The 115,390-nt window shown below is 41.0% G+C and overlaps 6 protein-coding genes across 7 annotated transcripts; 3 read left to right on the top strand and 3 right to left on the bottom strand.

Annotated features, from left to right (window-relative positions):
• The first annotated feature begins 428 nt into the window (after window positions 1-428).
• On the top strand, window positions 429-4,340 carry LOC131471439 (DOMON domain-containing protein FRRS1L). Its single transcript, XM_058647992.1, has 5 exons — window positions 429-989; window positions 1,961-2,045; window positions 2,217-2,355; window positions 2,856-3,102; window positions 3,192-4,340. Exons 1-5 carry the CDS (start codon window positions 785-787, stop codon window positions 3,362-3,364), a joined length of 849 nt encoding a protein of 282 aa, XP_058503975.1. The 5' UTR covers window positions 429-784; the 3' UTR covers window positions 3,365-4,340.
• Window positions 4,341-4,687: 347 nt separating this feature from the next.
• LOC131471253 (dynein axonemal assembly factor 1-like) lies at window positions 4,688-6,682 on the bottom strand. The gene is made up of 2 exons (XM_058647713.1): window positions 5,581-6,682; window positions 4,688-5,495 (listed from the first exon to the last, which is right to left on the bottom strand). Exons 1-2 carry the CDS (start codon window positions 6,473-6,475, stop codon window positions 4,822-4,824), a joined length of 1,569 nt encoding a protein of 522 aa, XP_058503696.1. The 5' UTR covers window positions 6,476-6,682; the 3' UTR covers window positions 4,688-4,821.
• Window positions 6,683-7,423: 741 nt separating this feature from the next.
• tmem245 (transmembrane protein 245) lies at window positions 7,424-20,066 on the bottom strand. Of its 2 annotated transcripts, XM_058647711.1 has the most exons (18): window positions 19,304-20,066; window positions 17,530-17,647; window positions 17,027-17,122; window positions 16,056-16,163; window positions 15,581-15,784; window positions 15,333-15,502; window positions 14,628-14,651; window positions 12,175-12,279; window positions 11,999-12,081; window positions 11,814-11,904; window positions 11,606-11,704; window positions 11,403-11,531; window positions 10,977-11,099; window positions 10,437-10,582; window positions 10,250-10,350; window positions 9,981-10,155; window positions 9,403-9,597; window positions 7,424-8,743 (listed from the first exon to the last, which is right to left on the bottom strand). In XM_058647711.1, the coding sequence occupies exons 1-18, from the start codon at window positions 19,913-19,915 to the stop codon at window positions 8,695-8,697; spliced, it is 2,628 nt and encodes an 875-aa protein (XP_058503694.1). In that variant the 5' UTR covers window positions 19,916-20,066; the 3' UTR covers window positions 7,424-8,694. The 2 variants fall into 2 exon arrangements, with proteins under 2 accessions (XP_058503694.1, XP_058503695.1); XM_058647712.1 differs by lacking the exon at window positions 14,628-14,651.
• A 1,376-nt stretch (window positions 20,067-21,442) lies between these two features.
• Window positions 21,443-28,839, top strand: LOC131471561 (transmembrane protein 245-like). The gene is made up of 15 exons (XM_058648170.1): window positions 21,443-22,245; window positions 23,117-23,234; window positions 23,696-23,791; window positions 24,645-24,827; window positions 24,917-25,059; window positions 25,196-25,300; window positions 25,394-25,476; window positions 25,571-25,661; window positions 25,780-25,878; window positions 25,960-26,088; window positions 26,342-26,464; window positions 26,900-27,045; window positions 27,158-27,258; window positions 27,353-27,527; window positions 28,272-28,839. The coding sequence occupies exons 1-15, from the start codon at window positions 21,763-21,765 to the stop codon at window positions 28,426-28,428; spliced, it is 2,232 nt and encodes a 743-aa protein (XP_058504153.1). The 5' UTR covers window positions 21,443-21,762; the 3' UTR covers window positions 28,429-28,839.
• Window positions 28,840-32,420: 3,581 nt separating this feature from the next.
• galnt1 (UDP-N-acetyl-alpha-D-galactosamine:polypeptide N-acetylgalactosaminyltransferase 1) lies at window positions 32,421-72,240 on the bottom strand. Its single transcript, XM_058648239.1, has 14 exons — window positions 71,713-72,240; window positions 54,550-54,663; window positions 45,652-45,791; window positions 45,379-45,547; window positions 42,014-42,180; window positions 40,721-40,848; window positions 39,414-39,493; window positions 38,575-38,745; window positions 37,106-37,223; window positions 35,978-36,158; window positions 34,589-34,728; window positions 34,326-34,424; window positions 34,013-34,147; window positions 32,421-33,313 (listed from the first exon to the last, which is right to left on the bottom strand). Exons 3-14 carry the CDS (start codon window positions 45,788-45,790, stop codon window positions 33,167-33,169), a joined length of 1,674 nt encoding a protein of 557 aa, XP_058504222.1. The 5' UTR covers window position 45,791; window positions 54,550-54,663; window positions 71,713-72,240; the 3' UTR covers window positions 32,421-33,166.
• Window positions 72,241-77,375: 5,135 nt separating this feature from the next.
• ino80c (INO80 complex subunit C) lies at window positions 77,376-80,318 on the top strand. Its single transcript, XM_058647258.1, has 5 exons — window positions 77,376-77,673; window positions 78,294-78,410; window positions 78,492-78,603; window positions 79,505-79,572; window positions 79,654-80,318. Exons 1-5 carry the CDS (start codon window positions 77,503-77,505, stop codon window positions 79,783-79,785), a joined length of 600 nt encoding a protein of 199 aa, XP_058503241.1. The 5' UTR covers window positions 77,376-77,502; the 3' UTR covers window positions 79,786-80,318.
• The last annotated feature ends 35,072 nt before the right edge of the window (window positions 80,319-115,390 follow it).

The raw sequence follows: 115,390 nt of genomic DNA on the forward strand, positions 1-115,390 counted from the left end.
TGGGGAAACTTAAAGGTACAGTGTGTAGGATTTGCAGCTCAATATCTCTCATCTCACCTTTTTACTTATCATTAAAACTCAAAAGTGTACATTTAAACCATGATGGAAGAGAAGACTTGCTGATGGGCTGACTGTAAACTCAAAAACCAAACAAATAATTGTTGTAAAATGGAAATAATTGCCCTTACATCTTACACACTGGACCTTTAAATGATGCTCTGTAAAATAAATTCAGGTCAAAGTCAGGTGTTTTTATCATTTAGAATGTTTGATTTAGTGATTTTAAATGTTTGACAATATCTGTGATATTAAGCTTTAATGTTGTTTGAACTTCTCTGTGTAATTGAATAATCCTAATAGCAGCACGTATCGGCTGCTCATTGGACGTCACTGTGACTGAATGAGGCCGGACGAGACCATTCATCCAGTTTATTATACCTCCCCTAACATATATCACATCTGAGATTAATGGGCACCAACAGGCCTCCAGATTGTGATTATGGAGAGGATTATGAGTGTGCGTGGCTGAATTAGATGTGAAAGTCAACAATCTGGGTAATTTCAGCTCGGATTAGCCTTTTAATCGCACCGTGCTCGCCGCTGAATCCCCCCAACATCCGTGCCAGTGAAACGCCGAAGAGGCAGTGAGGATGCGGAGATGATTTCTGTGACGCTCCGATGGAAACCTGCGAAGATTCCGGAGTGGAAACAAAAATGACGATCACATTTGTTGCCAGGTTGGTTTAGTAGTCGTATGTCGTCGCCTGTTTAAAACACGTTGGCCATGATTTTCCTGCGGAGGCTGGTGCAGCTGCTGGCGCTGCTCGTCCACAGCGGATGGTGGGGGGTCGCGCCGAACCCCACCGAAGAGGGAGCACTCAGGGCCGGGCACGGCGAGCACGGAGAGCCGGGACACCAGGAGCCACACAAGGACTCTTACAGCACATTCGCCTCCGAGTTCCTCGAGTCCAGATATTTGTCTGATGATGGTGAGATTCTGATTCTGGTGCAGTTTCCACTGATGTAAGATGTGGTGGATTTGTTGTGTTGTGTTTGTTTACATGCGGACAAACTAACAAAGCGCAGACTATAAATGGTTGATTTAGATACAAATACGTGTTATTTTAATGTATGTTGTTTATTTTGTCTTTCATACATTCACTCAACCTGTGTCCTCTGCACACGGCCTTCAGCACCCAGGCCAGCTCCTCTCTCTCTCTTTCTCTCACACACACACACACACACACATACATACACACACACACACACACATACATACACACACACACACACACACACACACACACATTTGTGCAGAGGACCCAAATAGACACAATTCATTCCCTAGCCCCTTACCTTAACCTTAACCATCACAACTAAGTGCCTAACCCTATCCTTTACCCTTTACCTAACCTAAACCCAAATCTAACCCTAACCCTAAAACCAGGTCTTAACCCGGAAAAAGCCCTTTATAAATGAGAGGACCAGCCAAAACAAACCTAAACCAGAGCCGGAGGTTCTGCCTCAGTCGGGCCAAGCTTTGGTAAACAAGAGGATTACTAGTCCAGAAAAAGTTCATACCAGAAAAGGTTCTAAAGAGGCACACACACACGTACAGAAACACTTTAGGACGCTGCACTTCCATTAATTGAAACAGTATAAACAAGCCATTATCCCTAACCTTAACCACAACAAGTTGATGTCTAACCATAACCTTTACCTAACCACAATTTAAATCTTAGCGCTAAACCCTCAGACAGGAGGTTCTGCCTCATTTGGACCAGGTTTGGGTCTCCATGAGGACTACAGGTCCTGAAAAAAACAGTTCCTAAAGAGGCAACAACACACACACACAAACACACACACACACACACACACACAGATGGCCTCTCCCTGGTTGGTCCTGTTGATTTCTAGAATCAGCATCCTTGTGTTGTGTCTTGTGTTGCTGGTTTAACAGGTTATCCGTTCCCCACGGCTCCTCCAGTGGATCCCTTTGCCAAGATCAAAGTCGTCGACTGTGGAGTAACCAAAGGCTGCATAAGGTGAGGGAACATCTATAGCTCTCTTGTGCTGAAAATAGGGCTTCAGTGCAGCTGTGACATCCTATATACTGTGTCCTGAACTAAATTCCATCATATATCCAAGTGCGTTACGTTGTCGCTGCTATAATCTGAATATTTTTGAGTGATATTTGTTTGTTTTTGTACGTGCAGGTATGGGAAGCCCGGCTGTGATGCAGAGACATGTGACTACTTTCTCAGTTATCGTCGTATTGGTACAGACGTGGAGTATGAAATGAGTGCAGACACTGATGGCTGGGTGGCTGTAGGATTTTCCTCAGACAAGAAAATGGTGAGCAGCTGTTCAGGCTCTCAGACTGTTGAGAAATGTCTGATCATCCATAATCAGACACATGTATGGATGTATTGAACACAAGTGGCAACCAGTCGTGACGTCACCCAGGGCTTCACCTGCAGCCAGGCTCCTGCAGGACGATACAAGCTGTCAATCACACACGTTATTGCAAGTTATTGCTGTTATTGTTTCTTTTTTCAGTGCTGGTACTCACTTTTAATGCTCATGTTTAACATCATCAACCATTGTATTTGATGGTTGGTGAATAACTTGGTTTTCCTTTCAAGAATCTCCAGGAGTTAGCTGTAGGCAACGGTTGTGAAGAACTGAAGAAGCCTCTTGGATGAGAGATGAACAGTCCAGTTGCCTTCAGCTAACACCTGGAGATAACTACGACGAAGAACCTTCACAGACGTCTTAACTTTCAAGAAATATATACAGTATATGTTGCCTTTCAGTGTGAAACATGTTCTCCCTTGTTATTTCCATACCTTCAGGGAGGAGACGACGTCATGGGCTGCGTTCATGACGACAACGGTCGCGTGAGGATCCATCACTTCTACAACGTGGGCCAGTGGGCCAAGGAGATCAAGAGGAACCCGGCCAGAGATGAAGAGGGCGTCTTTGAGAGCAACCGGGTTACCTGCCGTTTCAAAAGGCCGCTGTATGTCCCCAGAGAGGAAACACTTGTGGATTTACACCTGTCATGGTATTACCTGTTTGCGTGGGGTCCGGCCATTCAAGGTGGGTCATCAAGCATATTTCAGCTGTTTTTGTGTGCGTTTGTTTCCTGTCTTTAATTCCATTTGTCTCTGTCCTACCTGTTCTGACAGGCTCCATCACGAGGCACGACATCGACAATCCACCGGTCAGCGACCGCATGATCAGTATCTATAAATATGAGGACCTCTTCATGCCTTCTGCAGTTTACCAGACCTTCAACTCTCCCCTCTGCTTACTGCTCATTGTAGCACTTACCTTCTACCTGCTCATGGGGACACCATGATGAAGCACAGCAGAGCACAGCGTGGACAGAGAGACAGAGAGAGAGAGAGAGAGAGAGACACTAGAGAAGATAAAGAAGCAATAAAAAAACAAGTTTACATTTTGTTGGATGCCACAGTCATGTATTCTACTTTGCTCACAGTGTTAAACACATTAAATATGTCAGAGAAGGACACTGTATATCCATCAGTCTGAACTCTGAAGACTTTCCTAGAAAATAGTTGCAAGAGGTCTGATAAAAGAGTAGTGTTAAAGTATAAATAGGAAGAATATTTTAAGTATTTATGATAGCACTCATGTATTATAAAATATGAGGAATACACATGCCATGAAATAAATTTCACAAGTCTTCGAAAAATACTGCATGCACTGGAAAATCTGGGATTGGTTTGCTCCTGTTCCCTGCTGATGAGACGACGGTGCCTCGTCACGAACTTGGCTACAACACAAAGGTTTCCTGAGGATAAATGGAAGCAAACAGTGGACGACCATTTCACACACTCTGCCTGCTCTTTCAGTCACGCTTAGAAAAGAAAAGATGGGTTATTTGGTGGCTGGTGCAAACAAAATATAACTTCCATGGTTCTGAGGAACTGCAGACTGAGTGCATTTACTATACAAAAGGTTTTTGTTATTATGTTTAATGCACAACTTTGCCCCAGCAGTGACTGTTGGGTTTTTCACCAAACAGGAACAAATTGTGGATTTAAGAGTATTTTGTTTGGGCATGGACTCATATCCCCCCCATATTACTGTAGCCTTTTGATCATTATTAAAATGACTGAATATAATAAAAGGCGTCCTTGTTTAGTGTGAAATCTGAGCTTATATAGTGTGTGTGTCTGTTATCGACCCATAAATACAGACATAACTGTAAACTAGTAACCACACTGGACAAAAATAGGACTTAAAATAATGCATATGGCCATAATTATATTACAGCCACTGTTTTTATCATATATAATTATATGACATTCAACATTCTGATGGCATAGATGGAATAAAATGAAAAAAACCTGCACATAACTTATTTAGACAAGATGTATTTTATTATATCACATACTTAAAAAAAAAGAAAAATAAGAATATTTCTTTTTTTTTATCAGATATTTAAACAAACGTAATAATAATAACAATCCCAGAAAAAAACAAAAAAAAAGTATTGATGTCTTGTCAAACAAAATCCATCTATGAGTGAATGTAGATTTATTCTTAAATCTATTGGGCTCAATTTTCAAACAGCAAATTCATTAAACTACAGTAAATCAATTTTTTTTTGTTTTTAAGGACAGTAAAGAACTGTGAGTGGTGGACAGGTTACATTTGTACTTGTTGCATAATGACTTTTATTTGCTTTCACTCTGCTTTTGAAAACGTGGGTCATACTGAGGACAGTTTCCTTCCCTTCTTTCCTATTGTTTCTTTTATCCTCCCTGAGGAAAAGCACAATCACTACAGCTACATCTCCTCATCCTCACAGCTGCTGCCTCCTGATATGACCTCTATGAGCGGTCTGATCACCTGCTGCACAGCAAAGTCTTCTGAGTCAACGTCCTCCAGATCAGGCAGATCATCAATAAGCAGTGAGCGGTGCAGTGGAAGGTGAATGGTTTCCAGCTGCTCGACATCTTTCAGCTCTGTCACCAACGGTCCTGGACCATATGTTGATGTATCTGCTTCAGGAGGAGCTGCCATGAGCAGAGGAGGCTGTTTCTTCTCACTCGTGTTTATCTGCATTCTCCCTGCTTCTTTCCTCGTGAACTGGAGAACACCTGGCTTGTTTTGTTGCTGTTTGTTGTCTTCTACTTTGTGCGTCTCTGTAAAACTTTCCTGCTCTTGTGCCGACTGCTCTGGAGTCACCCGGCCTTTCTCTTCTCTCACCAGCAGCTGCTGTGGTTTGTACTGGTCCTGGACCTCTTTCTCTATTTGCTCTCTCAGCAGCCCTTCACTTGGCTCCTGTGTCTGCTCTGTGAGTTCAGTTCTTAGGCTGCATTTGTGCGTCACTTGATTCTGCAAAAACTCTTCATGGGCATCCATGCAGTCCTGCTCAAAGGCTTGCATCTTCTCTTGGGATGAAGTCAAAATCTGGGTCTCGTGTTCTTCACAAAGAGTGGTGAAATCCTTATTTTCCCCTGAAACAAAACAGACAGGTTAGACTTAAATGCAAAGCCAGGTTCACTCTCTATGTACATGTGAAATGCTGATTCATGTGCTCACCTTCCTCCTGTAGCTCCCCAAGTTCTCGTCTCTTCTGAGATTCTTTCTTAATCATTGCGATGGCATCCAAGCTGTCCTGAATTTTCCTCCTCTCCCGTGTTTCCCATTGCTCTCTTTCTTTGCGCTCCCCCTCCAGGCCGCCCACTGCCCACGCCTCTGCACATGCCCTTTCTTTGGGAAACACAGGACGATCGTCGAGGAAGGTGAGCTGCTTGAGACGAACAATCATAGTCCTCCTGTAGTTTGGGATTTTTTTCACCACATCATTTCCCATGAGCTTTAAGACTCGCAGCTCTGGCATGACCTCAAGGACAGAGAGGATCCCGGGGTCATTTAACAGGTTGTGGGACATGTCCAGCACACTGATGGTCAAACACTCACTCAAGTGCTCTGTGTCCTCCACAGTCTCCAGCCTGTTGTGGGTAATCTCCAGAGTGGACAGGTCAGGAAGGCTGGAGATGTTCTCTATTCTCTGGATGTAGTTGTTGGAGACATTCAAGGTGCAGAGTTTCTTCATGTGTTCAAGGTTTTCCAGCTTGTGGATGAGGTTCTGCTGAAGGAACAAGCAGCGCAGATCAGACTGCGCGTGCAGGTTCTCAATCCGCTGAAGCCCGTTGCTTTGCAGCCAGAGACACTTCAGACCTGTGTAATCCTCTAAATTCTCAATGGAGGAGAAGCCTTTGAAATGCAGGTACAGAGTGTCATTCAGGTAAGGTGTGACATAAAGTTTGTTCTGCTTACAGTTTTCTTTTAGGGATTTCTTCGTCATCCGTGGTCCTGACTGTTTTTCTGCTTTCTCTCCAGGCAAACTTTGCAGTTGTTTGTTATTTGTCTCGTTATTCTGAGCTTCAACCTTTGTCATGACATCTCCTCCGTGTTCCTCTTTGTCACACATCGTTGTTTTTGTGTGGAGAGTACTTGTTAATATTCGATGTCCCTTTTTAATCGGCTTGAGGCGAACTTCTCTTAGCCGTCTGCTCCTCTACCTAACGTTTGTGTTTGTTTCCATGGTAACGCGTGCTGGTCCGATTAGCAGTCTGGTTGGCTGGATGTTGTTTCTTGTTCCGTGTCGGACATTTTAACGTGTTGCAATGCGCCGTCAGTAGGGTCCGCACGTGAGCGCGCGCCCGCACACACACACACACCTACAATTGTCAATTAATTATCTCTGCGTTCTTTCCTTTATTAGTGTCCAGACAAAATGTAATTAAAAATAAAACCGTATTCTGAATTTGTGAGTTAGACTAACACAGGACTTCAATTAATTATTTTATAAGTTTACTTCAGAAAAGATACATTTTTATAATCACTGCAACAATATATCCACGTTTCTTGGATGGAGTTTTACAAAACACCTCTAAGAAAGTGCATCCAGCAACTATTTAGCAAAAATGTGTGGATCAAACATTTGATAGAATAACTACAAGAGCAGACCAAGACTTCCAAGGATCCAGAAGACTCTCTGGAGCTGTATGTGACTTTATCTGCTTATGTCGCAGAGATATTCTTTCAATGTTACATTTAAATTGCAGCGAAATCCGTAATCTGGATCAGATCTGGATGAAATTTAATCTGACGTTGGAGTGTAGTGATCTTGCACAGATATTGCAAGTTCTGTTCAAATCATGAGTTTTGACAGATTTTTTTAATACAGTTTTGTCCATAATAAGAGGTTGTGATCGCTTGAAAATGTGATAACGTTTTGTGACATCATCAGTGGATGAATTCTTACCAACAGGAACATACTTGGGAGACCACCTATCCATCACAAAACATTCAGATTGATCCATCTAGCAGACTTGCAGATGAAATCCTAACCTCCTTGGCAGAAAGCTTTACTCGCGACAGTTCAAATGATGTTTATTGTGCATATTCTGTATTTTACAAAAACAACATGGCAACAGTACCAAATGAAGACTACAGTAAGAAACAAATGCTAAACCATGTTTGTTCCAAACCTGAACAACGTCACCAACCTCCCACTCTCAGGTACTTTACATAGTAACCCTGAATGATGGGATGTGTTGTATTACATTCATACAGCCTGTTAATTAAAGCTTTAAGGGATGTAAACTACTTTACTCTCAGTGGCCTGACTGTAATGTAAGAATGCGGTGGAGAAGTGCAAGAGCGGAGGAGGAGAGTAGAACTTAAACACAGTGTGATGGGTGTGAAACGTCTGAACTTGTATACAGAAAACATTTGGATCAAAGTCATAGCCATACCAAAAGTTGCAAAGTGCTCAGGAAAAACCTCCAAGTGTAAACTTTCAATACTGACCAATCAGCTAAGAGTGTTAAAAATGGAAAGCGTGTGTGTGTGTGTGTGTGTGTGTGTGTGCGCACTCACGTAGTGTTTAGTAAAAACACAAACTTAAGCTTGTAATACATTTAAAAATGTAATAATAATAAAATAAATTCCTCCAGTTCCAGTTATCAGCTGATCCTGGACTCAGATCAGACTCCATGAAACGAAGGTCATTCAATCTGAAGTCATCGTCAGTCTAAACCTGGAGTCATGAGAAAATCAAAGTCGTAACATTTTCAATGTTAAAACACACGCAGAGTTAAAAGATATTGTTGACAAAGCCTGGTCCAGGAGTGCAGGGTTGTGATGATGCAGACTCACAGCTTCCACCACTGAGGTGAGAAGCGTTCAAAATCAGCCGCCACTACAAACTCTACTTTGAGCCTCCGTGAGGAGAGAGGTAGGGAGTATTAACGCGGCGAGAGCCGGCGTGTGCAGGGTGGAAGTCCAGGGCCTTGTACATAAAACATTTCATTCAACACAATGAACATTTAACCATTTCTCATAATTAAAAAAAATCCATTCAGGCACATAATTCAGAAAGATGACGTGATTTGCGTCATCATTGTCACCATTCATGAAGGCCAATGTCATGTCATTGGTCCATGTTCTGGATCGGGAAGTATCAGGGTCTTAAATGAGTGCAGACATAAGCAGGCAGCATCATGGGGGATCAGCCATGACGCTGCCATCACCTCTTGGTCAGAGTTAACTCCCGCAGCACAGGGAAGAGCTTCAGGATGGAGAGCTCTTCTGCTGAGGAATCAGCTAACAGGCAGTGATCCACAGGGACACGACTTCTAACTCTCACTCACTGGTCTTCTTCAGAACAGAAGGGGTGGAGTCCATGAACGGCCTGAAAGTGTTGACAAAAGCAAGTCGACAATTTTTTTTAAATGAGTAAGGTGAGTAGCATACAGTTAATATATGAATGTATATAATTTGTTTTAAAATGTGGGTATAAAATCTTCTATGTTTTCTTAAGTTACTGAGAGTTGATGTGTTTCCTGTTTGGGAACAACATTTATCTTTTAAGTTCCATGAGACATCGAAGCAAGAGAGCTGGAAGAGCTTGACTGCGAGCAACAGAGAGAGAAATGGAAGGTAAGTCACGGAGAATGGAACAAAGATGGAGAGAGCGAAGAAGAAGAATGGTGCCTCAGTAGTAGAAGGTTGATGATTGGATCCCTGGCTCTGCTAGTTTCCACTTAACCTAAAATTGCTCTTGAGAGACATTTTTAGCTTTTTAGCCGCATACATTAGCTGATTTTTTCTATTTAGGCTCCAAGAGATTCTTGAGTGTTTCAGATGGAGGATCAATTTAATGTGGAAGTTATCTATACGTTTCTTGTGAAAAGCAATATCAGGCACTGTTCCGAACAGATAATTGAATTAAATACACTGGTGTGATGTATCTTAGAGTATATCTAAAACTGACTTTGTGGTTGTGCATCTTGAAAATCTAACCAGCTGTTCCCCGTGTGATTCTCCAGCCATTTCAGGTGCTGTGCTTACCTCATGGGGTGGAGAGGCCAAGTCGCCTGCACTGGTGTGGGCAATGCAGAGCTGGGGCTCATTAACATGGCACTGTAGATGTTGGCTGCCACCACCAGGATGCAGAGAAGGATGGGACCAATGATGGCGCCCTCCAGACCCAAATAGTAGGCTCCTCCTGCCACTGCCAGACCTGTCAGATATGGGTGTCCACCACTGAAACAGAGAGACAAAAACCACCAGGACATGAATAAGTAATAATAATAACAATAATAATAATAATAATAATAATAATAATAAACACATTGAGTCACATGATATCTGGATATTGGAACTACATTGAATAAAGAGCAAACCCCTGCAATAGACAGCAGCAGTAAGAGTATGTTATTCTAAAGGAAACCAGATGGAACCTGATGTTGTGCTGCTTTCATTAGGTGCATCACCTACAGTAATAGATTTTATAAAACATGACACAACACTGATTAAAGATTTCACCAACGGCAGGATTTGCTTCCAAATACTCACCCAGCTTGTATGATTTATGTTCCAATGACATACGACAACAAGGTGGGAACAACAGTGTTGCACAAACGTACCCAGAGATATCAGAGTAGATGGCCGTGTCTACAAAATACGTGGGGAGCAGATGGCAGATCAGCAGCAGCACGGCCTTGACGCCCTCGCCCTGCGCCAACCACAGGTCACACACTGCCGGCAACGCCGCCCAATAGGTTCCCAGGAACGGCACCGCACCCAAGATGGCAGCCAGAGCTTCAGACCAGGACATTTAGAGAGATTAGAAATGTTTGGCTTGGCAGGTGCACATAAAGAGTTGAAACTAATGACTTTGAACATGCTGACTCACCAGAAGGAATGAAGACGATGTTGATGCCAAAGATGGTGTGAGTGAGCCAAGTGTAGAGGCCGTAGAAGCCGGCCATTTTCAGAGAGGCATCAAAAACTCCTCTGTAATACAAACACATGAGATATATTTATACATTCTGTAGCTTCTCCAACAAACACAAGATCATTTTTTTTAGCGTGTGACTAACCTGATAGCCTCTTCTACAGACTGGCCTATGATATTGGAGGAGGGTCCAGGCTGGGACAGCGGGGTCAGGCTGATCACCCATTTCACAGGTTTGTAATATTCACCACTGGAGCTCAGGAGGTAGAAGAGGGTGGTGAGAAAAATCACCTGCAGACAGCAAAGAGAAAGAAGAAGAAGAATTTTTAAAAAGATATTTAGTCACAAACAAATAAATCAGAAGGTCACTGAGGGTCAGAAGACTGTGCAGTAACAGAAAGAGGCATTAAAGAAAACTAATCCTTCAATTTTGAAGGATTAGTTTTGTGTTGTGACCTACAAAGTTCAAAATGTGATATTTAATAGACTTAACTATTAATCTTTTATTAATATTAGAACATAATTGTCAAAAACCTGCAAACAGATCCAGGGAGCAGTTGTACTGTGCTTCTTTCTCTCCTGTGTAACAAAACCTCCAGAAAGCCTGCTGTATTTACCGCACTACACAAACACAGCTGAACCAAATGACCCAGTGTTATGGTTTATAGCAGTGACTGTTTCATACCAGACTCAGGGCAAAGTTAAGCAGAGCTGTGCCGCTGTAGAACAAGACAGTGAAGAGGGTGGTGGCTGTGGAGATGAGGAGGCTGAGGTTCCTGCTCATGACCACCCACAGAGACTCCAGGATCTACAAGAAACAACCAGGTGACAGTGAACACATCATCCAAGAGGAAAGTTTGAGACGCAATGATTTATGAGCTGTTGCTGCAACTGTTAGAGGACAGTTCATTCAGTGCTGACATGCAGCACAGCGTGCAGCTAAAAAACCTTTAATATTATAAATATCAACTCAGAATTGACCTAGAATTTAGACTTTAGCCAGTGTTTTTACTGTAATGTAGTATTAGACTGACTGCTAAATCAATGGAAACAAAACATATGCAAATCCTCTACATCATAAAAACAAACGTAAAGACAAATCCACACTTACAGAGAGCAGAGTCTCAATATTGTCCTGTAGGAATGAGGCAACGTCCTTCCAGTCCAGAATGTCCACTAACCAGCTGTTCTGTCTCTGAATGATCTTGTGTCCACGGTGGCGTCCAGAGTGGGTCACATTCTGGAAAACACATGAAATACGTCATGACTTTGACATTTCAAGCCACAGTAAATCTTTTTCTCTCCTTAGCTTACCTTCACAAACCAGGAGTGGTACAACCGGTCCCAAAGCTCCAAAACCTGTTTCTCAATCACTGCTGTGTTGTTCATTTTGTCTCCTAACATCTTTTGAAGCTGCACATGGGAAAAGAAACACAGAAAGATTTGTTCCACGTCTGGAGGTTGTGGTTTGATTTTCTTCCCATTTGATGTGAGATGAATCAGTGACGGTCATAATTCCCACCTTGTGTGTTATCCATTCTCTCCCATGTTGATAAACATTAGTAGCAGCTGAATTCATAGCCTTCTGGACCACACGAGCCTCCGGAAGCCAACTAGAAAACGATGGTGTCAAAAAGAATGAAAGGTGTTCAGATGGTGAAACGTCATAAAATCCTAAACATGAAGAAAAAGATTTAACTGTCCTACTTTGCCCATTCTGGATGGTTAGACACAGTCTCATTGATGAGATTACTGGTTACCTCGATGATTTGAACGCTCTCATGATGAACCTAGGAGGATAAAAACAAAAAGGTTCCTGTTGTTATTCAAAACCATGTGCCACTCAAAGACAGCGGTGTCATTCAGCAGAGCAGAAACAGAACCATAGCAGTCAGCAGCAGCGCCATCAGCAGGGTCCCTGTGACCAGGAGGAAGATGATGAAGATGCTGATGATTTTATCCAGAGATCGCTCCAACCCCACGATGATCTGCACGGAGAAGACGGAGGAGACACAGAAGAACAGGGAGGGGAAGCAGAGAGGTGGTAGAGTACAGGCACAAAGTCAGTGATGCTCCGAAGTGGATGAAAACATACAGTGATCAGACACATGGAGAAACCTGTGTTCTTCCCATGTGAAGAGGCCATTTTGGATCTAAAGGCTTCTCTCTTCTGCCATAGTTGACCTCTACACACACATACACTCACACAACGTTGCATTTCAGGGCAGAAAAATGCGACTGAAACACTTGGGCTGTGTGACCTTTGTGCCTCTTTTATTGCGTACGTTCTGTTGTCACCTTCTTCAGTTCTTAACTCAGGTTTCTCAATGATCCAAAACTGTATCAACAGCAAACTCATAACTGCTATTAATCATCGTTTGTATGAGTTTGTGACCATGAGTGAAAATAAAGTTAGAGGAAGAGGCTGTGTTAACGCTCCTAACCACGTATTACCTAAACACAAGAGATCACTAATGAAGTTATTGACAGGCCACACAAAAGTAAAACACAAAAACTGAGTTAAACCACTGCTTCCATGATCTCAACAAAAATCACCTTTGTAAAATAACTTTCAAGGACACATGAATGAATTAGCAATTATATGTTATGTTATGAGTCCTGAATAAGGAAGAAACCTCTGCTTCTGGCTGCTTTAATATTGTGGTCCACCCACAACAGTCATAGTGTACAAATGATAAGGTCAAATGCCTGCAATAACTACATTGCTGAAACAGCCATGTGACATTATGACGCCCTTTTATACTACAGTTCAAGTCAAAGGTCTTCCAGGCTTACACCAGGGTTCAAAATCTTAACAGAACCTTTTTCCTCTACACTGAAAAGACAAAATAATATCAATGTGCTCGTCTACAACACGCAACACCCATAACTGAGGAAATAAAACTAAAAAACAGATCACAAGTTTAGTTTCTTTTAAAAGGAAAGTACTCATTAATAGTTAACGTGACTCACTCAGGGATAAATGATGCATTAACTGGAGACTGTCAGACACAGATTAAGTAGTATTTATAACAGCAGGACAGTTCACGTGGGACCGACTCGAAATAAAACTCAGTGCCTCCATCATCCTCTGTAATCTTATGGTTTACTGAAAACATTATTAAAAAAAACAAAACAAGGGATAGTAATAAAAATATAATAAAAGGGTGTTTCTGTATTTTTATCATTTAAAAAGGTCCAGTGTGTAAGAATTAGTGACATCTAGTGAGGAGAAAACAGAATGCAACAAAAGCTTTGTCTGTGAATGACAATGGTCTTCACGTACCAGAAAGATAGTCTTTCTTCTTTGTTTGCATAGTAACGCAAAACACATATTTTGGCTGGTTAGGCTACAAAATCCCAACACCATTTTATTTGAGATAACTTCTGCTAATAAACCCTCCTAAATGTTACAAACTGGACCTTTAAGCAAAGCAAAACCGGAAAACTGAAGCATCAGGAGGAAACAGACACGTGGACATAGACAGAAGTCACAGAACTGCACTTCTACAGTCGTCATGTTTACAGCGTCTTGCACAGACACAAAAACGACTCCAAACATTTTTCTCGCACTCCAATCGCCTGTTATCTCTCTGGTTCTATATTTGGTGATGTGTGTTGTTGCTAGGAGGTTTCAAAGCCAATGGTTTTAACCTGTATACATAACAATAAAAGGTTTGAAATGAACTGTACGGCCACAGGTGGTGACCATTAGTGACCGTTTGCGTTTTGACTTGGACGATCACTCAGGTGTCTGTTTGTAACCGGAGGAGTTGCCCCCCGGTAACTAACTGCTACTTCGGGCTTCCCTTTTCAAACCAGAAGTCTAAGTCCATTTTCATATAGTCTTTGACTAACGTGAGACTTAAAATCATCGTTTCTCATCAGCAGTTTTCAGAAACACTGCCCAACTCTCCCACTCTGCTCTGCTCTGTCTGCCAGTCTCCTCTCTGAGCTCAGACACTCTCAAGCCAAACCAGCGAGTTAGATCAAAGCAGGGAAGCTACAGACGAGGATGAAGGACCAAACAGTCCCACTTCCCACAACTGTAGCTTCCTGTGAAATGTGAAAGCAGGAAGCGGGAGGGGGGGAAGCAGCAAGAGGGCAGACATAGAGGCCGGGTGAGAGGGTGATAACAGTGACAACACAGTGGTAATGCGCCAGTCCAAGCTACTCCAAGGTGTGTGCACACCTTCACACACACACACACACACCCACACCCACACATACTGTATAGGCGAGTTAATTCTTTATCCTCATCTCTCATTTCCTCTTAAACCAAACACTCTTACTGTCAGTCAATAGTTCTCTCACCACCCTTCTTCTCAGTCATTACCTGCTTGTTAAGCCAAGGCCAGAGCTTGGAAGGAGACAAAGAGACATTTGGAAGATTATTACCCGAAAAAGAAAGTGCGCAGCAGTCAATCACATGTACCCATGCAACAAGACCACAGCTTCTGTTTGGGTACAGGCAGTGAGGGGTCAGGAAGTGGCAGGCAAGACTCATTTACTGACCATACGTGTCATAGAGTGTCCGGTGCACATCACTGTGATTAAAAACACAACTGCATCCCAGAATCAACAGAACAAAGATATCTTTTAGCACCTCTATTCAAACACTAATGTTATTGGAATAAGAAAATGATTTGATATTGGCCAGTGAGGGTGGCAAAAGAAGACATAATCCTCACCCGGTTCATTTGTTATGGTCCTAAACGATACAACCAGCAGATATGGAGAACCATTATTACTCTGCTTACCTCTGGTCCTTCCCGTGTCTGTGTGCAGTGTGGTGCTGGGTAACGCGTGGTAACACACGTTTATCAGAGTTTATGAGGAAACGTTGGAGGAGACGAGTGAAACTGAACAGAATCAACAAGTCAAGGTCAAGAAAGGGCCTAGAATTCAAATCAATTCACTGAAGCTGAAATGCACTGGGGGGCAAAGAGGAACTGCAGGGTCTGTGAGCCCTCTTTCTAGTGAAATCAAAGACAGAGGAAAGAAGCAACTGCACTGGCGGCACAGCAGTCAGAGGCCTTACCTTGATGTCGACACGAAGCAGGAACTGTACTAGGCCTTTGATTGGTCCAGGCAGCAGGGCCTCCTCTCGCTCACCTCCGAACTTCTCCAGCACTGTCCACCATGAATACAGAGTCCGCTCTGCAAAGCCCATGAAGCCAAAATGGACCACCAGCTTCTTCAGCACCCACACTGCAATGCAACACCAGCCTCAGTATAACATATAAACTAATAAGTCATATGTACTGCACATGTGTGTGTGTGTGTTACCAGCCACAGGGATAGGCAGGAGTTTGAGGATCCAGAGGTTGAGCCAGACCTGAACCAGAACTATGGCCCAGACCAGTATTATAAAGTAGATATCACTGGCTCTGTGGGGGTTTTTCTTTTTCTGGAAGAAGCCGGCAGAAAATGAACGAGAGCCCTGCAGAAACCCAGGGGTGGCCGGTTCAGGGCCCACAGACTGCACACCATCTTGGGATAGATGAGAGACATAAAAGACCGTGGCCAAATAGTGAAGCAAAAGAAGAGGATTTTTTTTAGCTATTAAGTGTTGGTCTTATTAATGAATATTTAACTTCACTTCTTATCATGACTTTGCGTTTAATGTCCACTAAATGCAGAAGAAAATGTATAAAAACAGGGAGTTTGCTTGGTTAGCCACAGATGTTATTGACTGACAGTGTTGTAGCGTATGAGTGGTAAAACATCAGTGATGTTTCAGGGTGAACTGAAAGTGTCTTACCTGTGCTACAGTTTTCACTGGACTCAGTTTTCAGATGAATGTTGCTACAGGAGATGGCCATGTAAATGGTATTAGCAGCAAATGACAACACCTGGCCCGACAGCTCACCTGAGCAGACGAAAAGAGACAGAGAAATATCAAGGGTGTGATCTGATGCTCCCAACGGGACACAAAGTGTTGCAGGTCACTTTTGTTTTAGAACAAATACGGTCAAAGACAAATAGAGACCAGATGAAGCTGAATCTATTGAGCATCAGGGATAAGAAATAATAAAAAGTCACACAGAAGGTTCAAAGGTTTAAAGGTGATGACTTAACAGCCTATGTTAGTATGAATTTTAAACCAATTTGAGGTTCAGAGAAGGGCTGGGTGTCAATATGGATTTCTTGAATCAATTTGATTCCAATTCGATATTTCAGTTTTATACCAAATTTACTTGGTTGTGAAAGAGATTTTTCAAAGAATTAATTGTGCAGATTGTACGAAATTTGGAAATCTCTAACCCCATGCATTATTATTAACATTTACATTTAAGTAGTTACATTAATGCACATTCAGTTCAAAATAAACAAACAAGAAGTGCATCAGAGCGTTTGAAGTAATTACTAAGTAAAGCCCAGTAGAGGGTGCTGCATCCATGCCTTCTTTGCTCATCAGAAGAAGACAACAGTAATGTTAACCTTGATAGAACTTGATTGTACTTGACATTACTCTGGTTTCAGTGGCAGGGAAACAGGAAAACTGCAATGGATCATTAAATCCAGGACAGTTCACTTGACTTGACATAAAGACTAGAAACAAGGGAAATGGGTAACTTAGCTCTGTCCAAATTTAACAAACACCAACTATCTGTATTCCATACTTAACACAATCAGTTTTTTAAATCACATGCATGTCTGCCTGGTAGATTGACAATATGTCTGTTAACTGGTAAAACGTGAATGTATGCACGCATGTCCATAAATCATCACCTCTGCCAGGAACAGGTGGTTTCTCCTGGGATCCCACGATGAGGAGAATAACCACGCTCACAAATATGGGCACTCTCCATGAGCCGGTCAGAGACACTGAAAACAGAAATGAGTGTTATACAGTAACTCTGTGTCTCTCTCTGACATGCATGATGCTTTGCTGACAAACCGGTTATCACTTGGAGATGATGCTGACATTTTGGCAAATATTTACTAAGACAATAATGATCTTTTTTCTTCTGTGTCACTTTTTTTAAACACTGACTTAAGTCTTGTGTGTGCTAAAAATATCTATGACTTCCTCAACTTACAAATTCACTTTGCATGTGCCTTGTGCCAAAGTCCTGTGAGCTGCCGCTCTCTCTTTCTCAGCTAAAAAAACATAATCAGCTGCTTGTGCTTGTTTACAGAAATCCATCTTAGTTTCTTCAAGCTGCGTCGTGCAAGTAAGTCTAACTGTGAGGAAATCATCCCAAGCACAAGTATCTCATCTCTGCCCTCACCTATGTAGAAGAGGAAGATGACCCAGACAGGAAGAGCCAGAGCCTTCAGGTAGCGCTCGGTTTGAGGACTCCACTTGAAACAAACCGCCAACAAGTAGCCAAACACCGCAGTGCACACCTTATAACACAAAAAAACAACCAAAAAAGTTGTTATTACAGGTTTTGCTTTCCACATTTAAACTCTAAGTGAAAGGAGTTGCTATAAAAATGATAATTAGGCCAAGCTTTTGAGGTCTGAACTGAGGTGAATGTAGAGAATTCCTACTGAAGAAGAATTTAGTTTGATAAAACCACATAAAAAACACCTTTCACTGTAATCTCTTATCATGTCCCCATTCATAGACAGAGACTGTGTCGGGCTCCTTCTGTATTCAGTAAAAACAACACACACTTCATGAGGAGGAGGAACATTTAATACAATTTGTATCGAGTCAAGGAGACGCTGAGCTCAGGCCCCTCGTGATATTTTAGAATAATAAAGGTATTGAAAGAGCAGGATAATAGATTAGGTTCTGTGAAAAGTTTTGGCACATGCTCCAGGAAAAAAACCAAAAACTTTCTGCTTTGAGTTTAAACAAATTAGACTGTTGATGATTTCAAGGAGCAAAAACTTGACACTGTAAGAAAGGTTTTTGTGGGTTTGTACCATAAAACGTGTTTAAACCTGTCCATGTCAGACTGTCATAGAAATATGTGACATGTGATATGTGATATCCATATGTTTACATCCTTAATGTTGTGTATACATTATAATTTGTCACACTAAGGTTTTGGCATGTGATTCAAGGATGTTATATGTTTAGAGTTAGGAGATGTCATCCTGTCATATAGACACGACATGTTTTTCTCCCTCATGGTCTAAACTCAAACTGGCACTGAACTCTAGGTTAGACTGTACATGAGCTGCACCAAGAGTCTTGTAAACAGATCTATACCAAGGCTTTATTTCCTTTTTGATTTGCCACTGTGAATGATAATAAGAGTATTACAGTCATGTACATCAAACATCTTTGTGGAAGAAATGTTTTCTAACCCTGCTTTTAAAAAGCACAAGTACTTCTTACGTTTACAAAACTAAGACAATCAAACCTGCAGATGTTCACACTGAAAGAGCTGGAACTTGTGATTATATTTACTTAAAGATCAAGTGTGTATCATACTTTTTTTAGGGCTGCAATAATGCATTGATTATTAATTGATTATTCACTTAATTGTCAACAATTTTTTTAAATAACTAAACCAAGCTTTATGATTTTTCCTCTTAAAAAAATCAAATCTTTTTCTAATTTGCTTCTTAAATGTGAAAAATGATCTGGTTTTATGAAAATAATTGTTAGCTGCAACCCATCACTTGTTGTTGATCAATATTCTGTCAATCAAGTTGTCTTAGTTCTTTTTATTGTTCTTCATGCATGAACTTTCATTTGCCCAAGATATTATTATTTATGATTATCAATAGCTGACGATTCATTTAATAATCAATTAATAGAGTAATTGTTTCAGCCCTACTGAGCACTTAGTTGTTGAGCAGGCATATCTGCATGAGTGCATGGTTATGAAAATGAATCAATGTGAAAGAAAACGTTTTCTTCAATTAATAATTAAGAAGGGTGACTTTTTTCACTTGAGGCCCTGTCGCTGAAATGTGTGTACCCGCCACTGTTGTTGACCATCATGTGACCCTCTCTGTAGACGCAGCTCCAGCTGACCTCACTGACACTGTCTGACAGACACACAGAGGACCTTCTGTCACAGTCCAACTCCATTCACTCACCCACGCGGCGTGGAAACAGTCGAGCGCGGCCCCGATGATCCCACAGACGTGCCCGAGGATCACCTGCATGCCGATGACGCTCCAGAAATAATAGAGGAAGTAAAGCAGGGGCACCCCGGCTCCTATCGCCAGCAGCATAGTGAGCCTCTCCAGCACCAGCCTGCCCATCGCCTCCACCCCATAGTTCACACACCACACCGGGATTAACAGTGTCCCCAACACGATGGGTGTCCCACTGTCCTGCAGGCCGCTGAGCCACGAGCGCCCAATTCTGGCTAGGGAGTGTTTGAACGGGTGGAGGAAGGTTCCACAGAGAACTGCCCAGAGCAGCGGGCGCAGGAAGGCCTCCAGGATGAAGTAGACCAGCACAGTTGCCCCGCAGCAGATAGCTACAAAGATCATCGCCCCCGTGTTGTAAAAAGCCTGTTTGATGTTTTTGTCAAACTTTAGGGACGAAGGCTGTGTCAGTAGCTGGCTCATCATCCCAACGGCCGGCTGCACGCTCTCGGAGAAAGAGACAGAGTGTGGCCGCGCAATGCGAGGAGTCTCCGGCGGGAACGCAGCGGCAGACTCCGCCGCCGCCGCCGCCGCCGAGTCCTCTTCGTCTGCCATGTCCTGAGTCTCTGTCGGTACCAGCGTCTCTTCCCCGGGAATGTACCGCGTGAACAAACAACATATGACGCAGCAGTGACGAAACCATGGAGACCTTCTTCTTCTTACTTATCGCTCCGTTTGGTAAACAGCTCGTAATAAACTAGCGCCTCCCAGTGTTCCCCTGAACAGCTCTTGCCACTGCGGTCATGCCAGCCGCCGCTTTGAATCTGTAGCGCATCTATTCCTGCACTTACGGTACCTCAAAATCCCTCCCACTGTCCAAGTGCATACTGGATCATGGATCATTCCCTGAGAAATTCATTAAATTAATCCTTCAGAGGTACACTAGTATTGTTCAAAGTGACCCTGACTATTATTATAGAAACTATCAAGTCATTTTACTGTATGTTTTTGAATAAAGTCACTGCAAAATCCTTCCCACTGTTCTAGTGCATATGGGCAAAAGTATTTGTTTGAACAAAAGGAAAAAACATTTGAAGGCTTAATTGTTGCATTTGAAGTTGACACTGTATAACAGTAGATTTTATTTGTTACAAAAAACTGATGATTTCTTGGGGTTTCAATAATAAAAAAAATATATATTAGCTAACCTCTCAAGAAAGAACTTGAAGATTTTTTGAATGTGAGGAAAGTATTTTATTGCCAGTATGCACTTATGGGAGGGATGTAGATGTGACTTTATTCAAAACCATACAGTAAAATGACTTGATATTTTCTATAACAATAGTCAGGTCTCTTTGAATAAGGGTCCATTAAAAAGATTAACGCACCTCTTATGGAATAATTTTAATGATTTTCTGAAATTGAGGAAATGAACCATTCGCCAGTATGCACTTAGAGAGTGGGGGGGATTGTGAGGTACCGTAAGAGCAGGAATAGATGCGCAACAGATTCAAAGCCGCGGCTGGCTTGACAGGGTAATATTCAAACATCCTACTGAACATACACGGCCACCCTGTCCGAACCTCTGGTTTTATTTGTTATAGCAATTTTTTTTTACATTGGGTTAGACTATACATGTGAGGAAATATGATGATAATAACAATAATAATAAACTAATAAAATATCTTTTAAAAAAGTAGAAGAGAGAATTGAAGTGACATTGTAAGTTAATCTCTATTAGCTAACACTGGATTCACATAGAAAAAGTCTTCCCTGTCAAGTAGAATTTGGACATGATGGACCCTCTCAAGGTCTATCTAATTTAGACTGCATAACTTCTCTAATCCAATTTGGAAAAGTAGGAGAACAAGCCGTCTTCCATTTGAGTAAAACAAATGTCCTGGCTATGGCGTAGGCCACAAAAGGTTTGCAGCCAGTGATGAAATATTCCCATCCCATTCATGTCTTTGTCTTATACCAACTGTGATAGTAACCCCTGACTGCTCATATGATGCATCCTGTATCCCAGTCCAAAGCTCTAACACATTTTAAAGTTCTCCACTTTCTTCATCTCTTTCACGCAGTCATTTTTCCCCCAACTTTTCTTTTTTTTACATCTCTCATAAGCGTTCCAGATCAAAGCTGAGGTAACCAGAGATGAAAGCCGAGGTAGCGATTTCAGGAATTCTAGGGAAAGAGGGAGAAGAAGAGGCAGAGGAAATACAAGACGACGTAGAGTAGAATCAATGAGAAGGCTGATCAGCAACTTTTTGGATGCCAACTGCCACAAAATTCACTACCAACCAAGAGGAGAAGGCAACAAAAGAACGTTATGGATGCCAACTGCCACAAAACACCACCACTACCACTAACTAACTAATTCATCGCTGACAGAAGCAGAACATTGTGTATGCACAGTGTAAACAGGTGTGTAAACCAGGCACCTTACACCAGCCACCAAGATGGTAAACCAGCTGCTAACCCAGCCCCAGGCTGTAAAGCTAGACAAATTCATCAAAAAGTCTTTTTACAACATTGGGGCTATGATCTTTGTAGCTATCTGCTGCGGGGCATCTGTCCTGATCTATTTTATCCTGGAGGCCTTCCTGCGCCCGCTGCTCTGGGCAGTTCTCTGTGGCACCTTCCTCCACCCGTTCAAACATTCCCTGGCCAACTTTGGCCGTTCATGGCTCAGCGGCCTGCATCAAAGTGGGACACCCATCGTGGTGGGGACCCTGTTGGCCCCCGTGTGGTGCGTGAACTATGGGGTGGAGGCGATGGGCAGGCTGGTGCTGGAGAAGCTCACAGTGTTTTTGGCGATCGGAGCAGGGGTGCCGCTGGTGTTTTTGCTTTATCATTTTCAGAGAGTCATAGACATACAGATGATCCTCGGGCATGTCTGTGGAATCATTGAGGCCATACAGGACTGTTTCCACGCTATATGGGTGAGTGAGGTCCTCTATGTCTGGAAGTAGGTCTGAAATTGCACACAATATCAGTTTTTCACTGTGCCAATTTTAGCTGACATAGGGCAAAAGGCAGGGTACACCCTGGTCAGATCACCAGTCCATCACAGGGCCACATAGAGGCAAACAACCGTCCACTCTCACACCTAAAGTCATTTTAGAGCAGGGGTCTCCAACAAGTAGCTTGCAAGCTACCAGTTGCTCCCAGTCCCTTTCCAAGTAGTTTACCAAAGGTTTCAATAATCAAACAAAAATCTGCTTACATTTTTATCCAATCCCTCCTTCAAACTCATTCAGTTTGTTTGGGTTGAAATAAGCTATGACAATAATGTTAAAAAAGACAAGTAGCTCGCTGCCGTTTTCATTTTGTCAAAGTAGCTCAGAAGAAAAAAGGTTGGAGACCCCTGATTTAGAGTGTCCAATTTACCAAATCCCAGAAAACCCAGAGAAAACCCATGCACACATGGGGAGAACATCCTAACCCTAACCCGGGTCTTCTTGCTGCAAAGGCATGAGTGCTAACCACTACACCGACCATGTGGCCCCTCCTTCTCTTCACATTTTTGGGGACCCCTCCCAAACATTCATACGTTAAATTTGAACTTTTTTCTGCTTTTAATAATTTTTGACAAATACAAACGACTCCCTGTGTGTAGTATGGTAATGTCACCGGGTGACACGAGATCGAAACGCGGCTATACTGAGAAATAGAGTTGTGTGAAACAGCTTAATCAGCATTGTGTGAACTCCTTTGATAATGGTTAGAATGTAACATTTATTTATATAGAAAAGTAATTTGCATTTTTTTAAAACAATTAAACCTGCATTAACAACATTTTTGTCTTCTAAGGTGTGCACTGTGGTGTTTGGCTACGCTATGACTGTTTGTTTCAAGTGGAGTCCCCAAACTGAGCGCTACCTGAAGGTTCTGGCTCTTCCTGTTTGGGTCATCCTGATCTTTTACATAGGTGAGTGAATAATTGAGAAGAACTTTGGAGCTTAGACCCTTAAAGCAAACTCTCACTTTGTCCCTGGTGAGATTTCCTCACTGTTTGCCTACTTTTGTGAAGCAGTACACTTAAAAAAGTCAAGGATGGTTTTGTTTTTGTAGCTCAAACAAAACAGGAAACTGCCTCTACAGGTCAACAAGTCCATTAGACAAGGCGCATGCAGAGTAATGTAGTAAGATGAGGAAGTCTTGGATATTTTTAGCACACACAAGACCCATTGAAAACAAATGCTGGCCTTCAGGCAGTCAGTGTTGAAAACATGACAGAGAATAAGCTCTGCTCAGAAGATTAAGAAATAAAAAAACAGTCAAATGACCCTTATCATCTAAATATTTGCCCTTTATTTTAACATATTTTATGACACAAAGTTTGCCATTTCCAACATGCATGTGTAATATTGTCAACATTTCTGTTTTTAGCGTCTCTGACCGGCTCAGGGAGAGTGCCCATATTTGTGAGTGTGGTTATTCTCCTCATTGTTGGCTCGAAAGAAAAACCACCTGTTCCTGGCAGAGGTGATGATTTATGGACACACACATGCATTATACCACAGAGTCAGACTAGCTGTTTCCCGTCTTAATGCTAAGCTAAACTGATTTATAGCTGTACTTTAATGAGATTTACATGGAAGTTGAATAAGAATGAGTCATTTTTGCACATACACCAATTAGTGATAGTGAATTTGTCCTCTGCATTTAACCATCCTTGTTACACACCAGTAGTGAATACACAAAAGCTGGGAGTAATGGGGGATTTGGTGCTTTGCCCCGGCCCTTGGCTGTTCCAGGATTGGACCAGCAACCTTATAAACAACCATCAGCTGTCGAGTCATCACCTTTTTAACTCTGCACTGGAAAATTGAATTAATAATAATCATCTGAAGTGGCAATAGATTAAGCTACATCTGGGCTCCATTTTCTTTGCCTGGCTTGTTTATCTTAAAGCATGACAAGGCAACACTATCAGTTCATCTTGCGTCACAGAGTTACTGTTTAGCTTTTATTACAGGACAAAACCCACACACTACAAACCGATGTGGCGGAAACGTCACATGATTCAGAAAAGACTTTAATGGTGCCAGAGTTCACTGTGCACTTTAAATCTATGGCGATCAAGCAATATATCACAGAAGTAGGCAGACTGACCTGGCTGAATATGTCTGCGCCCCATAATGTCTCTGCTTTTCACAAACATGGTAACAGACATCATTACAGACCTGCAGTATCCCAAGATCTTAGACTTTCCCTCATTCTACTCCTTTCAAGTGAAATATTGATAAATAAGGCCCCAGCTTATGAAAATGTTAATTGGCTTCACTCTTTGATCCAATATTCATTTTTCTCTTCTCTCTCACTCATTTACCTCAAGATGGTGTTCAGTCTGAGGACTCTGAAAATGCTGCTCCTGGGTCCCTTGAGGATCTTTTCCAAGAAAAGAAAAGCGGCCATAGAGCCAGTGATATGTACTTTATTATACTGGTCTGGGCCATAGTTCTGGTTCAGTTCTGGCTCAACATCTGGATCCTGAAACTGCTGCCTATCCTTGTGGCTGGTAAGACTCACACACACACACATGCAAATAATGTTTGTGAAAGCACATGCAGCTTCATACAATCTGCTGAAGTTGATGATGAACTGCAGTGTGGACGCTAAAGAAGCTGGCAGAGCCGACTCTGTCCTCGTGGTGGACAGTGGTGGAGACGTTTGGACATGAGCGAGAGGAGGCCCTGCTGCCTCAACCAATCAAAGCTGTAGCTCAGTTCTTACTGCGCATTGACACCAAGGTAATCCCTGATGATTTATGTTACTGCTGATACAGTTACTGTTGTTATTTCCTCTCTCTTTGATTGTGTGTCTGATCACTCACCTCTCTGCTTCCCCTCCCTGTTCTTCTGTGTCTCCTCCGTCTTCTCCGTGCAGATCATCGTGGGGTTGGAGCGATCTCTGGATAAAATCATCAGCATCTTCATCATCTTCCTCCTGGTCACAGGGACCCTGCTGATGGCGCTGCTGCTGACTGCTATGGTTCTGTTTCTGCTCTGCTGAATGACACCGCTGTCTTTGAGTGGCACATGGTTTTGAATAACAACAGGAACCGTTTTGTTCTTATCCTCCTAGGTTCATCATGAGAGCGTTCAAATCATCGAGGTAACCAGTAATCTCATCAATGAGACTGTGTCTAACCATCCAGAATGGGCAAAGTAGGACAGTTAAATCTTTTTCTTCATGTTTTGGATTTTATGACGTTTCACCATCTGAACACCTTTCATTCTTTTTGACACCATCGTTTTCTAGTTGGCTTCCGGAGGCTCACGTGGTCCAGAAGGCTATGAATTCAGCTGCTACTAATGTTTATCAACATGGGAGAGAATGGATAACACACAAGGTGGGAATTATGACCATCACTGATTCATCTCACATCAAAGAAAACTGAACCCAAGAACTCAGGATGTTGACAGGAAGTCATGGAACAAATTTTTCTGTCTTTCTTTCTTTCTGTGCAGCTTCGAAAGATGTTAGGAGACAAAGGGAACAACATAGCTATGATTGAAAAACAGGTTTTGGAGCTTTGGGACCGGTTGTACCACTCCTGGTTTGTGAAGGTAAAATCCTGTCGGATCCATATTTTTTTTTCCATTTCATTTGACGGTAATGAGAGAAAAAGTATTTCATGTGTTTTCCAGAATGTGACCCACTCTGGAAACCACCATGATCTTGAGATGATTCAGAGACAGAACAGCTGGTTAGTGGACATTCTGGACTGGAAGGATTTTGCCTCATTCCTACAGGAAAATATTGAGACTCTGCTCTCTGTAAGTGTGGATTTGTCTCTACTACTCTATGTTGTTTTTATGACGTAGAAGATTTGCATATGTTTTGTTTCGACATGCCACAGTCTTTGTTTTATTTTGGCACTATTTAACATTTACAAGAATCAGTTGATGTTTTCTTAAGAAAATGTGTGTCAGCACTGAATGAACTGTCGCAGCAACAGCTCCTAAATTACTGTGTCTCAAACTTTCCTCGTGGATGATGTGTTCACTGTCACCTGGTTGTTTCTTGTAGATCCTGGAGTCTCTGTGGGTGGTCATGAGCAGGAACCTCAGCCTCCTCATCTCCACATCCACCACCCTCTTCACTGTCTTGTTCTACAGCGGCACAGCTCTGCTTAACTTTGCCCTGAGTGTGGTATGAAACAGTCACTGCTGAGAATCAAAATGACACGGGCAATTATTATTGGCAACATTGGAAGAATTGCAGCTCCAGCTGCAGGTTTTATAAACACAGAAGAGAAACAAGCCAAGTTTATACAACTGGTCCATTAATCATGCTTCTGCAACACTTCATATTCACTGATCACTGTTTGATTCTCCATAGTGAGACAGTTATTATATAAGTTAAGATAAGTTATTTGTCAAAAATGACAAAGAAAAACCCCTTTGTCAGTTCATGGTTGCTGTTATATATATATATATATATATATATATATATATATATATATATATATATATATATATATATATATAGATAGATACATATATATATATATATAAAAAGACAAACATATTCTGACCCACAGTGACCTTCTGGTTTATTTGTTTACTTTCCCTTTTCTGTCTGCAGGTGATTTTTCTCACCAGTCTCTTCTACCTCCTAAGCTCCAGTGGTGAATATTACAAACCTGTGAAATGGGTGATCAGTCTGACCCTCCTGTCCCAGACTGGACCCTCCTCCAGTATTCTGGGTCAGTCTGTAGAAGAGGCTATCAGGTTAGTCACATGCAAAAAAGCTTCAGAATATATATATATATATATATATATATATATGTAAATATATCTCTTGAACATTATTTCTGACCTCTGGTGTGTGTTTCTATTACAGAGGAGTTTTTGGCGCCTCTCTGAAAATGGCCGGCTTCTATGGCCTCTACACTTGGCTCACTCACACCATCTTTGGCATCAACATCGTCTTCATTCCTTCTGGTGAGTCAGCATGTTCAAAGTCATTAGTTTCAACTCTTTATGTGCACCTGCCAAGCCAAACATTTCTAATCTCTCTAAATGTCCTGGTCTGAAGCTCTGGCTGCCATCTTGGGTGCGGTGCCGTTCCTGGGAACCTACTGGGCGGCGTTGCCGGCAGTGTGTGACCTGTGGTTGGCGCAGGGCGAAGGCGTCAAGGCCGTGCTGCTGCTGATCTGCCATCTGCTCCCCACGTATTTTGTAGACACGGCCATCTACTCTGATATCTCTGGGTACGTTTGTGCAACACTGTTGTTCCCACCTTTGCGTTTGTGTTTGCGCCTCCCTGTGTTGCAGTGTGATGATCTGACTGTCAGAACCGTGACCACCAACGATGCTGCCAGTGGTGCCACACACACACACACAAGCACACACACACACACACACACCTGTGTCTGAAAGCAGACTCTGCCAAGCAGAGGGTTTTTTTTTTAGCAATAATAATAACCTCTGAGCGTTTTTACGGATGCTTCTCTGTGTTTTCAGTCACAGTCTGACCTGTTTGCAGCCGTCTCACTTTACCAGAGCGATGTTGCTGTTGCCTCCATCTATCTTAACAAATCACTTCCTGTGTGCATAACAGGTATGTCACTGGGTGACAACATCTTAACACTGCTATACTGAGAAACAGAGTGGTGTGGAGCTCATAGGCTTAATCACTGGTTTGATTTTAAGGGCCATTGGTTTATATTTAAAAGTTACGCACTACTGTTTTATGAAATTATTGGGTCTCAGCACCATTAATATTTATTTAACATTTTTTAATACGAGCTCAGGGGTAGAGCAAGTCATCTCAAAACTTGAAGGTTCGATTCCTGGCTCTGGTAGTCTACATGGTGATGTGTCTTTGGGAAAAAAACACTTATCCCCATATTGCTCGGTCGCGCCGGCAGCATGTGAATGGGTTTGAAAGATGAGGTCATAAAGACTGGAAGAGCGCTTTATAAATACAGACCATTCTTGTCTCTCTGTTTCAGTGGTGGACACCCATACCTGACAGGACTGGCAGTAGTGGGAGGAGCCTACTATTTGGGTCTGGAGGGCGCCATCATTGGTCCCATCCTCCTCTGCATCCTGGTGGTGGCAGCCAACATCTACAGTGCCACGATGATGAACTCCAGCAGTCTGACCTAAAACATGGAGCAGTCACGTCACATTGACCTTTATGAGCAGTGATGGTGTGATGACGTATGAAAAATGATTTTGAAATGTTGAGTAATGTTCTTCTTTATGTTGTTTCGGAATTTAGAGAGGAAATATTTTCTTCCATCGTGTGCACACTGGCTCCGTTTATAGCTAAAACATCAGAAAGAAATAGTAACGCACATTAAGTCAAATTATAGTTATTTACTTGCATTCCTGAACCCAGTGGGTATAATAAGGTGAATTGTGTTTGTTAAATAAATAACAATAACATATTTAGTTTTAAACAAGTTTTTGGAAGATTTCTTAAATCTTTGTTTTGTTTTTGTGACCGGTCGTAATAAATGTGTTAAGCACTGTATACATCACACACCTGAGACTTGATGGTAAATTAAATTGTGAATTAAAACTGTTGCTCCACTCATTTTCGACAGCTCTATCCTCCACATAAGGGTAGCGGGGGGTGGGGCCAGAGCTGACATAAGGTAAAAGGTGGAGTGGACAGCACTGGACAGGTCACCAGTCCATCAACGGTTCAACATATTACAGAGACACCTACAGTCAATTTAGAGTTCCCAATGACTTAATCCCCAACTTGAAAAAACCCACATGCAGAGAACAGCAGACTCTACAGCGAAAAGTCCTCAGTCAAACCAGGATCCAAGTTAATCCTATACAAATAACTCATTTGATATATTCACTCTGTTCCTCTGAACATGCTGTAATATTCTGTCTTTTCCCTGGGCCGCAGTCTGATTTGGCTTTGATTTTCTTTCTTCACATCAAAGTATGTGCGTGGTGGTTCTTCTGATGTCTGCAGCACAGAAAACAGAGTGAAGCCTTCCTGAACATGCACAGCTCTAAATCTCCTTAACTGCTCGAATACACCCACAGACATGAAAAAAAAGGAGAAGTAGACGGAGAAGACCAGATGAAAGCGAAGAAACAGGTTCACACTCACATGCTGAAGATTTAAACTGTGACATCTTGAGTTTTCTGCCTGTGTGTGTGTGTGTGTGAATGACGCAGTTGTCTCATATGTCTGCCTGATGGTTTGCAGTGGGCCTAATCCTGACAAATGAATAATTAAACAGATCAAGTCAAGGAGTTCTTCATACAACATTCTGCTGACATCACGCTGCTCTGTGAATGATTTGAAGAGGCAAACAACAGACCCAATGGGGCCTTTGCATCGCAGCCATTTTGACAGGTCACAGTAGGAAGATCACAGGTGTAAATAATCATATTAATAATGGCTGAGCTTCATTTGGCTCCCCCAGTTCCGAGTTTCACTTCTCATCTAAACAGAGTCATCAGTAATGTGATCAGTAACACCTGTGCTTTTCAGACTCTGCTCCTTTTATGCAATCCTCTTCTCTCTGACTCACTTGGGAAAGATGGAGGTGAACACAGGAGTCCTCTGTTTGTTGCACTACGCAGTCTCACCCTTGGATGTCACCACGTCTTACAGATTGGACCTTAAAAGCTGCTGCCAGGGGACAAACTCACATATACACGTAAACAATGTGTTAAAGATATACAGTATGTGACATTTCTGCATTGTAATATCTAAAAAATGACAATGATTATGTTTACCCAAATGTATATAAACACCACACCTCCTATGAAACACCAGCGTGAGGAGTATATTTGTCACAAATGGATCATGACTACACATCGTTATATGCAGCACGTTCTACCGCTCACTCAAACCCACGGGGGAACAAAAGGAGACGAGACAATTCCAATGATCCCACGCTGCTTCGCTACATCATTAAAATGGATCTTTTGTTATTGTTTTGATTGAGAAGTCTGTATATTGGCTATACAAGCTCAATATTCTGACAGCTAACATTAAACTGCAGTGATTGCTCAGTGACACTTGTCTCTCTAACCCTATAAAAATAAACGTTTAGAATATCCCACAAAACTTTGATACTGCTGACAAATCAGATCAGCCTGGTCGATGCATCTTCTGACCTACATACATACAGTATATCAATAATAGCATATGTCCGCCAGTCAATAACATCCATTCATTCATCTTCTACTGCTTTATCCTCCACATGAGGGTCGCTGGTTCCAATGCCAGCTGACATAGGGCAAAAGGCGGGGTACACCCTGGACAGGTCGCCAGTCCATCACAGGGCCACAAAGAGCAACTCTTAAGTATTTTTTGCATTTTGGCTTAAAAAAAATAACAAGAAAAAAAAAACAGCATTATGGTTCATTTTAAGACCTTGGAAAAAGCAGTTAAAAAAACAACACATGAAACTCCACACTTATTCTGGAGCTTTTAACTCAATCACTCACAGCAGAAATGGTTCAAGGTAAAAGACGCCTGAAATGTAATGAAAGTAAGGATATAAACAACAGATAATTACAAAGAATAAAAGGACTTATCATGAAAAAGCACATATTTGTTAAACCTCAAGGCTCATCTAAGTCTAAACGTGTTATTTTTTATTACAAAGCACCTGTAAGTGGAAACTCAAATATATATACTGTATATATAAAAAAAACACATACAGGATGGTTTACAGTTATTATCAGTGACCTTGGAACGTTGTTACTGTTTCTGGCAAAAGTGAACATGAGTTTTATGAAGATGTGCAGTCACGGGCAGAAATCACCATTGTCCTTGTTCTGTAAACTTTTCATCTTTATTTTCTACATTTGGATCAGCTCAGTGTGGAAGCCTGGACATGTCAGTCAACTGCAAACCCCCCCCCGCCCCCCGAAAATAATTTCAACCAATACACTCCAGTCCCTTGGTATCAGAACCAAAATCCGTTCACATCTTCACCACAGTAACTTGCTAAGACATGGGACAAAATAATAAAATAAAATCAGTCAACAGCCTCTTATCACTAACGTGTCCACAACAAAGATGAACCAATAGTGTTCCCTATGTATAAACCCTTCCTCCACTGGAGGAAGCTGAAATGGTTAGAACTTTAACACCTCCTACTCTGACTCGCTGCAGTAGGAGTGATACAAAAAAATATTGAGAAGGACAGGACACATGGATGTAACCGTGAGCCCGTCCGGCTCACGTAGATAAATAGTGAAATACTGCAGGTGAGCTCTGTAAAGTCAGATATGTAGTTATGGATTAAGATATGCTGTTTGCTGCTGCTGTGCTCTTTGTAATCCACAATCAAACACTCTAACTCCATCCACTCTTCATGTTATTACTCTGTCCCTGATTAAAAACACACTTTAGTTACTTCTCTGATGTTCTAAATGCTTTCCAGGCATCGTTTTCTACTGTAGATATGTCCTCAGAGGAGCGCAGAGGCTCGACTCTGATAAGCAAATAAAAGCAGCTCTTTTTTTTTCCTTTTTTTTCTCACTTTTTGTACAACAGAAGCAGGAAAATGCTGATCTGCTGTCAGCCTATGCTATGGACTCTTGGTTTTCCAACAGTGTAGATTCTGAGAGTTGTGTGTTTGAGTAAACTGAAAGCTGCAGAACTGATTAGCACTGAAGACGCGCTCGCACCTAAACTGACGTCACATCCTCCCTGACACTCCATTGGAGGAAAAAAAAGCCCTTGGAGTGTATGTTGAAGAGGTTGTTGAGAAGTGGATATGCTAAAATGAATTTAAGTATCAGGCTAATGAGCCTTATTTTTCTATATGTATACATGATGTGTGTGTGTTGTTTGTGTTTGTATGTGTGAGAAACTGCAGTTCCTTAAGGGGACTTCCCTAGGTTTAACACTACGTTAGGCAGTGAACATCAGATACATATGCAGAGTCCTCTGTACGTGTGCATGTTAGCTCTATGTGAAACATTTTTAAAGACAGACAGAGATGGAGTTACTGCTCTGTGGCACAGGACTGTAAAAACAGACAAAGCCATGTAAAAACTGGACATAGAAATCTCAAGATATCACAAACAACATTTTTCTCTATCACTAGATTTCTGCTGACAGCAGACGTAGAGTTCTCATGTTTAGGCGTCTCGTTTTTAGTTAGTTGTTTTTTTTTTTTTTCCTATTTGCAGTTCCTTGAAGAATTCTTCCAATGAGAAGGCTTCAGTCTGTAGGATGAAATGCCAAGGACGAACACCAGAGGGAGACATACACTGTTGCAAGACTACAGGAGGGGCTCTGACACGTGCACACTACAGTCTCACACATTCACACTTCCTCATGCACTCTTCTTCATAAGAGTTCACCAGAGGTCATTTTCAAAATCCATTACAAAATTAAATAAAAAAAAAAAAAATTCAACAAAGAATTCAGCCCCGTTCTCAAAGCATACATTCATCTCAAGATACACACACTCACTCACTCACTCACACACACACATACATACATATAAGTGCACACTCTCTGAAAAGAGGCAGTCAGTAAACCAGTCAGTAAAGTGATGAGTTGAGGGGTGGACCGCTTTGTTCAAGGAAGCTCAGAGTGCAGAACCTCAACTCCACCAGGCAGTCTCATGATCACTCAGTGTGGTTAAAATCTCTTTTAAAAAAAACCCCAAAACAAACAAACATAAAAGGAGTCTCTCCTCTCTCCGCCGTTCTGAGGAGGGTCAAACACACTCCTCCCTCTGATTTGACGCAGAGGTAGTACCATCTAATCCATCCTCCTCCCTTCTGGAGTCCCCCTTATGGGCAGTCTTTCCTTTCCTGGCGCCCAATTTTAATCCACACATCCATCCCCCTCATTGCTTACTCTGGGCTGCTGTGTGTGTGTTTGGTGTGTGGAATGTGGTCAAAAGACCTCTGGTAGTGTGACGTTGCGGAGCAGCCACTGTTGAGAGCGCGTGTGTGTGCAGTCTCTGACGCTGGGCACCTGGCTGTCCTCCTCGCTGGCCTTGTCCAAACACTGGTTACTGTTAACATGGACCAAAGTCAGCTTCTGCAAAGTGGGGGAAACACAGAATGTGGGTTAGATTAGATCGTTTTTAATGTCTTCAGTGGATTTGACTTTTATTTCAATCAGTTGCATACAACAAATAAATAAGGAGCAGAGTTACAAAACAGTGCTAAAGATAATAAAAAGTAACAATTTTTAAAGAAGAGCAATGTTTTCTGCTGTGTCCATGAATATATACAGTACGTGCGTGTGTGTGTGTGTGCGCCTGCATGGGCCTAAATGAAGGCAGTTAACACAGCATGTCTACTTCACAGTTTAGTTTTGTCAGTGTGAGGCATGCTGTGGCTGGGAAATGTGTCAACGAGGATATATTCCCCCAAACACGAAGATAATAAATATCACACTGACTGAAATGACAGCTGGTCGGAAATATGTGTTGTCATACTGTTAGTGCACCGGGAATAATCTGGGTTTATTATTATTATTCACAAAATATCTGGAAAAAGACAACAGAAAACTAAAATTAAATTATACTATTGTATTATGGGATGCATTTATAAGCGGGCTCATAAGACAAGCCAAACTAAACCTTTTTTATGACTGTGTTAACTTTGCTTTTCTTATACTGTTTTCAAAGGGAAAAGAATGATGTTAGGATAGAGTTTATTGTTTTTGTACCAGTAAGTCCACAAATGATGTAAACATCTTAACACATTTGTTTTCATCATTTCCTCCACTTACCGCGGGGTCATACTCCCAGAGCTGGTTGCCTTTGAGGTGGTGACACTTAAGCATCATGACAGGGCCATTTAACTTAGACACATCTAGACACAAGTCGTCAGTTCTTATCTCCTTATTGGCTGTGTAAGAGAAAACCTGCGAAACACATGGACATAAACAAATCTGTTTTACTGGCATGGACTTTGTACTTTTTACAAGCACTTCTCTTTCACGATTACGTCTCAAAATGACTGCAAATAAAAGTTTACTGTTAAAATAAACATTTTCCGTCAGCATATGTTACAGTATGTTGCTGCTGTTCTTTTTACGTTACCTGGTTGCCTCCCATGCCGTGGCAATTGAAAATGCCGACCTTCTCGTTCTCCTTGCGGGCCATGTTGTCCAGGCACTGGTTCGTCTCCACATTGCGAATCTGAACCATGTGCACACAAATAAACCCTGTGAGCAAAACTGTTCATGGAACATAACAATAAAACTTTTAAAGCTACTTATTAAGATGCTTCTGTATCTGTCTGTCTTTAAGTGAATGTTGTGAGTCAGACTGTGTAATGTGTGTATGAGTGTGTGACAGTGTACCTCTCCCAGGGAGTAATAGTGCCTGGGGATCTGGGAGTCGGGGTAGACGTTCTCCAAGTACCAACTGAAGGGTTTACACTGAAGCTTTTGTCTCAGACCAGAGCGAGATGTGATGTCACCGTAGTCCACTTTGGTCACACCTAGACACACACACATATATATACGGTCTGGGCTTGTTACCACCACCAAGGAGATTATGTTTTGGTGCCGTCTGTCTGAGTGTTACCAGGATTGCACAAAAAGCATAAAGCCGCTTATAATACTAGCATGATCCATGGAAGAACGCATTACATTTAGAACTGGTTCCAACTGAGGTGCTAGATAGTGAATGAGGTTTATGTAGCATTGCGAGATGAAAGTGTTGATAGTGGACATGTTTGTTAATGTTTTTTAAATGCATTTTAATATAAGAATGATTGAAAAGGCATCATTAATAAAGTAGACCTTATGTGTATTTGAAACACACAGACAATCGGGTGGTCGAGTGCTTGAAAAAGCATTATGTTGGTGAAGGGTTACCACAACAGAAATATTTTTAAGAGCATAGAAAAACATCTAACACAATGTGAGTTTTAAGTTTTCTATTACTATACATATAATAATTCAATAACAACACACAGTACTGTGTAAAAATCTGACAGACATACGCCTGGTGGTGCTCAGAGGTTTTTGCACAGTATTGAATATTTACGCATTGTGCAAAACACATAACACATAACACATAATTAAATAGTTTTGCCACAGACATGTGAAATATTTGTTTTCTGTCCATAAAGAATTTTAAAAACCAAAATGAACAAGCTTACTTAACATTCAGTCAGGAGCAAAACATTATCTTTATTCCTCTCAGATTTTATCATGAAATTTATCAGTATAGATTCATTTTTGGCCATATCACGTCGCCCCTAAGTGACACAATGACTTAAACCAGAGTACTCGCTTGACTGAAAACAGCTACGATAATGCAATTACCAAACCACATAATAGCATAAAACAGATTCAACACTAAATGTCAGTCAGTACAGGCAGTTTGCCTGAAGGCAATGATATCAATATGTCAACATCAGCAGGGGTATGTAACTGTAAGGGTGTTACTCACCACATCCACATCTAAAATCATTCTCCAATTAGGTGGTTTTGCTTTACTTTTGCTGCCGTGTGTTTGTGTGAGTGAGAGTGTGTGATTGTGCAAGTTAATAGCTGCTTCATAGCATGAAATTACTCGCCGCCCCCCCCCCGCCCTGCACTGCCGGGTTGCAACTCCATTATCGCACTGTCACTGAGTTAATGGGCAGATCACACCTGCCACAGAGATTTACCTCCATGCACACACGTATAATTGCACAACTGCATGCACACACACACACACACACACGCGGTCCAACTCACCGGGAGAGATAATATAGAAGAAGTTTTTAAATTCATCCATCCATACTTCTGCCAGGCGTCGGTTGTTTTTGTTGATGATCTGTCCCGTTCCCCCAGGAAACGTGTAGGGCGTCGCCTTTCTGAACACGTGACCCACATGTGAACATGTGACAATTTCTAGAGTCCCACCGCACTGCCAGATCTGTAAAAAAAACAAAAATACACACATACAGAATACTGGGGAGAGTGCAAAACAAATGTTATTTGTACATTTCCTTTTACCATCCACCACCCCCCTCCTTAATCATCCAAAACACATATTGTGTTTTTCATAAATGTTGTGTGTGTGCGTGTGTGTCATGATTTATAGCCTTAATGTATCACTGACTGGTTACCCAGGATCAAACTTTTTCACCAGCATTCATTCCCAGGTCAAATAACTCTCCATTGTACAAAGGTATCGGGTCAAATCATCTTTGGTGGGGACACAAGACCTAAGTGAACATACTTTTCTTCTTCCTTTGCTTCATTTCTGCCAGCGATGCAATTTACTGCATCATTTTCGCATGAGTCTTGCAAAGCAATTAGCCAAAAAATGTTTGCGGCAAACCTTAAATTTTACAGCTTTGAACAAAACTCAATATTTTCATTCCATACATTTACAGAACGGAATGATCAATGGAGAGGGAAAAATAAATCCCAGCCGCCACTGCCAACATTGTCGATGAGTTACACGGTGGCGGGATATTATTTTCTCCTGCCTCATGTTGACTCATGTTGTTCCAGTCATGCTCACATTTCACGCATGGGTGATGCAGACATTGGAACAAAAAAAGTTGAGAGCTCAAAAATCTCAAGAATACTCACTAATTTGAGTGTGAAAGAGGCTTTAATTAACAGAGGTTGACCAGTGAACTGTGCTGGGAGATGGATGACGCAGACTGGTCCTCTCTTTGTCACAGTCTTAATGACGGTCGGGATGACGTCTCACAAAGTGTTAGTCGAGTCAACAATTTATTCAGAGCAGTCCAATTCACAAGTGTAATGTGTATCCATCCGAGTTTCTGAACTCGAGCAGACACTCCTGAATGGCTGCCAGTGAATGGAATAATGCTGTCATGTCAGCTGGCTGCGGGTGTGTTCACTCACTCTGAAAGAGATTTCCAGGTTCTCTCCACCCCAGATGTCCATGCCTGCGTCATACGTGCCAATCTCCTGGAAATAATCTCTGTCTATGGAGAACAAGCCACCTGCCATGGTGGGAGTCCTTAGGAGAGAACAGAGAACAGGGTAAATAAAGACTGTGTTGAATCAGTGCCACTTAATTCACTTGAGGCCTACTTTCTAAAATGTCACACAGTAGCTACAGATCTGATCAGTTTTATGTCCATGGTGCTCTCACCTTCAGTCCTTTGCCATTTGCTCTATATATTCATTTTTGGGTGAGTGTTACTCAGCTCACTTCTCTGATGTTGTGACGTCCGTGTCGGTGTTTAACAGCCTCTAGGCTCTCTTTCTATTTCTCTCCCTCACAGAATGGTTTCCTTTTTTGTACATCAGGCTTCTTTTCCTTGCTGCCAACATTTTTATTGAACAACTGAATTTGCAAAACAAATTATAATTAAAGGCATTTATATAAACACTAATTTAGTGCTTAAATGTGGTTCACTGCCTAAAAGCACACTATGACCCTGGACTTAACATCAAAACTGAGCAGGGCCTTCAAGGTCAGAGGATTTTTCACAGGTCTTCCTTGGACCTCCGATCTTTTCCAGTCCAATAGCTGCTGTAAACTGTGTCTTTTCGAATTACCTCAGTCTTGAGCACAGTACTGCAAATTACAAGGTAGACAAGTCTGTAACAACCAGTTCAGCTGTCACGGTTTCCTCCTGTGCGTCACTGTACGAGGCTTCAGTGTGTAAATTGACATGCACTGCCTTTAACCATTTGTACAATAGTATCAAATGCACATTTACAAACACAAGCATATCATGTATTTGCTTGACTACAATACAATAAACATCAACACAGTGATACGATGCTGTATATGACAGGACAGAGTTCTAAGTCAATTATGTCTTTGGAGTAAAGTGCTGAATTTCCTGCCCTGACACTACAACTTAAATTCATTTTTACTCGATACAAGGACAACTGTATCATGCAGAGCAGTGGAAAACAATTGACAAAATAGAGGCACAGACTATTACAAGATATATTATGTGTGTGTGACCTTGCATAATGGCATGGCAGGAAGCAGAGATGATAGACAGGCAGGAATTAACTCAACTTGATTATACTTCCAAGGCCTGAGTCATGGGAAACGGCACATAAAACAGAATTACAGTCTTACTTTATGCATATTGATTTAACTTCAGAGAAAAGATCACTATATTTACTGTAATACCCTCCTGGGGACAATATATGAGTCTAAACTGTTAAAAATGTTGATTGTGAATTATGACTGTGCTCCGCACATTAACTGTAAATGCCATTCAGCTAAAAAATATTTGGCTATAATATATACAGCATATGTATGATCACGTGTGGTTGGTTATCGTTAATATTGCAAGTCAAACCCTGGTGAGTCTCTTGACAGTCCATCCCACTGGATGCCCTACCTGACGGGCAGCGTGCGGTCTCCTTTGCGCCGGTCCATCTCTCTCTGCGGTACAGGATACCAACGGAAGTTGAGTTTCCAGTTAAAGCCTCCATACGTCATGTCCGATCCTGCCATGTACTCAAATGTGTCATCGCTTATCACGTCGATGATGGGGCACACAACTGTTCTCCTACAGTAAACAGAAGCACAGCGGACATACAATTAAACACCCTCACATACACACACACCTAGTTGGGCATACTTGTTTAACTACTCATTGAACATCAAAACGGGGAAGAACAGTGACGAGTGACTTTGAATGTGACATTACTGTTGCCAGATGGTTTACAGAGAAAATTGTTTCATGTTTGACTGCAAGAAGGCGACCAGGTCAGACAAAGCTAAAACATTTACCACAATGTGTAATGTAACAGTTTGTTTTAATACAATTGCCACTGAGTAAGGCATTGCTCATGAATTGGTATCAAAGACTAGATATCAATATTGATACTGCATCAAAAATTAAAATCAATACCTGCTCCTTATGGTAAACATGATACCTTGACAAGTGACTAGTCAACTACTTATCTGCAGGGTGTGACACCTACAGGACCTATTCTATAGAGCATGGTTTGACGTACCCAGACATCACTCATCACAACTTCTTAACTTCTTATGTTTTCTGTGTGTGTGTGTGTGTGTGTGCGCACATGCATGTGTGCAGCAAATGAGAGAAAGAATGAGTAATTAAGCATCAAATAAACACAAGGACAACCCCCCTGCAGGCTCAACAAAGTTTTATCGATTTTTTTTTACGTTTGCCAAGTGTGTTTGTTTTCGTGGATGTGTGTGTCTTACTTGTCTTGCTTGATGCGGGCGAGCAGAGGCTCGAGCCAGCCTGTTGTACATTCGCAATGAGCATCAAGAAAGGTTATAACCTAGAAACATGGAAGTAAAATGTTAGACATACCCAGCAGTGCACACACCATCTGGAGACCAGGGGCCTCATTTATAAAACGTAGGTGCGCCTGAAGCGTTGGCGTACGTACAAAATAAAGAAAGTGCTTACGTACATAAATGTTCTGATTTATAAAACCGTGCGCACACACCAGTCCCTCATCGGTTTCCCTTTATAAATCACAATCAGCTCGCAAAAAAAGAGTTTCAGGCAATGCCCACAGATTAATATTAATTGATCAGGAGTGATGGCAAACGCCGAGAGAAAAGGAAGTTCACACAATCAGAAATTGAGCTGCAAAAAAGGTATTACAGTGTCATCATCACTAATACCAAATAACGCTTCTATGCTCACTGTGGAGGGAAAGAAAAGGAGTGAGTAGCCATCACTTATGTAGGTATCGGAACCAGCTCACAATCCATTCATCACTGGCCAGTAGATCTGACTGTTGTCTGAAAACTCTCTCCCTCTGAAGCTTCCATTTGCCTCATCCTCGATCAGAGCCAAATCAAATATTTTGCGTCATTGCGCATTGTGATTGCACTCCTTTTTATTACCTCCCCAGCTTTAGTTGTGGCAATTAAACTGATCGTAAATTACATAATAATAGTAGATTTGATAAGAATAGCAAGTTATTTAATCCCCATTACATTCTTCACAATGAACAAACCTTTATAAAACAGGAATGAATTTAAACTCAATACATTAAAAAGCACAATATAATTATTTATGGAAAATTCACTTCAATCTTCTCAGTTGTAGCATGCAAATCTAGATCTGTGCAAATGCAATCTATTCTCCTGTTACCTTATTATTCCCGAGAATGTGTCTCATACCACAAAAGCTTTTATTTAAAATGTTATCTTAGAATAACAGATATCTTGTATTCATTATCTATTTATTTGGATGTGTGTATGTAGGTCTGCATTTCTGGGAGTATCAGTCCAGCAGTAATAATTGAATTTATTTTACACAGTAGTATCATTTTCAACTTTTCCTGGTTATTCATCCTCGCAGTTTCACCTCTCTCTCCCATTTATGTGGGTATGCATGGATCACAGTTTCCATGAAGGGCCACACATTTACCATCAATTTAGTTTTTTATAAATCCCAAACTTTGCATACAAAGTGGTGTACACCTTCTTTGGTAAGTATGCATGCTTTACAAATGAGGTCCCAGATCACTGATTTGTGGCAGCACACACACCTGGCCAGTGGAGATGGACGCTCCTTTGAGACGAGCACGAATAAGTCCAGACCGTTGATCCATCCTCACTACTTTGACAGGGACTTCAAGCCTTCTGACATATTGCTCAAGCGGCCGCTTCAGGAAATCTGCAACAAGAAAAGTTTGGATATTAATTAAATAATACAATAGTAGAGTTTTTCCAGCCATTAAAAGACCCAGACACAGCACCTAAAGCAGATGAATGGAAAATAATGCAGCCATTCACTAAGATACGGTTGTCATTTTTCCTGAAAACCTTTTAAAAAAATGATATTCTTTTTTTAATGAAGCAAATACTACAATTGCATCAAGGTCAGTTTGAGGTCTTAATGTTGCTGTGCAAGCCAGTGTTTGAGTCCATCTACAAAACAACACACAAGTTGATGAGTATTTCAAACTTTCACAGAGGATATGATATAAATTCATGAAGGTTTAAAACATCTCATGACATCTTTACTCTGGAAATGTGTATTTCCTTAACAGACTTACAACAAATCTAAAATAATTTTGTGAGAGGAATGATGGAGGAATACATTTGCTTTAGTCGCTCAGACAATGGCCTGTCTCAAGATACCCAATGAAAAAGTTTTTTAAGCAGCCAAATAGAATGTTAAGTTGTTTATGAGGAGGTGAAAACTGAAGTTCAAATAACTCATGTTCATCACTTCTATTCTGTTTGCAGCTCAGTGTAATAAACAATGAGGACTTCAGGTTATATTTCATATTCCGCTTTTTATCTGTGATATTTTCACAATAAATATCATGGTAATAGACCAAACAATGTGGAAATGCATTAACTAAATTCTAAAATTATAAAGCCATGGCAAAAAAAAACCCAAACAGGAAAACCATGACTACACAAACATAAACCTGCACAGAGGACAGACAAAAACAAACACAGCAGAGGCTGGATTACAAGCAACACCAGCAACCTATTCTTTTTGTACCAGCAGAGATCAAAGGTAAGTGTGTGGTTGTGTTTTTGTTTATGTGCAGATGTGTAACATTCCTTCTATACTCAACAACACACATATATACACACACCTGGGGGGGAGGGAGATGTTGAAGGTAATAACAGAGTGTAATCCCTGCGACTGACAAATTAAAGACCTAACCTCGCCCAAACAGGGATTAACAGCATTGCACAGGATAGAGTGGCACAAACGGCACATATACTGGTGCATGCGCACAAAATCATAACATAGTTCTCAAAAAATAGGCTAAGCCTCCAGCAGAGACACTGACGGAATTATCTGCAGTGTGTTTTCATACCTCTCTCACTGGCATCGTCCACCAGGACAATCTCCTCCAACAGCGTGTGTGGAGAGCGGTCGATGACAGAGTGGACAGTTCGCAGCAGAGTGCTCCATGCCTCATTATGAAATACAATCACGACACTGGTACGTGGAAGATTATCGGGGTATAACTTGTTCTTGCACCTACAGGGAATACAAATCAATAAGCAAAAAAAAAATATTTAATGAGGAAAACCATGACAATCTTTAATAGATAGTAAAACAAAGCCTGCAAATGAAACTGAATATTCCAATACTGTAATGATGTCAGTGTCAAAAGAAACAAAATGTCACAAAGAATGACAAAAGAAAATGCATTAACCACATGTGCAATATGTGAAGTTGTAGGCTTACACTGAACAGACAGAGACAGAGGGAGAAAAAAGAAAAACACTCCAGTAGAGAGACATCACAATCCAGATTCTGTCGGATTGTAAAAGATTGCTACAGGCAGTGCTGCTGCTGAAGTGAGTCTACACAAGAGAGTCGACAAGTGGGACTCAAACATCAACTAAACCACATTAGTTAGTAACAAAATCACTGCGTTAATGAAATCATTATTGTGGCTATGTGAGAAGTCTTAATTTTATCAACCTAAGGCAAAGGTAAGTGAGGATGAATGATGAGTGAACGCACTGACACAGACACACTGGGTCAGAATGATGACTGTTGATTAGCAATATTAATTAGAGAGTGAGTCATTGTAGTAGTGTAGAGCAAACTCAAACTCTGGTAACGAGAAACAGAGGAGGATTTCTAAAAGAGAAGAGAAGGCATGAGTGGATGTAGAAGAATATTAGTGAAGACTGGATCAGAGACCTATTAACATACAACTTTACATGAAATATTCGTTTTACTTGAACCCATGTTTTAAATTTCATTAAGATACAACTGCAGAAGGTTCAAACTTGCTTCGGCTGTCATAGTATTTTTTTATTTTTTTTCAAAACGGTTATGTGACTGTCTTATGGTGATACTGTACAAGTCCCAGTCCAGTTATTTCCAAGAGTAAGGTACATTTATAATGAACCCCACCTCTACTTCAAAAAGACTACATACAAGCAACACATAACATTACATTTTTGACACTTATTCAGAAGACATGTGAGTCTTTCATCATCTTCTCACCAAACAAATAAAACAATTTATTTTAGTGGGAAACTGCTTCAAAAGCTTTTTTTTAACCAAAAACAAAACCAGAGATATTACAGATGGATTGGTATACACTACAGATGCCACTCACACATTAAAATGGCAGAAAACACTTAGCTCAGGAAAAGACAGCCTGCCATGCTGATACCTGCATGCAAGCTGTCAGACATTTGACTGCCTCACACTCGGTGTCTCCTTAAAAGACCCACAGTGAGAAGCTCAAACTGTTATCTGCTGATGACAAAACTGAAAGCAGCCTGTGACTTCCTCCCTGTGACAGATTCAACTCACACAATAGCTGAATGGAATATGATCTCTCTTCCTCCATCCTCAACACCCTCCCTGCGTGGCTGACGGTGACAGAGGAGAGGAGATGAAGAATTAACTCCATCCTGCAGCTGCTTCTAGACCACGTTCAATAACACACAGTGATTCTCAGGCTGCAGTGTGCATGCCCATACACTCAGCAAGGAAGTGAAGAGGATGAGCACATAAGACGATTCACAGTAAAAACAGAGACACCCTTGGAGTCTATACACTCTTCTGTACGTCAGTTAATTATTTCTCTCCTCTCTGTTTATCAAATGCAAACGAATCATTCCAGTCTCAGGCCATGATCTTTGCTGTGCAGCTGAAGGGAAAACAAGACTTCTGTGTTTCCACACCAGCCAGCATGTTGACTCACGCACATGTACACACATATCAGGGTATCACATGATGCAGATTTTAAAAACTGAGGACTTGTTGTGAGTCCTGTGAATCCACTTGGAGTGGTGGAGCAGGATTTGGCAACAGCATAGCAGAGTAATGAGCTACATGCTGTTAATGCACCAAGAGAATTGTGGGGATAGTTACGATGGGTGGTTGGGTGGATGGGTGGAGTGGTTTGGATTAAAGCAACGTCACTCTTACAACATTACACAAACACAGACGTATACATTTATGTGTCACAGTCAGGATCCAAAAAAGGGAGAAAATGTTAAGTTGTCTGGAAGGTGTGGTCACGGAAAGTGTTTTCATATACCGCAGACCCACCCAACCACACACACACACACACACACATGCACAGACTTGACAGTGATGTCAGAAAGAGCAGTCACTGCCAATTTTTTTTTGCACACAGTACTGTACTGATGACAACACTGAAAACAAACCATCAGAAGTTTCAGGTGATGACCACCAGCTTAGCCATGATGAATTCATTGACAGGACTGAGGACACACGCACACACGCATGCGCACACACAGACATTCCCTTGCTCAATACCGACTCCGTCTTATCTCCTAATTGGAAAAGCAGATAGACGGAGAGCAGGCAGAGTGAAAACACACCTAGTAATCAACTCTCACTCAAAGACTAAAACCCATTTCACGGATCGATGTCCTCCTTCTTTCCTGCCTGTCTAGTGTGCATGTGACCTTGCCTGTCAGTCTTGTGTCTGTTTGTCAGTCAGTCTTTCTACCCGTCTGGCTCTCAGAAAAAAACCAAAAAAAAAAACCTTTATTACTGATCTGTGCATGTTCTGCTACCACAGTGAAAAAAGGAGCAAAGAGTGGATGGAAGGCTCAGCTGGCTTTCACCTGCTTGAACGAACCGTGACATAACGTCCGAGCTTTGGCCAGATGCATGTCTGTCTGCTGCTCAGTCAGACTCCTTGTCTGAAGAGTCACTGGTACTGACACCAACACTTGTAGATATAAGTCTACTCTTAATTTTGTTTACTGCAAAGTCATGTCATTACTTAGTTTCTTCATGTTATGAATTTCCTATGGAAACAGGGCAAAGACGAAGCAATCTTCAGGGTGAACTAATGGGATGTTATTATGATTCGATGAGACAGGCAGACAGGCGGCATTGTTGAAAAATCTATGGCAGAGGGAAACAACTTTGTCTTAAAGTTTATTGAATATATTTCTTTTTATATACTTAGACATCATTTACATAGCTCTTAGACCTGTACTTGAATAATTCAAATTTAACCTTAGTCGAAAGCAGAGGGGTCGATGTGAATTTAATGTCTGCTCAGTTAGACATCGAGCTTAAGGTTTATAACAAAATTCTGTTATACGATATGTAAATGCTCTCTCAGAAATGAAAACCAATGACATCCATTTTAAGGAGAACTTCATGAGCTAATCTAAATAAAAAGACAGATGATTAGCTGCAGTGAGGCTGCAGGATGCTACCTACCCTTCCAGGCGGACATCAGGCAGTGAGCGATTGAGGGCAATCATCTCTGAGGCCATGAGGTTGAACTGGTTAATCTTAAACATCTCCTTCATCTTCTCCTGGTTCTCCTTAGGGATCACCACAGGCTTCCCCCCTTCACCTGGCCCGTCCCGCGGCCTGGTGAGAGGATCTAAAAATATACAAATACACACACATTAATTTAATACGAAAGGAAGTTGGATAATTAGACAGTGCCTTTTTGAAACCACATATATGTGCTTGTCATTGACTCACTCTCTCTGCCGGGCAGTCCTCTCTCCCTCTTGTCTTCACACTTGTTGCACTCACTGAAGTAGAGCAGAATGAACATGTCCAGCATCACCCACACCAGAGAGGTGGCTAAAACCACCTTGCAGTAGGCAAACCTCCGCATCCTAAAATGAAAAGAAAGTGAGACGAAAATATTAAAGTCGCGTGATGGTGAGCCCTGAGCGGCACACAGAATCAAAGCTCAGAGATTACTCTCCATTTCTTCTCATGCATCTCTTCATTTATTTCCCCACTCCTCTCAACCTCCACTCCTCTAAGCTCTGTGTCCGAGTATCTTCGCAACACCTCTATTTGTCCTTCTGCCTGCCTGCCTGCCGATCTGACTCCCGGCTCTTATCTGTCGGCTGTTTATCAGCACCTCTCCAAACGGTCACCTCCACACTCCAAGAGAGCCTCAAAATAGAAAAAGATTACATCAACAAGAACATATGTAAAAGCGAATCTGTTAGATTAGTATCTGGCACCAATATACGCATGCTGAAAAATTGTGTTTTAGCATTGATGTTTCTCAGCGATGCTTTCGCTGCTTTCCAGTTCTCAAGCAAAGTGAAACAGAGGAGACAGACATCTACTGTATCGGTTTTCCCAGATGCCGTGTCATGGACAAACCAATCTACTCTTTTTACATTGGGCATACCAAATTCCTGTGTGCTTAAGTGCAGTCACACACTCACCCCCACAGGTACACACACACACAGACACAGACATGGTCACACAGAGAGAGAGGAGCTGTGATAGTAATTGCATTTCGTTGGCAGGCAGCAAGAGACAGACACAGCCACATTAACATTCCTCTGCTCCCCTTCCCTTCTCTCCTCGAGCACCATTTCTCCTCTCTTTAGTTGAATCTTTGCCTCAATGATCCCTCAGGTTGCAGCAGCAGAAGGAAGAAAATTAATTTGACCATGGTGATTTCTTTCATGCCCCCTGGGTGTAAAAAAAGGACGTCATACATAGCTCAGTTAGCTTAGCTCAGGTTAGCTTTGCAGCCTCAGAGATAGAAAAGTGCAGAGCAGCATTTTGTAAAGTCCACCTGATGGGATTCTGGTAGCATAATGTGCCATATACAGCAGAAAAGTAATGATCTCTGCTCTCTCAAAAATTTTCTTTTCTTAGACTTTTGTGCCGACAGATTCATGAAGTCTCAACGTCCTGACATTGCAGCAGTGAAGAGTTGTACCAAAATAAAGTGGTGTACTATTCTGCAGCAAGGCATGAAAAATCCATTCCATCAGTATACATATTTATGCAGTTATACAATCTCTCTCAGACATGTCAAAAAGATAGATACACATAACATTGAATACCACTAGCTTGTGGTAACTAACTGCGATGAGAGGTGAAAAGCTGCTGGAAATAACCAATAACAGAGGATACTATTATGTAAAAAGGTCATGCTTAACTGCTTCAGTTTCATTAAAAAAAACCCTCCCAACTGGATACTTTCATATCTCCTGTCAAGCCTCTCACACTGTTTATGAGTTTTGTAACCTTGCAAGAGTTTCTCCCCCAGGCTGACAAAGAGAAACTGGTGACATTTAAATGCAACACTGATCCCTCACACTCGTTAAACACGTTAAAAATCTAAAAGAAATCAGTTAACATCATAATTAACTGAGGAGGTATGCTCTGGTATGGTCTGTTAGTGACAAGTACATGGCCAAATCAATACATTCAGTCAGCACAAAGTGATTGTTAGTGTTTATTATGGTACTGTGAGGGCTACAGATAGTGGATTTTTTGTTGATTTTAGCAATACTTATTGCTACTTATGTATATCCCTTGCATTTTGTATCTGAACAACATTCAAGTCAGCACTGCACACACTGATCCCCTCAGTAAGTCACATGTCAAGTAAACCTGTCAAGCTACCCACTGGACTGTTATGTGATGAATTGATAGACTGACGTTCCTTGCGTTAATAGACATTTCTTGACTCTGTTCCTCTCTTAGTATTGTTTGTGTGTGTGTTGTAGGGAGGTGAAAATGGGCTGCCACCTTCTGTAGTGTTGTCATGAGTGTTATCAGCACAACATGTTCACACCATTAGCTGGCTATGGCTCACACACACACACACACACACACACAGGTGTTACTTCTACTACTGTATATAAAGGAGGAAGATATGGGTGAGGGCTGAATGTGATAAGAATTACCATGCTGAACTGTATGTTACTCTATCTGCTCAGTTTCATCCTTGCTCTTTTATGTGTCTTGTTTCTATGATTTATAACCTCTATATGTCTCTGAAAGCCACAGAAGAGCACAAGTGGTTCTCCTATTTTTTTCTTGGTTCACACCACATCCAAAACAAACTTATGATTCAAAGATAAAACATTCAACAATAACAGATCAAAACCACTAAAACCAAATAAACACATTCTTAAATATATATTGCTCTAAGATAATCGTCAGAAAAATTCCCAGATCCTCCTGGATATCCTCAATGAATTGCTCATCTCACTGTTTGGTTCATTCTTCAAGAAATTCTTGGGATTCCAGCAACAGTGGGAAGCTTGATATTCAGTTCTTGCTCTCTAGTCTCTTTCCTGTCCGTTTCTCTGACTACTGCAGGATTGTACAAGCCTTGCTTGACCTCCACTCAGTAACATGACATGATAACAAAGCAGGAGCTGGGATATGTCTATCTTTTTACTTTTCCCAGTGTGAAGATAGAAACAAGCACATATGCCAAACCTATAACAGTGCACTTAGTCAGCGACAGGCACTGGCATGGAGGCACTCTTTTAGAGACACACCCGCACAGACTTGCTCACAAAGTTGTTTCAAAGTCCTGTCAGAGCAATGTCAGCCGTTTTTCTTCCAAACTCTATCTGAACACTACAAATGTGGAAGAATTTGACAGCAGTGCTCCGAGCAGAAGTAGAAAATATATGGATGTACATTGACTGAACACACACTTTTCAAGTGCTGTCTCTGACCCATACTTCTCCACACAGAGTATTTCTAATCAGGCCTGACAGAGGACACCTCAGCTCTCCTCTGTGTTCACTGCCGCCCCGGGCCCTGCCTCTGTGTGATGCATGTGTGTCAGTTTAGTTTATGTTGGCTGATAGTCTCTTTGAAGTCTCTTTTAAACAGCCTGGCACCCTATGACATTAAACAGACGCACAATTCTTCATCCCCACATCTCCTCACTCTCGACCTAATCCATTAACATATCACGTTCCCTCCATCTTTCTTTTATAGCTCCATCCTGGGCATCTCGCTCCGTCTCTCGGAGCCACCCCACCCCCACTTCAACTCCCCGGTTCGTCTCTTAGTGATGTTGTCCCCTTTCAAGAGTGGTTGCCATCACTACTTCCCTCCAAGAACACAATTTCCCCCTTCACATCCTTTTCTGTGTCTCTCTTCATGGCTCCTTCTCTCCTCCTCCTTCACAGGCTTAATCCCCCTTTAGAGATTGCACAACCAGTGTTTCTCAAAACCACTGGGAAAACTCAGCAAGAGCAAGAGGATCCAGAGATTCACTTGCTTTACAATTTATGACTAAGAGCATGGAGCCTCCCTTTTGGGGATTAATGTTTAAAGCTATAAAATACAATTAAAGAGTGACTGCCAGAAGAACAATGCCTTTGTGTGTCTCTGATCCACACAAAGTTAAAGCTGCTAGTATGATTGCTCCATGTGTGTACAATAGGATGTCTTTCCACCACTTTCTCCATAATAAACAAACATGTAAAAATATATGTTGCAGTTTGACTCATATATCAATATCATCAATGTGAAAAAACAAAAGCTATTCAAATGTGTGAAGGGTCCTTGGGTCACATGTGCTTTCTTAGATAAACCATTTCCAAGATAACACTGATTTCCTTAACAGTCACAATATCGCTCCTTCAACTAGAGCAGGACAAGACTCAGGCTAATATTAGTAAAGTGAATCAGAACAAGATGGCCTGAAGTACTGTCTCCATTGCTCTATATGGAGTAGCTAAGCTACACATGACTGGGGTCCCTTCATTTCCAGGTCACAACCTTGACAGCGGAAAATAAGACTTTTCCCATAGAGGAAGAAAGAAGCACAGAGGCACAGAACGACAAAGAGAGAACCTAATATCATGGGCTGTCCACAAAAAACAAATCCATGAAAATATGTTGAGGTTTTTATTGTAGCTGCGTTTTACCCACAAAGAAATGTGGAATCCCACATCTCTCTTGCGCTTGCATTCGCTGTTGTTTATCTTTGTTGTCGTTGTTTTCCTCTTCTTGTCTTTAGAGATTGTTTGGTCTGTTTGTTTTATGATACCGTTTCTTTTCTTTTCTTTTCTTAGTCCCCCTGGCTGTGTTCATTCTGTACCTGTTTCTGGGAATGTACGGAATGTATACTTATTCGAATAAAGCTTTATTTTAAAAAAAAATAATAAATAAATCCTGGTTTCTTCTCTGGTTTTGTAGTATTTCTGTAGCAGGGCTACAGTGCCCTGACAGGCCTGGCATATGTTCCATAGTGTTTAGAGTGGTTTTGGGGTCATATGTGGATGAATACATTTCCTGAAACAACCCCATGTTTACGAAACACTTTCTCAAAATGACAAGAAAAAGATGAACGTTTGTGTGGATGGTGCCTCAGTTTACCATGACGAAAGCAGTGAGTAAATAAAGGCATTATATTTACTAGGGTTGTCACGATCTCGATTGTAAATCGAATATTGATAAAAACAAAGTCACGATCTTCACCTTCAAAAACCATGCACCCAGTAACGTGCCAGATGGGGAAAAAAAGTCTTGTGGTTGTAGCCATTGTTCTACAACTACACGTTACCCCCTTAGGCTAACCCGAAGCTGCTGCCAACTAATAGTAACATGAATAACATGCGCTTACACAATGTAAGCCCCCTTTACATGTTGCCGACAGGTCGACCGAACTTGAACCACCTCCTGTTTCTCCGAAATCCCCGTTGTGGAAATAGTTTGCGTTCCCCACGAGTTAAAACAACTCCGTTAACACAAGCAACTCTTCCATCTTCCAAATTTCTATAGCACTTACCCATACCCATTGACAGACATCAGGAGCAACCTGGGGTTAAGTGTCTTGCCCTAGGACACATCAGCATGTGGACTAGCAGAGTCTGGAGTTGAACCATCGGGTGTAGCATCAGACATGTGACCTTATTCAATGTGGAAAACCCTTGATTTAAGCATTTAATCTTACTACAAAGGTGTTGCCTTCCATGTATGATAATGTTATTGGAGGTCAGTGCAGATTTAGGGGCCTTAACAGCAGATTGCAACATGACAATGAGTTACCTTATTTTTATGGTTAGTTTCCAATAGACTGGTTATTGTTACAGTCATATAATAATAAATTATTTATATTTGACAATAAGGCTCATTGTAGACAAACAGAGAGAAAAAGATGTACAAATACAAACACTTCAAAAAAGAAAATCTTTAGTAAAAAAGAAAAAAAACTCATTATTTCCCTCCATTTAAGAAAAATTTGTGTAGCTATTGTTTAGGTTGTTATCTGTCAATAACAGTAGCGTACTGTGGGGTTTCAGTCAGGGCCTTCAGTAAAAATGCACTATATTCACGAGACATTTGATATGCAACAACCATAGCGAACACGCACACTACTGCGCATCTATAGGCTACTGCATCATTACCACCACATCTTCTGTTATGTCACTCAGCAACCGCAATTTCACAAGCCACTATATGACACAAAAACAAGCTTCCACATAAGCATAGGCGTCAGCTACGCAGGGAACACGTCCCCGGCACTATTTATGATCAACAGTTTTTGTCCTCACCACTTCTAAAAAATGTTCTAAATTTATCATTAACACTCAAACTACCGGAAATGATGTACCTCTTTGGTGTAGGTCTTCCTCTTGAAATAATTTCCTTCTTTTCTCCAAACGATCACCGTGAAAAAGTGCACACGAAGGAGATCAGAAACATGATAGATCGGTGGTGTTAATGCAAGTGGCCATAGCTTACTTCAAAACCCGCCAAAGGTTCAAACGTCGATGATGACAACAGCGGGGGCTAGCACCAGACACATCGCTGGGCCTGGGGGCGTTCTGTCACTATGCATCAGATTTTGATTGGCTGACGACACACGTCAGTCAAAGTTATAACCAAATAGCAAATGGCAGCTTCAACGAAAGGCCAGCAATACTACTAGAGCAGGTCCACGGAGCTATGATGCGTTTAATGACATATGGAATATCCAGCTCAGCTTCACAAAAAATAACCATATTCTTTCTGAATATATAATCATAACATACTGAAAAAGTAATTGAATTCAGACACGTTCAGACACACATTAATTTGATTATTAAAAATAATAACAATAATTATAATAATAATAATAATAATAATAAATACTTTTTTGAAATTGTCAGGGCCAGCAGAGAAGGCCCTGTTGGCCCTGACAGCCCACCACTGGTCAATAAATTGATTTCAATCTATTATTTTGACCAAAACTGAAATCACAATTATTTACCTCTTACTATTTATCACTGACTGACTGATTATTCACTGAAAACAAATGTGTGGTGCAGCAATAAAAAGGGTTCCCCGTCGAACAGTGTTCTGCTGCTCCACATTCCACTTTTCATGCGGTATATGGAAAATTCATATTATGTAAGAGACATTCTTATTGGTGGAGCACGCATTTCTATAAGATCAAGCTGATTTAATCGTGGGATGCCAAAATTGTGATCATGATTAAAAATCCGAAATTGTGCAGCCTTACAACGTGGTGAGGCTTATAATTTTAGTTTACCAATTTTGTATGGAGGAGACCCTGAAAAATGTTTTTATGTCTTTAATGGTAATACATTTTGGATTATCCTTTTCTAGGATTACAAGATATATACAATTTACAAAGTGTACGTCTTATTAACATCTTAACATTTTCCCAAAAGATTAGGATAGAGTAGGGGTGCCCCTAAAAACTAAGGAAACCACTGTCCAAGTCAAAATGAAATATCAGTGCCTTTTATCTTTCCTTTAAGCTGAGTCATTGTGAATACAACAGGATTGCAACTACAGAAAAATACAAAAGAAGAAGAAGAGAGCAGCACAAACCAAAAGCACATTTTAAAATCTGCATAACAGAGAAGAGTGCTGCTGTGCACTTTCAGTGAAACTACTTTTAAACAAGTACATCCTGCATCCAAGTACATTGCTGCCCAATGTTACTACACTAATCACAAATATGCTCCATAGAATGTCTTCGCCTCTGTTTCGGCATAAAAACTGTAAGTAAGACCAGGCCACACAGACTGTGTGGAACTGACAAGAAGTATTTCATGATTACAATTAATCAGCAAAGGCACTTAAACATCTAAAACCCTGTTATAGGAGTTTAGAGTGGGAAAACTGCTCCATGCTGCACATGGAGATCATGAATAATACAGTTCTCACAATTGCAGATGAGTTTTATAGACACATCCTGGGTTGATCACTTAGTCAAATGACATCAAATACTTTTTTCCAATGCATTTTAAGTCTTGAAGTTTTATGGGCAGCATTTTCCTCAAAATGCTTCTAAAACTGAATATTGACTGATTTGCATAAAACACATTTTTAAGCCTACTTTCCATAATGGTGATACCATCAGACTTAAATACACGTGTGTTCTCTTTCTACAGAATCTAATACCATTTAATTGTCAGAGAGAGATTGTGTGAGAGACAGCAACAGGTGGAAAAACTGAAAACAAAGTTTAAAATACACAAAGAGTAAAACAGAACTGCCTATGGCAGCGTAAAAGTCCCAGCTGAAATTGATTACCAATGTAAATCTTGGCAGTGGTACAAAGTGGAATTAAATGCTTCAATCTCCAATCACTTGGGCATTTTAGGCAAAAATCGATACACATCACTGTCACAGATGGTGTTCCCTTGACAGTTAAAGAGTACAAAAGAAATTTAAAGAAGAGACATACAGTACATGCAGGGCTCGACGGCGTGACTGAAAATAGACTTGTAAAATGTAAATGGCTAGTGAGGCAGTAACTAGCTCAACACAGGGGTCTTGCTTGCATAAGAAGAGTTGACACAGCAACCCGACTGAACTCAATGCTGTGCGTCAAATACATCACATACTCTTTTCTTCAACTCTCCCCCGTTTTTACATCATCTCCCTATTCTAAAAAGTGAAGGTGGCACGAGAATGGTAGCGTAGTTGTTAGCTGGTGTATATCAAGATGAAGCCTATAAGACATTTTTTTATGAGATATCGACATCTCCGCTGTCCCCATGAGCTTGATATCTTATCAAAAATGGACACAGACAGTTTAATTCTCAACCAATAGAGTAGCTAAATAAGAAAAGAGCAGCCAAATGTTCAAGCCGCTGGTCATCAGCAGTTCTCAATGTGCCAACGACCAAGACAAAATTGACCACTGATGGATTTGGTTTGTACTTCACATCTCACTATCATCATCTTGGAAATACAGCTCCAGGTACAATCACTATGCTGAGGCCACATATCACCTAAAGAATAGTTTACGTGGAATAGGAAATAAGGACATCTGTAACATAACAGATTTAAAATAGATGTAATTAGAACTAAAATAAGACTAAGTAAAACTAGACACCATTAATCATTTACCAGGCTCTGCTCTAATGAGTCTGAACATCACTTAGAACTCTACTAGGAGAAGTGATCCCCCAACTTGATAGAACATGCACCACATACAGAGTTCAGAATTTGCCCTAAACACAAAGACACAATAATAACTATTTGAAAAATAAAAGCGTCTTTACGCGACTGGGATACTTCTTGTTGGTGCGATGATAAACGCAGAATAATAAAAAGAATGTTTGAACTAACATATTGTTCATTTCATTTCATATAGCACCATCATTTCTGCAAACATACCTCTCAATGTGACTACAGGGGTCTCTGGTCGGATATGTAGTATGCTCCACCAGCAGAGGGGGGCGGAGCCACAGAGATGCCACTTCTTCCTTTGCTCGTCACTCAAACATGCTCCTTTACCAAACAAGAAAAAACAGAGCTTTAAGTTCCAGATGTAAAAAAAGAAAAAAAGGTACACAAAGCAGCTGCATTAAGAAGTAGAACTTTTGTGTGATCTATAAGGTCTCTGCTAAGAACTGTAACTGCACAGAGGTGGCCATCAGTTGCTCCCTCAACGTTTGCTACATTTTCTGTATTTAATGCCTTTATTAACGAGGCCTATATATTACATATAATTACTTACGACGGTTATATCATCCTCATTAAAAGGAAGGACAATGAATGGATTAACTGCAGCAGACTTCCATAAACTCTCAGCAAGGAGAGTGATCAACACAGAAAGAGGGGAGAAACAGCCAAGACAAGAGTTAAGTCTGAGTTTAAAACTAAGGCTACATCCATGCTACTATGTTTTTGTTTGAAAACACAATTTTCAGATTAAAAACTATCTGCATTCAAATGATGTTATTGATAACAACAACATAATACAACAACATAATATGTTATGCACCCTGAGATATCAAGGGTGAGGCAACGTCTTATCACATCACTGCAGAAGCAGAAGCAGAAACGGTTTCACGATTCTCCAAATCCTTGATTCTATTTGGAATTTGATCTAAGGCAGGGGTCTCAAACTCAAATGACCTGTGGGCCACTGACGGTCTCGTCTAGTCAGTCGGGGGCCAGTCAAGTAAAAAAATAAGCCCTACTTTTTTGGGAAAAGCAACAGTTGCGGTGGATGTTATGAGCTCATATCATCAATATGCCGTATTACTTCCTTTTTTTTTATATGTGCTCTATTGCCTCGTGTGAGCTTTTCTGTCTTTTACTTCTTCTGTCTTTTATCCATTATTCTGTCTTTTATCCATTATTCTGTACAGCACTTTGGTCCACTGTGTTTGTTTTAAAGTGCTTTACAAATAAAGTTGGATTGGATTGGACAATTTCAAAATATATGCTTGTTTTAAAAAAACATATTTATGATGCAATATTAATCTATTCATTTTAAAATAAAAACATATAGAAATGACTCTTTACAACTTGATATTGTTTGGAGGGCCACATGAAATCAATTGGAGGGCCACATGTGGCCCCCGGGCTGCCACTTTGAGACCACTGATCTAAGGTCACAATTTGATTCAATTCTAAATCTTTTTTCTTTATTTTAGTGCATATGGGTCTGCCATTTATAGACTTGTCTAGTTTAGTCTAGGATCATTGGTTTTATGTCATTTAATTTTTTAATTCCTATTGTGATTGTCTACATGGTGTCATGAGTTACTGTATATACAGTAGTGTCCTTAATTTGATTGTAATGTACCACACTAAGGCCTTATTGTCAAATTTTGAATCATAGCATTAAAACCTATGTTCCTCCTGAGTAAATACTTATTAGACTATTTCTGACTAAAATACTTCTCACCAATATTTCAACAACACTTTACAGCTCCGTCCAGACATACTCATCTGAAAATTCATATCTAATAATCATTTAGGTACAGTGGACATGCACACGTCCGTGCTAAGAGGAATTGAACATAGATAACTGTGTCACTGTCAAAAGTCTCAGTTTCTGTCTAAACGACCTAAACGTTGCCCTGGTCTTTTCAAACAAAAACAAAGCCAGCAACTATTCTAAGCTTCCCCTTATGGGGGGCTCAAAAATACCAGGGTAGTATAGACAGCAGGTGTATGTGTTACAGACACATGTTTTTAAACAATAACAGAGTAGTGTGGAGTGGACTGTGTTCTGCACTGACTGAACAAAAACCCAGCAAGCTGAGGTGAACTCTTGTGCTGGAATCAATGATGCCTGGTGCTCAAGATGGATGGATTTACTGTTGAACTTCTCGTCTGCCGAGAGAGTAACAGTGAGTCTATTATGGCTTTTTATGTTTCTTGATGCAAAAAAGAACAACATTAATTGTTAAGGTCATCAGCAATCAAAAGAAAATTCTTATATTTCATGATTAGTATAACTATCAAACTAAATCTGTAGTGAAATAGTCTTGTGTCGTATAAAGAGATATTTTAAATACATTTAATTTCACTCATACATTCCAGTTGCGGACTGTGGGTTTTTTCCAGGCAGTCTGGAAAAGAGACAACTCTGATTGCACCTTAGGGAAGCAAAAACCTCAAAGCAACCACAGGAAGGCGAGAGAGACGCTGTCACTCAACGTCCTCGAAACGCACTTCCTGGCTATGCACGCACAATAATAACACTCATCTCTCACATTATCACACAATCAGAGTCACAATGTCACCAGGCAAATGTCCAACTGCACAAACACTTCCTGGTATGAGTGGAAAAGCAGCATTAAACATAAAGTATCTAAAGAGCGGATATTCGAAAGCTGTCCATCAACTACAAAATAGTTGGCATATCTCTGTATTGGGTATTGTATTGTAAATCCATCATTCTCCATCCCTCCACACCCACCCAGCGGTTAAACATAGCCTAAGGCACTCTGCCGGCCTTGAAGCAATATAAGAAAGGGGGGATGAAGAAGTAGGTTAACAGGGATGAACAACTGATAGATTCCCATAACTGCTTATTTCACTGGATTAATCTGCTTTTTTTAATCTGCAGAGAATGAAGATGAACGTGAATATGTCTCAGTTTGTGTGTCCTTCAATCTGGTCCTTGGCCTACTTTAAAGCCAAGTCATAATTCTGGTCTGTTGGGACTTCATATTTCTAGCCAGTGTGTAAATATGTGTGCATTAAGAATATGTATTACAAGAGGAGCCATACCATAAATCTCTTCCTGCCAGCCTACACACTCCTGCATTAGTGAGTGTGAGGAGGCTGCACCGCAGTGCAGGTATGCTTTGGTATATGAAGGGTCCTGGCCACCAAAGGTGTCTGTGTGTCTCTTCCTGGGTGAGTCATCATTCCTCATCTACGCACTGCTTTTTTCTCTCTCCGTCTGTCTTGCATATACATGATGCCTCAAACTATCGCTCTCTTTCCATCACTTTATTTTTCACACACGTATTTTTCACCATGTTTGAGTGGAATGCAATCCATCTGCAAATTGGAGGCAGGACAAGCAAGAGCATCTATAAATACTCATCAGATTCCCCTGACAATCACAAAATAAACCAACAGAACCACATAGCAGTGCAAATAGCAACCAGTCTCTGAGTGTCAGTGTCTGCAGAACAAACCTCTCATTTTGTTCATTTCACGCTCATGTCCATGCATGCATGCATGAGTTTGTATGATGAAAAGGAAAAGACCAAGGATGACCACAAAGAGCACAAAGGCCCGGCGTCCCTACGATCCCTTTCTGGAGAGACAAAATGTTTCATGTTTGAAATTAATGTTCTTGATTACTGTCATACTGTCAAGCCAATTTAAACTTGAAATATTGATCGCGAAAGAGACTCAATGCATGTATGTTTGAATGGGCTCTTGTCCAGTGGTGCAGCAAAGTTGGGAGGATTTCCAACATATGCAGCTACCTCAGCTTTTCCCACAACTGGGCATTAACTGCTGATCTCATACAGTTAAAGACCCAAAACCCTACTGTAATGCTACTGCTGATTTAAAGCAGACCTGGTTTTAAAAACACTGAATTTCAACACAAAGATATGCACACACCTCAGGCAACCACTACATCAAGATGTGATGTCTCAGTTGACAGACCATCACAGACCGTTTTGTTTTGGCATGTGCAGAAGGCTCTGTGCTCGAATTGGTCAATGTCACTGACGTGACAGAACATGTAGCAGGAAGACAAAAAAAAAATTAGGAGGTCGTGAGTCATCTGAGATCTGTATTTAATTTCCAGTCAGTATGACACACTAGTACAGGGTATAAAACAATCAATTTTCGGGGCTGACCACTTAAGAGCTAGAATCATGCTTAAAAGGTGTAGTCTGACCTCAGCGTAACTCTGGAAGTCAGGACATGGTATAACTTAAGTTTTGATGATGTCCAAGTGTAAAATCTAGTATACAAGTAGTTAGTAGCATATTATTAATGCACAAACAATGGTATGGTGTGAACATCTACATTCACAGTCAAGGCACAGTTCTCTGCAGTAAGACTGCATTATATAGATATGGATGTATTCTGTATTAGTAGATACTAGGGCCGACTGTATATGCATTAATGGTCAATTACACTGCAATCAGGGAAAATAAGCAGTGAGCATAAAATGTCACATCAGAGAAACTCGGTACAGCTTCTGCATGTACTAGATAATACTTTCTAGGGCTAATTTTCTGGAAAAAAAAGAGTTTCAGTCCTCGTCATTACTCCCTATTTCTCTTCATTCCAGCTGTGAATCAATGCAGGGAATGCAGCACAGCAGCCAAAAGGCTGGGTCCTCATCATTCCACCCTCTCTGGCTTGTATTTGTGACCCTAATGAACACTCCCTGTGATTAATCCACAGTCTAACTCTTTCTTCTCCCACAGAGGCCTATTTCTATTCGGATTTTATCACCATAATTCCTGTTATGAATCCAAACTACCAGACACTGAGCCAGACACACAAATGCAGAGGTGAAGATGAGCTCATGGAGGGACTATTAACAAAACTTCAGCAAGCAAGCACATGTCCTCTTTAAGCAAGAAGAAATCACTTAACTCATAAATGCATGTCTGCACCCACATAACTCTTCATAATAGGACTGGAGCCAAATAAGGTTGAGGGGCTCTCAAACAACCTTTGTTCTGGACAATTTAGAACGCAATGTGGGGTTAGCTAAAACTAACAGGCAGTCAAATACCGTACTTTAAAGCTTCCCAAACTCAGGGGGAATACTCTGTGACCAACCAGCCACGGCCAAGCATTAAACCTTAATGTTCCCCTCTCTCTCTGAAGATAGCCAGAGAGAGAGCGAGACACTTGAGAGACAAAATAGGATAAGACACAAAGAAAAAAAAAACATGTATTTTAGGAAAGCCCATGTGATAGCTTGCTATGGACATGTAGGTTTCTTTCCAAGATTTCTGTTTGCAGTGCATGTTACATCAGAGGGAGTCCAGAAATGACACTTCCAGTCTTAGCAACAACAAACAATGCTGTGCCAATCCTGTACCAACCGTACCTCCTCATCCACTTCTGTCCAGTACACTTTTCAACCTCCTGCTACACCTAATGTCTCCAGTGGTGTGGGACAGGAAGGCCCTGAGGGGTCTGCTGCACACCATGCATGCACTAGCACCAACACCCTTGCTATAAAGAGACTAGAGGAAAAGCAACAAAAGATGACAACAGTATCACAGGCAACTGCAGGCATAGTTCACCATTTGTGACAGCTTTCCAGAGGAAGCCAGGAGAGGAAAAACAGGAATACCAGGAATAGCAAGGAGAAAATAGGTAAGAAGCAGCTGGTCCAAAATGTTTGACACGCAACTTTGTCACATTTATCCTGGATGAAACGGCTCCAATAACAGCCTGTTTTGCTTTCCATAATAAGAATGTGGTCTGGGAGCCTGTCACTTTCTAGATATATTGTATGTGCTCACCAAGGGATGCAGGGTGGGAAGTGGAAGAATGAAGGAGCAAAGAACAGACAGAAAAAGACAGATAAAAGGAGATAGTCACGGAGAGAATGGGAGAGATCTACTTCCTGTTTATGGAGTGTCGAGAGCACAGGAAACAGAACAGAAAGCAGCGAAGACCACTGTTAATGGGAACGATAGCAATGAAAATGCACACATTGACACACATATACCACCTTCCCTCTTATGTGTCCCGAGTGCCACAGTCACTTGGGTAACTTACAGTTGACTTACAGTTTGTATTCTCTCTGCTACCATGTCCCTTACTAAGGACTAAACTTAAGTGCATGCATGCCTTCAGCTGTGAGCTCAAATGCTCCCAGCAAAATTCACAATCTAAAGCAGACTTCCTAGTAATTCTACTCAGCATTCAATGGCCTACACTTGCAGTGTAGTGGCACAATGTGGATTAAACACAACTGTGTTACACTAGCTAAATGCTATCAATGTGAAAGTGCAAAACTTAAATGTTTACAGTCTTTTTGTATAGCACTCCACAGATTGCTCAGCACTCAGGTTTTGGGCATAACATCAATTAAACCAATCAGTTTTGTTTGCCTTTTCCATTAAAAACCAGGTGCACCCGCTATGGCGAATGTAGGAAACTGGAGAAGTGAACGATTCTCTGCTGTGGAGGAGATGGATGTGCTTTTTGTTTCAGTCAGTTTACAGCCACAACTGAGCAAAAAACATGCAGTTTACTTAATTTGATAAAAAAGAAGCTAATATGAAGTTAGACTTCTACATATGATGACTCAGGTGGCAGGATAAAGATTTATAGATTGCTCAACAGGAATACCTTTCATTAAATGGCAATTTAAAAGGCATGCTTAATATAATTTCCAGCCAACCGAGATAATATTTGAATTTTATAGATCAATGTTCATTTTGTAGAGTGACAGTAGCTGTGCTGTTGAATTGGCATTCTGCATTTAGGGACTGAACTAATTTTGAAAGAAATGAGTGTCACTTTTATGAAAAATATGCCCCAACTGATACTGACTGTCTGACAGAAAGGTTGGATTGCTGAGCAGAATAATTGTAACGATCCTTCTGGAATGAATTATTTCATACAGCCAAAGATGGAGATAGGGAAATTTTGCCAACATTCTTTCAATTTGATATTTTGCATGAAAATGATTCAGGGATGCTGGATTTGCATAGAAGACATGTCTCAGTTTCACAACGTTACTTTTGCTCAAAATTGACTCTACCGTTATATCCCAAGTTTATAGTAGTATCAGTATAAGTATCAACTCTGATGCCTCAGACAAAAAGTACAACTGTTGTTCTTTCACAGATAATTCATTTCACAAAATGACATTATAATGATATCCTTTATCAGTCTATTATTCTGTATCTGTTGGTCAGTTGCTGGCAGTCAGCAGCATCATGTAACCTCCCTGAGCCTGCAAGCCTGCCCCCCCTATAATCCTTATATTTAACACTACTCAACCAGTAGAAGCGATTTGGCTTGTGAGGCTATTTTTTAAACTTTCACTCAATCGCCTATTGGCTACTGCAAAACACATAATCAATAATAATAATAATAGTACTCAACCGAGCAAAGATCTAAATATACACGTGCAACTCAACTCACAGGAACACACAATGTGGTAACATTTAAACACACACACACTTCCTCATGGAGCAAACAAAATCAATATTTAATTTAAGCAGCTCCGCCATGAAGTCAATAGCATTTAGACTTGCAAACACAAACATGCACACACCAACTGTTCAGCAATAACTCTGTCTTGACGACTGCAGGTGATATCTACTATGAGCCACAGGCATGACTACTGCACACCCTCTTTCTAAATCAATTGATTGAAGTCACAGATTTTTATTTCCGTTTCTATCATTATGGATTTCTATATCAAATTCTTATAGGGCTAGTTCCACATAATTTTAGATGCCTTTGTTAGGCTGGAATAGTGGTTCTAAAACTGGGGTGTGTACAGTCATAACGGGCAGTGGGGCGAGGTTAAGACCGTTAAGGCATGCACATGAGACATGTTGCACTGATCGCAAATCATGGACACATTTGTGGATGCAGTAGCAGGCATGTTTTTAGTTATTGTTGACATATTTTTTTTTATTTTGCCTCCTCAGATTTAACAAAATTACTAACTTGTCAATTGATAAGGAACTTGTTAATTACTAAAATGTATATTGTTTGGACTCTGGGTCCTCTGAAAAACAAGCTCTACCTTCTTTATTTAAAAAAAAGACAAAAGCTCAAATGAATAATTATTATATTAATTATTCATTTAATAAAATATTGTATGTGTGTACTCATGTATGATTAAGATGTGAATGGAAGTTATATTTTGAAGGGGGTGGGAGGTGAGGGGTGGAGTTTGAGAGCCACTGGGCTAGAATGATTAAAACAACAAAAGCACAATCTGGTTCACCCTGTTTTAGTTTTTACAATTGTTATGTAGCAAATTTATATGAGAAAAGGCCACCTACAGTAAGTATAGTGTGCAGTATCCTAATGCTGTATGTCTTTGTAGAGCTGCAACCATACTGACCCACATGCAGGCCTCTGGCAGATTAACAGCAGCACACATGCACTGACACGCACTCAAGCATGTGCGCTTGCCTGCACACACACACACACACACACAGAAAACAATGGGCTTGTTCTTCTGCAGTCCATCAGCAAGGAGTAACAGTTGATATTATATGGTTATCAGTGTCAGCAGAGTCACAACAGCACAAACAAGCACAGAGACATTCAGAGGAGCTGACCAGTAGAAGATAGGAGCTAAAGAGGGACGTTTGTGGGCCCAGAGGGCAGCGCTGTATTTTCAGCACTCTGGGTGAGCCTGGGGCAGATGGGTTGCCCTGTAACAAATCTAAAACCAACCTGTCACAGCAGGAAAATGTCTCTTCTGTCCTAATCTACTTCTCTTCTTAACAAACACTTATCTTTTGTAGAAGTTACATACCTACTCATACAGTACGCCACATCTAACATCTCTAATAGCAAAAGAAAATAAAGTAATAAATCAACCCAGCAAGCAAATAAGATTGTTGCAATTGGTCACTTACATATAAACCCCTTGAAAGTATTTCGTTGGATGATCTTTCACCTCCTTCCTTACCAAGACTGAGTATGTAACAAGTAATATTTGTCAGCTGATTATGGGTGTGGATCTTGCAAGAGTCAAAATCCTTTTTTTTTAACAGTGATTTATGTAGTAAATGCCACCATGTGGGAGCAGCACTAAGAACAAAAACAAAACAGGTCTGTCATTCAGGTAGAAATATGGCTTTTTTGGATTAAAAAGAGAAAACATTCTTTAATCTCCATTAGGCTTTTAGAAATTTAGCAGCTCTGTGGTTTAGTGACTAAGAAAATAATATTGTTGTCTGAAATTACAGACATTCTAGGTTTCAGCATTACTACTACTTTACTGGTAGGTCTGATGGGTAATGGCTTATATTATGTAAATGTAGGCAGTACTCCTGCTTTTGCCCTGCACCAAGTTAGGTTCACAGCATGAGTTAATCAAGTGCACAACACAGTGGCTGCCTGCAGCTTGTGGGAAGTAAGGCTGAGTCAAAGTCAGAGAACAAGTATCCCTCTACAGAGATCAGGTGCAACTTGGCCACACCACAATGCACACACTCAATATCTTACTTTTACTCAAACTGCAAAATAGTCATATTCTTTTCGAGGCTAAATTATAAAAAAAAAAGCACACAAGAAAAATGGTAGAGAAACTTCAGATGACAGTGAAATTTTACAAAACCAACAGCAGTACAAGCCAGAGGGAGAAGCCAAGACACACTCACCAACAAACAATGTGAAACACGGCAAAAAAGAAAAAAAAAAAGAAAAAAAAGGTATTAACATTTATTCCAGGTCATAGTAAGGGGAGACATCTGTGTTTTAGTGAGTCAAACAATCGTTTCTCCATGAGTCAGCAGAATTTAGACATATTCCCCTTCCTTCTATGGAGGGTGAGGGGGGGATGGGCAAGCAGTTTGGCTGTCACCATGGAAACTATGTCTCTTCCTGTTGGGTCATATCTCAGACAGAAACAGATGCTGTGAGCAACATATGGAACACCGCTCAGTTACAAAGAAGGTAATTGTTGGAGCTAAGCAGAAGGGTGTATATGGTTACTCTGTGCCACCAGGCAAGCTGCTGACTTGTTTCTCTTCTGATGTTCAAGGTGACTTTTAAAGCTTTGCACCATCCATGAACATAATCTGTTTTTGTAAGTAAACCAAACTTGATAGGCTTGCAACATGCATTGGTATTGTATATATCTGCATGAGGGATATACATTGCATTTTTAAGTTTTGGTAGTGCTGAATTCAATCATCCTTAAGCATGATTTCAAAAACAACATCTATAGTAACAGCATGTATTTACAATGGCCCATACATTGCTTTTCCTGTCTTCCTCTCTTACGAAGTATGACTAAGATTTTAATGGGGTCTCTAACAGTTTCATTATTGTCAACGACATGCACTCAGATACTGACTTACATAAGGTTATCTTTAAATATACATTATTTAATTCATACAATGATAGAAAGAACTGATCATGCAAAGTGGTGACAGTCATCCCCACTTCAGCATCTGCGGTCTTTATTATATTCTGATGAGGGTTGCAAAGGGGTGGAAAATTCCCAGTAAATTTCCAGAAACCTTCCATGGGCTTAGTGGGCTTGTTAGTCAGTTTCACACTAACTACCATCAATCACTGAGATCATCACCTACTGGCACAACTCTAATTCCCCAGCTGCTGAATACTGGACTAAATCCTATTTCCTTATCATTAAGCCAGCAGAAACAGTGTCCAATCCAACTGAGACACAGCTGACTGTGAGAAAGGCTCTGACAGTTCTGTGTGCAGTCTTAACATACTGATTCCTTTGCTTTGAATTGCCGTGCCGTGCTACCTACAATTTCACAATCTCCTACCAGCAAAGTTGTCCATGGTGAGTCAAAGTACTGTGACACATGTAATGTCAATGAATGACAGGCAGCAAAAACCAATGTCTATAAACAGACACACACATCAAAATGTAATACTCAAAAACAACACATGAAACACGCACACAAGGCTTATGTGTTTATGTTGGCCTTTGGCTGTTTCCAGCCCTAGAGTGAGAAGGGAACTGGCAAGACTCCCTGGTGGCACTGGCTGACCCACTTCAATGGAACTCTATCCCTAATGTGACCCACTGGAAGGCCAGAAGACACACGCATGCACACACAAACACATGCACAACTGTAACTGCAAGGCCAAAAGAGAAAAAACTGCTTAATGCCGCTGATAGCTATCTCTCGCTCTCATCCCCCTGTTTTCCGTTTCTCTCACTTTGTCTGAAGATCAACCATTTAGGCCACTGCTATCTGATCTCACTAAACACACTACAACATCCTGAATGATTTTCTGTAAGGTCAACAAGGCAACTCTTAAATTAATTGATTGTTTAATGTGAGAAAGACAACAAAGAAGTAGCGCACCTAAGATGCTTCACTTAGAAAAAAGGGTCCTATAAATAAGTAAAAGTATGTTGCTTACCCCTAAAATAGATTGCATTTTATTTCATTTCATATAACACCTTTCAAAACAAAGTTACAAAGTGCTTTACATGACTAAATGAGTAACAAAAGGGAAAATATAGACATAATTAAAAGCAATTTGGAGATCACACAGAATAAAGGGGACATATTATGCAAAATCAACTTTTTAACCATTTCACTTATATTTGGGACTCTGGAGGCCCAACCAGTCGCCAAAGTGTGGAAAAAGAATACTCAGTCATGTTTTCGTGGTCCCCCTTAGTGTAAGTATAGGCGATAAAACATGCAATGTTGAATTCCCTGCGCTTATGACGGCAGCATGCGCATTTCACCGCGAATGTTACCACCCCACCAGTAAGTTTACCTCGAGAGCTCCACCTTAGCTCCACCTTGTCCCTGCGAGAGTGCAGGCGACGGAGGAAGAGCGGTATTATGTCAACGCGGAGGGACATGTGTGCTGTTCGTGGCTGCACAGTGGAGCACAGTGTTTCACACAAACTTCCAGCCTCAGAGGATTTTATATATAAAGCTAATGTGCTGGATAAAGTCAGCAAACGTGTGTTCGTGTGTTCGCACCACTTCGCATCAGACTGCGGCCAGCAGTCGCCGTATTTAGTCAGCGACCGTATTTCACCGACGTACAAACACACACATTTTTAAGAAAAGGTCAAATAGAGCTCATAACTGACCATTCGGACACGTCCTAATTAAAAATATTTGTTCAGTACGTCCTCCATGACCGGAGCACAGACTCAGTCTGATACAGTCACATACAGCGGCAGTTTATGCAGCTTGCCACTCGCCGCTGGCGATCAGCGGTGCTGTCCCTAAGTGTTTTTAACTGATTTACAGTTCGGCACTGTTCGGCTTGATCCTTGTGTCGGAGGTCTCTTCCTGTGACGGCACTCTCGCTGTTTTCCGCGCACGCTGCCATGTTGATATTTTCAGAGAACTAGTGGGGGGAGGGGGAGAGGAATGGAGTGGAGGGAACAGGAGCTGAGCGAGTGAGCGCTGTAAAAAGGACAAATCAGAAACCCCCTGGAAGAAGTGGGTGTGTGTTTGCCTGTGTCTCATTTACATATAAAGGGACCATTCACAAAACCGAGCGTTCTGAAAGGGGCGGTTTTGGCAGGGTTATTGAACTTCTATGGTGCTTCATCCTCATGGTATTTTGACCAAAGCATGTTCATGTTCAATGTTCATTTGGACACCAGGGAACTATTTTAACTTGGGGAAATAGGGTATAATATGTCTCCTTTAAGGGAGAAATATAAGAGTAAAATTCCTACACTGACAGAACTCCACTAATAAGTGGAGCTTTGAGTAATACCGACATATTATCCATACAAATAGATGCAAAGTGCCGGGATAAATTGTTGTGTTTTCACCAATAGCCCATTCCCAGTGGTTAAATTACCTGTTGTTGTACCATGTTGTTGTAACTAGTGGGAATGAGTTTAATTGACATTCTCTCCCAGGTCAACTGACTCTATAATACAGCTGGGTTTTCAGTCACCTCCTGTTGCAGTTGGCATCAGTGGGAATGTAACACTTGATTGAAAACACTCATTTCTTAGTTGTCTGCTCTATTTCTACCAAAGATACACCATTTCTGCTGCAACATGGATTCATCTTCCGCCTGTTAGCCCAGCCATTATTTTAATCAAAAAGACAAGTATAAAGTAAACTTAGCAAATGTTACATTTCACCAGCTACAAGAGATGTAACAGCAGTGGGATCTCTTGTTTCTTGATTTAACGATTCCAAGGTCAGGGTGTTCATCATGTGTGGCTGCATTTTGTTCTGCAAGTAACTATTATGTTTAGGGAATATTAATTATTTTTTTTCCACTTGCTTGTTTTGTCTGACCAACCCCATGTTTGTTTGCTAAATCACTTTCTTAGCTTTGCAGGATTTCTACAACTGACTGACCAATTGTTTAAACAGTTGTGCCATTTGTTTCAAACAATTGTTCACTCACTATACAAGTTCAGATAAGTTTAACAACATCAGGTGTACAACTACAAAAGCTTCAGCTTATATTTACCAAGCTTTGAAGCTAAAAATAAAAAACACAAAACACTGAGAGAGTGCTCTGCTCTCAAGTTTCGTTGGGTGCACAGGCCTGATGGTTTACTGTCTATTTACAAAAGCAATGACAGCACAGCAAAACAGGGTTACTGATTTTACGGGGACAGGAAGGCTTGTATAAGCTGTTCTAGCATTTTGTGTACTGAATGTACATGCACATTCAGCCTGTTTATGTGCATGATGTGTGTGTTTGCATGTGTATCTGATCCGGTCATAGTTTGGAAGAAGGAACAATGGCATTCCTGTGCTCTGAGCTCCAGGTGGCTGTGGAAATCCAATCCCAAACCGAGCCTCGCTGGCATACAGAGTGCCGGGAACGCCGAATACTGCTGCCTCCCTCCAGAGACATGAGCCAGAATAGAGCTATTGTTCCAGACTAGCTCAGGGAGCAATAAATGCACCAGAGTCACCCTTGATGACAAACAGACACACTAAATAATAATATACACACTGGGTGGATATCTTTCACTTTCAATTGTATACACCTTGTAGCAACATCAAGAGGAAAAAATAAATGATCTATGACTTAAAGACAGAAATTGATAAAGTATCTCAGATGCATTTGTGCACTGCACATGCTTTATAACTGGGAATTTCGTAATGATTATTCCAACTACAATCCAAAGCATTATGATGACTATAAACAACTCTATTACCAGTATTATTTATTATTCAGCCAATTATGACAAGTTGTGCATTTTAGTTCTCAGAAATGTGATAAATGTTTCTGAGTCAATTTGTTGTTTTTGATGACTGTTTCATATGTTAAATATTTAATTTAGACATAATACTGTATATAAATGCAGCCTGTAGCAAAGCGGAAAGAGAAATTGGCTTGTGACCTAAGGGTTGCCAATTCGTGACCAGGCCAAGGGCTGGGGTATCCCTAAGTAAGCTTACTGAGCCTCAATGTTCATTGTTAATTGGACACTTGACCCCAGCCACAGTGGGCCACATCTAGTGTACTCCTTTTGCTGGTGCTAGCCCGTATAAATGGGAGGCTTGTGCCAGCATCCGGCATAAAAAAATTCTGTCAAATCAAATGTGCGGATCATTTGCTGCGGTGATCCCTAGAGGGGAAGCAGCTAAAAGACCCAAAAATAAGTATATAAATGCACTGCAGTGCTGACAAAAGATGGAGATTGTTTGGTTACTTAAGATTAGTAATTTTTTTTCAGTAAGCGGTTATATTTTTCAGATGAAAGAAAAAAGAAAATCTGGCAAATATGTGGGCCAGTAATATTGGCTTATTGGTCATTGGCTGCCCTGATTTCAGAAACTCCACATCGGCCACAGAAAAACCCATATTGGTCGACCTCTAATTAGCAGGGAGTGCCATTCTCTTCTTAGAAGAAGAATCTAATTTGATTGTAATTCAAATAACCTCTAATTATTAATTCAACAAAGTGACCAAACCACAGACATTCACTTGACTTTACTCTTATTTTAAATGTACTGTCATATGTGTTTTTATTGTGGGTTTAGGTCTTTTTCATAGTGTACACAGTGTTGTTTTGCTGTCAATTTTCCACCTCCGTGGAAAATAAAGACTTTTTTATTCTAATAACATGATCCTTTAGAGTGGCAAAAATGAAAATCAAAGTGACTCTCAATGGAAAAATGGAAAAACCTGTTCAATGCACACACTGAGCAGGAAACGCATCATGTTCGACTCTACGGCCTTGAAATGAGGAACATGATTCATTTCCTTTCTGTGCTAGACAGACATGCCTTAACACAGGACTGAGTTCAGAAACACAACACTGAGAAAAGCTCCTAAGCATGACACATGCAACCCAGGTCAGGAGATCCCTTACAGTCGGGCACCTACAGACCAATGCTACAGGTAGCCCAAAGGTTCAGCAGCTTCCCTCCAGCAGCACAGCTAATTCTCCTACTGAAACACACAATCAATAGCACACACACACTGGGGATAAATAATAAATGCCCTTCTTTCCTCTCACTTTGAGAAACACGACAGATTAATTTAACTGGTACCCCGGCAATCCTACAACTTCATTTGCTCTTCTCCACAACTGTTGCTTCCTGAAGGATAGATATTGAAACCATTTTCTCATTTCTCAAGATAATTATAGCACTGTTAATGTTCACTCATGCCTTCTCTATTCTGTCACTCTCTCTAAGACTCCTCTCTGCACAGGCTTACACATATGAAACTTAGCACCCACAAGCTTCAACCAAAACCATAAAAAACATCTCTAAATGACTGAATTACATTAAATGGGTTTAGCCAGTTTCACAGAGGAGAAAAGGGTCCACAAAATGGAGGTAAGAGGAATCCTTGTGGTTCCTAGTTTTAGTTTTATGTCCTTATTTTGTATCTGATAAAGTCTGCGGCCAGGCTGGGACACACTTCCCTAAAAGTCAGCTGACGTTTACTCTACAGAACCATCACCAGTGTTTGCAGAGCCCTGCTGACAGCTTTATAGACTGCAGCATGTTGAATCAACATTGCTGTTAATCAATGACATCTTCGCAGTGATGATAAGTATATCTGTCTGCATCATGACTCGGTGAAAAGAGTATTCACTGCTACCAAATAGGTTTTACATGATCCCTCTTTCAATGACAAATACAGACTACCGCCACATACTGGTCAAGCAAGTCATTTGGGCAGTTTGAGAAGGGGCCCTCAAAATCAACAGCACAAGATGGAAGAAATTGATTAATTGTGGTGTCTAGATAATATTCTATTTCTTTATTAGCATCAAGCCAAGTATGGGAAACCTTGAAAAGCAGCTGTACATTGTCATGGATAAGTCCATACTTTCCTTGGACCACAGCATTCTATAAAGTCACGCAAACATTCTCAATCTCACATTCCAGTAGCAACTTTTTCTTAGTAAGAGTTCACCCCCATGTGTATGTCTCTGTATTCATTTAGTGGCGGGTTGTGCAGGTGCGGGTACCAGCGGACATTCTCACAAAGCCTCTCTAAAAGTTATTGTCATCTTCGAAGTTGTCAAGCACTGAAACAAGAGCGTGTCACAGAATGGACCATGTGGTCATAAAACATTGGAGTAATTAGAATAAGATTATAATAAGAATTTAATTAAATTAAAATTAGAGTGATGTGTGACATTATGTATGTCAGCATATTGTTCACACGTACCATCTTAGACATGGACAAATGATGACATTTATGTTATAGGGACCATGATGGACCTATAATATAGTATAAAAAATGACTCTGACATGAGAGGTGCCTCTTATAACCAAGTTTAGTTGTTCCTCATTCATCTTCTCGTGGGAAAACATGACCTAAATGACTGAGAATCTTCCCAAGCGTCAAGCTAAACTAAATCATCTGACCTACATTAGGATATAGGAGACACTACAGGCACCAAGCAGGGGTTAAAAGCCGAGTGCAGTCCAGGTCGTGATGCAACACTGGAGCTTTGAAACAGATGAGGACGAGGACATCCACAATACATTATGGTCCACTGTGAACATGAAGTGTCCCGGGTCTCTTTGTTAATTTCCTCATCACATTCCCGGCTGCAGTCATATGCGGCAAGTGATATATAACGTGAACTCGGCAGTGGCCCATTCAACATAACCCGACATTTCATGACCGTAAAAGTATTTCGGTGCTTCATTGTCAACAAAACCGGTATAGTACTATTGATCTAGAAAAGTAACAGTAGTTAGCGTCCAGTTAACCACGAAGTAGAAATACATTTTGAGCGTTTTACAGCGAGTCGCATCACGTCTCCGTTGCTTGGCTGCTTCTGTCAACAAGAACTGCTACAGCGTCAGCCCGCTGCTGCCACTGGATAACGTTACTCCCTCAGCGACCAGAAACAAGCCAGCAGTTGATAATACGTGACCGAAAAAAGACGACACAATGTCTTCACATATAGTTCTCTCTTACCTGGAATGACGAAGCTCTTGAATTTGCCTTTATGGCGCAAGAGACCGCAGACAGAAAACTGACGCCAGTAAGTGTCACAGCTAAATTAGCGGGCTAGCTAGCTTAGCGAGCTAGCGATTGTGGTGGAGGGAGGGAGAAGGGGGTGAGGGGGTGAGGTCCTCTCTGCGTGTCGTCGAGACAAATCAGCTAAAAAAAAAAAAATCCGAGCCCCCGATGATGTCTGGTTCACACTGACCGCGACTCCAGGAGCACCGTTAAGTGTCAAAAAACGGATTCAGAGCAGAGGATGTATCCATGTGATAAGACCGTGAATGAGGATGTCGGCTCGGTCAGAAGCAGCAGCTGTGCGATGTGAGCTCCCCCTCTCTACGGACGGACGTGCTGCCTCTGCCTGCCTCTGTGTGACTCTGACTGACTGAGGAGGGAGAAAGAGGAGCTCGGCTGTTGCCGCCGCTGCTGCTGCTGTGGCTGTGTGAAGCACAGACAGCATCACGGCTCATCCCTTCCTTCGCCACCTCAACCCGGAAGAAATACTCGAACTGAGCCCACCCCGCTTTACATAATCAGAACATGTTACAGCTGCATGCACATGTGTGAACATCTGCACCCTCTCACCATTATCAATGTGCTCCAATTTGGTTCTAAAATGATACCAAACCGCATGGTAATACTATAAAGGGGGCAAACTCATAGGTATATAAACCGCCCAGGATTAAAGGGTAAAACGACTTGACACTTGTGGCCCAGTGGTTTTCAGTAGGGCTGCAGGAAGAAAACCGTTAAAGTGACCGTTATCTCAAACGTCGGTTTATCAGTGTGCTGCTATCCTGGGTTTGAAAAGACATGTTTCACTTTTCAAGGATGTTCATCTAAAGGCTCAAATTTGTGCTGTGTCATATTTTGAGAGGCTCTGCTTATTTTATTTCATCTTATGACAGCCCTAGCTCAGCAAACACAGAGTATGCACAGCTAAAAACTTAATTTTCCACATGCCCCAAGTGTATTTATTTAAATATAGCTAAATGTATCAGTTAGCATAAAAAAACATTATGTTTCCCATGTCATTGAGATAACTTTCAAACTGAGTGACTGACATGTGGGGGCATTGATTTTGGAAATATGACTCTTGGGTGATTGTCTTAAGAAATGTATCATTTGATTTTGGTGTAAGGAAATCAATACTGTCAAATCAATATGTGTAGAATTGGGCAGCCCATGGCCAAGTAAAAAAGGAACTGTGCTTGTAACTGGATGGTCACCAGTTTAAATCCCAGGAAGGGTGAAGGGCCTGGTGCCCCTGAGCAAGGCACCCAATCCCCTGCTGGCACCAAACGACTGGTATGTTATTCTTGCATCATAAACCAAATATCGTAATACATCACAAGAGCATATTGTGTCAGTTTCCGAAGTTCCCCTGTGGCCCACTGGTGGAGCTTAGGGGTATTGCAGGTGGTCTTAAGAAAGAGCCATTACAATAATTCTCCAAATATATGTCAAATAAAATATGGTGTCTCATTTGATTATTCACATTTTAGTGATATATGTTGTGTTTATCTGTAAACACAATGTGGCCTCTCACTTAAAATGTTCATTGCAGTTATTCTGATATCATTGCGATTTTGGTCATTTAAGATTGTTCATTGTTATCCATGGGAGATTTGCAGGATGTCTTGGGATCTCAAATACCTGAAGTATGAGAAGCTCTGTTGAAGGGTATACAAAGAGCGTTGTATTGAGTTGAACTGCACAGAGAACAGCTATTGTGTTATCACTTGTCAGGGATAATAAGTGAACACAAATCACACCAGGGATCAGGTGTCAGAATAAAGCAAAATCAGCTTAAGTCAAACAAGAAACAATCAGTCTGCATTTGCATTAGGCCCATAATTCTAAATAACACATTATAATTCACCTTACACACTGGAATTATTATACTGTACATGATCCTGCTGATTCACAATTACAAGACTGGAATTACAGTAAGCACTTAGGAAAAATGTATAGATTTATTATTCAATATGAGTTACTTAGTAATCAGAAAAACACATACAGCTAAAATTCAGCAAATCATAAAGCCCTATGCAGATTCTTGCTATCCACATTTTTACATGGATCTGATAGTGTTGCGTTTTAGTGAAGACCTCAGAGGTTTTATGAGTCAGTTTAACAACATAACAACAAAAGGTGGCACTTTAAACCTCAGGGAAGTGGCTGCTTTTCATTAAGAAATCAGGATTTTTAACTCACCAGTAGAAGTCACAGACAGTATTGAGTCTAAACACCACTGACGTTGACTTTGCTGTGGAGCTGATCGAGTGATACCACACGAGCCAGACAAGTTGTCTACTTGACTCAGAATGAACTGCAGCTCATCTTTTACAGTCATCTTTCACTGATTACAAAAACAGAATATGAAAAGTGGCTCTGATTACCAACATTTTTGCCCTAGTTTTAAGTTATCTACTAATCTTTCTCCGGAACTCTTCAGACTGTAATAATCAAAGCGGGTCCATGTTACCAAATCAGTTTTCATATCAGAGGAAATGTTTTAACATTTAAGAGAAAACATTACCTTGTTAACTGTCTGACAACAAGAATATTCCTGTGTTACTGAACACATTAAGGTAATAAAATCAGCCAGTTCAGTATGTCAGAGCTTTGACTGTATTCATTTGCTTCTGCTTCCAAACGTATCAATTCAGGCTGACCCCAGATCCAATAAATGCTTTGACATACAGTGCTGTACATTTAAAATAGGAAAAAGAAATGGAGTTGCAAAGAAAATGCTCTCCTCTTTTACACTGCAGGTGAAATGTTCATGGCAAATGGGAGACTCTCAGTTCCAGGAAGCTATAAACACGATGTCGACAGTATTACTCACTATTACCTGTTCCATCGGGGGAGAGTTTAAATGTCTTCACTGCAGGTATAACCTATTTTATGTTGCAATTTATTACCAGAATAACCGAACCACTTGGGAGTGCTCAGACTATTGTTCCTGCCCAGGCAGAGTTGATAGCCTGATTCTGCCAATTCATTTTCTTCAGTTGATACCCATTTATTGACCGTTCATTCATGCAGGTGGTAAATTCTGTTTTTGACTGGCAATGCAGTTCTCAGTGTAATTGTGAGAAAGATTCACTGTGGCCAATATCTGATGCGCAAGATGTGGTGCCAGTCCACTTTCTCTGAGTTACACATACAAATTGGTTTGTGTCGGCGTCGCTGCCATCTCCTGAATAAATTCAGTGGTTAGCTGTGTGTCACTTTTATGACTCAAATTTCTACCTGTGCAGACAAAAATATCACTGCTTCAACTTGATGAGATGTGAATAGCTACACTTCTAGGTCAGTTCATGCACATTGTATTCAGAGAGCACAGGGAGTGATTAAATATGTGATACACACAGCCTATTTGCATTCTCCCTCGACAAGCCTGACACCTTGTATTAGTCATTAAACATCTGTCTTTTTTGTTGCTTCTAATTTTATCTATGGAAGAAACAAACCTACAGTATGTGCACCAAATTTTGACCTCCTTGTTCAACCTCATTGGCCCTCATTTAACAGTTTTTTTGGTGTGACATAAATAAACATTATGTGTTTTAAATCAAAAGGTGAAACACTACTTTATCACATGCACATTTCCCTTTTTGTAAGTCACAGACTTCCAATACACATGCGTGCATCCACACACATGAAGTATCCATTCCCATTACATACACTGACACATATCCAACACCAGTCAATGGCTTGCTGACACAGGTCAATATGTTGTTCTCCAGGCGATGGCTTACATGTTTGTTTGGCATACTGCACCCAGAGTCACTGGAGCATAACAATCCACCAGCTGGTTTACGTAATCCTCTTTTAAATGACATCCCTTTGTGCTACGAGTATATGTGTGTGTGTCAAGTTGAAGATGAAACAGTTTGTCCGTGACCTTTGAAGCAACAGGACAGTTCCAACAAGTGTGTGACAGACAGCGGAGAACAGCTGTGTACTTTCATGTCACTGGTTTTTGAATGTGCCACTCCAGCCTGCTGTCCTCCAGATACAGTAAATGATGTGTTCATGAGGAAAGGGTTGTGCGAAGCCCAACAGTTAGAGCTCATAGTGTAACTTCACCTATGAAACATTGATATCTGTTTGCAATTGAGCTCACACACAGCCTCTACTTTATTCATGTAGCTGGCAGTAGCAGAATGCCAAATGATGAAATATGAATGAAGTATTTGGAAAGAATCAGCATTTCCCCCTGCAAATGTGGTCCTCTACTCACAATAAGACAGGACATGGACAGAAAAGTCGCAGTGTGTGTGTGTGTGTGTGTGTAATATATATACCCCTCCACACATTACACAAGCCTCCCTCAGCTCAGACAGCACTGTGTTGAATTTGGATTCGGTATATCTGTTGTGTGTGTGTGTGTGTGTGTGTGTGTGTGTGTGGATGTGTGGATGCTGACAGGGTGCTCCTTAGTGGGCAAGTGCAGACTGATGGATAAGCTAGAGGCACTTTCACCTGAAAGGTGTTTGTGCAAATCACTGTGACTGAGAGACAAGAGGATTACCATGTACACCCCAAGGCATGGGAAACTACTTTAATCAACCAGCAGATAACCGTGGGCACTTCAGCCTGCAGTTATGCTGACTGTCAGGATTCATTTAACTTTACCAGAACTACTTTATAGTTTCCTGTAGGGGGATTGTTTGAAAGTTACATCAGCCACAGGCCAGGTCATATAGTTTTGTTTTCTGCTGTGGTATCGAAAATCAATTAAAACTTGTACAAAGCAATACATGTCAAACAGTAATTTGGTGCACTGTATTGATTTAAATTATTATGTTGGTCGGAATTACAATCTTTCATGTTAATCCCACATAATGTGTTTTGCTGTCTATTATATATCTAACCTGACAAGTGTGTAGGACTTTCCTCTAAGTTGTATGTTTCCTCCTTGTACATGAGCCTTTTCCCCTTGTTTATGTACTTTCTGTCAAGTATGCTTTATGTTCTATTGTCATGTCCACCCTTTCTACTGGGAAATGCCAGGAAAGAGGGGCTCCACACATGTCTTACTGGTGTTTTTTCCCTTTCCGTGAGAAATTAAATAAAGACCAAATCCTAAAGTCTGTTTTGGTCTGGACCTTGCTTCTACTACACAACACAACACAACACAACACAGAGTACGTCTGAACCTGTGGGATAGGACCCTGCAAATGACTAATCTGAACTGAATGAGAATTAGATTTTATTTCATCTCCTTGAGTTCTACAACCTTCAGATTCATAGACATGTTTTTGGTTACTCTTAGGATCACTCTTTTCACCATATTATATCTGTGTATCTGCATTTGTATGCCTAATTTACTTTGAATTTTGCACAAGACCGCGCACTTTTCGTTTCAGTAAAAGTCCTTTTTCTTACAGTAAGACAGTGACTAGATATCAAAGTGCAGGGCACCCACTGAAACACATGGTGGCAGCAACACGCTATTTACTGAAATGTGTGTATCAGATAACATTCTAGAAACTTTAATGTCATTGTCAATGTAACTGGTAATGAGACATTTTAATGTGTGTATAAGCTGTTAATAAACTTTTTAATTTGTACGTCTATTTTTAAGTTTGACCTGCAATTGCTTCGCCGGAAGTGAAACATTTCATTTCCGGGTAGTATGGTGTTTACAGTTGCGTGGTCGTTGTGAGTGAGAAACGTCTGATGTTTGAGTGAAATAGCAACGTGTGCGTCGCATTTAACAGCGAGTTTAGTGTGTTTTCGCTACACATGGCATCTCAGATCCCCATAATCATCAAGGCTCAGCCTGCAGCCGCCAGCTCTGCCGCTGCCCGGGGTAAGAAGCGTCCCGGGAGTCCGGCGGTGTCAGCTGCTCCGCAGGCCACCGGGAGCAAGAAGAAGAAATCCCCACTGACGGTGACACCGACAGTACAGACTCAGGTGATGATGCTTAACACACCCAGTTCTTCTGAACACATTGCATTGATTCCTATTCATTTGGACAGCCTTAACAAACCGCTTTCCCTCACCTTAACCCATACAACTAACCTACAACCTTACGACAATAAACTTGGTCCCAAATTAGGATTTCTGGTACTGAAAATATCAATGTTTATGCCAGAAAATGTAAGTACACCCGCGAACACATGTTTGCGCAGCATTCATAGTGCTGACCTTCATTGACAAAATGTATTCCCTAGCCCTTAACCCTAACTTAAACACAATTCTAACCCTCAAACCAGGCATTAACCCTTTAAAAAGCCCCTTTAAGTGGTGACACAACGTGAGGACCAGCAGAAAATGTCCTCACTCCCTATGGTTTAAGTTTTTTGGTCCTCTCAAAGATACCCACACTAGAACACACACGCACTATGGTAGTTTTGAAGTGATGGTCTGTCTCAGATTGACGATATTTGGCCATTACCTCTATATCTTAGAACATTTATTTAGCCCATATTAGACTATGATTGACATTACCTTATAAACATGTTTAAAATTAGCTTAAACTCTGATGTGACTTCCGTTTGTCTGAAGAACTGCTGTCTTTCACGTTTCATCAGATACCAGCAGTAGAGATAGTGGCAGAGGTAAAAGCAGTGGGATCATTAGACAGTGGCCCCACCATAGCCACAGAGTCCACAGCAAAACCTCCGCCATTCAAAGACCCAACATTCATGGTGAGTGTCTGTGTCTGCAGAGATTTAAATGTGTATGTGTAATATGTGCTGCCTCACAGTCCCTTCTCTTTTTTCCCACAGCATTCTGGGATTGGTGGAGCAGCAGCAGGTAAAAAGAACCGTACCTGGAAGAATCTTAAACAGATCTTATCTTTGGAGCGGACTTTACCATGGAAGCTCAGTGATCCCAGCTGTGAGTTACTGTATCTTGTTTTACCCTCTGAACGTTACACCATGTTAGGTCTATTTGTCATATGTGCTCACAATTCCACACATTTCTTTTTTTTAAATAGCAGATTAATGAAATAAATAGTTTTAGGTGTGTTTTTTAAATACCACTGAGTGAACTTTTTTCTGTTGGTGATTATTTGCTGTCAAAACTATAAATGTATTGTTAAAGATTCAGTGTGTAGGGTTTAGTCGCATCTAGTGGGGAAGTTGCATACAGCAACAAACTGAACGCCCCAAGCTTCTTCAGGAGAACAGTGTTAGCTCCCAGGCCAGCCCCCCCCCCCCCCCACCAAGTATCAAATGCTAAACAAAAAATATCTAATAAACAAAATGATATGGCACTTATTATTTTTTTTTTTTTCATGTGTCAGGCTTTACAGGGTTAAAGGGTTTCCTTAAAGCCACTGGTTGATTTGCCATGGCATGCAGTGTGAAACTGTAGAAACATGGCAGACTCTGTGAAAGAACCAATTCACTATTTAGATATAATGGGCTCCCTGTAAGGCAAAGAAAACTCAATGATAATTTATCATCTGACCGCATCGATAAGTGGGTGTCAGGTGTAGAATTGCTTATGATGGTATCATTATGTCTGCAAAGAAGGTTATGGTTGTCTGTTTGTCAGCAGCATAACTCCAAAAGTGAAGTGACATTTACTCAGGATGTAGGTTATGGCCTAAATAAGCATAAGCATGATTAGATTTTGGTAGTGATACAGATCTGGATTCTTTTGCTATTTTTTTTTTTTTTTTTTTTTAAATAAACAACATTTATCCTTGTGAGATAAATGATTAGAAGAAACTGGGCATCCTTGGCCAAGTTTTGGTCAGCATTTAAAATCCACAATCCTTTTGTATGTACAGACTACAGCATTGATGCCCCTCCCTCATTGAAGCCAGCCAAGAAGTACTCAGACATCTCCGGACTCCCGGTGAGTCATTGGTCAACAGCTGTAATTTAGGCAGATGGTGTATAAAACAATTCTGAACATTTATGTTTCTGTTTTCTGAAGGCAAATTACACAGACCCCCAGACAAAACTACGCTTCACATCCTCTGAGGAGTTCTCCTACATCCGCCTCCTCCCCACTGATGTCGTTACAGGCTATCTTGGCCTACGAAAGGCAATGTGCATTGTACCCTGACAGGAGAGTGAGACCTGAAACGTGACAGAGGTTTAAACCAGAGCTGAGCTCATGTCAGAGTGAGACGCTGTCGAGGGAGCGAGCAGACTCCGAGTGACAGAGGCAAGCCGGAGGAGGGAACCACTGAAATGATGAAATGACTGTTGCTCACAGACTGACCAGTGGAAAATATCAGCTCCTAGTAAGGCTGCAGTCTGAGTCCTAAATGTTACCGCATTATCAAACTCTTTTATTTAGAAAGAAACACAATTCAAACCAAAACAAATAGACTATTATTACTAATATATTTTTATAAATTAAATGTTGGCACCATCCCTTAAGCATGTTTGGGACAGACAGTTGTGTCTCAGGTCCTGGTGAGGATGCTGTATGCTCATTTGTTACCAGTGGTCTAAGTTTTTTCTATTATTTACACAATGTGAATTCCTATCAGTCTGATTGGTTTAGAGAAAAGTTGTATACAAAGTTGTTAAAGGCTTTATCTATGTCATTTTGACCATCAGGTGTATATATTAAAGACAGCTTGAATTGTATGTCTTTTTTCATGTCATTTTTGTTTAATTATATATTTTTTAGAGGAAAACGGGACCATCCACCTTCAAACATCCTCCTCTGCTATACAACCTTTTAGCAGGCCTAATTTAACATGTGTCATATGTAAATGTAGAATTGGTTCCACATGGCTTCCACGGATAGATTTGATATATAATTTGCTCTGCAGCTGGCAGAGTCTCATTAATCACATATGACAGTTGTACAGGAATGTTTCCATAGTATGTTTCATGCTATTTTTCAAGAAAACTGATGAATCAGGTCTAGTGTCTCATGTGAAATGATCAATATTCTGAAAATGTTAAGCATTCCCACAGTCACTCTCACTTCAGTATCGACAAACATGCAACCCTTTTTAAAGGTCAAGTGTGTAAAAATGAGACTGTTCTTCTCATCTCTCCCTTTCCCCAAAGGCATCAGGGAACCACAGTGACCTTGCTATTCTTTTTCATTTGTATAGTAAGCTTCCTCTTCAAAACATGTAACTCGTGCTCTAACTGTAGAAACAAGGTGGCACAAATTGACATTAAGGCCTTTGCCTTAAGTACATATAGAAGAAAACCAAACAATTTCGATCTTTGTATTTGTCAGACTCAGATCTATTTGGATGAAGGTTGTTCTTATATACTACTAAGCCTCCAATGAGTTTCAAACTAAACGTGTGTGTAATGCTCAGGCATATCTTAAATAAACATTTCTTTACAGCAGCATGAAATAGTAGGACGACAATTAAGGTTCCACTGCAAGTTTCAGAGAGCCAGGGTCTATTGTTCAGATGTAAGGTTAGATCACACTAGATAGACGGATGCACGGACAGACACACAAATGCATTCATTGTGATTGAGTTGATTTCCTACACATCTACAGTACATCAGTGTCCTCCCTCTCTGCAAGAGTGGACTTAGTTTGATGGCTGGGGGGACAACGGAATTTTTGAGTCTCTCAGTCCTGCCCTTTGAGGAGCAATAGCCGGTCACTGAACAACCTCTGTACTCCCCAGCATGTTTCCTGAGGTCATCAGAACAAAGACTCTTGATGACTACCCTTTTCTTAAGACTCAAGGAGACCTTAAAGGGTTAAAGCTTAACTTTTTAGACAGGCTTTTTAGGGTTGACTGTGCGTAGTATTTTATTGATGATTGTACAGCACTTTTACAGATGTTTATGTGTGAAAAGTAATATAAAAATAAACTTTACTTACTTAGTCACTCCTCTGTTTGGTGATGGCAGTGTTCAGAGGATGGCTGGCATCATCCAGAGTAGCCAGCAGTTGGTTCAGTGTTCTCTTTCCAGCCACCAGTGTATCCAACTCCATGACAACCACAGAGCCATACCGTCTGATCAGCTTGTCCAGCCTTGAAGACTCCCTCTTTGTTGTGCTGTAGAAGCCCATAGAAGCTGTGTGTTACAACTGCATACACATTTCCTATATTTTTTGGTTATAATCTAATAAAGAGATCAATGATAATTATATATATAATGCTTTTGCACAGTGCTGTTTCTCATTCCTTATATAAGCTCCATTGTTTTGTTTTGTAAAAGCAATGAAAAACACATTGACTGACACTGGTGCAGTGGGTGACGATCTCCACTGATACAAACGTAAACATAATGACCAGGCTGACTGATGCCTGGGTGTGACTTGTCCCTGCTCTGGACTGGACTGAAGCTGATGAGGGCAGTATAGTATATCTGTGAGAGTCAGACCAGCATTTCTATTCCTGCTGTGGCATCAAAACCTCAACATTGTGATTAATGAACAGAGCCAGTGCTTTCTGCTTTACAAGCACACAATCCAATAGTGAGGGTCTGTATGCGTCTGCAAGCATGAGTATGGACATCTGTGTGTGTGTGTGTGTGTGTGTGTTTCAGTTGATTTGGTTACAGCGATGGAAAAAAGAGATGGAAATATTGTCTCTCATGCAGCATGTAAGCTGTTTTTCACTCAGTGCCAACCCACGGCTGACAAAATCCTGCAGGTTCACACCTGTCTGTGCAGTCACACTCTGTCACCACCTGGATGCGCCAGAGCTCTGCACATTCCAGCCTTGTTGAGTGAGCGTGTTGGGCCACTACCTGTCTGATCACACAAAAAGTGTGTCCGTGTCATCGTAATCATCAACATGTACTGACACAGGGGTTCAATTTCAGGTCTGACTGCCTAACACACGCCATTTGCATTCTTAAATACTACTAACAAGTGTATCAAGTGAATGCTCAGTGATTGATGTAATTAACGTCATAAATATTAAGTTCAGTTGTTACAGGTGAGCCGAACAAACACAAACACATTCATAAACGTGACAGAGCAAACTGACTGCAGAATTTTTTTAATACATTATAAAAGAGCGAGCTCACTGATTTCAACAGACTGATGACAATCATTATTAATCCTAACATGGGCACGGGAATGGATGTAAGTAATTTAGGACTACAGCTCAACCATATAATAACCATCATTAAGAAATTGATTGGGGTGTGTATAAAATGACTCATCCATCTTCGACGGAAGGTTTGGCACCTGCAGCATCGCACAGGATGTGTTTTCCTCGAGTGAAAACACCAATCAACGAGTGGCTCCTCTGTCGATTTTGTTTGCATGTTTATACTTTGCTGAACTTCTCCGGGCAACTTTCTGCTACACCAGGGAGATGCACTATGTGAACAAATGTCATCTCGGAGCTCATTTAGGTGCAGTTTGCCCTCGGGTTTTTGTCACTGTCACATTTTAGTGATGATGGAAATGGCGTCGGTGCTGTATAATGCCTACAGACAGTAATTATATAGCTTCTTGCACTTTCCCAGTGCATGCAGTTTTTCCAGCACTACTTTTCACCTGTGTCATTGGACTTTCTGAGATATGACAAATTCCACTTATTCCACGTATTTGGGCAGGCAGCTCATACTTGATGCACATTTGTTCTTGCTGAATGTCCAGATCAGATCCACCATGTCACTGTTGAACATGAGCCAGGAAGAAGCTGCTCCTCTCACAACAAGCAAATGATAGAAACCATCTTACATTACCAATCTGACTTGTCTTACTCCTTAAAATATATGTGAAAAATGAGAACTACAGTAAAATGTCAGGGCGGAGAAATGCACTGCACCACCAGCTCTGGTAAACTGATCGATAGACCAGCTCCAGTACCTGCTGAGCCAGCAGGGGAACTTTCATATTTATGTGTTTGACCTATTGGAAGAGCAGAACTAGAATAGTGAACTTCTTTACTGTCCGTTAACAAAGATATAACAGTCTGAGTCTGTCATTTTTTTAAGCTACAGCAGTTGAAGCACAATATTTGGGTCTGACTTAGGCTTCAACATGACACCAAGCCATCATATTGTGAAATTAATGTCACTATAGTCCAATCATTCCCACAAACTTAATGAAGTCTTCAAGTTTGCTAGAGGAGGCCAATGTGGAAGTAAGAATATAATGAATGGTCACCAGGGGGCGACTCCGTTTGATGAAGTTTGAATGGAAGTCTATGGGAAAATGAACCTACTTCCCAATTGATTTGCAACGACAGTAGAACATGATGTAAATTTTGTAAAGGATGTTTCCATTTAGAGGAAATTAGATGAAGAAGCACGGCACATACGAGTGGACACCAGTGTGACTGACAGCTGGTAATGTCCAGTAGATGCATGGTTGCAGATGAACATGGTGCCTGCCAAATCGCTAATCTCAAGGCTACAAATTCTTACGGGTGACATCACGACTGGTTGTCAGATAATTAAATACACCAAGCTCAACTTGCGACGGGCCCCTGAAAACACATTTTGTTAACCTTCTGGAACCAACTGTCACACACTTTTTGCAGCACAAACCACTGTGCAGGTGTATATGAAAAACAGGTCGATCTCAAAGGCTTCTCCAATATTCTCCACAGTCCTCACATAACATCTGTGTCACAATTTAGACCCCTCCAGCTCTAATCAGAATCAGCTTCATGAGCAACAGCTGTGAAAAATCTGCCTACAGATGACAGAAGAATCCTCCCGGTAACTAGATTGGTTTTGAATTTCAACTGCATGGAGTGGGCTACAACAAACAATAGGAACTGTGGACTCGCTCTGTAAAATAAATATTTAGTCTGATCAATGTCTTTACATAGATCTCTTGTACCAAGAATCACTTCCGCTTCATAATTCACTGACATAGATTGTGTTCTGACTACAAGTCTATGCTCCCTCTTCACTGGATGTAGAGTTAGAGCGGTAAAGGCTGAGCTAACAGGGGGAACAATCCCTTAATCTCTAATCCCATGTTAGCTGCTCATATATCAATTGTTCAAGAGTGAATTAATCCATAGTCAATGCTTGATATACTATAAAAGGTAGTTAAAAGCATTTTATACACATATTAGTTTATATGTGATTTATTATTGTTTTTTTTAACCCTCCACACTAATGAAGTTAAAAGTTGTTTTATAGCATTTATTATCCTGATTCCATTATAGGAAAACATGTTATGGAATTTTAGTGAAGCAGAAGAAACTGTGCCAAGAATTTGGTCCCACTAAACTCAAACCTTTCTGTTTTAAATAAATAAATAAATAAATAAACCAAAACGAATTTAACTAACATGTACCAGAAATGGCTAAAATTCAGTTCTTTATACTGAGCGATTGTTAATAAGTTGCTGCAAAAAGCCCAGGGATGTTTTTCTGGTCTAACTCTCAGCCTTAAAATGACAAACTATTCCTTAAAAAGATTTATCCCCTCTTACGCAACAACTTCCCTTTGAAAGGTTTGGGCACATAATTAAGAAATGCAAGGAAAAAGGCAGTAATGCAACACAATGGATGTCAACTGTCAACAAAAAAGAAATCATCGCTACTACAAGGCATATTTGTCTTTACATATCTGACTTCTTGTGAGGGCACATGGTGGTGAAGAGGCTAGCATTGCTGCCTCACCACAAGAGGGTCAACAGTGCATGTTCTCCAGTCTTGTATAAAGTACCTAAAAGGGATTCTTGAGTAAAAGTACCTTACCAGAAAATGACTTTGGTAGAAGCTGAAGTCACCTTTTATAATATTACTTCAGTAAAAGTCTTAAAGTATTTGACATTTACTGTACTTAAGTATCAAAAGTCATTTTCTGATATAAAAACTAAATGTAAAAGTATTGTGCAGAGTAAGGATTGAGTGATGGTAGCTAAGTGGTAGGGCGAGTTGGGTTCAATTCCTGACTCTGCTAAGAAATAGAAATAACAAAGTAAAGTACAGATACTTTAGTAATGCTACAACACTGATGTTCTCCTCGTTTGTGTCTGGGTCCTCGCCGGGATCTCCGGCTTTCTTCCACAATCCAAAAACAAACAGATAAGGTTAACTGGACACTCTAAACTGACTGTAGGTGTGAGTATGAGAGTGAATGGTCGTCCGTCTCGTTTGTTTGTGTGTTTGCTCTGCGATGGAATGGCGACCTGTCCGGGGTGTACCCTATATCTTTGTCAGGTGGGGTTGGCTCCTGCTCCCCCCGTGACCCTCATGTGGAGGACAAAGCGGCAGACAATGGATGGATGGACTTTGTCCTTCGCTGTCTTCATTGTATGATTTGTCTCTCAGCAAACACGGACAAACCACACAGATTTCAAACCATAATTAATCACGCCGTGACTGCCCACACAGTGTTACACTTTCATGGTTCACTTAGCTCAGGAGAACAGAGAAAAAACAAAAGACACTGATTGCTGCCTAAAGCACACGACATATGGATTTCTCTCTGTCAAATGCAGCCTGAGAAGATGCGAAGAGTCACCAGTTGTTCTTGGGCTGTAGAGGTCAAAAAGCGATGTGTCATCAGATAGCTAATCAACTCATTCAGATATCATTACACTGGGCTAAATCCCTGTTAATCCCACTGAAGATTCAATCAGTGTTCCTTCACAGGTCAGCTTGTTCCTCTGTGTGTGTGTGTGCGCGTGTGTGTGTGTGCACTGACACGCAGACATAAGGGACAGAGAGAAAGGTAATTCTTCATGTTGATAGACAATGATTGTCCTTCAATGGGCCACATTACTGTCTCCTCTCTGTCCTTTCTTCCTCTCATCTGCTTCCTGTCCTGTCCGCTTCTATCTCCCGTCTCCTCTCCTTTCCTGTCTTCTCTCTCCTCACCTGCTCCTCTTCTGTCCTTGTTGGCTGCAGGATTAGTACTCTGCTTTGGTCTTTGACTGATAGGTCCTCTGTCAGTCTGTCCATCCATCTCCGTCCATGAGCGAGGGACCATGAATCAGATTGTATTCTCTTACTGTAGTACATGCTACCTACCTATCTATCTATCTATCGCACAACTTTGTCTGCGCGTGATGAATACAATCTTACCACTCTGAGACATACTATCTATTCATATCTACCATGGTGTGTGTGTGTGCGCGTGTGTGTGTGCGTGTGTAATGATAGTGTCCATTCATCTACTGCTGCTGGTGATGCAACGCTATACCTTGCTGTTCTTAAAAGCTATTGCATGTCAGGTCTGGATTTGTGTGCTTTCAGGAGTGTTAGTGTGTGTGTGTGTGTTTATGTGTATGTTTGGATGCATATTGCAGAGCCAATGTTTTATCACCAGCTCAGCACTAAAAGCCCATTTGCTTTGGTCAAAATAATATCGGATGAACTTGTAAATGTTGTATTTGGCCCGGACCATAAAATTTTCCATAGATTAATATGTGTACTTATTAATTCTTCCATAACAGTAGCGTTGTTATAGTAAATAAAAATGCTTCCCTTTAAATTCCGCCACTCTGTAGCTATCAGGGAATCCTATATTGATACTGCAGAGGCAACACCAATATTTCTTTCTTTCTCTCACACACTCACTCACTCACTCACTCAAACGCACACAGAGAATGCATGCACAGAAGCATGCATGCATTCTCTGTGTTCCCAAGCCATATTCATACACTGGCTAGACCTCGGAGAAAGGAAAGAGGTAATTGCATTGACTTCAGAAGTCAAACAGCAGTTTCAGGCTTAGTGTGCGTGTGTGTGTGTGTGTGTGTCTGTTTGTTCAGTGTGAGTTTAAACCTTTCATCCATCCATATCAAGGTGTATAAGAGCGGTGGTCTGATCCTATTCTGCTTTATGATCTGCTTGCCCTTGGAGAACAATACAACATCCATTGACTCAAGCTGATATAAGCTGGTGTCTTGTACACTATAATTTACCTTTTAGGCATTTGTGTGCTCTGTGTGCAAGCTTTGTGTGTGTGTGTGAAGAATAGAAAGAACGAGCCCAAGCACACATGCAGGAATGCATTCACACACATCCCCACTCTGATGCACAGTTAGTGTTTTTGGAGAGTGTGAAGGTAAATGAAGTGTGAAATGAAGAGTCAGAGAACGTTCCTTCCCCAGGGAACCTGTAGAGCGGACTGACGCAGACCAGGCCAAGATAGATCAGGACAGCCAAATACAAACCTTCAATCTCACTGAATCAGCATGTCCCCTGGTGAGGAGAGACGTTTTTCAAACCTAACTATTTGTGCCTTTGACGATTTCCCCTCTTTACTCCACAACCTTTATTTATAAAAAAAAAAAAAACCTCCAAACATTTATGGCATGTGGGTCATTTGCAATTTCTGTTTATTATTCACTGGGGAATGGAGGCCACATCCAATGTGCTCCTTGTGCCGCTCCCGGGCCTGGATAAATGGGAGGGTTGCTTCAGGAAGGGCATTCGGTGTAAAAAAATATCTGCCAAGTCAAATATGCGTATCATCCACTGTGGCAACTCCTACAGAGGGGCAACTCCTACAGAGGGACAACCCCCCCAAAAAAAAAACTTGCAATTTTAAACTTTTATGTCATAATGAACTACTAATAAAACTTATATCTAACTATACCATTGTAAATCATTGCTATGACTTTTATCCCATTATTTTGACTCTCATACTTGTGCTATTTTATTCCATAATTGGGTCTTCATTTTTGAATTCTTAAATCATAATTCTAGCTTTATCTCATTATTTTTATTTATTTTTTAATCTTTTTTCCTTTTACTGGTGGAAATGGGTTTATATGCTGTTACTGTTTAATTCTGTTTCAACTTACAACCTACTTTTGCACATGGGTGTGGATGGTTTCTTTTAATTATGCATTTCTTCAATAGCTTTGGGTGCTGTAGTCACTGTTGTACTTTGCTCCCTGACAGGACCTGTCCCTCTGTCCTGGTCCTGTCTGTAGGACATGACCAGTTGTGGCTTGTCACCAGATCCAACATGAAGGTAGTGACTCCTGCTGCAGGTGGGTCTGGCCCTCTTCCTCTCTCATGGTGTGACCTCCTGGAATCACAGTCGTCACCACAAAACCTCGCTCCATCTGTGGTGGGACAACACATATGTCAGTCAAGCTGCTGCAGCCTGAGGTGGCTGGTGTCCAGCTTTTATGGACACTCCTCTCTCGGGCCACCAGAGCAGCAAAGGGGCGTGGCTTGACAGTGGGGCTGGTCAGCGTTGGTGGCCCTAGACGCCTGACGCTGTGATTTACCCAGAGTTTTTCCATTGCCCACAGATGTTCATCATTCAAATGCAGGAGGGAGCTCACTTACTGGCTGTAGGGCTACAAGTCCATAATGTAGTGCATGCTGATGAACTGATGCTGCATCAACAGAAGTGTGTGTCCTTCTGGCAGCAGCCAGGTGCTGCATTTCTTTCAGCACTTCCAAGAACATTGGCACATCTCTCCTCTCTGCATCCCAATTTCATTTTTTTGTCACTGGTGAGGTCCCACATATGCACGGGAGCATCCAGTGAGGTCAGATCTTTCTTGTTACCATAATTCCTGTTCCTTTTTCAAACTGTTCTTTGGTGTACAAAGAGGGGGAGTGGAAATGGCATTTCTTTGAAAAAAATATTCAGTTCTGCAGCCAGTTCCAAACACACTGTTTGGTGGATGACCTCTAATTTCTGTTGTGGTCCTGTTTGTATCGTATTCACGTAGAGCAGGGTGCAGAGATACAGAAAAGTCAACATGCATTACAGAGACCACATAACTATGGTCTGGATGTGTGAGATCAAAGTCAATGACCCTGACTCTGAAAGACTCCTGTTGTTGGTTCACCTGCATCACACTCTCCAACTTCAGGTCAGCATGTGTTTTCGCAGCCCCTAAAGTAGTCAAGTGTATAGCGAGCTGCTGGACAACGGTCTGATTTGCTTCAGGGACAGAGGGAGAGAATTTCTTTCTTTCGTGTTGTCAGAAAAACTCTTAAGCATCCTTTGTCCTTGATGTCCTCGTACCTGCGCTTTCAAATGTTTTTGTGGTTTGAATGACAGGCACAATGACTGTGTATCTCTGGCATAGCTATTAAATGACATACAGTTCGTCCCAGAAATAATCTCACAAATAATTTGGACATTGCCTGATCCAGTGTGGAGTGTCAGCTGCACACGTCACATTAAAAGGGGTAATACACACAAAACACAGGAAAAAGCACAGTTTATAATGTCGACCAGTTGAGGTGCAGTTGTGTCCATTGTGTCATTCAAATGATAATGTGCATATGTGTGTGACTCAGTGATGAGGAGGTATGTTGTAAAGGCTGGTGATGTCCACAGACATTGTGGGAGGAGTTATGTTTGCTCTGATGTTATCAAATCCAGAAAAACTACAGACAGCAGCAGTCACCTGTGCTACCTGCAGCTGTGGTTTTGGGTCCATCGTCATGGTAACAGTGAAGGTCAAACTGTTTTGCTAAGCTAGCAAATTTACCTTTGTTAAAAAATAAGCTTGAGAGTTTGTATCAGGACGACAGGGTTTGCTCCTGATGTCATTGGAGTGATTCTCGTCGACAGGTTTGAGTACAGCAGGCCTTCTCAGGTCCTCCCCTGTTTTTGTAATGCCTGTTGTATTTACTCTGCTACATAAGCCTACATAAGCACTACATAAGTGCTTACTGAGATTTGAGGATTCATTTGAACTAATGTAAACCTCAGCCCTCCCCTTGACATTAAGAGAAAGTTAATATTCCTGTTTAAAGACAACAGTTCACGTTATAGCTGCCACTTGCTGGTCACCTAATTGTCATGGAGGCAGCTCCAGCTCTTCTCTCCTCCACCAGAGTCCATTACGAGCGGGTCTTATCTCCTCTAATATGCTCTGCTGTTAATGAACAATTATTCCCGATAATGTCCTGCTAATTAATGGCCCATCATCCTCTTCAGAGTGGTAATTAAATGGCAGTCGAGGCGTCTAATTGGCACGGTTCTGACTGCATCGCGTCATGCTTGACCGTCTGGGACACAGGAAGTGGAAATTACAGCTTTGTCATCGCTGCGGAGAGAACTTTTATAAAGATTGCTGACTTGCTTGTTAAAGACAGAGCATTGTCTTGTTACCCTGAGGTGAATGACAGATTCACTCGAGTGACTGTCGGAGGACAAACTGACAGCTTTGAATTAAACTGCAATTAGGTGTAGGTGTAACTATCTGATTGAGAGCTGTCACGGTGTGTGCATTAAATCAGCAATAAAAAAAAAACACGGGCAGAGGATATAGAGTAATACTTGATAAATGTAATATTAAGTGAACTGGTAAATTTGCATCGATTGATTTTTTTTGGAGACTTAGGGGTAGTGCAACAAGCTGTAAACACAACATTGATTTTTACCACCTCATAAAGTTCTTATGGGAAACATTATTTACAGATCCTGTAAACACAGAGTCAATCTTGTTTTATCTCTGATTTTGCTCTCCACCAGCTCCTTGTATCGTTATTGTAATCAGTAATGGCTCCACTATGTTAAGAAAACAGACAGCAGACGAGGAAAACTGGGTCATTTATTGTTGTTACTATATAATATTTGAATTATATATGACTATAAGTTATAATACAGACATCATGATTTTAGTAAAGCTATCAAACCGGCCTCACACATGGCCGAAGGTGAGCTCCTTCACTAATTAGTTACGGTTAGGTGAGAGAAAAACAACTGAAAGTATTTTTAGGCCAAGTTCAAAACCAGCTTGAGCAGCGAGATAGATTCACATATGGCTGGATTCTGGCTGCGAGCTGCTTGGTTAATTAGTTTGACTGTTAAAAAAAAAAAAGAACAGAAATAGCCAAAGGTTTAGGGCAAAGTTTAAGGCAATGAGTGGACTCGATATAATACACGCTAACAGTGTGAGGTGGCACTTTTCACTCACATATGGCTGACTGGTTGCTTCAAGCTGTTGGATAATGAGTGAGAAAGGTAAAGAGAGCCGGGGCGGAGGGAAAGGAGGGTGGCAGTCGAGGGGAAGGATATGAGAGAAACAGAAGAGTTGGGAAGGGGAGTGGGGGGGGGAGAGGTGGTTTGTATAATGAGAGGACAGAGGAGACAAACACCTGAGTAGAGAAGAGAGAAAGAAGGTTTGGAGGCAAATAAAGACTCCATTTGGCAGCTACTGTGTACACACACACAAGCACACACACGCACACACACACACACACACACGGTATACTGGTTGCTTGGAGCAGCTTGGGATAATAAGAAACACAATAAGGTGGTTTTTATAATGAGAAACAACAGCTGAACCACCGATGGCAGAGAGGAGAGTGTATACGGTTGTAGGCAATGGACAGCTTCACATACTGTACAAAACAAGGCTCTGCACTGAAAATGAAAGTTGCAGTGGAGTCAGTGCTTACTGAAAAAAGTACGGCGGGTGAGACGTTTAATGAGTTCTTGACTATTACGTCTGGACATGTACTATTCTGTAACGACCCAACAGGAAACAGTGCGAGAGCAGGCACGGAGCAGTTCAGTCACTTGCAGAGGTCAGGTGTCAGGAAGACAGTCCAAATACACAGACAAACAATTCCTAAAGGGGCGAGCAGAAATTGATCTCAAATAACAGGCTGGTGTTCAAAAACTCTCAACAGGTCAGGTAGAATAAGAATGTAGAATCTGGCAGAGGTGGTATATATATATATACATATATATACCGGTTTGGTTGGTTTTCCATTACAATATAGTACCTCCTCAACGTGGGCGGAGTCATCACTGCACGGCTGCATGAAACGTGACTTTGTTTTACATGCGACACACAAAAACTAGTGATCTGTAAAGCAGTTGTTTTCAGTGTAACTGAATCATTAGAACCAGTTCATTAAAAAGATTTGACACTGAACAGAAATAGGGGTTGTTATGCGGCTCGCTGCTCAAGATCGCTGCTTTCGGCAGAGCTGTCGCTAAATACACCAGACTCGTCTGTTTAGTATTTGTTTTGAGGATTTTTAAGTAATTTTAATTGACCAGAGCAGGTACTAAGAAAAGTACCAGGTATCAGGTACCAGGTACTATCGCTAATGGAAAAGCAAAATAACCACACAGTGCCGTGCCAAGTCAAGTGGAGACACGCTGGGACCATGTAGTGGAAAAGCGCGATAATTGGGGAAATGACGCCAGGTGAGGTGACTGCCATACTCAGGATCAAGGTAACTCAGGAGGCAACTTTTGTGACACCTCATGCTTAAAACCCCAAAAAGTCAGGGGGATCGTGAAGTCCCACTTTCACGATTTGTATTCATACTGAAAATCAAGATCAAGTGAGCTGAAGTGACAATAGAATGAATACACCAGTCAACAAGCTGAAAAGTAATATTACAAACTAGGAGAACTCGTGACACTATTCATGACATGGCGTGGTTAGCACTTAGGGCCTCAAATTAGAAGGTTTTTGGTTTGACTGGGATCTTTTCTGCATGAACTCTGCATGTTCTCTTGTGAGTTCCAAACATATACAGAAAGGAGTTATGTTAACTGGAGTAGTGAACAGTGGTGTGAATGGTTGACTATCTCTGTACTGTACGTGCAAGTTTTACCAGGCACCTCTTTTGGACACTGTCAATCACACTGAAACCCCCCCCCCTCCCTGAAACTAGTAATTGAGACCATTAACTTCTCAAGAAGATATTTACTGACAATCAAGTGAGAAGACGACTCCAATTGCAAGAGAGGAGAGTAGAGTAGCTCCCTGGTGGCTATTTATTCTTATTTCCAGGTTGTCCTCAGCCAGAGCACCAGAAGGGTTGTACCCTGCCTCTCACCCAGAGAAAGAAGGTATCATAATATGAAAAGGACAGTGAAGAATTATATTATCAATGGGTCTGTTTTGTTTCTGTCTCAGTGAGTACGAGCCGAAACTGACGCAGAAATGGGAGGCCAGCTGGGATGCTTCTAAACGTCTTCTGTGATTCTGTTTTGGACCTTCGTCAGACATTATGTGTCTTCCTAGTGAGACGATGACAGACATATTATTGTACATGTGTGAGTGGTAGAGACACTTTAAAGGCAAAGAGACATTAACAATTACAAGGTGCATGCACACGCTAAGAGGCTTGCCTTTCTCTTTACGTTCATGCATGAGTGTATACACACTCTGAATCCTGAGGTGTGTGCATGTGTGAGTGAACTCACTCGTGTGTGTGTGTACTTGTATTTGGTAAACCTTTTCTGGCATAAACACTGACCTTGTCAGGTCCAGTAGTCCTCACGGTGACCAAAACCTGGTCCTAATGAGGCAGAACCTAATTTCTGAGGAACTGATTATGTTAAGGGTTACTAAGGGTTAAGGTTACTTCGGTGTTTGAATTGTTGGCAGTGTAGGTTAAGCTTAGGTTTAGGCATTTACTAGTTATGGTGAAGGTAGGTTAGGGATAATGCTTTGTGTAGGCTGTGTGTGTGAGTGTGAGAGAGAGAGAGATCAGAGAGCTCCACAGCCTTCTCCTTTTTTTCTCCTGGATAAGCACTTTGTTGTCCTTGGGAGACTGCTGGTGCTTGGCGTCTTGCGCACAGTCACCAGGCGCTGTTCCACTGAGCCGTGCACGTGAGGTGACCTTCCTTTGCCTCTGGCTCAGTCACGCTTCTATGAACATGCACACGCACATCCCCCCCCCAACACACGCGCACACACACACCTATGCAGCCTCAGGATAACACATTCTATACCCTGCAATGTTTCAAAGTGACAGACATCCTGTGTTGTTCACTTTAATGGACCAATAGAATCACAGAATTACTATGTTCACACAACTGAACACACACTCACTCACACACTCTGAGTGTATAACATCTATTTCCATCTGAAGGGGGCTAATACTGGTCACACAGGTGTTCAAACAAAGACAACGATTTCATGTTCATGGTCAGGTTCCTGTAGTCACCCGACCCTCAAAACTGTGACTTTTTCAAACCACACTTTTCACGAAGCAAATAAAATATAGATTTAGTCGTTCAAAAATATTGTATTTTATCGTTTGAAAATACACTTGTTCTTTGTGCTCCCTCACTTGTCCTTTGCGCTGTCGCTGTTCGTCTGGAACTCGTTCCCCAAGTTTCAGACGAACAGCGACTTCAAGCCCGTGACAACTTCCGGTCCATTGAGCTGTCGCTCCAAAACTCAGTAGCCAATCAGCAGGCAGCTTCCTAAAGCCTGCCCGCAAACAAAAAGCCATGGTGCATAGAACAAGTGAGGGAGCACAGATAACAAGTGTATTTTCAAACAATAAAATAGAATATTTTTGAATGATTAAAACGATATTTTATTTGCTTCGTGAAAAGAATTGTTTGAAAATGTAATTCCATACTTATGCAATGACATGGCAGGTAAAAACACCTGCACTTGCCCTTTAAGCAGTGCCACTAAAGTTATAGCTGCATCTCTGTTACAACACTTCAGTAAATGTGTTGCAGGGATGTGAGGGCGGTTCTTTTAGCCCATACAGATGTTGACCTTGCTGCTGTGATCATGGCAGAAAACCACCTCGGGTGTTACCATGGTTATCAGGTTTGTACTGACAGATGCTCATTAGAACAAACAAGCACACACACACACACACACACACACACACACGCACGTAGACAAACCAGCCACCGTACACTCTGCCAATAACTTGATGGTTCTCCTCAATCGAATAGCTTCGCTCTCTTCCTGTCTGTGAGTGTGCGATGTCTTCAGCAGCTCAGAGGAGAGTGAAGAATCACTCTGAGAGCACACATTTCAATTAAATCTGATTCATTCAGGATTAATATCCCGGAGAATAATACAATTTGATGACTTGACGAAACAAAAGGTCACATGAACAGTATGTTCTGAGACTGTTTTATGTGTGTTTGATGTTAGTTTGCTTTCCTCTGAGAGCGTTGTATGTTACTCATTACCAGAAAATTCACGGCCAATAATCAAGCTGGGAGTTGGGGAGAACCACGTCTTTGACTCTCACACCCACACCTCAGACAACAATTAATTTAACTTGACACATGTTGTTTTTTTCTCACGTCGTTAATTCATACGTTAGATTCACACTTTACCCTGACACGTCTCCTGCTGAAGTTGTTGGTTTTGACTGTGATTTTAATGTGATTTAAATATGGCCCACAAATATGGAATATTTGTGTTTATTTTCATATTCTTTTGCAAGATATGTTCAATTTTGGTGCTGCAATGTCCCACAGTTTGTCCAACATATAGGTTAAACCTACACAACAGGCAGTATGAATTTGTGAGCGTACAAGACAAAGGTTGTCCCATAACACAGAAAGTAGCAACGGTGAGCGCAGAGGAAGACGTGAACACTGTTCCCTAAAGAGGTAGATACGTGTATTTATTCATAGATTCACCTCATCAATGTTTAATGTGATAAGGATTTTTGGCCATTATCTTATGACTGGATGTGACAAGAAATACTTTTCAGACTTTTGATCCAGTCTGTGCATCTTCACAATACACCTGAGTTTCATTATTCTGCATTTAAAAGCTACCAGCAGGTCATAAATGTACAGCACATTAGCATACAGTAGTGGGTATGAGCAGCCAGAGAGGTGTTAATGATCCTCTAAGGACTCAGATATTTATTCATGGATTCATTTCAGCCTAATCCTCTTCCCATATCCAAATGCACTGTGATGCCCCACCTAATTTTCCACAGTGTTTTGATGTGGCGTTACTGTATATCAGGCACAGAGCGCAGACAGAACGTGTCATATTAAATCTTCATCATCGTCTTAAAATTCTGGCTTCTGGCTTTATTATACAGCTGTATTTATGTGCAGGGAAACACAAACATGAAAAACGTGGTGATTTGTGTTGAGGTTTTGCTGAACTCCTGCATATAATGATGTTTTCCATCCACCACCGAGATGGATTGTAACTTTCAGTTGTTTCGGTTTTTGGTGGGTGTTTTGATTTATTTATGCTGCTTTCATTATGAACTCATCTGCCATTTAAAGAATAACGTCAGAGCAACACAAAACACAGAGATGATGATGTATAAGTAATTATTACTGGGACTTTAAAACATACATCAGTCACCAAAAGAGAGAATTTTTAAATTGAGGGATTGTCCTCATGAATTCCTCAAACATTTTCTTAATATATAATATAATATAAGTTTCAGTCAATAATAGATTCAAGCACTTTGAGTGTACAGTGGATTCAGCATCATTTAAGTGAAAGTCACACTTTGATCTCTTTTAGTGTATCTTAAGGTTATAATGAACTGTTTACATTTCTAGGTACAGTAAAATGGAAATTAAAAGACAAAATATGCAAAGAGAGCAGCAGAGAACGGTTGGTCACACTATTGTACAGTAGGCACAGTAAGCAGACAGACGGTTGTAAATAATCCTCTGTGGCCCCAGATTTTTTATTCATAGATTCAGTTTTCCCTAATTTTGCCGGCTCATTGTTGTGTCTGTTGCAGGCCCCTCCCTGGCGGCGACATAGCTCATGAATATTAATAAAGTAAATCGGCATAATTAGATGCAGTGTTGTGATAATAATAAGGGCCTACAGTACATTGCATCTGCAAAAGGATCCTAGACCTCAGATATCAAATCTTTGAGCTTTGACGTGGAAAAGAACAAAGATGACGGTTTTGACAAGATCCCTCTTTGCATCTGCAGCAGTGAGCAGGAGAGACACGGAACCTCTGTGTCAGTCTTTAACGTGAATGTCAACATTTACTGTATATGACAGTAAATCTATTCTGAGAGACTGTATGACATTATAATTATTGAGAATGTGTTATCTGTTATCTGAAATATGTGCTTCTTTCTTTCTTTCTTTCTTTCTTTCTTTCTTTCTTTCTTTCTTTCTCCTCCACCTCATGATGTCCTGGGTTTAATTAGAGTAAGATGTGATTCACTCGCTTTCTCTCTCCCTCACACACAATTTTGAATAACTAATACACTACTAATCAATGTCAACAACTACTAATATTTACTTTACATTTTGTTTTTGTACTCTTTATGATTTATGTGAGAATCCATAGTTTACACGTTTTATGAATTCTGTCTTTAGTGTACAGTGTGAGGTAAGTGACATGCACCAGCCTGTGCCTTGCCATTGGTGCTCCACTCCAAACCTTCCAAGCAGTCCTTGGTCTACTTGGGGAGAACCATCATGTTATTTTCCCTTTAATTTAATTCACTCACCCATCTTCTACCGCTTTATCCTCCACATGAGGAAATCCAGTGAAAACACACACGCACACACACACACAGGGAGAACATGCAAACTCCATGCAGAAAGGCCCTTGTTCTGACGCATCACAAACTCTGGTCTTCTTGCTCCAAAAGGCAAACTTGTAGTGCTAACCACTACACCAACAGTGTTGCTCTAATTTAATTCAATTGAATTGTATACAATTGTATTTGTATAGCAACAAATCACAACACACACTACACTGTCACTCAACAACAAATGTAACCTTAGCCCCAAACTTAACCAGTTCCTCAGAAATGAGGTACTGCCTCATCAGGACCAGGCCTTGTTGTCCTACTAAATCCACTGTTCTGACAAGGTCAGTATTTAATCTGGAAAAGATCCTAAACGTGGAACAAAAAAATGATCCCTGTGAGACACAGACTCACCTCTGAGCTTGTAAAAACAAACATACCTGTATACACCGGCACATATAGCAAGCACACAGGCATTGCTTGTCTGCACTTACACATACACAACACACATATACAAATAATCCCCCTTACCCCACCACCTCACAGTCTCTGTCTCCCTCTCACACACCCACCCACCCACACACCCACACACACACACACAAACACACACACTGGCTGTATCCTGTGGTCTGTGTGTGCTGATAAGGGTTTAATCCTGATTGGAGCCTCAGTAAAAGGCTTTGTTATGAACACTAAATAGACTGGCCCTCGGCGAGCACACTGGGACACTGCTGATAACATATACACGTGCACGGACACATGCAAAAGGGACGTATGGAAACACACGTATATGTATATATATATACGTATATATGTACTTGTGCATATGTTTGTTTCCATATGTCCCTTTTGCGTGTGCTATATATAAACATATGGGCCATAAAAACCTCTACATCAAGTCGTGTGCATGCTTTTGTGCCTCTATGTAAATGTGTGTGTGTGTAGTTTATCAGTGGCTTGATAAAGCTCTGGAGAGCAGTAAGTGTTGGCAGACTCCAGACTGAAAATAGACTACTAATAGAGAAGGAGAGAGAGAGAGAGAGAGAGAGAGAGAGAGAGAGAGATAAGAGGAGTGGAGGAGAGGACAGTAGAGGAGAGATATGAAAGAGAAAAGGAGGAAGAAGGAGATGAGAGAGGAATAACAATGTCAGCAGAGCCAAATACAGTATTACCTCTGCATTTGAGCTCAGCACGAGAGGAACCTCCACCATGTCACACCTGTAGCAGCAAAAGTTCTTAAACCACTGATTCTATGTCACTTTTATGTATCTTTTGTACGAGTGCCCCAAACAGCAGCCCTGCTCACAGACACTAAGCACACACAGTAGTTTTTTTTCTGTCAAAAGACTTTCACCCACGTCCTGCACCATCACTTCCTAAAACCTCCCTTGAAAAACACAACCAGTTGAATTATATCGAGTTGTAATAGACATGAGTATCATGAGCTGGTGTTAATAGTAGCGCCCCCTTAAAAATGAGCTACTACAGGGGATGTCCTAATAAATTCAATTTCAAAACAATGAACAAATAACATTAAAAAGATTAAAGAGAAAAAGAAAGAAAGCTCCCAGACATTATCTTGCCATTCACATACTGTATGACAAAAGAAACAACAAATTGTCCGGGTCACCAGAGTGGGAGACTGTCCAGAACATGCAGGTGAGGTTTGGAGCCTGGGCCACACATGAAGGAGGCAGGATGCTGCGATTTAATCCAGAGCCTTCCCTGCTGTGTTCTAACACAGGCTCAGTTTCCAGAGATTTGACTGGTGAGCTGGCAGGAGAAGTGCCTGACAGTGTTGGGAGCGGCTTTGATTTGTGTTCTCACATACAGGCCCCCTGGATAATTTTAAGGAACAAGTCCGGACTCATTTAAAGAATTTAGTGTTGGAGACTGGTGTCTCATATGGTCGAGTGCAGTGTTTCCCAAACTGGGGTACTTGTACCCACATGGGTATGCAAAGTGACGTAGGGGGTACGCAAAGCCGGCGTATTATTTACACTACTGCAGGTTATACGTCATATATGTTTTTTGTTGTCCCCTGGTGGTTATTCAATATATTTTCACTTCCACATTGGTGTCTTCAGGGGATCCAGAAGACTACGTCTACCTTTTATATCTTTGTCTGAGACAAGAAGAGGCTCAGTAACAGTGGTGCTAACCTGTAATCAAACCTGTGACAGACCCTCAGGCTGTATCTCCTTTTGTTTCTCCTGTGTCTCTTTATTGACTGTCCACTCAGTTAATCAGTACATCTGGTCCCCTCCTAAGGTCACAGTGGTTGTGGGACATCTGCTCTTGACCTTTCACCAGTGACCTTTCTCCTGCCAAGTGGTCATTAGACGTATCCCAGTATCAACTGTTCTGAGAAGTGAAAGCTGAGGTCAAGGTTGCTCCTGGAGGTCAGAGGTAAAAGGTCACTGCTCTGTCATCAATAACAAACAGGGTGAACAGTCTATTGTTTTCTATAAGTAGTGAGAGGCAGAGATGGAGACGGACAGCAGTGGGATCAGGAGTGTGGCTCAGCCTCTGTTTGTTCTTGTGTGCCAGGTTTCTCTTTAGATGTAAAATACATTATGCTCCACAGCTGTACGATGTTTTGCCCTTTCGGTGTTGAATCCATTCGATTAAATGAATGTTCACCTTGTGGTGTTCAGTCAGATGTGGTAGCTCTTTCAGGGCATGCAAACAGGCTTTGCAGGCTCAAGCCACAGGTTTCTTGTTTTGCACCAGTTCACAAAAGCGTGCACACACAAGCACACATGCAGGCGGGCACACACACAGAGTTGAGTAAATACCCATTTTAACTGCCCATATTCTCACTGAATAACCCTGTTCTTCTTTTTTGCATCTTGTAAATTGAGTAGAAATCCTTCTGAAAATGTTCCTCAAGATAAATAAACCTGAAAAAGCTGATTTAGCTTTTTTTTGTGAACTGAGAAACAGGCTTTTTCAAATGTGCTGACGTACAAGTCTTTTTTCCTGATTGTGATGTGATTCACAACCTGGCCACACATCCAATATGGCTCTTTGGTGCAGTCTGCTCTTCATGTTCGCTCTGTACACAACAAACAAAGCTTCAAAAAGCTGCAGGACGCTGTGACGTGTGGCTGGATGAAGAGACCCTTAACGCACCTAAAAACAAGTTTCCTGCTGTTTTGGAGTTTCATTGTAAGTGACAAAGTTTCTGAGAAAAAAACCTAAACAAGACTAAAACTGCTTGTGTGGATGGAAAACTTTTGAGTGGCGTTTTCAAATTATGGACATGGCCTCCATCACCTCCCTGCTTGTCACAATCCTGCACAATTGCTTTGTTTGTTTCTCCCCTCTTTCTCATTCAATGTTTTTCTCATTCTCACCTTCATTTCCTCATCCCCTTTGCTGCCTGAGATTGTGACCCCCTCTCCTCCCGCCAATCCCCCCCTCCTCTGTGTAACCTTGCAGGGTAGAGCTCCACTGACATCTGCTTCATAAGTATTCAAGACTCTGCGCCTTTGACATTAATCAGCCAACAGTACATTATCTCCCCACACCTCTGCTGTCCCCCTCTTTTTTTGCCTCCTGCTCTTCCTCTCATCCCTATCAGCCCTCTATCACCTCTTGTTTCTCCCCATCCACTGCCTGTCTTTTTCCTGCCCTCCTTTCAAGCCTCTCAGCTTTCCATCCACTATTTTCTTATCACGGCGTGATAACCAGAAGAGAAAAGAGCATTACTAAGTATGTATGTTGCCTACCTGAATGCCTGGCTATCAAGATACAGTATACGTTATCTATTTGCCTGTCAGTCTTAAGAGGAACACATCAACTTTAATTTAGCACTCACAATACAGTATGATTGGAAACGATTTCAAATCAGAAGCAGTGTTTGACTTAACAGAGGGTGAGGGAGAGAACAAGAATCCAGACATGCAAATATTTATCTTAATATTGGTTTTAGACAGAGACATCTTTACTTAGTCTTAATCTCCAGCTGCCAGACGTACGTACTGTATGTCTTTGTGATAAACTGTAATGGTTTGGAGTGTACTCTGCCTACTGCTCAGCACATGGTGGGATTTGGCTGCAGACCCCTCCACCCTGAGCAGGATAAGTTAGACCAAAAAAATGAATGGATGACTGGATCTCCATATTGATTTTTAAATCTACCCTCACTTTGCTGCAGATGAAACCTTCTGGCTTGTTGGATTTTGCCAGAGTTGGTTAAATGCAAACTGAGATAAAGCTAAAGCCACGGGTTCATCAAAGTTGCAATACAAAGAGTAAGGCCCTGCAAGGGAAAGAGAGGATGGAGGCAGTAAGATAACCTGTCTGATAAATCAACGAGTTATCAGAGATAAAATCACTGTTCAGTAGTTTAGTTGAACGGTTTCCACCTGTGTAATGTTGAACGTTTGCCTATTTTATTTGCCCCCATGTGCATGTTACTTAATTTGTGCCCTATTTCTCATAGTAAGAGTGACTTTGACAACAATAGAGAAAAGAATTGAGCATGAAAAGAGAATGAAAAGACTCTGAGAGTTTGCCTGAGCTTCCATTTTCCACAGATATTACTCTGTGAACTCTGGTTGTTATACAACAAAACGCCAAGTGGATATTATGCCTCTGAGAGAGTTCGACCCTACTGCAAGGCGTTCTCTGCCAAATGCCAACACATACTGTTCTTTTTACAGTTTGCACTAACATTCAGCGATTGTCTTTAGAATGATAGGATATGGTCCTGCCGGCCATTGTGGTGTGTACATATCATCAGCAAAGTAGGTGACAAAGCTTCTATTCTAGAAGGAGTAGATTATGGGAGTAGATGAGGACACGGCAAGACGTCTGGCTGTCACACAGCTCTCAGATCAGCTTGGAGGTGTGATGTGTGCCACCGCTGCTAGCTAACAAGGGATTATAAAGCTCCATAATCCTGGATGGGCGGGCTGGCTCAGGACTCTCACTGTTGCTGCATTAGCATTAAGCATTAATAGTGCCCTAGCATTAGTGTTAGCGGCTAATAGTGTCCCAGAATACATTAACAGCTAATAATGTGATGCTGTAAGATTAGCATTAAGTTATAATAATGCCATAGCATGCATTAGGAGTGTGTGTGTGTGTGTGTGTGTGTGTTTGTGTATGAGTGAGTTTCTAAGGTCTGACGACTGTACTGTGTGTGTGTGTGTGTGTGTGTGTGAGAGAGAGAGTGCATGCATGATACAATTTACAAATTCACACAGAGAGAAAATTGAAGGTTACTGAAGACACTGAAGAAAGGAGGATGGAGGCTGCACCAGGTGAGGGGTTTAACAGAGTGTGTGCACGCATATATGCATAGTTACACAAAAGGTCGTCTTTTCTCACATGCCACAGGAAGGTCAATAACTAAAAAACTGAAGAACAAAATATACACATTCACACATTGATTTGCAACAGGGTTTTCTTAATTGTGTTTATCATTCGACCAATAGACCATATATATAGTGGACATGGACAAGTTCACAAATGTCACCTCCAAAGCTCTCAATCACACTGGTTGTCACTTATATAAAATACTTTCCTCTAAATAGGAACATAATTTACACAATCAACATCATGTTCTATTGATAAAGACCTGAAACTAGTGATTGAGACATTAACTCTCCAGGAAACCATTTACTGATGTTATGAAACAACTGAGAAGCTGGATCATTTTCCCATAGACTTCCATCTTTTTGCAACCAGTGGTGTTGCCCCCTGGTGGCCACTTCTGTCTTACTTCCTAGGTTTCACTTTTCAAACCAGAAGAGTGCATCCGTTTTAGTTGTTGATCTGACCACACATTTGGTTATAGTTGATCAAATAACAGCATTGGGACAGTTCCTTTTTAAAAAGTGTCTTTGGCTCACCAATTACAGATACAACACTGACAAGTAGCAGTAAAAAAAAGTGTATGGACTAACACACCTGACCACCTGCTGTGTGAAGTAGGAAGGACCTTGTGCAATTAGGTTTACTGCAAAATATCCTCCACCCATCCATCTTCTACTGTTTTATCCTCCACATGAGGGTACTCACTGAGAAAAAGCTCATCATTTAAACAAGCATTTAATGGGTTCATACACAAACAAACAGAAGCAACGTTGTAAAAAAATATCAGTAATTAGCTGCATCCACTTTGGCCATGATGTTTTGTGGCTCTCTAAATAAAGTCATGGCACATACTCAACTTAAGCATCTGTGTTTAAGACAATGGTGTAGAAATAAAAATCGACACATTTGACAAATCTGGTAAAGTTTCAGGGAAATAAACTCTGGACCTGGGTTATAAGGAAGAAGAGGGGCTGGTATACAGAGTGAAGGAGGAAGGAGCAACAGTGAAAGGGAGAAAATGGTAAAAAGAAGGGCTGAAAGAGAGAATTAGACAAAGAGGAGCAATGCAGACAAAAATGTAAAACGGGGGGGGGAAAGAGACAAGCATCTCAGAAAGAGGTGTAATCATGCAGCAATTCACTGGAGCCATTATCAGACTGCAGGTTGTTGGGATCTTTACAGAATAACAGCAGGAGTCCAGAGGAGCATCTAAACCACCCACTGATTCATAACAAGTCGGGTCCTTCCAGCTAAAGTACTATCTTTAGCTGCAATTCTTTAAGTTGCAAGCCACTCTATCTCACATTTTCTTCCACGACCCAGGGACATAAAATCAGGATTTAAGAGCTTGCAGATTAAACTATATATTCCTGAGGAGTTGTTGAACTGCCACAGAAGTGGGTGTGATGCTAATGTCTTAAATTCTTAAATGATTAAAAGAGAAACAGGCAGAAAGCGACAGAGATAGACTAGTTCATTTTGGTATCAGATGTCTGTGGATAACATATGTTAATTACCACAGTTAATGATGCTATACATTAACACAATAGAAGGCACAGGAAGGTCTACAGCTGAGACAAAGGGCAAGTGTGTGAGCAGGTCTCACAGGCCCCTCCCCAGGTGTTTCGAATCACACTGCTATGTGAGTGTGTGTGTGTATGTGTGTGTGTTTGTGTATGAAAAATCCAATGTAATTGCCCTGTCTACTATATCCGCCCACAAAACCATGTGGGACCCTGGCTAAAGTGGCTGCCACTGCTTTAGAAATGGCTGTCTAAATGGCTGGAGGGAGTTGTAAAATACCCAATTGTCTCAATGGTCACATAGCTCGGCCTTAAGGGACCTATTTACTCACTCACTCCAACAAATGGAAGCTGTAGAAATTCTTTCTTGGAGGACATGTTGTTGGATGTTCAGAGAAATGCACGGTGGATAGTTGGAGTTGAAGTTTTTTAAAGTTCAGACATTTGAGTGACTCCATCCTAATCAATCCCCAAATATCCGTCTGGAACGAGAAGTGCACAATTTGATTTGCGCCTTCCTTGTTACGTGGCATATCTTGGCATTTTTAACCTAAGACATTCACAAGGGGCAAGAATCACAGGAATATTTATGGGATTTTGGCGAGTAGGATAGTATGCTTTAAATCCACTCTTACCACTTATGGTGAGTTGCCTAGTTTAGAAACAATTTTTTCTTTTTACGAACTGTTGTACTATTTGCTTAAATACTCTCAAAAACCTTTAGGTCTCATAAATCTCATTAGTTTAAGTCAAACCATCTCTTCTTTTCTGTCCTCTTTTCCCATCAAATGCCCCAAATATACAATGAACCACCATCACAAAGCACACAGACATACTTTTATTAATGAGTAAATCCTGAGTTGGTTTGTGTGAGTGTAATATTTGACTATAATGTGGATCGTGATGCATTTAGCTGTACATCAGCACACACTCACCCTCTTTCAGGAGTAATTAATCATATCCTGTCACCAATCTGTAATCATTTACATCTTAGCGACTGATTCAAATAATGTCTGTCTGGCAGTTTGAACGTGTGTGTGTGGGAGTCACCTGCACCATCTGGAGTATAGGAGTGTGTGTGTGCACGAGCATGTTGCAACACAGAGGGGGGTCCTCCAAAACACACACACACACACACACACACACACACACGCACGCATGGATTTATGTGTTCATTACCAGCCGTAATCACAGCCTACATCTCACACCTGTGTTCTCGTCTCTGTTACATGCTTGGGGTTGTGTGGCCTCCGTGTGTGTGTGCGTGTGTGTGTCATAGTTTGTACATGAAGAGTACTGTGGACGAACAATATCCAATGCCACCCATCATCCCCTCAATCCTCACAGTGATGGGCTTGGCAGGCAGGGGGATTATTGCTGTGTGTTTAATGTGTTCATGTGACTGTGCAGGCTGTGGAAACAAACGTCCCCCTTGAAACAATTAAGGCTAATTATCGATCTATGTCTCGTCTCAGAAGCACAAACAAATATGTTGTTGTTTTAATCAGGGTTGAGTCTCATCCTTCACAGCACTGGTACTTTCACTTTTAATTCCATGGTGAAACAAATGTAGTGAAGTCCAAACTCTCCGTTTCACCAAACGAATGGACCTGAGCTGTGCTGTAGCTCAGTTTACAGTGGAGCAGTTCATGATTCTCTGTGGAACAACAAGCCATAGCAGCTGTGCCACTCTCCCTCACTCAGATTTCATGTTACTCCCTTCACTTAGATGTGCCTTTAAGAACCAAAGTTTGGCACTGATTGATCTAAGATGAATCTGTATTGGAGTTGAGTGTTCAGCCCTAGTTTTAACATACTATACTGTAGGTGGCATGAAATCCCTTCAGTTGGCTCATGTCTCTAAAATGCTGCTCTGTCTTCCAAGATAACTGACTGTATCATTTTCTCCTAACACTGTTATGCCTCTGCTTGCCTTTTAGCCATGCACATGATATTTTGTGTGAAATTGACTTTGCTTCCATGTATTGATCATCATGTCATGATAATGAGCTCTATCAGACAGGTATGGTGCACCGCTGCACTGAACTCACTCCAGCTACCTCCACACCACTCCATACAGTACCAATACAGCTGTTTTCCATATACCTTGACATTTTAGAGTCAAAACTTGCTGCCGGCTCCTTTTTCATTTGAAAACACTACGGCAACTCTACAGTTGAGTAAAGACGAACAAAAACAGAAACCTTTGGAAACAACGATGCAGTGATCTGCATTCACTTCCTGATTAACACCTCATTTCCATTTTAGTTTCCATCCCTATTTTCCGATATTGTATTTAGTAATACACCGAAAATAAGTAAACAAATGCAGAGTAGAGAACCAACTTCCTGTTTTCATACGCATTTACCTGGATGGCCACGTGATATGAGTTTGAGCTGGTCTGGACGCAGAGGATCACCACTCACACTGACTCTCTCTAACTGATTCATAGACGCCGTCTGGTCCTCTGACAACACCTTCAAAGACACTCACAAAGTCAGGGGATGTCTGATGCTATGCAGTGCAGGGGAAAATGAAAAATAAATTCTCAGGAGTTGTACAGACGCAGAAAGTTTACTCGGTGGTGCTCACAGAGACGTGTCTTGAAAGAGATGCCAGCATGCCTTTAATTTAGTAAAGTCCCAAGGCAAGAGAGGGCTTAACTTGTAGAAGGATGCAGTCTGAGGCAGCGCGCACACACTCAAGGACAATAACCTTGATCATGGGAGCACTTCAGAATTCATCGCTGCTTCAAAGTGTGATTTATGTCTGAAAGAAGATTTTTCAGGATGCACAGAGAAACACAGGAGGACGCACCAATCACAGCTGAGAGGCAGGGGTTCCCTTATTTACTTTTCTATAAGAATACACTCAGTGATGACATTGCTATATAACCCCGAGACGTGTGCAGGAGCAGTTTGAAAAGGAAGGGCTGCAGCTGGGATGATTTCTTTTTAAATAGCACAGGAAATAACCTCCTCAGACCAGATCTGAGTTCAGCTGCTGCGACGTTTAACAGATGTTGTGAAAGTACTTCAAAATGGTGATTAGAGAGATGACTTTGACGACTGTGATGAGGGCATGACACATGCAGAAGGAGGCCAGACAAGAAGACGTCGAGCCTCAGTGTATGAGTAGTCACAGAGGGAATATGAGCTTAACGTTGGGAATTAACAGAGATGTTAAAAAGTGTTTTACCAGGAGCAGATGAACGCTGATCTTGACTTGGATATTTCATCATCATCGTCCACATGAAAAAAATGGAGAAAAACATAAGCAAAAAAAAGATTTTTTAATGTAAATGTGTTTATGAGATTGTTTACATGCTAATCCCTCCATTTCTATTTACACAACCTCCTGATGTGAGTGTGTGTGTCAGTACAGACAACGTCTTGCTGTCTTTCAATTATAGCAATGACCCTGCTGGAGGCAATACACTTGTTTCATTCATGTTGAATTTCATCGCTTTTTTATCCTCTTCCAGGTAGTTCATATATTGGTAGAAAGCTTTTGTAAACTTTATTATATACAGCCACGTGTATATTAAATGTTGATGATTTCCATTTTACTTTAAAATAACTGGGTTTCAAACCATTTCCACTATTCTCTCTCTCTCTCTCTTTTTTACACATATAATCAAAACTTAAATACACATCTGATGTTTTGTTTGAAATGTGATTTAAGAGTTAGGGTCAAAATGACAATGGAGCAAGCCACTGTCTGTCCAAATACTGAAAAGTTAATAATCTAAACAAGCCTTCAGATAGAACTTCTTGGTGTTCACTACACATGAATGCAGATTTCACAGTGTCATCGTCTTGTGTAATCTTTTTCTTTTTATGCAAATCAAGTTCAAACTCAGGTCAGCCAGTCGCTTGGTTCAACAGCGACCTTATTACAGAACAACCACTGAATAATATGAAGGTGATAACTGATAGCGTGCTTTGTGCTTGTCTTTCAGTTTTAAATGAGACAGAACGCTCCTCATGGACACATTACTGGACAGTCTTACTGTCCGCTATGTCAATTAAGCTCGTCCACTCCGAGGTTAGCGACGACTATAAACTGGAAACAGAATGTGGGGACATATTGTGGGATTTAAGAGGCAGATGTGCACTGCTGAGAGAGAAAGGAGGAGTCATTAGGCCTGATGAAAAACTCAGCCATACAGAGATGAGAGGTGGAGACATGATGAGAGCAAGACGCAGGACTTTTAAAATATTTAAGTCTGATTTGAGGAGCCTTTCTTATCAGATGACATGCATAATTTAGAATGCATGTTGTGTTTTATTGCGGTGCGGGAAAATGTGGCTCACACTTGTCTGGTGAAAGGCTTGTTATTTCCTAACACACGTCAAATCCATACGTACAGCACATTTATGTTTCCGATGAGTGATAGGTCTGATGATGGCAGCTATTTCCATCCAGACCAGATATGGCTCCTTATTTCTCCTCCATGTTTAAAGGTTTAAGACGTTAAAACTGCAGTGCAGAACTGAAACATGAACAAATATCCATTATGAACAAATATCCATTACATTCAAATGTAAAATGCTGATTAAGCTCTAAAAGCTCTAAAAATGGCAATTTCTCTAGTGTATTTTAGCTACTGCATTTAACCCATATTCAGTAATGAACACACATACCAGGCGCAGAAGTATTGGGCTGCACATATCTGCACCCGGGGAGCAATGGGATTTGAGTACCTTGCTTAGGGGCACCTCAGTCCTTGACCTGTCCCGAGATTTAAACCGGCAACCCTCAGGTTACAAGACAAATTTCCTTTCCCATGGCCATGGGCTGCTCATAATGTCCCCCAGATAAACGGAGGCAACAGCAACAATGTGCTAACAAAAATCAAGGCAACTGCCAACACGTTTAAGTGCGACTGAAAAAGTTTCAAAAGTGAATTCTACTGCTTGACCCTCTTATGACCATCATGATATTCAGGCCGCCTGGATTTAGTTTGATTTTTATGGCTATAGTATAAATGTTCAGTTTAAAGGAATAAAAGACAAAAAATGGATTTGGATTTTTCAAGTTTATACCAAAATAGGAACTCTAAAATGACACATTTACAATTTGAACTTTGAGCTCTTTTACATATGTACTGTATAAACATTTTTTTTGTCAGTCCTGGACTTTTAGTTTTCAAGTTTCTGCCTGTTTTTGGAGTACATGTTCAGGCGATTTATTTTGTGTGGTACTCCCAAAAGCAAGTGTTTCTCAATCCTGATCCTGGTGACCCAGGATATTTCCCTGCTCCAAGACACCTGACAATACACAAACAAATGGGTCATTACCAGACATTTTGCAGAGCTTGGTGATGAGCTGACTATTTGGGTGCAAAGCTTTGAATTTTCTAGACATCACAAACAGTCTAGGAGTTATGGTAATGAGAAGTACGCATGGTGACGACAGGATGGTCACAGAAGGGTTAAAAAAAACAAAAACCTGGTTGTTCAGCAGTGTCAAATGCCTCTGACCTCTGCCCATGCTTGCACTACTGCTGTATACACACAAATACTCCCACAGTCTATTAGCACTGATTGACACAGCCTGTTTCCAGGACACAGTATACAAATATTGTTACATAAAATCTGTTCATGAAGACCAACAACGAATAAATCACCAAAAGTTAAGTACTGCAATAAAAACCTTTCTATCGTCTCTGTTGTACGCTGACATTATTTGCTGTTCATAATGACTGAGTTGCTATAAATACACAATACTAAATCTTTGCTAAACATGCTTAACATGCTCACTGTAAAAAACCCACAACAAACTCATTCAGATAACCAACACTGCCACAAAAATAAGAATTGGTCTACAAACACAAAACAGCAAGGCCATCACACACATTGCACATGCAATATCACCATTATTTCCAAATGTGTGAAATGCAATAAAGCACCCATATATGTAATGTATGTTAAATGTTTTCTTTTGCGTATGATCTTTTTATATCCTATATGTTCTTCTGCTGTGACTTTCACTAAGTGAGACACGCAAATGTACAGAAACTGTGAAAACAATTTTCCCCCAGGGGACAATAAACACACTAAATCTTTGTACTTAAAGAACTCATTAATTGGGAAGCTCCCAGATCATAATTGGACTCTTAATTAGAGCTTTAACAAATGTGGGTGCACTTGAAAGGTCAGCCAATTACCACATGTGACACATGATGAGTATCAGTAGATGAACATTTACTAATGACCTCATAGTCTGTTATTTTAAGTGCTACACTATATGAAATTTTAGTGAGATGAGATGAAATGGTGAGGGTCCATTGGCAGGGCAACATATATATATATATATATATATGTATACGTATACATACATATATATATATATTAATGTCAGTTGCCAGAGTAGCACATTAACACATGACATAATTGTTACCTGCATCAGTACTATAAAGTCAAGTACACAGTGTTAAAAACGAAAGTGATACAGATAAAGGAGAAGAATGGATTTCCCAGCTGCTAAGAAAGGAGAGGGGAGAGGAAAATCAAAGAGCATTAGCATAGTGGTTCTTTGTCTCCAGTCTGCCTCTTTACCCTCTGAATCTAATGAGTAACCAATGGTCTGCCAGACAGAGATAAGGTGTGTGTGTGTGTGTGTGTGTGTGTCTGGTCCCAGTGTTAGCCTGTCTCTCCCTGTGGACTTCAGTGTGACAGTTAGATGGATGTTCCCCTCACACACCAGCTGATTACTACACATGCAGTCAAAACATAGGACCACTGAGCAGAGCCCGATGACCATGTGTCAAGACATGTGGCGCAGATTCATTGCTGTGTTTTCTCGGGTGTAAACAGACACATGCAGCCGATGACAACGTAAAAGCGCCCACTTTGACATTCGTCAAGTTCTATAAATCGGCACTATACAGGACATACAGACATTTTTATTCTTGAAAGGAGGAGATGTGAAAGAGGGGAACTATATTTTCTGGACCATATCAGCACACGTTCCCCTGCCTTTCAAATGATGAGCTTAAAAAGCCTCATCTCGTCTTCACCTCGTGACTGAATACGTTGCCCTTTTTCAGAGGACAAAAGGAACAATTGAGTTCCCAAAAAAGAAAAATAAATTACTTTCCAGGTATCTCTTATTAGCTGTTAAAAAAAAACTATGAGTGAACTTGAGACTTGAAAGATTTTAGCGAGAAATAAATAGCTTTCAATGAGAAGTTACTGAATGTTATGACTGGACAAGAGACTATAATAATTAAAAAAGCCTCTCCACACACAGACGGACTTCTTCCTCTACATATGGTGTCTCCATCTGGGGAATGTAATATGAAGACAGCCAGTTATGCAGCGCTCGAAATCGTTCTATAGAGGCTAACCTAAAGTTTCAGAGCAGTCTTTTTTTAAACTCACGCCTGATATGACTCAAGTGCACATCAACCACTTCATGCCACTATTATCACACTGTTATTACCTACATGCTAACATCATTCATAGATGCTGTAATGAATTGATTCATTTGTATTATTGGTATTTAATGATTTAGATTTCCTTCTGCTAGTTTTCTGCTGATTCTTGTCACAAAGACTATGATACTTCTTCATCCAGCGTGTTTTTCCATTTCTCTTTTTACTGAGAAGATAAAACACGTTAGCGTTTAAAATCTCTGGATGTTATGTGTGTTTCTTCACAGATTTACATGGCAGAAACTCACATGACCTATGTGGGTTCAACATTAAATTTGTGTCAATAATTAGTTTGTTATTTGAATGATACAAACATATTTATATGAGGCCACATTATAAAACGGGCAATGCCACTTACATGGAAAACTGCCAGGAAAGTTTCTCATCTTTCCCATTAATAACAAACAAACCCTTGGAGGAAATGCAGTATAGATTACGTGTGCAAATTCTTTTTCTTTTTTTTTTAAACTGGACTTGTTTTGTGTGAAGATGAAATTCAAGCAAAATTCTATAGTGGTTCAGATTAATAGCCATGTGCAGCAGAGCAGGCAGCACAGCTCAGCGCCAACTGTCCTTCTGTTCATACACACGGGGCTAACAGCCAGTTAAAGCCCTTGTTCAGGTCTTTGGCCAATTAGAGCCGTCGGTCAGAGCACAGTGCAAGTGTGAAGTGTTGGTCAGAGCTTTAAGCCAAAAGTCCTGTTTGAAATAGAAGACTCCACTTGTTTAGTCTGCTTATTATTCACAATTTTGAAAATGATGATTATCTACAAGCAGCCTCTTATAGGCTCTTAATTAAAAAAAAAAAAATGTTATTCACTCATATTGTAGCATGACATGACATTGTACACATCGACAACTGAAATATAACATTTCATTTCTTTCTAATGACAATAAAAAGCAATATTACAAGGAAATGATGAGTGTCTGGCCACATTGGTCATGTTGATTTGTCCCTGTTGGCTCCTCCTGCCTGGTGCTGCTGTGGCTCAGGTCAAGGCTTTTAGCCAAGAGAAGAGAGAGGAAGCATCAGTCAGCAGCTCGAGCCAATGAAACCCTCTGTTCTGCAGCCGCGGCCAGACAGAGAGGTCAGGTCAGGGTCAGGTGGTTAAGAATGGGGTGAGAGATGTCAACAGACTCTCCTTGGTGACCAGCAGTAATAAATGTTACACACACACACACGCACACACTATTGACTGGCAACCCCCTTTTAAACAGTGACCAGTGACTTTGAATTATTCTCTCTGCTGCCCAGGCCAGCATTGATCACATGACCTGCAGTGGTTTGAATGTGCAGCGAGAAACAAACAGTGTCCTTTACAAACAGTGTATATAATCTACAGTGTATATAATTGCTTGTAGGGACAATGGAAATTAGGGGTAAGAATCTGGAAATGCAACATAATCTAATACGGACGCGATATATTGGGATACTACATTTTTTGTGATTTGTTCCTTACTTTGCCATCTGTGGGGTAGAACCACAAATACTTTCTCACGCCCCTTTCCAGATGCTTTGGTGTCGTGATTTCCCACTGAGGACAGGTTATCATGTTTATAGTTGTTGTACATTTTGTAAGTTGCTGTATTTGAGTTTATGAGAGTATATTTAAGATCTGCTTGATCTGCTGAGGGCTACCACACAACAATAAAGAATTCTAGATTGATTATCAAAACAATATAACATCACTGTTGTCTGGATGGATGCAGAAAAAAAATCAAATTTAGAATAAAAGGTGACAGCCCTACTGACCACTAGAGGTGGAAGTTCAAGCACTGGCAGAAACTCGCTGTCAAAAATATGAACATATCGATACTGTATCATGCCATGAAATATCAATATTGTAGTGCATGAATACTTTGTCACACATTAAAACAACAGAGGACATTTTGGTTCTCTCTTAAGTGGCCTCTCTCAATGACACATCATGGATTTAAGCGGCATAAAAGAGCAATCACAAAACAATTTAACCTCTTCTGCTCCCGTGTTCACACTCTGAGTTTGTGTGACGCCCCACTAGAAGTGGCAGCAGTTACTGGCAAATCACAAAGCCCCCACTCGACAAAATTGCTCACAAATGATAACTTTTGGGCCCCCTAGCGATAAAGTAATTTTTCCATCTCTCCTGTTGGAAAAAGAGGCCTGTGATAATCCTATAAACAGAAGCTGTGTAGATATGGGCCATCTATTATGACTGGGAACACGAGCGTAGATAGCAGCATTTATTATCTGAGACAGCAGACAATACATTCTCATTCTGTGATACTACTGCTGACAGACACAGAGTGATCCATCTTCACCGACCAAGTGAAGTGAGAGGAGGGAAGAGAGAAGGAGCGACAGATGGAGAGTGAGGGGAGACAAAGTAAGAGTATGTGCGTGTGTGTGTGTGTGAAAGAGAGAGAGAGAGAGAGCAGGGTAGTTTGTAGAGAAGAATTATTATTGCTCTCTTCTGCATTGACTCTGCTTCTGTCGGTTGTGGATATAAACACTCTGACAGACACGCACGCACACGCACACACACGCACGCACACGCACGCACACACACACACGCACGCACGCACAAACAGGGGCTCCTCCACCAGTTGATGTAGCTGACTATGGACCAGTTTGCTGTTGCCTGAGGCTACAGCTAAATAAATAAATAAGTAGTTAGTGGTTTTATAGCCAGGCTGTTATTTTACTGCTAATACTAATAATTCAGGATAAACCAACAGCCAACCCAGTTTCTGTCTGGCAGCCTTTCCCACCGCTTTCCTCGAATGCAGCAGTTGTATTTAAAGTGCTATTTCAAGGTAATTGAGACTATATACAGTGTTATTATAATCTAGGACTGCAACTAACAATTATTTTCATCATCGATCAGTCAATTATTTTCTCTATAAAATGTCAGAAAAAATGTTTATCAGTGTTTCCCAAACCTCGAAACAATGACGTTCTCAAATGTCTTGTTTTGTCCAAAAATCAGTTTTAATGATAATAATGTTTTCATAATAAAATAGAACTTAAATCAATTGTAAAAAATAGTTGAAGATTTATTTATTTATTTATTGATTAATAATTGACTAATCATTGCAGCCCTATTTTAAAAACATGTTAACTAACAAGTTAAAGGTGTTAAAAAGTTAACATGTCAACTTTTGTTGTGAACATGACATGATACATTAATTAAATGCTATATCTTAGTGTTTGCGGGTTAAGAACATTTACATTTAAGCATTTAGCAGACACTTTTATCCAAAGCAACTTACAAAAGAGGAATAAGCTACATAGAAGAAGTCTTGGAAACCACTCCACTAGATAGGACCAG

Source organism: Solea solea, chromosome 13 (genome assembly GCF_958295425.1).
Source record: "Solea solea chromosome 13, fSolSol10.1, whole genome shotgun sequence".
NCBI lineage: Eukaryota > Metazoa > Chordata > Actinopteri > Pleuronectiformes > Soleidae > Solea > Solea solea.

What these genes read in the sequence shown, in the direction of transcription:
- LOC131471253 (XM_058647713.1), bottom strand. Translation starts at nt 6,475, where the DNA reads ATGTGTGACAAAGAGGAACACGGAGGAGATGTCATGACAAAGGTTGAA. An exon ending in TGGGGAGCTACAGGAGGAAG is followed by an intron (nt 5,496 to 5,580) that starts GTGAGCACATGA and finishes GTTTTGTTTCAG; the next exon opens with GGGAAAATAAGGATTTCACC.
- tmem245 (XM_058647711.1), bottom strand. Translation starts at nt 19,915, where the DNA reads ATGGCAGACGAAGAGGACTCGGCGGCGGCGGCGGCGGCGGAGTCTGCC. An exon ending in TGCTTCGTGTCGACATCAAG is followed by an intron (nt 14,652 to 15,332) that starts GTAAGGCCTCTG and finishes TCTCCTTCCAAG; the next exon opens with CTCTGGCCTTGGCTTAACAA. An exon ending in ACCACTCCTGGTTTGTGAAG is followed by an intron (nt 11,532 to 11,605) that starts GTAAGCTAAGGA and finishes TGTGTTTTCCAG; the next exon opens with AATGTGACCCACTCTGGACG.
- LOC131471439 (XM_058647992.1), top strand. Translation starts at nt 785, where the DNA reads ATGATTTTCCTGCGGAGGCTGGTGCAGCTGCTGGCGCTGCTCGTCCAC. An exon ending in GTAACCAAAGGCTGCATAAG is followed by an intron (nt 2,046 to 2,216) that starts GTGAGGGAACAT and finishes TTGTACGTGCAG; the next exon opens with GTATGGGAAGCCCGGCTGTG. An exon ending in GTGGGGTCCGGCCATTCAAG is followed by an intron (nt 3,103 to 3,191) that starts GTGGGTCATCAA and finishes CTGTTCTGACAG; the next exon opens with GCTCCATCACGAGGCACGAC.
- galnt1 (XM_058648239.1), bottom strand. Translation starts at nt 45,790, where the DNA reads ATGCGGAGGTTTGCCTACTGCAAGGTGGTTTTAGCCACCTCTCTGGTG. An exon ending in CCTGATGTCCGCCTGGAAGG is followed by an intron (nt 42,181 to 45,378) that starts GTAGGTAGCATC and finishes TATTCCCTGTAG; the next exon opens with GTGCAAGAACAAGTTATACC. An exon ending in CGTCCATCTCCACTGGCCAG is followed by an intron (nt 39,494 to 40,720) that starts GTGTGTGTGCTG and finishes CCATGTTTCTAG; the next exon opens with GTTATAACCTTTCTTGATGC.
- ino80c (XM_058647258.1), top strand. Translation starts at nt 77,503, where the DNA reads ATGGCATCTCAGATCCCCATAATCATCAAGGCTCAGCCTGCAGCCGCC. An exon ending in TCAAAGACCCAACATTCATG is followed by an intron (nt 78,411 to 78,491) that starts GTGAGTGTCTGT and finishes TTTTTCCCACAG; the next exon opens with CATTCTGGGATTGGTGGAGC. An exon ending in CAGACATCTCCGGACTCCCG is followed by an intron (nt 79,573 to 79,653) that starts GTGAGTCATTGG and finishes TGTTTTCTGAAG; the next exon opens with GCAAATTACACAGACCCCCA.
- LOC131471561 (XM_058648170.1), top strand. Translation starts at nt 21,763, where the DNA reads ATGGTAAACCAGCTGCTAACCCAGCCCCAGGCTGTAAAGCTAGACAAA. An exon ending in ACCACCTGTTCCTGGCAGAG is followed by an intron (nt 23,792 to 24,644) that starts GTGATGATTTAT and finishes ATTTACCTCAAG; the next exon opens with ATGGTGTTCAGTCTGAGGAC. An exon ending in AACCATCCAGAATGGGCAAA is followed by an intron (nt 25,477 to 25,570) that starts GTAGGACAGTTA and finishes ATCGTTTTCTAG; the next exon opens with TTGGCTTCCGGAGGCTCACG.